The sequence below is a fragment of the Strix aluco genome, chromosome 4, assembly GCF_031877795.1.
Source record: "Strix aluco isolate bStrAlu1 chromosome 4, bStrAlu1.hap1, whole genome shotgun sequence".
NCBI classification, from domain to species: domain Eukaryota; kingdom Metazoa; phylum Chordata; class Aves; order Strigiformes; family Strigidae; genus Strix; species Strix aluco.
In genome coordinates, this window is record NC_133934.1 from 131994694 (window position 1) to 132096448 (window position 101755).

The following is a 101755-nucleotide window of genomic DNA, read 5'->3' on the forward strand; positions in this document are numbered from 1 at the left end:
GGCTGCTGCCCCTCCCCCACAAAGGGAGTGAAATACAAAGCCCCGAGACTGAGATAAGGAGAGGTTTAATACAACAGTGCAACAGCAACACAACAAACAATAACAAGAAGAATAACAGTGATAACAATGAACAGAGCAAAGTATATACCCATACAGCAAAGAGACAACCGGCTGCGCCAACCCACGTGTCCACTGATTCTTCCCGCGCTGGTGCCAGGATGTGACGTCAGCATGATATATGAATAACCCGGCTAGAGCTTCCCCCCCACTGCTGGGGAAACTTAACCCTATCCTGGCTAAACCAGGACAATTACCCTGTATTTTCCTATTTGTTTGAGTGCACTATTCTGTCTTTTCTTACTGTATGTTTTCTGTATTATTCTGTTATATTATTTAGTTATTTCTAGTAAAATACGCCTGCGCTTTTCACCCTGGTGTCTGAGTTTAATTGGTATCCCTAATCAGCAAAACAGTGTCATCTGAAAACTTACTGAGGGTGCACTTGATCCCCTCGTCTAGATCATCAATAAAGATGTTAAACAGGAGTGGCCCCAATACCGAGCCCTGGGGGACACCACTCGTGACCGGCCACCAACTGGATTTAACTCCACTAACCACAACTCTTTGTGAGGAGTTTGCCTGTTCTGACCCTGCTGGGGCATCCTTCTGCTGGAAGGTATTTGCACTTGCAGACAGCCTCAGAAATTGGATCTGAATTCTGCAATTGTTAGAAAAATAAATGGAGAAATAAGTGGAGAGATACTTGCATTGCTTTCCAGTTCCAGACATGTGGAAACTCCCTATGATAGGAAAAATAGTGTTAGCTACACTGTCAATTGTACAACAGTAGTTAAAAAAGAGTGTCCTCATCCTTTATCACTGTCAAAATGCAAAATTTAAAACAGTCATGTAGTTCTACTTAAAAGAACAAGGTTTTCACTCACTTGCCTGATGTTATTGGAGATCTTCCACAGAGCTGGGGCTTCCAATAGAAATGTGTGGGAGTGAATGGGGCTCCACCAGTTTTGATGTTTAATTGATAGAATTAGGAAAAATACTCCTCTTTTGGCTTTTAAATCCCATTATCTGTGGTAACTGGCTCTGCCAGCCCGTGCTGATCTCAGAGGGAAGCCAGAATTCCGCAGTGTGAGGACTCACTGCTGTCACTCACCAGCGCGGAAGGGCTGCTGCTGACCAGCACCTGCGGTGTCCCTGGAAGGGTTGATGCAGAAATGGGGTGGGAGGGGCGCTGGAGGGACACGGCTGAAGATGCCCTGCTCAGCCAGCATGGATGGATGCGGTCCTGCAAGGCCAAGGAGGCTCACCAAGGCCCCCCGCTGAAACAATGCCTGTATGCAAGCCCCTGAAATCTCCAACAGACCGAGGGGGAGGTGATGGCACGAGCTGGTTCCATCCCACTGGCATAAGTGGAAAAAACACCAGCTCAGCAACCAGTGCAGCTGAGACCCAGTCACTTTTGCACTACTCTTCTATATTCTGTTTTTTACTGATTCTCTCATGGCTCGGAAACCATGTTTCAGGATCGTCCATAAGAAGAAACCACACAATTGATATCCAGGGGGGGTACAAAGGCACTTGCCTTTGCACAAACACACACATGTGCCCCTGAAATAATTCAACAGTTGTGCGGGCTGAGTCTTTATGAAAAACATTTTGAAACGCCGAGAGTGGCATGTGTCAGAGCATTTTCAAACCTCTCCCTTTGCTGCAATGTCAGTCCCCATCCAGAGGAGAGCTAGTGTCCTGCGCGGCCCAGGCCTGACTGCAGGGGTGTGCAGCTGCTTCTTGAAGGGCAGGTGCCAAAAAGACACCAAGCCATTGACAAGGGTCAAGCCTTACAAGTAAGGATCTGTTCTCATGCCATTTCAGCTCAAAAACCTCACTGAGAAAATAGCTCTGAGCAGCAGCTTGTGGAGCTTTGAGCTACCAGCGTGCCTGCCCCAGGGCAGCTCAGCGTGGGTTGTATATGGCACTGCAACTTTTCTATCACCAGTCTAAAATCATGGAATCATAGAACGGTTTGGGTTCAAGGGACCTTTAAAAGTCATCTAGTCCAACTCCCCTAACATGGGCAGGGACATCTTCAACCAGATCAGGTTGCTCAGAGCCCCATCAAACCTGGCCTTGAATGTTTCCAGGGATGGGGCATCTACCACCTCTCTGGGTGACCTGTGCCAGTGTTTCAGCACCCTCACTGTAAAAAATTTCTTTCTTTGACATGTAGAATTTTATAGCAGTGACGTGGTTTTATATTAAACTCAAGAACATGCTTCCATGGCTCTGGTGAAAGTCCTCCAGTTTAGATTTCAGAGGATTAGGTAGGAGAATGAATCACTTTGAACTCTACAGTTCCTGTGGATTCTTTTACATGAGAAACACCTCTGTCTTCACACATGTATGGAGTTTTACAGCCAGAGTTCAGGCCAGGTCCAATTCTGTGTGCGGAAATAATAAATTAGTTAAAGGCACTGATTCTAGAGTGGTTCTGTGTTCACTCATCCCAAGAAATGGACATTGGTAGATAAAATATGAGACTGGAAAGTCATACAGACTCCTGAGAGGAGTCATGCCATGCATCAGAACATTTATGGAACCAGAATATCCACAAACATTCAACTTCTGAAATACTTCTAATTAACAAAAAACCTTGGGGTATGTGAAAACATATAATTTCTTTTTTTAAAGTACCATATATTTTGTAGCAAATACAGGTGGGGGTTTTGTGTGTTTTTTTCCTTTGCAGTGCTTTCAAAAAGACAATTTCTACAGCGTTCTGACAGCTTCAAACATATTCTGTTATAGATTTTGTTCTTTTTTTTTAAAGATAGTTTCATTACTCTCTATGAAAATGTTTTATCTTGAAACTAGAAAAAGTGTAGCCCAAGGACAACTGAAGATAAGCTACTCAGTAGAAACTGTATAGTAAACTGCCCAACAACAACATTAGGTCCCTTAAAACACTTCAGACTGGGATATGCATGATTTATAGGACTCGTTTTTTTCTTCCTTTAGATAAAGCACTGCCTAATCTCACTAATTCTGGGACCTCACAAAACTCCTGAGTCACGCAGAATCTTGCTTATACGGAGGTGTCTTGTTTTCAAAGATGCAAGTATGAGACCTGAAAACACCCTTGGGCCCAAATTATAGAGGTGGGGAAGGTAGAAACTGTCAGAGGGACAAGACTAGCTCTACCTCGAAAAATATACAGTTATATTTTTTCTCTTAGCATCCAAGCTTTTTCTGTGTCTGGAAATTATCATTTCCGTCCAATCTGTCATGCAGTATTAAACACCTGCCACATTTTGTCCTTAAATGGCAGAGCCATCTTAGTGGATGCTGTGATTTCTGCTAGAATCAACTCTTGCTCTGTATTCATTTCTTACTTCCTTTGTTCCACTCTAACCTGGCAATTACCAAAAGCTTCGCTGAGACTCCATCCAGAAACACTGCTTCTTGCTGGATGTGAACATGCCCAGAGCAGCTTCTGCTTCGGTGTCCTGGCACCAAAGCCCTGGTGACAGTGAGGGAATGGAGACTTGAACCCAAACAAAAATGATTCTAAAAGCTTGTGGTAAATTCAAACTTACATGCTGGGTGAGCCTGAGGCAAAATTCCATGCTAGGTGTTTCTAAATGTGAGTTTCCCTACTCATGCCTGCTACAGCTTACGTTGACCATAGCTCCAGTTTGGAAAACAGCCGGTAGCACCATCCCCCGAGGGGATGTCTTGGGATGTCCTGGGGCTCATGGGCTGGTGGGCCCGGGGCTGTCTCGGGGCTGCAGGAACAGCGATGGGAGAGCGAGAGCTGCCAAGCAGGGCGGGAAGGGAGAGCCGGGGAGGCGGAGCGGGCAGGGAGTGTGGGGTGCGGGGTGGGCAGGCTCGCTCCGCGGCCTTGTCCCTCACCAGCCCCGTGATCACCGAGGTCAGGCACTGTGGCACCGGGGCTCCCGTGGGGCCACCGTGCTGGAGCACCCAGAGCTCCCCACCACAGCCTCAGCCCGTGAGCTGGGGTGGCCCCGCACTCCTGGACCCCCATCGCCTCCTGAGCCCCACGAGCTCAGACACGGGTTCAATGTGCTATAGCATCCAAACGCTGCAGCAGCAGCCCCTGCTCTCTGCTCAGTTTGGCAGGCAGGAATTCTTATAACCTTGTGCACGAGGCAGGCCAGGGAATCATTTCAGTGTCAGGAGAGGACTACGTTTTAGTGAGGCTGTCTGAAAGGCCCCACTAGCATGTCTCTAGAATTATTCAGGATCTAAATTAGGTTGCAGCCAATTACTGACTGCACAGTGGAGACCTTGATGCTGCAGAATGGCTGAGCCTCTGGAGAAAAAAGCAAGAATTCAGAAAATGATGTATCACTGCTTGTGTCCCATATGGCCATTTATCTCCAGTTAAGACATGAATAATGCAGTGAAAGTTTTTTTGCTGACCAGCACAATTTCTTCATCTCCCCATCCTGAAGTCTGTTAATTGTGCTCCAAGTACGTGGGCAAGAAGAGGAGTACTTGGGGGCTGTCAAGATTCAGGAGTTAGTTCTGCTTGCCCAGAATGTAACAAGTCAAAACCATCACACACATGAAGTGAGCTGAAGCCAAACTGAAAAAATACAAATGGAGATGATAATTTAAAGTCTTTTAACAACTGTCTGCTATTTAAAGGAAGTGGTTGTCACCCATTTGTCTCATTTAAACAGCAGCGCAGCCAGCCAAATCTAGGTCACTGGCCTCATCATCCTTTAAACAAGTGCATGGTTCTTTGCCAATACCTCCACGCTTGCCTTTCCCATTCCTTTGAAAAAGCCTTTTTAGGAATTTGTGAAAAGCCATTAAAAAAGCAGCACTCCAGGACTATTGGATTAAAAACCCAACGTCAGATGATAGTTATTGCACATCATCACCACACAGCTGTTTACTGAGAAAACTTATACACAGACACTCCACCTCTGGGACAGTACCCACAACACTATGTTTATCCTTTAAAAAAACAAACCCTTCTCGTTGGTGAATGTTCTACGCATGGATTTCCTAGGGCCAGTGCCACTGTCCTTCATGCTGATGGTATGAGAGGCTTTGGCCTCCCTCGTGTAACACAGCCCTCACACTCTGCACAAGATCACGCTGGCAGCAGAGCTGGGCTGGGGGACAGACCCGTGGCCAGGGTGAGGTGCCCCGTGCAGCTGCTCCCAGGGGTGGTGCTGGTGCCAGTGGACACACGGGATCTGCTTGTGACGCACCTTTGCAGACTTCGCATAGAACCACTCACTGCAGTGCGACTCTGCTCGATGCACTGTTCATTAAACTCTTCTTTTATATATAAGTACAAACGTGTGTTTAATTCACCTTGAGGGCTACCGCAAGAATTTCCTAAGAAGATTCATCAAGAGAAAGACACTGCACAGACTGGCACATTCTGCTGTCCGTGGCAGCTGAGAGGGGCATTGCTGCACCCCCCTGGGAAGCCCTCGGTTCTCTGGTGGTAGTTGTCTGCACTGACTGCGGGTCTGCGCTTGAACCAAGGATTCAGCACACTCCAGAGAGCTGAGAGTTGTATCGGAGTATGCAAAGGATTATTGTCAGACAGTTAAAAATGAAATTATATTCAAAAGCATAGATTTAGGTAAACAAAACAAAATTGCAAACAGATAAAAACACTGCCCAGCAGAACTGCTAGGCTGAGCAGAAGAGATCCTCCTTAGCTGCTCCAGCGCAGCTCTAAGGAGCTCACCTGCAGCTCCGCAAGCTCTGCTAGCCTGGCACAGCCCAAGTGCTCATGACCGGCACCTCTCCCAGCCCTCACCCATGGCTGGCCACGAGGGAAGAGGGCACGTTCCCTGCTCCCTGCTGGCAGCGGCTAGTGGATGTGGGACACTGAACTCAGTGCTTTTCCAGGGACCAAACACAGATCTGTCCCCCTAACCCACCCGCAGCCGGGCTAACCACTGCTCGCTGATGGCAAGCAGGTGCTGCCCTACAGTTACATGGGAAAAGCATACATTAGCGTAGGTTTGGTGACTGGGACATTGCCCTTTCACCCTGTGCCTCAGCCAAGGGTCTAACCCAATACACATTACACAGTAACATTTTGACCACTACAGGGAAGAGGAAGGTCCAGGCTGAAAGGGGTGGACAGCATCCAAGACTGCATGTCTGCATGTGAATGTGCATGTCTGGAGAGATCTTAACCTTTGTTGCACTAATTAATGTATACATCACATTTTCAGGACACTGATCGCTGAATCAGACATAATAGTAACACATTTTAAAACTAATTCGCTGTCCTTCTCACCTGTCATGATATTTCCCTCTTTATAAATAAATGTCTTGAATAGAAGAGCAAAATATCAACTATGTAATAAAGATTGCTCAGAAGCATGTCTCAGAGGCTCAGAACTCACTGAATCTCCCACAGAGTTGTCTTGTTTCTATTTTATTTCTTTGCACCAATATTTCCCTAAACCCTTCATCTTTAATAGAAGAAGGATTCTTTACATTGTGAAGCTGCAGGAAGTAAATTACTTAATTGGAGACTGACATATAGAGTGACAGCTGAGTTTGAGTTCGATAGCAGAGAACTTTCTTGGTGAAGTTAAAGGAATACACACAATAAATTGCACTGTTTGAGTAGTTATTGTAATACTTCTGCATGTATAGAAAGGCAGCAATAAGGACAGTGTTGTAAAATGAGAAAAGAAAGAGAGTACATCTAGATGAAGACATGGCAGAAACTGGCTTTAGGGCAAATTAATGAACAAAGACAGCCCTAGATGGGTTTGCAGAAAGGTTATAGTCAAATGAACTGCTAATAACCGGTTAAAGACAGCTGATTTTCAGGGTTCTTGTGGCTTTCAGAGGTAAGAACTGCTGCTGAGCACATCAAGCCTGGCACAAAATAGAGCAAAAAAACTTTGAAGGCTTCTACTTAATATTTTTTAAATTCTTTTTTACCTTCTTTTCAGTAGTTCAAATTTGGTAAGAATGTATCTATTTCAAACATTTTGTAACACCATCACTTACTTCCACGGCTGCCAGCTGTGTAGGTTACTAAAGGAAAATAAGATTTGCAATTCTAACCAGACCACCATAAAAAAATCATAATAAAGAACATACTGGGAATATTAGATGTTGAAATGGCTTTTATGTTTTTGTTAAAATTTTCACTGAATCTACCACAACTGGATATTTTTTATTCTATGACTGCAGATCTCAAAAACTTGACCACTGTGTGTGTGAGTGTGTGTATGTGTGTTTGTGTGTACACATACACGGAATCATAAGGGAGTGAATTGCAGAAATTGAGAATTCCTCTCTCTTAGTCCTGCAGATTCATAGATAAACCTTTCCAGAAGAGAGCCATGCTGACAATTCAAATCCTACCAATAATTTCTCTGAAGCACTGTTTGACTGGAGTCATAAAGGCTAGATCTTGTATTATTCATTAATAAAAAGGTCCCCTGCATTAATGCATTAGAGGACAGAGCCTCCCCTTCATCCCTGGACATTTCTGCAAACACTGAAAGGTGTGGCTAAACCTGCCTGGAAAAACTGCCCGGTGGGACCGAGACAAAGGCGGGCAGTGCAGGGCGTTGGGGCAGGTGAGGCCGCTCGCCAGGTCCTTCCCGGCTCTCTGGCCATGGGCAGATTGTGCCAGCGCGGGCAGAGCTCCCACGTCACACAGAGCTCGCTCTCAGCTGGCCCCAAGGGATGGCTTTGGTTTTCTCCTGTGGTTCTACCCCATGGGCAGCGCAGCCCACCCAGCCGCTCGCTCATTCTGATTCTAGTGCACTTCACGCTTGCCATGGTTGATAATTGTGCCAGTTGCTATAGTTACCACACATATGGGGACAAGGTTTTGAAGCCTGGTCAAGTGAGATGTTGAAGCTGGTCAGGATGACCTTGATTAGTGATAAGAAATCCATCAAGGATAGACTTTGATCTCCAAACCCTAGAAAATAGGTAGAATGTCCTGGACCATAATGTTGGGACTGTGTTGAGGATGAGTTATCTGACAACCTGGCAAAGGGACTAGTCGATTCATTAACTTGGCAATGAAACGGACTTTTGAGTGTCCTGACAGTGAACTACCTTCATGATAATACTGAAAACCACCCCCCCAGGTCACAAAGCCCCCTGCCCAGGTTAAGACCCTTCCCCTGAGCATGTGCAGGAGTAGCAGCATTATGTGAGCCATGTTATCGGTGTATGTTAATCACTGACCAATCAGTGTCTGATAGGTGTGTTTGGGAAAGCACTAACCTCTGATTTTTGTGTGTAAAAGAAGCAGGAAAACCTGCTGGTGGTGTGCTTGATTTGTGGAGATGTCCACCCAGCACCCAGGCCCGAATAAATACACTATCTCTCCTGAGCCTGTTAGGATTGGGTTAGTGCACGCCGGGCACAAATCCTCTTCTCAGATAATAATTCCCCTGCAGTGGGATGGGGAGAGAGAATCAGAAGGGTAAAAGCGGGAAAACTGGTGGGTTGAGATAAGACAGTTTGACAGGTAAAGCAAAAGCTGTTGGCGGCTCTCCTGAGATCTCCAGCTTCCCTGCCAGGCCCCCTCCTCGGACCCCCACCACCGGCCCCTCCTGCCCAGCCCAGCTCTCTGGGGCACTGTCGGTGCTCCCCAGGATAAGGAGTGGGAGACACAAGGGCCTGTTCTCAACGGGGCCAGCTCCAGTGCCCCAGCGCCTGGTCCCGCAGCGAGGGGCCCATGGCACCCGCAGCACCTGCACCCTGGGCACGCCATCGCCTCCGTGAGCTCCCCAGAGGCCTCTCCCACCACCGCCGCTGCCCCGGGCCGCAGGGACAGTCGCCAGAGAAGCGATGAGCCTGGGGTGCAGCTCGTCATCCCCCAGGGTGGCACAGGGCCGTGCCCCCTCCTGCCGGTTTGGCTGTGGGCTGGCTGGGGGACACCAAGCAGGCGAGTCATAACCAGCGTGGAAAACAAGGCAGAAATAAATAGCAAGATTCTTCCCTTTACTAACCCTCCATCCTAATCCAGATGTGTCCAAGTAGCATAACCTGAATTTGACACCAGGTCTTAGCTTTGAGTTCAGGATTTTGTCAGGGCAGTAATTTTCAGAGCAATAAAAAAGCTTCATTGTCTTAAGAAAAACAAGTCTGAGTCTATCTTAAAACCACACACTTTTATGTATAATCATTTTGACCTGTCTCCCTGATAAAAAAGGATTTATCTGAAAATCCTGAAGGTACTAAAAACTGTTGTGAGTAGGGATGCTGAGCACTCTGGTCAGTGAGATAAATGAACCTAGTCAGGCTATGAATAACACCAGAAGGATGTTATACTTGGGGAATGCACAGGAGAAAGCAGGCTTCTGGTTAGTTTTCTATTTTTTTTCCCTGTTTCTTATTTCTCTGCCAACAGAGACAAAGACAGATCTTTGCAAATGTTTTCCTGCAATTTTTTCCTAAAAATGAATGGTGTTTTACTTAGGAGGCAATAAAATCATGGGATATTGTATGTGGCAGATTGCTTGGGGGTGCATACATGCATTGTAATCAAGAAAACAAACAAAAAACCCACAAAAACCCCCACTCTATTTCCATCTGGTCTCTTCCCATGCCCTTGGACTTGGAGAAATATAATCTGTCCTGTCCTTGATGCAGTAACTTTCTGGAGGAGACATTCAGCCACTGTGTGTCTGGAATTGTTTCAGCAACTTCTCTTGCTTTTACTTTCATTTTATATGATGCTTTCCAGAAGTCATATTTTTATGTCTTCTCAGAAATCTAGTTCTCCTGTAATAGAAAATCTTTCACTAAACCAACTATTTGTTTCAGCCAGCTGTTTTATTATCCATTCTCATCCATTTGTTCTCTTTATACAAATGAAATGAAAACTGTAAAGCTGACAAATATCAGCTATCACAGTGTAGATTAAGAGCATCACAACAACTTATTTTTTACAATGAGTGCTGAGGCAATAAAGAGTAAATTTAAACCAACTAGTGGGAAAAGTGCTCTGTATCTTCTCTTTTCTGACCTTAACACTTTGTCAGAGAAACAACCAGAGGCCATGACCATCCTCCTCTCACTAAAGAAAAAACACAGGTATTTTTCTGGGGTGAGCGCCCTGACCACAGATGCAGCCTGTGGGGGATTCAAACACAAAGCTCCTGCTCGAACACAGACCACTGCCACGTAGCCTTAACACAGCTCCACCTGTCCCCACAACGCTGCCCTTGCTGTGCCACAGACACCTCAAGGACTGCCACTCTGCATCCTCCAGAAACTATCACCAGTGCCTTCAGTCTCCTTGGGTTTTGAACAGTCAGCTCAAAACTATCTTTCCCCTGAGATATCCACATCTTCTAATGGGGTTTGGGTTGATTTGCCATGGTTTGTTAACTCATGAGAAAAATGTGGATTTTAACGGTCTTGGCTGTGAACAAGTTACAGGAATCGTCCCTTTATGAACCTGGAAAGCCAAAGACTACAGGGTTTGTTGAGGAGGCACTGGGAGAGCAGGTTGACAGCAGCTCTGCAATGCAAACATATTTCTAAATCAAAGATGCTTTGCTGTAACACAAAGCAGACAGAGAGGGGATGTGCCTTGGGTTTGTGTAAAGCTGTATTTCCAAGTTGTGTTCTCTGTTTTTTTCCATCAACATATTTGGTTGCATCAAAAATTGTTAAAAGGAAATCAGAATTTGACTGGATGGGAAAGAGATAAGCCACCTTTTTAGATCTGTTCAGACCAGGGAACAGTGGATGAGATCCACTTTAAACTGATGTCTTAAAGCCAAGCAGAGTGAAAGCCTTTATATCTCCAGTAAGATGTTGATTCAGAACAAAATGCTGACAGTCTCCAATTGTTTATAGTTTCTTCTGAGCATAGCTTTCAAGTGAAAACAACTGTGGAAACAAACCTTGAGGAGAAACAAAGTGCATAGCTGAATGAACAAATAATGAATGACACTGAGTATTACAGGTCTTCTGGGTGGAGTTGTTTGTTCTTGGAGCCCGTGAATTTAGGCTTCCATAAACGACATGACTTACTCTGTATTTCTGCAACTAGAGCTGATATTAAATGTTTTCATGCGTATGTGCATGTGTTAGTACATTTTCATCCCAGCTTCTTTTAATTACTGTGTTTATATGACCACTTTCATGCTAGGATACAAAACGGGAATGTTCCTCAGTCATATTCATGTGACCATGGAGCACTGGCTGTAACAGAGAGTAATGCAAAAAGTAAAAAGATTTTTTCCCTCTTTTGAACAGAAAAATATTTCTGTCTTATTACCAGATGATTATTAGCTTTTCAGCAAGAAAGATGTGGTCATGCAAAGACTCCTCTTTCCTTCCTTACTTTGCTGTCAAAGTTTCCAAAGAGCCTGATCTGAGTGAATGATGCTACAAGAGCACTGAATTGTGATTCATTGTTCTACCTTCGGGGGCTCAGGAGACACCACCGCATGTTCCTATGTTACAAGAGATCACACGCTAATTAACAGCATTACACATTTATGAACCAATTATCATATTTACAGAGGACAAGTGCATCCTACATTTAATTCTAATTTAAGGTCTCACTTGAATAAGCCTGTGATTGAAGAAAAGCCCAGTGCACCCTATTAGCATTTTGTAACTGAAAGTCAAGACTTTTGGCCAAGTGTGCTTTGTAGCTTCCTTTTCTAGTGCTACCCATAATATTAGCAGGGTGAAGTCCTCACCTGTGTAGCAGAGAGGCTGACTGGCCCTGGCTCTGCAAGCACTGCTGGTTTCCCATGGGACACACCCCCCCCAGCCCGCTGTGCGCAGACCACAAGCTGCTGGAAACGCTCTGTCAGGCCCCGTCAGACCTGGCCATAGAGCCAGCCCTGCCCTCCGCAGGGGGGGACACAGGAAATAAACACCAGGCACCCAGGGACCAGAAAATTGCCAATTTTCAAATATCAACTGTTTATTAAAAGTGCAGTCTCACTCTCTCTCTCTTACTTAACAGCTATACATAAGTAGGAGGAAAAGGAGAATAATTATTATCCTTAACTTTCTTTAAATGTGAAGCTGATGCACATGTGGGACACTGTTCTCTTTGGATCAATGAATAAAAATTCTTAATGGGCAGGTGTTGTTCGCATGATATTTCCACCTCTCAAGACTCCCAGGGATCTCCTAAAGCAGAAGCATATACGTCATGCCGCAGAGGCCTCTTCGGGACAAACGTTGCTATAAACCAAGCCTGGAGATTGCTCTGCTTTGGCCAGTTGTAATGCATGCCCCTATATTCCCTTGATATCATTCTTCATGGAAGTACCTGTGTTTACCTAAATCAAATAATTCCATTCAGATCTAATTAGAAATTCACAGAAAAGAACTTTTTCTGAACCTGGGCTGCTCAGAATTATAACTAGAGACAGATACTCTCTGGGTAGCTCTTTATAAATGGATACTAAAATGCACATCTAACTATCTGGAACACGACATTGCTAGCTATGTTTTAGTGATGCCTACCATATCCAAAAACATTCTCTTGGTCCATATTTTTGTCATAGTGCTAATATTAAGGCTTTACAAAATTACATGAAGAATTGCATAACCACAGTTATGCACCTGTACCTGTTCACACCAGAGGTGAGTCTTTGCTTTTATAATGTCTTTTGTGTGGAAGGAAAATAAGTCGCCTCTCCGTGCATGTAGCGACCCAGATCTATAACTTCCCTCACTCGCCAGATCTGTGAGGGCGAGCACTAACAAGTCTCTTCTCTGGGGATGAGCAGCTCAGCACCTCCACTCGCAGGGGGGCAGGTGTGACTGCCTCCATCTCTGCATTGTTTGTACGGGTTGTACCAAAACACATTGTTTAACCATTTCAGCTTCTGTTTCCAGTCCTTTTCATCAACATACAAATCCAAAATATTTTCTCTTCCTGCAAAACTGGTGTTCTGCCTGTGCAGCTTCCACAGCCGCCTTCACTACACATCCACAAGGAGTACAGATGAAAAATTATTTTTAAAACAGTCATAAATGAGTCATTCAATCTGATAGTACCACAGGGAAGCCTGACTCACACATCTGTCTGGAAAATTCATGAGTACCTGAAAACAAAAAATCATAATATTTGGCTCTGAAATTAATAATATTTGCTTCTTCTGCTACTCCTTGTACTAAAATATATTCTGTTACATTTTTGGCAATTCCTGGATAAGTAATGGAGCCACACTTTAATTTTCTCTGAGGCAGACTGTATATTTTGGAAGCTCTATAAACGTGAGTTTTCCAAAGCACAGTCATTGTTCCTGTAGGCATTAAATGTTGCAAACCAAGAAATAAGGCTTCAAGCACTAATCAAAAAATTCAAAATTCCAAGTTGGTAACAAACAACCCGAAGCGCAAAGAGCTCTTAGCACTAAAAATAAATCCAGGCTTGTCTGGGATCTCTGTGGAGCTTTGCACCTCACAGACCATAAATATTCTTCAACTTCAGCTTTCAAATTAGTTGCCATTTAAGCTACTTCAACATCTAGGGAAGAACCTTCCCTGGCAAAGGAAGTTAATAGGTTTGCAGAGCTTCTGGTTGGTGAGGTCTAGAGATACCTGCAGAGCAAGCTCTGCTTCCAAAAGCCAGCCCAGTAAGTTTCCCTGATTTAATGCTCTAAAGTGTTTTTAATTAAATCCACTGAAGAAATGTAAGTAGCAGAACAAGACATGAAAAATACAGAAAAAACTACAGCAAACCAACAGTTAGCTGGGCGGGAGGAAGAGGGTACAAGAAAAGGGCTACTAAGGTTCAATTCAGTGACCCCAGAGCCCAGTGACCACACCCCGCTCTGCAATGGAAGCGCAGCAGCAGGCTGGGCTGGGCGGTGGGCGGGCGATGCCCGCGTGCGGCCCCGTGGCCATGGCTCGATGGCAGCTGCCGCCGGCTCCAGGCGAGCAGCAGGCAGGGCCCGGCCAGGCAGTGCTGGCAGCTGCCGCGTGTCCCGTGGGGACGGTGCACCCTCGCCACGGCCCGAGCGCTGCAGACACAGCGAGTCTTTGACTGGTGGCAGGTTGGTGGGTGAGCAGCGCTCCTGCTCGCTGCAGCGCCGTCTGGCCGATGAAATGGCCTTTGCCACCACCCAGGGCCAGGCCCCACCAGCCAGCACCAGGCCCTCGCTCACTTCCACTGTCCGAGCGTGCCGGGACTGCAGCGCTAGACCAGCTCTCATCAAGCTGTTGCTTTCGGCAAAAGGACACAGTTGAAGGGATGTTTGGGTTGTGGGGATAACTTTTCTAACAGGGAGCTTTGGTCCAGAGCCCCAGGAAAGGTTACGGAGCTGAGCCAGAAGTTTTCGAGAGAATGAAAACAAAGCAAAGTCTTCAAACTGCCCTGTGCTGCGGGACAAATCCTGCCGGCCGCACAGCTGAGCCTTCCCGCTAACATAACCTGGGGTCCTGCCCTCTCTGCCTGCCTGCCCTCGGGCAGAGCTATGGGCTGAGCTGTAGTCCTGATCATCTGTACTTAAAAAGCACTTTTGCTGGAATTTCCCAAAGTACAAAACTTCTGCTGGTAGCCGTATTTTAATTTGCTAAGGGATATCAGCTGTTCTCTTGTCGGAGTTTTTTGCTCTGTGACTATATCCCTAGAAATGCCAGTTGTGCTGGTGGTTTTTCAGATAGGAATGGGATAGTCCGGCCCCTGCCCCTTGACACCTCTTTGCTGAATTTCACCCCATGGCCCTAATAATCATCCCACAACACAATGATGAGTAAAAATACTGTATAGCTTCAATAAAATAATCTCTAAAAATTTTTTTTCTGCATCTTGCTTTGCTAGTATCTTCTGAACTGCACTTTAACAGTTTCTCAAAAGTATACCAAATGATCTGCAAGAACATCCCTTGTCACAAGACGTGCAGCTCTGTTCACTAGGTTTACTTAGTTCTCTGCACAAAAGCTATAGATTTTATTCCCTTCTGGCACTTTGCCTGCTGGAAAAAAACATTTTCTTCCATTTCTCACTGTTTCTATTCAGCTTTGGTCAGTACTTCCCTTTGGTTAACTACAGAACTTTATCACAGTATTTGACTTCTCATTTCACTTTGCCAAAGAATCATGTGGTTTAAAACAGTTAAAAGGGTTTTCATTTGTGATTATGTTCTCCTCAGCTCCCTGTTCCAGATATGTAAAAATTTTCAGTAGGCTTTCTGAAGAAGCACTTTTTTGTTGGCAATATTTTTGTTCATCTACACATCTTTTGTTTTATTGATTGTGCCAATAACTTTAGCTCCTGTCATCTTCTGCAATATCACCACACGAGATTTGGACATTTTTGTGCAACTCCATTATTATCATTAGTCTACTTTTCCAGTCCCCCCCTTTTTGTTTGATCTGTCTGCCTTGCAGCAGCAACCCCTATAGTTCTTTTAAGCCGCAGTATATAACATACTTGCTTACACTCACAGTCAGAAGTGTCCTTCCTGGCTACTGCTGTCTGCTGCTCTCTCTTGAATAAAGAAGCCACTAGAGTTGGGGCAGAACTGACTGTACAATCAAACATAGTAATTAAAAAAAAATCTTCAGCTTGTGTCAGGGAAACATAAACACAAAGTATCATTTTCTCAAAGAATAATGGTACCTAACTAGGGATCTTGGTGGAGTCTGTCTCTCTCCAGTATCCAGGTAGTGTCATCCAAAACAGTTTATTTCCAAAAAACCTACCAGAGTTGTTGTTTTGGTGTCTTCTGGGGGAAAATCCAGATCCAGACACACACAGCCGTGCATGAGCACACCCACATTCACTGCCCTCACCACAGGCACTTCAAGCAGTGGGTGCATGAATTGACTTTCAGGAGCACCCATGTCTCTGGCATAGGGAGGGGTGATCTGAGGGGCTCCTCCACAGATGCATGTGACATCTTCAGAGGAGAACCCCAGGGACAGAGCTCTGAGAAGACAGAGGCAGAGAATTTCACAAACAAACGGATTACCTGCCAGGAAGGAAATCCCTCATCAGCAGATATTTCAAACACATAAAATAGAAAGACTGCTCACAAATTGCTAAATAAAGAAAAGGGAAATGTGTTGCTTCTGAACAGAAGTGCATTCACATGGATAATCAGACTGAAGCAATATCAGGCTAGACACTTACTTTAGGGTATCTCTATTTCTTTCCTGCCATAGATATAAAGATTTTCACAGCTCTTTTTCAACAGAGGAAATGTGAGCTGGATGTTCTCAGTAATCCAATTGCTCGCTCATATAATCACATTGTAAAGATAACAGTAATTCTGTAAAAGGAGGGGGAAAAAGAAAAAAAAAAAATCCTGACCAGCTTCCCCCTCTTTCCCACTACTCAAAGTGTAAATGTCATGCTTTTTATGTCTGCAAATAAATGAAGGAATGAATCTTGCCTATCTGTTAGAAGATAAGTTCACATATGCATCATCACTTCTCTCACTAGAAGTGTGTTACATGATCTGAAGCAGGCACTGAAGTAATTTCCACATGATATCAGAGCCTGGTACCCACTGAGTATTTGACAATTACACAGCTTTGAGGAGAAATAGGGGGTAGAGATGTCTGCAGCAGAGTCCCCTCTTGGCTTTGAGCCAGCGCAGCTGGAAGCAGCGCCAGGCTCTGTCCTGCGCCCTGTGCAGGATCCCTGCAGAGCAGAGGCTGGAATAAAGGTGGGAGAAAGGCAACAGACAGGGTAACCAATGACCTGCATGGAGAAATGGGAACGCACAGGACAGTAAATCATTCCAAAGGTCTGATTTACTAGAAACAGTTTTCATTCTGTAAAGAAATAAATTGCTGCATGCTGTCAAACCACTCGGATGCCCCATACGAGCCTTACTTTGCATAATTTCTGTACTCAGACAAGGAACTTCCCTTTCTTTCTCATATATCCTCAGAGCGTTCAGGGAGCAGGTGTTCTTTGCTACAATAAATATTAACAGCAGTAGCACCTACTGTAATCAGGAGGGCATCTCCATTTTTCTTCTCTAGTAAGCGCTGTGGAAGATAACAGTCATACGTTTATGTGTGATTTCCTAAATTTTAGCTAAATTTTAGAAGACTGTTTTAAGAAACACAAAGAAACCTGTGGATTTATCTCACTCATTCTGTTTTCTATTTTTCTAGTGTATGAAGTAGAAAACCTGGAACTGCAGCTGGGTCTTTGCTGCTGTATTAGTGGTTAATACACCTAGCCAGTATAATTGTTTTTCAGGATACTATCTTTGAAGCTTATTACCCTAGCCAGGGTGGTCAGGCTCTAGGAAAGCAGAGAAATAATATCACCTTCTTAGTTTGAAGGCAAAATGCACAATGATAAAATATTTTTCCACTTCACTATCTGATTTCCTTGCATCCATATAACTTCAGTCTCAGTGAAGAGGCACCACTAACATGTAAGTCATATAAGTAAACTGAAAAATAGAAAGATACAGTACTTATTCAAATAGAGGAAGAACAGGAATGATAGCAAATCATTATTTTCTTATAGTGACAGACTTTTAAAAGAGAATATAGACATAAAAGATATTCTACTTAACATTTTGTAAAATGCTAAAATACAAGCAATGTCATATTTCTGTCAGGATATTTGTTAAGTTTTAAAACCTTCATACACCAGTTTTCTACTCAGAATAGACATCTTCTGATGCTAACGTGCTTGCAGTAGCACGTGCTTGGGGAAAGCTAGACTCAGAGAAATGCGCTTACTGATCCTTCCTGGTGCCATCAGACTGAAGACATAAAAGGGGAAAAAACAGCTGATAAATTAATGCATTTCTTTTCATTCTACAGAAGAAAAACCAAACCACCTTTTGCTGATAAATGTGCAGAATGTTTACTTATAACAGAAATGTCTGTTGTGATTTTTTTATCATCAGCAGAAAAGCTCCTCTGCTGTAGCTCTGGAGGAACACCTAAGATGCATCAAGGCTTTGTCTCTTCATCCATCAGCTCCCAGGATCTTGCCAATCACGTCTGTGTTCCCCCTGCACCAACCCAGGGGCTGCCGGCTGTAAAAAACAGCTGTGGGCAGTTATTAAGACATTGTGTTCTCCAGCACATTTCCACAGGGAAGGGGCCAGATCCTGTGGCTAAGTGGTGTGGGAGAGCGGGGCACCTTCACAGGCAGTATCTCAGGGCACGTCACCCACAGCTTCCCTGGGGCTCCCTCCTTGGTCACCGTGTGCCCAAGCCAAGGGGGCAGGGTCTGTCAGTGGGCTCCATCCCCTGGCATCCCTCTTCCCGTGCCCTGGGCTCTGCTTCTCCCCTGTGCCAAGGTGAGCACAGGCTCCCACGCCACAGCCAGGCTTTCACTCAGCTGGGGAGGCTTCAGGGCCAAAGCCCGTGTTCTTTGCCAGCAGGAATTTGCATGGAGCATTCAACTTAAAATACTGTAACACTCCTGCGTTGGAGAGATATGAAGAGTAGAGTAAAAGTTTAGAGTTGTACCATGGGAGTGTCAGCTCTGTGCAGCTGTGGGAGATTCAATACGTTAACATGTGTTACTGGTAAATGATTAAGAGGCAAGTTGGGATTGGCCTGTCAGCCCTGCACAGCTGTGGGAGATTCGATACTTAAGAGCCAAATAGACATCAGCCAGTCAGCTCAGCCAGGGAGCTCAGTTTGGGGAGCTCGGCGAAGGTGGAGAGCTCTGCTCCAGAGAACTCTGCTTGGCGAGCCAGGCAGGAGCTCTGTCCTGTGCTGGCTTGGAGAAGCGCCAGATCTACTCTGTGCTGGCCCAGAGGAGCAGCAAGGTTTGGAGGAGAAACAGGCCTTGGAAGAGAGATACCAGGCTGTGCTAGTGTGGTGAAGAAAATGGCAGCGCTGAGGCTGCCTGTGTGGTATGGAACTGTTTGTGGGATAAGAGGGTTGATGACTGTCTAGCTGCTGAGCTGCTGATTTGCTTATTACGAAGTAAGAGCTAAGGTAGTGAGAGCATAAGTATGTACCATTTTAATAAGAAAGGATTTTCCATTTGCACTTCAATGGAGAGTTGTGCCTCAGGTGCCACATTGTACCATCTCCTGTCTTCCAAACAGGCATACCAATGGAGTGTTAAGGATTGTAATGCAGAGAAAAGGGAGCATGAACTGTCCAAGTATGCAAACTCATTTAGTTTCCTTAAAACATACATTTGGTACAAAGCTAGGAAAAGACATTAGCTGGAGCCACAGGGCCAAACCCAATTCAGAAAAAACAGCCCAACAAATCTGCCTGAAATGGGTTCCTTTCATAGGAGAGAAATCTTAACCTGCAGAGGGACTTTTGTCTTGATTTTTCTAATTCATACAGTGCTCAGGAGACCAACTGTCCTCCATATAAAAAAATGTCAAGAACAAAACAGAGGGCATCTTTGGGTTGGCCTTTTTGAAACCTCATGTCTGTATTTACCCATTCATTTATAAAACAGGCAGGAGGCTTAGGCATTACCAAAATCCAAAACATTTAATTTAAATGTAACAGGAAAGGCCTGTGTAATTTTGCAAAAAAAAAAAAAGGCAATCTTTTAAAATGTTTGATCTGTCCTTTAGCATGTCAATATCTCTACTACAGAAGTCTACAGGGAAGTTCAAGGCAATAATATCACAAGCTGTATCTCTACAGGAGCCTATTATTTTAGTCTTCCAGATTCCTTAGGAGTTTTTCATGGTTGTCAGCTTCAGCTTAGATCCTTCAGGCGTTTCCCTTCTCCCCCTGCCTCTAAGATTACTGAATGTGTTGTTTGAAACACCAGCTTAAATTCCTTCCCGACAACAGCTCTGACCTACTGGCTTCATTCCCTTCAATTTGCTTCTCCCATATTTTCTAGTAACCCCTTCCAAACTAAAGCCACACCTTTTCTGGTCCATTCTCTTTTCCCTTCAGTCTCTTAGGCACTGCTAGCTCAGGGATGCAGTTTCCAGTGTCTCACCCTTGTTGTGTGACCACTCTGCTTGGCCCTCCTTTAGTCCCAACTGCAAAATGGGAGCAGCTCTCCCACCACACGGCCCTGCCTTCTCCTCCCCAGTGCTGTGTCAACAAGAGATTGGAGACTGCAAGGAGAGGCAGTGACCACTTCATTGTCCTCCACTGGGACTAGGGGCAAAAAGGTCCTTCCCACAGGGAAAAATGAACAATCGCACATAGGAACACTCCTGTGGCAGTACAAGGTGGGGATGAGTATTTCCTCAGTATCGTTCCACATGGAAGCGTCTTTGATCAGCCACCCACATAGCTGTATCACAACCTGATGGCTGAGGAAGCTGGAATTTGGGCTATGGGCTTTAATCAGGATGTTTAAGGATAGGAAAAAAAAATAATAAACTTTGTCACTCTGAAGCACAATATTAATCATAGAAGACAAGACAAAGCTGATTATTTCCATTGTGATCGTGCTGCATCTACACCCCATGTACAAAGGACAGAGCAAGTATTCCTTGTGACACTGTTCTTTTAGGCCTCACCAGCTCCCAGACAAGGCACTGGGTATATTTTTACATTTAAATACCAGTATGAGTGTTTTAGTATAGGGAAACACTTCAGACATCAGATCTTCTTTCTGAGCTTTACTGTGTTTTCCTTCCCTACTACAGTTTGATGAAACTCATAGTCCCACCAACTGGTGGCCCCTTGTACAGGGGTGGCAGTGATGACAGGTACCACACTCATTGTGCCAGTCATTCTATGTTGTACTGTAATTAATTACTTTTAAAGCAAATGGGCAATGAATTGCATCAAAGGAAACAAAGAAACGAAGAAACGATTGTTTGAAACTACTCTAGTTTATACAAAAGTCAAATTAAGATGTCACTAGAGTTTACACCTAAAGGGGAATTCTCAGCATGTTTTCAAATTTTCATTATTTGTTGTGATCTGAAGTTGAAAAAACTCCAAAATTTCCTCCTTAATAGTCTTGGTCTTTTCCATTTGACAAATATTGATTTTTCCCTTCTTTCCTACAGCAAAGAAAGCAAATTCGTGTTACTGGTACTAGAGAAGCTCAGGCTAGAGGCCAAACTTCCTGCATAGTTTTGATCACTCTGAAAGCATCCACGAAGTCCCCTAATCAGCGAAATAAAACATTTCCCATTTAAGGGTCTTTCCCCTGGGAGACTTTCAACCTTTGGCCTTTCCCCCAGTTGTTCCGTTCACCTCAGGGCAGCTATGGGCTGTGAGGGCCGGTGCCGGGACTCAGCACCTCTGCGCATCCCACATCTGCTGGAGGTTCAGGGAAGGCATCGTACCCCCCTGCGCAGGACCAGCTCTCAAGTGATGTTGCTGCCCAGGGTGTCTGCCCTCTCCTCGAGAGCTCCCGGGGCTCCCAGACAAGACCTCCGGCCTCCCACCTCCCCATGGGCTGCACCCACTCTCCTCAGAACCCTGCCAGAAACCGTGACGCCGCAGGGGCCTCTCAGCACTAACTAGACCCCAGCTGAAGCCTTGGTGCATGAAGACTTTTGTCCATTGGAACTGGTTTTGCTTGGTTTTTAATCTTCACTGGACTAGGACTGGAAGTTCCTGTTATCCCTATAAAGGTCTGATCTCCTGCAGCTGACGCAAAGGTTTTGTCCTTATTGATAACTCTCAGCAGCAAGTCTCACAAGCTAATAGTGTGAAAAAGTACTTCGCTTGGTATGTTTTATTAAACTTGCTCACGTCTTTGTTCAGTGACTGACCTTCTGTTTTCTGTTCCATGATAAAAGGTGCACAGAAACCTACAACTTGATTTCACAACACTGTTCATTACTTCTTGTATTTATCAGGGCTCCCACTAAATATAAATCGAAGCTACCTCAGCCCTACAGACCCTGTAGAATTTTCTCCAAGCATTTAGTCATTTCCAGAACTCGTCTCTGAATCCAGCTATTTCATCTACACCCTTTTTGAGATGCAGTGACCCAAACTGAATACATTATTTCAGATGAGCATGTAACACCGATTTATGTGGCAGCTTTCCAACACTTCCAGTGTTATTTTATCCTGTTCCCTCCACATTCTAATGATGCTGGCTCTTTAGAAAGCGTTACATGTTGAGTCTTTGAGCTTTCCCAGTGATGCAAAGATCTTTTTTTCTGGGTTGTTACAGTTAATTTAGAACCTAGCCAGGAGTATAAATTGTTCAGATTAATTCCTCTGTGAACATTACTTTGCATTTGTCAAAATTGAATTTTGCCTGTGATCTTGTTACCCATTCACTCCACCATCTTTTTGTACCCTTTGAAGATCATCAGAGACACCTCTGGTCTTGACTGACCTAAATAATTTTTGTGCAGTTTGCATTTCTTGCCTCCTCTATTAATCTTTTGCAAAATACACGTGTGTGTGTGTGTATGTTTATGTGTATGTAAATTAAACACGTGCATCCTTTTGGAGAATTTAGATACAGCACTCCCCAGACTTTCTGCAATGGCATTAGTTTCCCTGTCCATTTCTGGAAAAAGCTTTTCCTGACATGGTGTAACATCGTTATCTGCCTTTGTGGCCCATCAAACTAGTGTCTTGTAATTGACCTGTGATCAAATAGTACATTTTCCTCAGTTGTTTCTGGTTAATACACTTTTGGCATATAACTGAAATTATTAACCCATCAGAGTCAAAAATCTCTGTGTGATGTGCATACATGTCTGGGTCAGCAGATTAACAAAAATTAGCGTAGTTACATGTCTGACCTCTGGCTGGGGGGAATTCAGTCATTCACTACCTATAATGTAAAATATAGACCATTAAATAATCTTCATTGGACTTCCTGTAATGTGTTGCTCTCTTTGCATTTAAGGCCGCTGCTCCATGTGGCCATACAAATATGTGCTTTTTGCCTTCTAGGGACAGCAGATATTTGACAATAAATTTTCAGTACCATTTTTGCTGTCTAATCATAAAATATTTTACTTGTCCCATCCTGAAAGCACTTCGTCCAGTGTAGGCAGATGTCCTCTGACATTGTTCTTTCCCCAGCAAAACATCACTGAAGACCATTCTGCAGACAATTGTGCTGTTATAAGTTTCTTTTGAATCCCTTGATGAAGCTTTATGGTGAATGTTTGGCTGAGTAAGAATTCAGCGCCCACGCACTTAGGAACAGCCAAAGTTCCAAAAATTTCCACAGAAATTTCCTGAATTTCCTGAACTGCCTCTGTGAGCCTGACGTGTGCCCAGAGAGGTGCACCCATGTGCAGCCTTAGGTGCTCACCTGGGTCAGGTGGCAGTCGCTGTCCTAAAGCCCAGCAAAAGGCTCTGGCATGGAGGAGAAGCCTTCCTCCTCCTCCTGATGGCAGCTAAGGAAAACTGCTTTAAAAGAGAAGCAGGAGGAGACAATCCTGAAGCCTGTTTACCACAAATGACAACGAAATCAAAATGGGAAACATGCTGGGCTAAATCATGGCAGTGGGATCCAGAGAGATTTAGGGACCAGCTCTGACGGGCAGGGAGGATTTAAAATCCACTTTGTCTCATGTATTGAGAGAGATTCTGACTGTGCTTTTTATGGCCATATTTTTCAAATCTGGAGCAACTCCAAAATCACCCAAGGACATCCTTGTCTTATTTCTGTCCATACCCAGACCACTCTTTCCTGAGACAGGCATTATAAACCGCAGCTGAACAAGGCTCAGGAGCACCATCCACCCCAGCCCCGCGCTGCACATCACCGGGTAGAGATTCAGCTCCAAACATGTGCGCAGTGCCCGGGGCTGTGCGTGCTGCGGGGCTCAGCACCGGGCAGCCCCCCCCACAGGCTCGGGAGGCAGCGCAGCCACAGCACAGGGCAGGGGGGTCGTCGGGGTGCCAGGGTGCACCCAGCATCTGCTGCACCAGAGCAGGACCCGTCTGCTGAGCAGAAACGTGAGCGCTGGGCTAAGGCACCGCAAGGACTGTGCTTGCTGATAGGGATCCACAGAGTATTGCTAGCAGGACTGAAAATAAGAATTAGTAATAGGCGCAGGAGCATACTAATACTCCTCCATGTGCACAGTTTAATTACTGATGGCTCAAGGGATTCAGAGCAAGGAGCTGAGCAAGATGAGGTTTTGCTGCATAAAGCAGCAGAGCACGTGCACCATTTCAGCCCTTAAAGACGAGAACATCAACAAACACAGTGGAAGGACCGGGGCACCCCCAGCCACTCCTTCGTCTGCAAAACAGTCAGTTTGTTCTTTATGTGAACTGGTTCAGCAGACAGCAAAAATTGTTTTTTCACTCAGGATTGTCTTTTGACTTTTTACCATAGGTGATTCTTCTTTAGATACTATTCAAATTGCAAATTCTGCAACTGAATTTGTGATATGTCGCTGGAGAGACCTCTTGTTACCAAAGTAATAACTGCTTTTACTTTGTGTAATTAACCCATGCCATGGGCGAAACAGTCATTTAATTTATTGAACTTCATACATGGCATAAACTCATGTTCATGTAAATTAGGACACAACTTTTCTGCTGTCTACATACTGACAATTTTCACAAGTCAGGTAAATATGCCTGCTGTATAGTTAAGTTACACAGGCCATCCAAACTTTGGTAAGAAGCTAAACCAGCCTGCATTATACTTTACACATTCTTTTTCACTCAAGGAACACTGTTTTTAAAGATATCATGCAGTCCAAAAATTTTGTTAACTTAATATTCAGTGCATCAGTTAAAACATATTTTTAATGATTATTTATATGGCTGAACAAGGGCAGAAAGATGATCCCAGAAGCCAACTCCAAATCAACTGCTTTTGTTTTGAATTTGAAAGAGTGGGTGGTGAAGCCTGCTATGCCTTGGTAATGGAAGCAGCACCAAGACCCACCCAGTCTTTTGTGCCTATCAGTCCTGCGGTGCAGCGGGAGTCTTTGTGTTTAAGGCACTTTGATGCATGTTACTGACAAAGGTTGCAGAATAACTAATGCCAGTAGCGCAGTTCTCTGTGAGGAATACCTTAATATTGCTGGGGTGATGGGGTCTAAAGTTTTAAACAGTTCAAGAGTGCTTCTTTAAAGAAAACTGCGTTTATATATCTAAACCTCAGATTTTAAGTCATTACTAAAATAAAATAACAAGTGTTGGAAGCACTTTTACTAAATTATTCTAAGAAGTGTTGATAATGAAATCCTCAGCTTGAAAATAAGTGCTGTATTAAGAGGAAAAGAAATCTTCTGTTGTAAAGCTTTTACTATAATTGCTAGAGATCTCTTAAAATCTAGATTTTTCTTTGGCAGTAGGGGCCTACTGATAAAAGTAAGAGAATGAGAACCTCCTACACATTTTGGTTCCTACAATACAAAAACCTTAGTGTCATGACATCTTCTTGTCACCTAGGACAGACAGAACAGAAGGCTTCACTGTTACCTCATCAGAAGCATACATGCAACTATCCACAGAGACAGCAGCCACAGTGTTCAGAACGGCTGTTTATCATGTTTTGTTTCAGAGAAACATAGAACAGTTTGGGTTGGAAGCGACCTTTAAAGGTCATCTAGTCCAACCCCCTGCCATGAGCAGGGACAGCTTCAACTAGATCAGGTTGCCCAGAGCCCTGACCCCTCAGCCCAGCCTGACCTTGAATGTTTCCAGGGATGAGGCATCTACCACCTCTCTGGGCAACCTGTGCCAGTGTTTCACCACCCTCACCATAAAAAATATCTTCCTTATATCTAGTCTGAGACTACCTTCTTACCCCTCATCCTATCACTTCATTTAGAGACTAATTCTGCACTGTGCTCCTGAGGGCTGTAAGGGTCCCTTACCCCTCCCTGGCTAAGGGGATTTGTACAGAGGACACAGTCTATCTCTTCTGTTCTTCACCAAAGAAATCAGTTTGGGGGAAACCTAGATATACATATTATTTGCTGATTAAAACGCTACAGCGGGCCTGGCTCTAAGCAAGTGCTGACTGTAATGAACATACAACTCTGAATCCGTTCTACCTCCCATTCGCTGTGGGCGCCCAGGAGCCTCCTGCCCTGGCAGCACCGCGAAGCCGTGCCATGCAGTGACAGGAGCTGAGCCGGTTAAACTGCACACAGAAATGCAACAGCTTAGACAAACTGGTCATGGAAAACATCTTGAGACAATAATAAAGACTTCCTCATTCCTTGGTTTATTGCAACTGATCCTATTGTCTTTCAAAAAACATTGCAGGAGATTCAGAAGCACGAACTAATCTTCCTCTTAAAAAATACAGTATTTTTTGATATCTCATTTAATACGCCTTTCCCTGTGCTCACCCATACAGAGGCAAACAAAAGCCATTTCTAGATCACCTGTAGCCGTGTCCTCAGTGCCCCACATCAGGAAAACTGTCTACCGAAGAGGATCATCGGGAAACACCAAGCTCCTCTGCAGCCATGCAAGGAAGGTCTGAGGTACTGTGACTGAAAGAACCATCTTACTTTCATTTTCACTTTCACAATATATAAATTAAATACATTTTTGTTTATCCTGAGCAGATAAAGCTGAAGGGATATGAGATTAGAGCAAATATCAAGCTATTAGAATTGAAGTTTCAGAAGATACATGTGAAAAATTGGAGCCTCTGAAAGCAACTCTAGTTCTCCAGTTTAACTTTACATTCTGCTCAAACTCTTCGATGAGCAGGACTATCCTTTATTGATTGTCACAATTGATTTTTTTTTTCTTCTTGCAAGCAGCAGATCAATGCTAGAGACTTGGAAACAAGAATATAGTGTCACCAGAAAACAAGTCTCTTCAACAAAAAGGTGAGCAGTGCAAGTTAAAATTCAGAGTGTGTCATTGGGCACTTGGTGTTGATTTTTTTTGTTAGGTTGGTTTAGTGGTTTTGAGTTTTTTAATTTTCAAACTCTTTGGACTGTATTCTACTTGACTAGATTGCATTACTGTATTAGCTTTAAAAAATGAGCAATATGTTAGAAGGGAATATATTTGAATTAAAGTCTTAGTCAGAAAACTTGTGGGTAGTGAATGGCTTCCTGAAAAACGTGAGTATAAATATGGAGTATCCAAAAGTAAAAGAGTGTTCACTTTTAACTTGCCTTTTTATTGTTTTGCATATGACATACATTCTTGAAATCTAAATAGGCTTTCTGTGACAGAAGTATTTTGTATCTAAATCCTTCCTTGACAAGTACAAATGCCTAAGAGAACACTGAGATTAATATTTTGTATTGAATATATGTAAGAAAAGAGAAGAATTCACATCTTAGTGATTCACAGTGTCTTATTTTCTATCACTGCAAATATCAAGAGCTGCCAATTATAAGCAGTTTAGGAATCACATCAGTTTTGTTAGTTTTAGTACAAAGGCTCATGTTTTTGGAAGTTTGAGTAAGATTGATTGTCTTTCACTACACAACAGTGTTCATCTCACCAAATATTTTGAGCTGGTTAATTGAGGAAAAGCAACCACAATATTGTTTATTTGGAGAAGAGTCCAGAAAATGCCTTGGCCACCACTGTTCTTGATGGTTCCTTGAGTTAATTGTGATCTGTGTCCTCATTCCAGCACTGTCCTCTCACATGGTGCTGGCGGAGCAGTGCCCACTGCCAACAACCCTGTTCTTGCTGTCCTTGGTGGCCCTGTGACCTTCCACAGGTTGATGGGACCACGAACGTCCCTGCTCCGTGGGACAGGGCTGGCAAGGGGTCCTTCAACTCAATAATCGTGTCTCCAGCCAGCCCAATGGAGAGTTGTCCTGGTTTCGGCCCGGACAGAGTTAACTTTCCGTGGGCTGAGAGGGAGCCCAGCTGGAGGGCCGGGTCCTGACCGATCCTTGGAGCATTCCATGGCATGTGACGGCAAAGCTGAGCATACAGGCGGGCGCTGCTCTCTCACGGGTTGTTGTTTGGTTGGTTTTGGGTTTCCGGGCAGCTGGTGCGGTGGGATCACTGCTGAGGACGGGCTCTGTACCACCCACCACTCGGTGAGCCACTGCTGCATTTTACCCATTTTGGACTACTATCATTACTGTTGGTTTTGCTAGGGGGTTTTTTTATTATTATTTAACCTACAAATTTCTTCTTTTTTTTGTCCCTCCCCTATTTCGGGGGGGGGAGAGGGAGTAAACAACTGGCCGCATGGTGATTTGCTACAGGCTGAGTTCAAACCACAACAGTTTTTGGTGCCCAACGTGGGGCATGAAGTTTGAGATAATGGCAGAACAGGTAACAATGTTGATTTCTTGGCTCCTTAAGATTTTATCACCTAATTTGCATTATGTATTTCCCATGCTGTTGCTCACAGTTGGTGAAGTTGGGTTAAGATCTTGTTTTTGCTGTACTATGTGATGCTTATCTATGACAGGGTGCTGTCATCAGCCCTGGGGCTATTTACAGTTGTGTTTGAGGAATTCAGGAATTTCAGATACCTTTGGAGTGCTGATATTAACATGGTCGTCTTACTACTAGGAGCTAGTGTGTTCCTGCATGTGGTTCAGGTGTTATTCAGGGTTAAGCAACTATTTAAAGAGTATCACCTGGAAACCTCCCCCAAGATTGGAGAATTACGAGTGGCTGGGGGTGTGGAGTAGCACTGGCAAGTACCTAGAACAGTGGGCACCTCCAGTGTACTGGAACTTCACTCCTGCACAAGTGCAGAATCCTGAAGAATTAGTAAAATATTTGGAAAAAGTATGTTGTCACCCAGGTAATTCCGGAGAGGCACAGCTCACTGCAATGTGCTGGGGCATAGCCCAGTTTACTGAGTGCTATTAAACACTGTTCAGCACCCTCAAGAGGAAGAGAAGGGCTCTGGATCTGGTAACCAAGTAACAGAAACTGCAGCTGCTACAGCCTGAGGACAGGCGCTGCAGCTGGACCAGAGAACCAACCCATGACGGTGTCAGGTGCTCCCAGACAGAAGAGGGAATACACAAGAAAATCCCCTCGCAGTGTACAGGGTGAGGATGAACCAGGCCCAGCACAAGAACAGGAGGAGGAGGAGGCAGAGGCAGTGATAGTCACCCAATCCTTATCCCTGAGTGAGTTGCGAGACATAAAAGATTTCAGCCGCCAGCCAGCTGAGCAACTCGTTACCTGGCTGCTTTGATGCTGGGATAGCAGGGCCAGCAGCATGGAACTAGGGGGCAGGGAGGCGAGGCAGCTGGGATCCCTGTCTAGTGAAGGGTTCGACACTGGATGGAAACCTGGAGTCATTTCTGAGCCCTTTGGACCCCAGTCCCCACCCAGAAGTGATTAGTCAGTAATCACAGGTGCCCCCAGGCACAGTAGCAGAACACTTTTCTCCGAGGACTGACAGCTTCAAAAGCATGATGGCCAGCTGGTGGCACAGAAGATGGTAGATGGCAGAGAAAACAGACCAGATCCTGCTTCTGTTAATAACCCATCCACCTCAGTATCACAGTGCATCAAATGAGGTTATCCCCAACCGCATTATCTCCTGGAATTCATATTCCTCTGATAGAAGTGATGATGCAGTCAGCTGCCTGGCTGAGCTGAATGTTATTTATCTGCACTTGATCTTTCACCAAGGCCACTGACGGAAAGATAGGTAGAAAAACATTTATTCTCTCTGGTTTGTATCATTTTCATGTAATGTCATCTGATCCCCCAGCTGTCTATCACATTTCAATGAGATTTATGTGAGGTGCTGAAAGAGTAGAATAAAGCTGATGAAAATAGCAAACTTTGCAGAAGTAATTTGTGTTTGCTAGTTCCCAAACCTCACCCACACTATTATCTTTCACTCAGTAATATTGTTCCCTGACACCTAGATTACACTGCATCGCCCATTCCATGTTATTCAGGACTGGGCTTATTGATACACTCCCAGCATCCACACACACAAATAAACACACTCACCTTATCAAAACACTTGTTTTCACTCAAATGGCAGCTGCTTCTTAATCAGTCCCAGGTTAAGTGGGATGATGATGTGATTGAAATTCATTAATAAAGCATGTGGAGGAGGAGGGATCAGTAGCAGAGGAAGGGATCCTCTTCTTTTGTGTCTGCTGAGGTGATGGAGGGTTTGCAGGAGAGTGCACCAGGCTGGGGCAGACCCTGCAGGCAAGTGCTCCTGGGTGTGGGACCAGCCATCCCACGGCTCATCATGTTCCTTCCGAGCCCACCAGCCCTTGGGCTGCTCTGCCCCTGTGCTGGAGGCTGGGCTCTGGTTCCCAATGCCTCAGAAAAACAGCACTGTGGCTTTGGCCACCAGCCCCCCAGGACAGCATCCGCAGGGGCCCTGGCGGGCCCAGAACAAGGATCCTGCTGTGCTGAGCTGCCTGGTCTAGAGGAAGGTATCCCTGCCCAAGGCAGGGGGGTTGGAGCTAGATGATCTTTAGGATCCCTTCCAACCTAAACCATTCCATGATTTAAGTGAAGGTTTGGGTTGACTTGAGAGGCCAGAGTCAATCATAGCATGGTCTGTATATAGGTGGATACACCCTGACTTACAAAGTGTGGTGGGATACTAGAGGCAAAGGAAGAAGATATGAACAGGTAGATGCTGAATTTGAAATGTTCCAACTGTCATTTATGGAAAAAGTAGACAGTAACTCCCAAAGGTTAACTGTGAGCAATCTGTCTCATTCTGCGTGGTTTTTTGTTTCTGTGCACTGTGAAGCAGGTGTTACCATTTATATGTTAAAAACATCTACCTCAATGTTACTTAACTCAGCTGTGTTCCTTATTTTGGTCCTATCCTGCTTGTTCAAGGAAATAATGTAATTATCTACTTTTCCTTGGGAAGGTGAAGAGAACAATGAGAAATATATCAAGTAACGGTTCTAGAAGCTATCTATACACATCCAGGTCATAAAATGTTAGCCAAAACATCCATACTGGTACAAGAGCTTCATACCCCTGACTAGCTAATTGGTTTGCTAACTAATTTCTTTTCAGGGTAAAAAAGAAAAATCATCATAGCATTTACTGGTATCAAAGCAACTGATTAAAAAATATTTTCCATATTAAAGTTGACATTTAATTAGTTTAGCTCTGGTGAGCCTGTACTGCCTGAAAAAGAAATCCCTCAAAAGGCTGGATAAAGCCTCTTTATTAATCCTTTTCTGTGGTTACATAAGGTATATCTGCAACCGTCCTATACTAGTCAAGTAGCAATTATGCTATGTTAGAATGACACTTACTGAGATGGCAGTAAAACAGTCATGTAAAAGTGCCAGTATAACTGTTCCAGTAAGTCAGGTAATATATTTAGCTTTAAAAAAAAATGTCCAGCCTTATCCATATTTTATTAAAACAGGAAGACGCAGTGATAACTACAAAGGCTGTAACTTTGTGTGAATCCTCTGAAATAATCAAGCAGAGATCCAAAGGACACAACAGCAAAGGAGCAGAGGGAGGAGTTGTTCAAAGCCTGAGGTCTGAAGGCAGGAGTGCCGAGACAGCAGAGGAGTTACCGGGGAGAGCTGCGTCACCCCCAGCATCTGCGCTAACTAGTTGTGGGGAGGATGCTGCACCGCCGCGCCCTCAGGAAGATGCTGCAGGTCAGGGACTGCCCGGCACATCAAGACTGGCTCTTACTGGAGGTATGGTCAGTGTTATAAATTGAGACCACAATGGACTATAATTCAATCTTTATTAATTATAGCAAGTAGAATATGAGCAAAGACAGCGCTGGACGGCAGGGGAGTCTGCGCTCCGCCAACTGCCGTGCTGAGTAGTTCAAATAGTCCCCTTTTTATACATCTTTACTTCCGTGCTCATGAGGTAGTGGAGGTACTCCGCGCATGCTTCAGTTGTTGTTAGGGGGGGTCGTTTCCTGCCTCCTGGTATTTGTTGAGGCCGAAGTAAGAAGTCTTCCCTCTTTGTCTCATAGTTGATCTTTCACTCATATATCCTTATATGGGCTGTCTTGTCCTGTTTCTTGTCGCTTCCTGGAAATCTGGTGGTTATCTTGCATGAGCAGTATCTGGTTCAGTTTGTGTGAGCAATTACAGTTATCTTATCTCACACAGGCGGTGTCCGGTGGTTGTTTGCATGAGTGGTTTCTGTCGTCTAATTTTACATTGAGCTTAACATAAATCTTAATAAACAATACCTTGGTCCACAGTTTCTCACAGTCAGTAACAGTTCCAGACAGTTTGGAGTGATTTCAGTAAAATCCATAGGCACTGGATAAAATCAGTGGGGCTGAAGTGTATTGTTCTGTTTCAAACAGCTGAGGAATGCCACTGTGAGAAACGCTCAGTTGCCGATTATCCATAGCTCAGACAGGATGCGGTGTGAAGCACTCATTCTTTATTACGTTCTTGCAAGACCGGGCGCCCCCAACAAGTGGACGCGGCTACCAGCCATCATGCAATGGTTTATATCCCTTTCTCCCAACCGCCAGTTCCCTCCCCTGATTCCTCACTGGCCGAGTACTACAGGGTGTACAGACTTCCCGAACCGCCTACCGATACGCCCCTTCATGTCTGTGTTCATACATCGCATGTTCATGGAAATGAACCTTGGCTTTCTCCAGGTGAGCTCATCACGCAAGCGTACTAAGATGGAAAAGTTCGAAATTCAGGTTCCCCAAGTCTTTCGGTATCTGCATCCATCTAAAACCAGTTCCAAGTACTGGGTCATCACAGTTAACAAAAAGACCACTTGCCTTCTAGCCCTAGGTCAGGGATTTCAATGGTTGTGAATTGCTCTTGTTGATTGCTTTGGTGAATCGCTCCTGCCCTTCCCATCAGGCTTATTATGCCAAAACAACATTCTTTCCCTTACACCACCTTGGACACTTTGAGGTGCTTTGTGAATTCTAGCCCATTTCCACACATGCCTTCTGCAAGTCCTTCTGTCAGCCAGAGGGACAGGCACATGCACGCTCTTTTTTGCATGACGGAGCCACTGTAACCCCAACCTTATTTTCAAGACAGGCAGGAGAAACTTGAAATGCAGAAGTCAGGGTCATTCCTCACTGCCAGCTCTGCCTTCCCCACCTCCATCGGTAACTGTGACTCTGTGTTTCCGTTTCAGACGCAGGAAGGCACCTGGGCACCCAGGCCAGGAAGGACACTGTGCCATCGGTTTTCATGAGAGCCTTCTTGACCCCACTGACACAGAGGGGTTCCTTTGCCCTTGGTTCAGTTTTTAAAGGGCATCTTCACGCATTTACTCCAATGTCTGACAATTTCACACACCGCGGGTCCTACCAGGAGACAACCAAAGTTGTTTTAGAGTTAACTTCATTCTTCCATATAAGGTTTTAAAAAATTGTTCCACACTGCTTTTGTGAAAAAGCAGCAGTACACCATATCTAATAGTCTTCTGCCATCAAACAGCTGGGAAAAAGAAGGTAAAATGATACCAAAATACAGATTTATTTGCACACTAAGATAGGGTGAATTTTTCTTCCTTTATAGGGGCACAATATCTCTGGGATGAGAACAAGGCTCTAAGGCTAAAACACAGAACAGTAAGGCAGTCTGGAAAAACATAAACTAGCCAGAGAGAAAAAAGCCTATGAACATGCAGGAACTAACCTTCACACTCTTTGGTAACAACTAAAAACATTTTTGGTAACATTTCTTTGGCTATTGTCAGTTCTCCCTGCTCATTGTTCCACTGCCGCTGTACAGGTATGGATCTTACCCCAAATAAATTTCTATGGACAAAAAGGACATTTGAAAAAAACTGTGTGATCTTTTAGGGTAGTTCTTGCATTTTCCCACTAATAGCACTGGTTTTATTCTACATAGTTGAGGACAGCCAGACTTTTTGCTATTGGATCACACAAGTTTACTTCTAATTTTTTATCTGCAGTTCCTTTGCTTCTGACTATACGTCAGTCATTCTGAATATTTGGGATGGATGTAGCAAACCATCAGCATTAGTTAAAAATGCATCCTGTGGAGGTTCTCAGCCTGTATTTATAGAGCTTCATCTACATACATGTCCTGTCTCTAGAGAGGTAGAAGGCTGTTGGCATTATGTCATACAGTAAATTACAGTTTTAGTGATTTTCATCCAAAAAAGTTTAAAAGTTTCTGAGGCAATAAAGAAGGAAAAGGTTATACCCTTTTTACAGTGTATATTTTCCTAATTTATTGCACAATTTGGAATCTTTAAAGTTGTTTGCCAGACCCACTGAATTCCCTTTCCACCATTAAATTTAACAGTCTTCTGAATGGTTTCCATATATCAGTATTGCCAACATCTGTGGGGTAGAGAATGTTAAGGAATTAATAGCATATGAAAGTTTGTCACTTGTGATGCTGTAAATGTTAAGCTATGCCACTGAAATTTCATTTTAAGCAGTTTGAGATTAATGCCATTTGTCGTAAACGTCCTGCTTTTTAAATGTTAAATAAAATGTGTTTTCTAGGCATGCAAAGAAAAAAGGCTGGGAATACAGACTGTTTTACTAGGCTATTGCTAACTAGATTATGCAACAGGATTGCCTTTATCTTTCCTTTACAGTTAAAATACCTCTGACTGTACAAGATTTCTGTAGATGGGTCTTAATCCAAAAATATGCACACATATATTGTACACAGAATATATATTTAATATCTGTGTGAGGAAAATATATAACAGAATATTACAAAAATTTGTGTTATATATGTTCATTATATATGCATATAAATATATATAATGAACTTTTTGCTTTTCATATATCATTAAGAAAGAATCAGGAAACCTCCTCATGTTCCCTTCCATTTCCTTCTCTCTTTCTCTCTCTCCCTCTCTCAATATCTACCTCTTCCTCTAACTTTATTTTAAATTATGCATAGTATATGAAAAAATTAGAGACACTGAGATAGAAGAGCAGGTGAGGAAGATTCCTGATTTTTTTTCTTAATAGGACATGAAAACATTATACATTATAGACTAGAAGGTATATGAAAACCTCACACTTAACAGACTTTCTGCTTTGTCAATACATATCTGAAAGCATCACAAGCTACTAAAGACAAATTGGTCCTAAATCTCTGCAGCGTAACAATGAACAGAAAATAGGACCTTGCTCATTGCAGCAGAGTAAAAATGTAGTGTGAACATAGTGGCTGTGACAATTTTAAAAATTGAAGCTGTAGAAATTTCATCAAAGGGTTTTCTATGATTTGATTTCTGCTATTATTTTTCCAGGGAACAAATACCCAGCTTGGTTTATTCAGTTACTTTTACAGAAGTTTCACAGCTTCCTATTTTTTGAGGGCTAAACTTACCTTTTGATGAAATGAATACAGAGTTAATGTATCTTATGCAAGGACATGAGGACAATGGCTGACTGTAATTTTACTTGGCTGAAACAACGACCTGGTCAGCCCAATTAATTCCCTACCATTCCACTCCAGGAATCAGTTTTGATCACACAGTGTGGTAAGACACTTGTCGGTGTTGACCACTTGAGTTTTTCGGCAGGGCTCCACCGTTAGGATACTTCCCTGCGTTGGTGCGCTGCCCATGGAGCAGTGAGCGGTCAGGATGTGCTTGAATGTGGCGTGGTGACAGCTTAGCTGGCTTTGTCTTCATAATCCAGTCCCTGATTTAGAGGGACGTGACCTATCCATGCAAGTGAGTCAGAAATGAATCCACTTACTTCCTTAGCTGGGTCAGACGCATTTTCTTTAATGACATCGTGCAGCGTTTGCCAGCATGACAGTAGATGATAAGGTGGATTGTTTTCCATGGATGAGGCCACACCGTAACGCCACGTCTGAAAAAACAGCATCACGCAGGTGACAGCGGGTGCTGACCTGGGTGACCATGACGGGGAGCCGGGGTGTCCGTGGCAGGGCCACAGCCGTCGTCTCTCTCGGGATGCAGGCTGTCTGCCTGGGTCTGACGCCCGGCGTCCCTGCGGGGAGGTGGCAGCAGACCAGGGCTCGTCTGGGCCTGGCCGCGCTCGCGGCTTAGCGCAGGCTGGGCTGCTGCTGAGGTGGGGCTGGCGCTGCTCCGGGGAGCTCCTGTCCCAAAGGCCCACGCTCGCACACCCGCCGCCCAAGCAGGGCTTCCCTGCAGCTGAGGGAGGCAAAGGCACCGCTGTCCCCTCCCAGCTGCTGGGGGCACGGCAGCAGTGCTGGCGTGCTCACCTTCCCAGGGCGGTACTGAGGCACAGGAAGGCCCACGCACCCCATTGCAGCCATAGTGTCTACTTTGGGATGTTTTGACTGCATAGAGTTGTTAGTATTCATTAACTAAGTACCAAGATGTCCCCAAAAGGTGGGTTGTATCAGGAGAAGAAACGAATCTCAAATATTAATAACTACCAGCTAGGAAGCAATTAAAAGTTAATTAGAGGAGAGGATCAAAACTACCCATTTTTAATAATAATTACTGTCATGCGAAGCAGTGAAAGGGATGCTTCTGCACTGATACAATCACAGACTGTTTTTCAGAGCTTAAATATTCTAGCAGATAATTTGAGTAGACATACTGCGCAAGGACACAAAGGTTTTTAAAGAACACATTCCAGTCATGTTTCCTAAACAAGGCAGCTATAACACTTGCTTTAAGCAAAGTTAGCAACCCAAATTAATTATCCAAAATGAACATCAGTGTCTAGGACAAATATTATCTCATCAGCATTCAGTGTCACAGCTCCAGACTAGAAGTGGAAACGGAATAAGGAACCATTAGCAGATTAGCTAAAAACTGAGCAATGGAAAGAGATGTGCAATGTGCTTTCTTCCATGAGTTTCTTTTCTCCCTTGGAGTGATATTTGTTCCATTACAGATGATCGGTGCAAAACCCATATAAGTGGCACTGAATGTCATATGCTGCCTTACCAGTATGAGTGGAGGAGAAGCAGCTGGCATGTGGATAGTTCAGTAGAGATATTTTTAGTTTAGTACATGAAGGTCCAATAATTTTGCACTGTCAATGATGGCTTTGTAGGTGGATCACACACAATATTGCCAGTTCCCATTGCTCCGTTTGGCACCCTAACTGACCTTAACAGGAGAACTGCTCCAGGTCAGGAACCCTCCTCCTATGACATCCTCTAATAAAACCTCTGAGCTCATGGGGAGCCCAGCTGCATCCCTGTGTCCAGCACACGAATACAGCCCAAGCTCTCTGAGGAACTGGCTCTTCTTTAATCTGCTCCTGCTTTTCACTCCCCAATGTGTTGTGCCCTTTCACACAGATTTTCGGGAGCAGCACAGGCACTGGACAAGATGCTCTGAGTTCACAGTGCTCAAATACAGGGTTTGCAGGGCCCTGGGCCCTCACCAGAGGATGCCTCAGGGCACACGAGCTGTTTGGCTCTGCCTGTGCTGTGTTACCTGGCCAAGAACCGGACCCTCTGCCTCCTGTGTCCTCCAAGAGCCTGTTCCAGCATTGGCACACAGACACTCACAATTAATTTTTAATGAACTGCTATATAAAGTCTTTCACAGAAGAAAAACTGACATTACCATGCAAACAATGTGTTTGGTTTAGGGGGTTTTTTCCCCTCAGGAGGCTGGAAAGTACAATCAAATATTTGTGTAATGACCTAAAACAGAACAATAGGATGATTTGTAACACAATAAACTACAAATAAAGACAAGTGAATAATGCATCAAATTATGGATCTGTTATTTTTAAATGAGCTGTTATTCTGCTATATAGTCCCACACTGCCACGGGGAATTAGTCCTTGGCCATCTTTATCTCATGAGCTATCTTTTCATGTGAAATTAAATTTTAAATTAATTGTACAGAAGGCTAAAATCAGGAGAAAATTTTTTAAAAAAAATTCTCTAGTGACTTTATACCTCTCTTCTCTGCATGTTTGTCTGCTGACAGGCTGAATTTTCCAGACTTTGTTTCTATTTGCTGTGGCTTGATAAAGATTTCTTGCGTGTAGCCCTCAAAAATGTTTGCTGTGTCTAATCCTTGTATTGTGAGACAAGTGTAATTTCAGTGTATGGTCAGTCACACTAAGATACATGCACAATTTTTCTTTTCCCCTTGGAAACTTTATGAAATGTAACTTGTCCACCCATTATGAATCGTGTCTTAGGATCAAAAGAATTTGGCCTTTACACATGAAAACCACTTTCCACAAGCACCTCCTTGAAAATTTGGCTACTGATTTCTCTAGAACTGTTGAAATTCATTGAGGTGACAGGCTGAGGGTTATTTATGTGAGTTTGTGCAAGACAAAGATACTCGGGCTGGGGGCCCAGGCCCCGCCGTGCTGCATCTCCCTGCGCTCAGGGCAGAGAAGGGGCTGGCAAGGAAGAGACAACCGGGAGGAAAGGCAGCGGGGGAACGGCAACAGGAGTGGGACAAGACCAGGCCAATGTGATATAGGGGAGCAAAAACCAAAGGGGTTCAGAAGGGGAGTAGCCATGAAGGAAAGCTTTATTAGCATTCATTAAAACTGGTGCTGCAGCTTCAGTTCAGGGTATTGGAACCACGGCAAAACCTGGGGAAACCTCCCGTGTGACAGGGGTGCAGGGCAGTGCTGGATGCTCAGAGCCAGAACGCAGCCCTGCTCATTGTGTGGCCTGCCCCGGAGCTCTCATAGGCTCTTCACCCAGGTCACCCTGGTGCTCGGGAGGGCACAGGACCCCTCCACGCTGCAGGCCGTGGCAGCGCAGCCAGGCATGTGCACGATCGCTGCAGGGCTGCAGCACCCAGGCACCGCAGCTCAAATCCATCTGTCCTACAGCTGACAGTCACTCAGTCACTCACTTAGGCTGGGTGTTGAAGCAAAAAAAACCCCTTTTGCCTGTGCACACCAGTTCATACTCCTTTATTCTTATTGGCTTATGCATATTTGCTTTGCATAGAAAAACCCACGCCCCAGGAGCATTCACACCAGCACACACTCGCGCACACCAAGCACAGCTTCCCCCGGCCGCAGTTTCATCCACAGGCTTTTATACAACATCTGCACAGCAAAATGCTCACTGCAAACAGGGTAAAAAAGGTTTGCTGTGGCTTTTTGTCCTAAAAGTCAAGACACGAACCGGCTCCATTTGCTTTCATAGAAAGTTTCTTCCTACAGTGCCGTGTACAGAAGTTTAACCATTTCCAGCTTCTACCTCTTCCTTAAACAGCAAACTGCTTAGCTGAAATAGTTGTGTGAAAACATAAACAAACAGTTACACTCCCTCAAGAAGCCATTAAACATGGCATGTTAAGTCAGTAATTTGCATATGGCTGATTGTTTAGTAAACAAACTGTCTCCTGAGAGGATGGTAATTAATCTTTTACATCGAATCTGTTGATTAGTCTTTCTGGGAATAATGCTAGATGTTACGAGCAGGTGTGAGTCATGATACCACTTTCTTTAAAATTTAGGATTAAACACATCAATAAACAAAATTTTAAATGCATTTTTTAAGCTTTGGAAGCACCACACAGTTTAGTAAAAGATTAATTCCTTTTTTTACTTCAAAATTAAAGACTTTGGTATTCTTTCTATCATGCAGAACTTTTTAAAAATCTGAATTAAACTCAACAGTGGGATCCACCTACAGGCTGTTGCATTTGCAGATGATTGTAACACTGAAAGTGTAAAAGGAGATGTACATTTAGATGTACATTACTGCCTATACAGGGATTAAACATTTTTTTGTTATTATTTTTTTCAATACTATTACCAGCACAGCTCAAATCTATCTGAGACTGACCCTGTGCACTGGGGCTGGTGGAGAGTGCCATGGGGTCATCAGTGTCCTTGCTCGGCTCTGTCCCACACGGATCAGTGGTACTGTGGCACCTGTGGTCCTGAATCCAGACTTTCCCACAGGGACGTAATTCAGAGGAGGTAAACCTGGTCCCACCCTTTCGCCCAGGCCGAGACCAGGGTTCCTCTGCTGACAGGTGGGTCATTCCAGCTGCCTTTATCAGAATGGACGACTGCGGAGACAGCCCGTGCGTTTCAGAGAGGGCACATCTGGACCACTGATGCCCCACTCACCACCGCAGGGCCAACCCACGCCACCCTCACACCCCGCTGGGGACCAGCAGCCCCTGAATACGGCCATACTGGCTCTGCCTACCTGGAACTAAATGTTGTTCTGTGCTGAGGCCGGGGGCAGCGTCCAGCCGAGGCAGCACAGCGCCAGGTCTGCCTTGCTGTGCAGCAGGAGCACGGGCTCCTCACTACTGTCACTTGGGTGATATGGGAATGTCAAAGCAAAGAATTCTGCAAAAAGGACACTCTTGGACCTAGAATCATGCCAGCCACCCTCCTGTGGCAGCACAGCTTGGATCCGCACACTGTCCTGGGGAGCTATGAGGCTTTTCACGTAAGAACTGGAGATAAGCAAACATTTCATTGTTTAGTAAAGTACCAGTAGAAGGGCTCAATAGCCGCTGTTTATGGCATTTGGTTAAGCAGCTATTGATTTCCACCACACGCTTGTTTGCCTCTGGGAAGCAGAGGCAAAGTACATGGTAGCTCTGGAAATCTGCAGAGGGGAAGATATGACAAAAATATCTATTGTAATAAGTAATATCTAAAATATCTATTGTAATAAGTATTGTAAACAGCTATTGTAATCCAAAGTCTGCAGGCAGCTAGAAAAGTCCTTAAGGTACCACGGAAAGACAACTATTTGTAAAGAAATAGCTGCCAGACTGGGATGGTTGCTGTGATTTTCTGTCATTTTCTCCAGAAAGATTTCAGACTGCAGATTTGGGGTAGCTGTTTGTGAAAATAATAAGATTACATCAAATCTACCAAAGTAATTTGTTCATTAATAATTTTAAAAAAGGCATTTGAGTATTAGGTTAGGAAAGGAAAAAGGAAACATACAGAACTAAAAACTTTACAGTAGTTCAGATAAACAAAGGAGTTTCTTCCTCCTAACAAGGCAGGACAGAAGGGTAAAAGGTATGTAAGACCACACCATGCATCTCCAAGTCAGAATTGTGTGTGATGCAAACAAAAAATCATATTGGAATGAACTGCAAAATGATGGTGCAAGGGATCTGTTTTCTCACAGTAAGTCTACCACATCTTTCTTAAGCAGGAGCTCACAATGTCAGCCAAAGCATATACATTTTCTATTTTCTCAGAATATCCCCAAGGCATCTCTTCTGTTGTCTGTAATTCAGTTAAAAAATAATCAAGCAACAATATCAGGCTCAGACTGTGTAGCCCCTGCCAGCTCTGCAGGCAGCCGGGGGAACGCTTCCTGTGCTCAGGGGCTCTGCTGGGCTGGATACGACACACACACAGAAGGGCCAGCTCACGGGCACTCGCAGAAGCACTGTGTCACGCAGGAGAGAGGCAGAGGCACTCCGTGGGGAAGGTAGGGATGAATTTATTGCTGATTTGTATTCTGACCTGGGGAATGAAAAGGGTATCAGATTGCAACCCCACTGTGGCAGGCTGTAGAGCCATTGCTATAGCTGTAGGTGCACTTCCATCCATTCCTCGGTAGCACAGCCTGCCCTTCTGAGAGCCTAAGGCTTCTGTGCCTAATTAGTGCTAATTAGCATTAATGAGGATTGTTATTTTAGACAGCCAGCTGTGGAGACCACCAGGAGTGAGTGGAGGCAATGATGCCTGGGAGAGGCCAAGTCAGGCTTGGCTTAGTTTGGCTCAGTTTAGCTTGGCTCAGCTCTGTTTAGCTTGGCTTGGCTTGGTTTAGCTTGGCTCAGCTCATCGGCTCTGTTGGAGGCAGCAGGATGGTCAGCTGCCCCCAGGGCAAGACGGCCCAGCCTCACCCGTGGCACAGAGGAGCAGGGGCTGTGCTAGATGCAGGGATGCTCCTTGAGGCAGGACAGAGGACAAGCACACACCACAGGTATGCCTCAGCTGCAGGGCTCTGCAGGGTGCCACGGGTGTCCACAGGGCTCGGTGGCGCTGGCACCCAGCAGACAGCACAGCTGAGACTTGCTGTGTGCAGCCAGGTGAGCTCAGGCTGACGAGCTGCCCTCTGCCAGGCTGTGCCATGCCCCTGTGTGATAACCCCGAGGTATTTCTCTGTCCCTGCTTGAACGCTTTTGACTGCCACAGTCCATTGAGAGCGTTCACCATGTGCTGCACAAGGGAGGCTCTACATGCCAAGAGTTATCGTCAGTGTGCGAGTACAGTCTCCTTCTCCTCTATCTTCTCTGTATAAAGAGGATTATATCATGAAGTTGTGTGCAATAAGATGAATCTGATTCAAGATACCTTTTCCAGTCTGTTGGGGGACCAGAGAAGAGGAATGATGTGAGAAATCCTATCTGAACCATGAATACATCAGAAAAGGAAAAAAATCTGCCTCACCTGTACAAAATACAGGTAAGACACAGCACATTCAAATAGTCTTTCTGTGTAGGACTTCAGTATGTGAACAGTCCTCAATCTCTGTGAGAACTCTTTCAACAGAACCAGCCACTGTCTTCATTATGATGCGGCAATTACAGCAAAGGTGGTGGTTCAGCCCTGAGGCTGCAAAGTTTAGCATTGACTCTGCTGCTACAAGGCCATGACTCAGATATTAACTGAGAAATATCCACCCATTTAGGAAGGGGACAAGCTTCTTCCAGAGCACCTGACATGTTCTGCTGCTCTGCAGGCTCCAGCCCATGAACCAGCCTGGAGGCTTGACTCAGTTCAGCTCAAGTGTCTTTAAAGATAAACATCAACACGAAGATGAAGTATAAAGTGAGAGCAGAGTTTACTGAGTGATTAAACACTTGACAGTGCTGATGTTTGTCCTTTGCTGGTCTCAGATCACAGGTTTATGATCCCTTCATGCTTTCAGCAAGCCCCCATGTGATGGCAGTGGGAGTTCGGAGTTTTCTTGGGGTAAGCACCCATGTTCCTCTTCTACAGACTGAGACCATAGTTTGTTGACCCCTGAAGACCCCCTGCACTTTGCCATGTGCTGTTGCTCATGAGGGCCAGAGGGTGTCTGGGCATCAGCCTCTCCTCACGCTGCTCCTCGCAGGCCTCGCAGGCTAAACCTGCTGCGCCAAGCCCTCTGATGGGCTGTGGCACTACCTGTTTCCAGGAGGAGACATCGGCAGTACATCACCTGCCTATAGAGCTGCTTATGAGGGTATGTGGAAGTTGAAATCAAGAGAGTTTTTTGGTTGACCTTGTTGAAAGACTAAGACTCAGGTTAAACCACCTGGAATATCTTTTACTGAAAACAAGATTGCATACAGGGGCTTTAAAAAAAACCCTCTGTATAAAATATTCCTTTCCTACATAACTAATCTTTAGGGGTTATGGAAACAGTATACAGAAAACTGTTTTCTTATTCTTATTTGTTTTTAGCTGAGAAGAAAATATTTCTGCACACAGTTAGGAGAACAAGTTTGCTAGGTGTTTCTCTGTTGTTACTAAAATATGAATAGTGGCATTCTAGATCAGTGGAAGTCAGGGGAAATTTTGGTATTGATCTTTTCCAGAATTTTTCAAAATTGTTTCCACCTGAACAAGGCTGTGGAGGCTCAGAGGTCTTGTATGGAGTGTCACTGTCTGGCTGCCAGAATATAACCGTTAAAGGATGTCTCAAGGATGATAACATTGTCTTCCTAAATTCCAAACCCGTTGAATATTTAAACTTTGACAATTAGTATAAGGAATCAAAGTAATCTTAATTTGAAGTATTTTAAGTTACCTCATTAGATTCAATATACATTTCTTCATCTTCTCAATTACATTTCCATTTCAAATTATTTATCCCTGTTAATTGTAATCAATTTTATATTTTGTTAACAACAAGTACGATCTCGATGGGTGGCGAGAGCACTTGAAGGTCACTGCAGCAGGCAAGTGACCCCGTGACAGACGTTCGTATGGTGCAGGCTTGCACAAGGGAAGTTACCAATGGAAATGCACAAACTTCTCCTGCGAACTGTCAGAAGAGGTGGGCTATTTTTATTCTTGTACTTTCCTCATCATCCATGATTTGAAACAGCTGTCATGAAAGGAAAGGCTCTTCTAGATGAATTGGTTACTGGAGACAGCAGTGCAGCAACAATAATGACGACATCATCTTCTTTAGCTCAGCAAAGCTCAATGTGCAAAGTGGTTCTCCTGACTTGCACAGATGGGGCTTTCATTTTTAATTCCTTTGCTGCTGCCCTTTTCATACCACAGAAAGTAGATCCCTGAGTGTCAACCAAAGCTGATGCTGTGTATTTCATGACCAAGCCTGGGCCAACACGAGAGCCACCCTGCATCAGGACAACTGTCCTTCTAAGGCATGTGGTCATGTTTGCTGCAGCACAAGAGACTCTGGGGAAATCCACCTGCATATTGTGTCAAAAATAATAATCCACTGGGCTTATTGTGCCTTGGGAAGAACTGTCTGTGAAGGGGAGGAGATTGTAAGAGAGCAGAAGCCTGATGATTTTAGGACCAGCCACTAGAGCAGAATCCATGAGAACTGCAGCTGATTTCTAGTGCCTCCTGCTGCCCCTCACTCTGAGGTTTCCCTTGTGCCACTGGCCATGGCCTAGCCAAAAGTTGTTAGAAGTTTCATTTGCACGCTCAAAGTGTCCTTTAAAGAGACCCTGGCATCTCTCCAAGCACAGAAAATGGTATGTTAATATACTGCAGAATTTTCTCTAGCTAAAGTCATGGTGCCCAGTGCCTCCCCAGTGCTGCAGAGGAAGGGCGCATTTCTGCTGCAGCTGAGCCTGGCACCCACCCTGCTCCCACTGTTCCCACCCTGAGCTCAGCCCCTGTCTGCTCTCAGCAGAGATGTTCAGAAACCCTGCTAGGAAGGGGTCATGCAGGTTAGTTAAACCCTGAGGAACTGTGGATAAAAAGCTGGGCTTATTTAATCTCTTCCTTGCCCAACTCCCTTTTCCCTACATTTCTCAGAAGGTTTTGTTAGGATTCATATGGCTGATGGGTATTTTCACAGAATGAAGAAGGTCGGGAGCAGACATGGAAAATGGTTTTTGACAGCAGATTCTGATCCCATTTATCTGAACACAGATCTCTGCTAAATCCGCTGACCCCACTGGAGTTTCTGTGATGTAGAGAAGGTGTCCGAGAACAGGCTCTGATCATCAGAGGATGCAAAAACTCAAACGTTTCCTAATGAATGGAAGGGGTGGGTTTGAACGTTCAGTCATGTCCAAATCTATAAACAGTTCTCCGAAGCAGACAGACTTTAATTAAAAGAACCAAATAAAATTATGGGAACTCAGATAAAGTGCTTATAGCAAAAAGCTGCAGGAAGTGTGCTTCCTGTGGCAGCAAACAGTTATTATTCAATGGCATTGTTCATAGCAACTACTACCAGAAAAAGTATATTTTGGAAGAACACCTTTAACAACCCCACTAAAACTAAACTGGGCTTATCTATGAAAAATGGATGTGTTACACTGCAGCAAAATGTCAGAATGAATAATTGTTCTGAGCAATCATTAAAAAGAGTGATCTAAACTATAAGGTATAAACAGCCTTTGATTGTTAAATCAGAAATTAAACTCACACTTTATGAAGACATATGCATAAATAATATCAGAAATGTTTTAAATAATTATGTAGTTTAACAGAACCTAAGGTATTCTTTGATGTCTCAAGAAATAAGAGTACATCTAATTATGAGACCACATCTCTAGAAGTTAGGTTTTAAGAAGAAAAGAATATAATGAGATTTCTCATCACAACTACAAAAATGGCAATACTAACAGTGTTTGCATTCAGAATTGAAATGTTAGTTTCTTCTAATGTGAAAATGACACCATCAGAGAAAAATCTCTATATCCTATGTTTCCAGTGAGTTGATAGATTTGTTCACTTTCAGCTGGAGCCATCCAGGTGGGAAAGACAAATGAGGACATTTTTCATTTAAAAAAATGCATTCAAAGCAGTTATTTATAGTCCAAGTGTATTACAAGCCTACTCATGTTTACATCGTTACAGTTTTCTTGCCTGTTAAAAAGTAGTGGAATGTCCCATAAGAATTCCAGATTGTGTTATGAAAAGCAAAGATGTAAAAATCCACAGTAAATGAAAAATAAACTTAAGAAAAACCATAGATCTTAGAGCTGAAAAACATGACTAAATTTTAACTTGAAACTTCAGGTGAAATATGTAAAACACAACATGCGATACTAATGAACGCCCAAGGATTTGAGTATTAGATCTATCCTGAAAGATAATCTTTTTCACTTATACCTACATACTAGGAGCTGTAGTGTAACACCAGAGAGATGAAGGACTTCACCAGTGCTGAAAATATTTTATTTGCACTAAGTAGAGTTCAAAACAGTGATCCCATCAACCTGCCTTGACAGAAAGTTATTTTCTGTCTCAGCACCTTGTGACTGACTGTTATACCACAAATCTGTGAACAATTTGGACTGACCTGGCATTTGAGAAATTTCTCAAAAGTAGCGGAAGCACCAAGCTACATCTTGCAATCTCCACTGTGGCAGGGAAATCTGAAACAACAACAGAAGAAAATATAAACTTTTTGGGAAAGGGTTATGCAAAGGAATGTTTTACAGTCTTTGAGGATGATCGGTGTAAGAGCTGAATCACAGGACTGATGAACTACATTCACCATAAAGTGTATGAAATCAGTTTCTTTTCAACTCCTTGATATAGCAGCAAATTAAAGCCTCAAACCTTATCTCTTGAACTTTAATTTTCAAGGCAAAAGGATAATCCTTCTCTTAGCCTTGGAGTGCTTATTAGCCTCTGTCTTCAGTTAAGACTTCTTGTCCTGACTGTATCACTTGATTGATCATTCCAGAAATTCATGTCTCTCCTGAGCAACAGTCTACCAGTTTTTAATGTATCACTCTTTCTAAAGGTTTTTTATAAAGAGACATGATAATCACTTGTGACTCTAGTTAAAGAGAGTAAATATCCAACTCCTCCTATTTTCTTCTAGCAAGATAGGCTCTTCATTTTCTTCTTAATGAGAGTGACAATCATGCTCTAAATAGACCATCAAGTATAATTTGGGGGTTTGAGTGACAGTGAGCACAAGCAGTGAACATTTGTCTAAGAGGTGAAGGTGACTGACAAGACCCACTGGCTGTGAGCACCCTTTTTGCAGGCTCAGAGCTGGAGTGAGAATGACAGAAAAACACCTCATGAGATGTTTATGCCATGTTTCTGTTCTCTGGCTCTTAGAGACCAGTTCCCTGCATGCACACCCTTTCTTCCAATCATCGCATCTCAACAATAATCAGAAAAAAAATGTTTGGCACTAAGAAGCTTATCTCAATCACCTTATTCTATGCCTCTCCAGATTCCTAGGCAGTACCTAAATCTGCAAGGAAAAAAATCCCACCAAATACCCTCCCATTCATTCATTTTTTAAAGCACTTTGGAACAGCTTTGCTTTCTTGAAAATCCATCACCAGTAACTACAATGAAGTTAGCAGCTTTATATCATTAAACATAAAACATAAATGGAATTAATGTCACATAGAGTTTAATTGAGTCTTCCATGGCAATCTGTTATTCAAATTGATTAGGAGCAATATGAAACAGGAAAATGTGAACTGTCATTAACATGTAGTAGACTGGTTAATTGAAGCTTCAAAGCAGAGTCGTATAATACAGTTTATACTACTGTAGCTTCATCGGAAAATACCCAGAAAAAACTGAAAATTTCAGAAAAGTCTGAAAGTCCCTAAACTTCAGACAGATCGCTTAGGTAGGGTTTTGACAAGAGGAACACCATTTCCTGCCTGTGGCTGTGTGTGTAGGTTTGCAAGACATCTGCATTAAGATGCCTGAAGAAGCAGGGAACTTTACTAACATCCATGCAAAGATTTAGTGCTAAGCAGATTCCCCAATATATGATTGTACTTTCATTTTTCTGGTAAAAAAGAAATCTTGAAGAGTCTGGCATAAAGGGATAATGGCATTGCTTGCTCTACCTGATATAGCTGAGAGAGAATTTACAGTGCTCCTCACTCTTCCCAGGGACTTCCCAGAATGTTCTCTTTACTTTGTCAACAGTTTCCACTGAAAACAAATAAACACACTAACAAACACATGAACCAAAGGGGAAAAAAAAAATAAAAACAGGGAAAAAACCCTACAACCTTAGCACAAATTTGTAAAAAGGTAGAAAAATACAAGCATTATATAGTGCAGTTCTATTATTATAAATAATATTATTTATACAAGTAATTTATACTGCAGTGTTAGGGGCAGGCTAATGCAGTGGGATAAAATAGCTGTGAACTCCTATCAGCTCAACTCTTCTGTGCTGCAATGCAGAGCTTTTAGGAAGGTTGAAACCACCATTTCAAAATGGTTCTTTATATGGTGGTTATTACCAAAGTGTAAACTAACTGTTAGCAGATGGCTTATCTGATTATTTCTGCAACTAATGACTAGAGCCAGGCAAAAAGTGTATTTCATTTTGTAGTGGACTCTGCACTTTAACAGAAGCTTTGCACTTCAAATGAGGGTGCTTCACCTGAAGCAGCTGTTAACCATAACCCTTCACAAGCAATGATTTGCCACAGGTGGAACCAGGATTGATCCTCAGGAGCAGCAGGAAGATAAAGACAGAGCTCTTCATTTAGAGTAGATGTTCTCTGCACTGAGTCTCTGCACGGAAAAGCTTGATGTGAAGCCTTTAAGGAACCTGTATGTCAGGACCCTGAGGACACCAATACTCGCCCTGACAAGCCTCAGTGTGAGCACAGCCTCTGCCCAGGACACCAGAGCCCCACTTCAGCCCAGACATGGGAACCCAGACCCTGCCTGAGCTTTGCTGTGAGTGCGCACCTGAATGCGGTCTTGTCTCCAGCCCTGCCTCCTGGATGGACTGACTCTGGAACCATGGCATGGCCTCAGCTCCGGCCCTGCCTCCTGGATGGACTCTGGAACCATGGCATGGCCTCAGCTCCGGCCCTGCCTCCTGGATGGACTCTGGAACTATGGCATGGCCTCAGCTCCAGCCCTGCCTCCATTCCACTTTACTCTTGCTCCTTGGCTGGGCTCCCTGGTGGACCCTGGACTGGGTTTGCTCCTTGCCACTGACGTGCGGAGTCACGACTTTACAACCAGTAAGGTTATAAAGAAGGTATGTTTATTCAGCGCTGGGTGCACGGGGGATCGCTCCTCCACAAACGTGCACATTTTGGAGCGAAAAGCAGCTCCTTTCTATAGCGTAAGTGTTTACATATTCATGATAATCCCGAGAATAGGGAGAGATATTACAATTAGTTTTGAGAAATCATTATCATAAATCCCGAGAATAGGGAGAGATATTACAATTAGTTTTGAGAAATCATTATCATAAATCCCGAGAATAGGGAGAGATATTACAATTAGTTTTGAGAAATCATTATCATAAATCCTGCCCCAAGTCCCTCCCCGTTGCGCCTGCGCGATGTCTCCTGATGGTCTTGGGCAGGGGTCTTCAGGATGAAGATTGAAGATTCCTCTTCTTCCTCTTATGGCTTTTCACCCAATTAGGTCTCTTCAGCATGTCAATTTAGCATTCTTTGAATTCCCCTTCCTTATCTTGGGACTCAGTAGTTGCAGCTCCTCCCTTATCTCAAGAGCCCATCCTGCTGAGAGCCCACCCTGCTGAGAGACCTGCATCTATTTCGTTAAGGTTTCTCACTTCACCACCAACACCCAGCGCTGCGTTTGACCTGTGTGTGGCTGCAGGTAGGATAGTGAGGGGCTGCTACCCATGGATCACCCAGCCCTGCTCCTGTTTCTCCTGACAGGGTGTTTCTGGCAGCAGCCACAGCCATACAGGGCGCATCATGTAGGGCAGTAACTGTGCAGGAGAGACAACACCTCCCACTTGTGTTTTCTCAGCCTTCACCTGGGGATACTCAGCGGACCCTACGAGCCCCGGTGAGTATCTCCAATTTCCAGTCTCCCTTTTGCTCCCAGGTAAAATGTCTGTGGGCGCAACTGCCCGTCTGTACAACACGCTGCAAAGAACAGCCTTTGTTTGCTTGGAACTGGCTCCAGCTAGCTACTGGGGTGGTTCTGAGTTTTGTACTGTACAAGACAGTGAATAGCTTATTCATACAAATTTATCCATCAATGAAACAATATCCTTCCTAGGACACCCCTTTCCAGACTGATGATTCTCAGCCGGTTACTTTGTTTTTTATGCAGAAGCCATTACAGATACTTGATCATATCTGTTGCCTTTCTATGAAGGTCTTCAGCTCAATATATGGTTTTTAAGATAGGAGACCTGCTACACATGTATGTGTATGTGACATGGTTAATATGATTTTTTTCTTTTAAAAAGCATGCTTTGCAACAAAAAGCTCTCTCTATGCTGGTGCTTTACTAACTGAAATACCTCTAAAGTGCATGTTAGAAAGTTGTGTGGAGGACATCATACAGGTGATACTCTAACTCTTATCATAGATTACTCTCCACTTTTCAAATAGCATAGTTGTTTAACTTTAAAATAATAATTTTGGATTCATTTGATACCAGAACTACAAAAGCTTTTGTTTTCAAAGTGCTTGTAATTTATTAATGTGCCTCCAACATTAAGAGAAATACCATAATTGTGCAATACCCCAGCATTATCAGCATACAATTGCCATGGCGATACAACATTATTAACATGTCTAGCAGAAGAGAGGGGAGCCACCACAGCATGATCAAAAGCCCTGCAGCTCCAGGCGGTGGGAACTGACACAGCTCCTTCCTGAGCTGCCCAATATCACATCTGCTACTCTAGAGCTGACAAGTGAAGACTTGAGGGAGAAAAGCCGTGGCATTAAACCACACAGAGGCGTTTCAGTCAGCCTCCCTGCAGCTGTGCCCTGGGGCTGTCACTGATGCTGCTGTCCCTTCTGTAAGGGGACAAGGTACTGTCGTATTGCAAGAAAAAATACCTGTGCGTTTTAAGACCCCAGGTTTTACTAGCAAGTGAGTAAGGGCTTCCCAGATTCTGATTTTGGCTGGAGGAAGCTATGTGTAAGTCCCACCTCAGCCATCTCTACCACCTTTGTGCATAAGATCCTCAGCCCTTGCTGTGCTGAGCAGGGCTACACCAACAGCGTCTTCGACACATCTGAGCTGTAGCCCTTCAGCTGCTGCTGCCCAACACTGGGACACCCCACTAGATCTGGTGGCTTTGGACACAGCTGGCCAGGAGCCAGAGGAAACAGATGAAGCCTGTTGATGCCCTGGACATCAAGAGCACAAGAAGAAAGTGAGTCTTGTTCTGGCAGCATCACCCCTAAAGCAAGGAGCAGAGCCAGCCCCAAACGAAGGGGAAGAGTGCACTGTCTACACTGATGGCTCTCAGCTCTTTCCATGCTCACTTGTGACTTCTCCCACTAAGTTTCACAGTGGAGGAAGGAGCTGGACATCTCTTATCTCTAATATCTGTATGGGCTAGACAGAGCCTGACCTAGCTGGCTATTGCTAAAAGAAAAGCATGGCTGTTTGATGATTAATTCAGCTGGAAGCATTCTGCTTATAAATGAGATTTAGGAACAAGGGTAAAACGGGAAGTTGTAGAAATTAAAACAAAACGAAAGAAAAACCCTTCTAAAACCCCACCACAAAACAGCAATGAAAATTTATACAGGTAGATAGCTCTATCTGTGAAATGCAGGCCACTTCTTCAGCCGACAATTAGGTCATGCTGGCATGTGAAAGATGCTTGAGAAATCCTCTGTATAAAGGGCATTCCTACTGAAAAGGTGAAACTGCAAACCAAATTAACCCTTATTACAAAAAATATTGTAATAAAAGAATGTTTTTCTTTTTTGACACTTGTGGTTAGAAAATTATATAGCACAATTAAAGACTTTGCATGTGACAGTGATTCAATGAGAGACATCACTGGACAACAGTGATGATCAGTGCAAAATTCTAACAGTCATTTTGATCTCTGTCCCATCAGTAGAAGAATCCACATGCAGTTGCTCTACCACAGTAATTATTTTGTCCTATGACAAAGACTTGTGAGGTAAGTATTACTGAATGTAGTGGGGACTGGAAGAAAGAAGTTCAAAGCACTTCCACTGTTATTCTCTGGCCATCACAGAGCTTCAGAGAAGTCTACTCTCCGGGCATTTGTTCCTTTCTTACTTGCACTCACACTTGTTTATATTTTCCTCCCCAGTGTTTTCTTCAGTTAGGTTTTTGAGCTGTTCAAAGCTCTTTGAAGGTGTGAAATAAAGGCCCTTCAAATTCTTACTGATGTCAGTTGAATGCCACCCAAAATAGCAAATGGGTTTTGACAGGCTCCAAGCAGCATGTCTTTGCATTACTTGTGATTTCATTTTGGCAGTTCAAATTTCTTTAGATAGCATTCACTTTTTCACCGTATAGAAAAGCATACACTTCCCAGCTGCAGAAAGCTACCTTTGTCTGGAGAATCACACACCTAACACTTTGAAATGCTCATGTGAAAAATGAATACATGCTATTAAAAACTCTGTACTATCAACAACCTAGAAATGGAAAGGCGCCTTTGTTGGAAAAACAATCCTATCTAGCAATCTGTTCCCTAGTTATTTGTGTGAAAGAGAAGGTCCGTTCCTGTCAGTCAGTAAAATAGGAGTGCAGTGTTTGAAGGGATGTCCCCTGACAAGTCAACAGCAGTGGGGACATGAAGTCCCCCGAGTCATTCAGTTCCCATCCCCGTTCCCCGCAGGCTGTGTGACAGGCCTGGTAAGTAAGTGCCCAGAAAGTAGACAAAGTGGATAAGAAATCCACTAATTAGGAAAATTGTCAAGATTTATTTCTTGGGACTCCCAGAGCTTGCAAGGAATGAGCAGGAAGGCAGAGCCTGCCCTTCCCAAGGGGTGGGCTGGCTGGCATCCCAGTGGCACAGATGGCGGGGGGGGTCGCGTACACGGTGTCCCCTCATGGCAGTCCACAGCTGGACCTGCTTCTCCTCCTGGGTCAGAGACAGAGCAGGCTTCTCTCTGCCTCCTGGAGAGCCCCTGGGCTTCTCCCCTCCCTGCGCTGACTGGGGGGGACACAGCAAACTCCCTGGAGAGCTGCTGGTGTTTTGGGGCAGCAGTGCTGAGACCCACCACCCCGGGACATGGGTTCAGCAGCTACAGCCCACCCTAATGCATGGTGCTCCCACAGATGTGTTTGGAAGAGGGTCATCATTTGGGGGCAGGGCTGTAATATTCGTTTTTTATCATCCTTCACATTTGCTCTGATGCAGTTATTTAGTGCGACTAGGAATTTTTTCTTCCCCAAAGTTACTGGGGAGCTTATTAAACGAATAAGTGGGTTTCTTCAGTGGAAACATGCTGGATAAAGGAATATGGAAAGACATTGCATCCAAATTGCCTGGCCTGTCTGTTATTTGTTTCTAAAATTGTTCCTACAAAATACACCAGTTTGATGACTTCACACGCTCTCTTTGGTTAAAATCTGCACTTTCACTGGACAATACAATCCTCTGTGCAAAACAATGCAAGCCCTGAAGTCTCATGTCCAAAACCTAAGGTAGAACTCCTCTCCAAACCAGCAATACATCACAATCACTCCTGGAGTGGCAGCTCTCTACTGGGAGGATGCCCTCGGCCAGGCGACGAGGACCTCTTGCAGGGAGGGAGCTATTCTGGGGGTGCCTGTGATGGATGAGTGTCCCACAGGTGGGTGTCAGACACCCACGTTCTTTGGGCAACCACATAGAAACAAGCACTGCTCTGCCTTCCCTGTCAGGCCACTTGATCCAAGTAGCAAAGTACAACTCTATCACCTGTTTTGGGATGCAGAAGAACAAGACAGTAAAAATAAAATCAAACCATTTAATGACTTGTAAATAGCTTAGACTGAAAGTTTCAGGGTGTGCCCTCATTTAATACTGTGTTTCCTGCTCCCTGCAGGCTCTAGCTGTGTCTGCTCCAACAAGTCAAGAGCAAGCTCCAGCTGTCTCTGTGCTCTGAGTCAAGAGCAGCAAGGTAAGAATGAGTTCTTTTATATCTATTTGACACTTCACGTTTATTTACCTGTGCCTCTTTCTGTTTTTCCAGTAACTGCTGAACACTTCTTTCACCAAGCTCTTAAGAAATCAGCTAGAGTGTACTTGCACACAGTCAATAGAGCTGTAAAGATTTTTGAACCAGGCAATCCTAAGGATGTAATTTTGTAAATTGTTCCTGATATAATTGGTTGCTTAGATTCCCTGACTAAGGTTTACAGTCAGGTGACTCTTACTACATGGACAACGTGAAGCCCTGATATACAGGAAACACAATAAGGAACCCATATGCCTGAACATATCCCTTTTGACTTTCTTCTAGTTTCATTATCATGTTTTCAATGTAATGAAATTATTCAAAAATTTTATAATGGATTATAATTTTCCTAATTACTAAAACTGAGGCAAAGATCTATTTTTAACAAACACAGATTTTTTTCATTTGAGGAACCAAACAGCTCATTTTAACTTATTAAAAAATAAATGTTTAAAATGTACAAGGAGGCTGAAAAGCAGTCTGAGTCAGGTGGTGTTTCAAAACTTAGCAGGCCAAGTGCTGTTTTCTGTATTTTCTCTCTATATTAAGCACTCATGATTGTAATGTTAACTTGTTTGTGCAATTAGTCATGCAAGAAGCCACCCTGATTCAATATGGTTTTCCTAACTGACCTCACTGGGACTATTTGCATGAACTGAGTTGTACTATCTCCTTTCCAGTTTGATTAATAATAATAATAACAACAACAACAATTTTTGTCATGGAATATTATGATTTTTTTTTTAATATGGACATAAGTCAGAACACTGCCATAAGACACCCAGTTTAGATGTAAGGAAGTTTATATGTAATATTATCTCAAAGGTGAGATGGTATTTGTAAAGTGGAGGGCAAGACTGTGCCTTGCCAACATCTGCAAAGAATAACAGGAGAGCAAAGCCTTTGTTAAAGGTATCAGATGGACTGGTTCTTTTGAAGCCTCAGTGCCAGATTTTTGCTGCTACTCCTCAGCAGTAGCTATGTAAACAGAGATAAGACACTTCTTTATTGGACTGCCGTTCCTGTGAGCATGAAAGATGATTCATGCAGTAAAGGACCTCTGGCTTGGTAAAACAAAGGTCATCTCTCGGAAACAAAGCAGGGGACTGTGACACACTGAAGGCTGGTTGCACTTAAAATTTTCCAGCCACTTGAAGGTTTCTCAAAACAAGTCCAGAATGATTCTTTTTGTTAGGTATAAAGTGTATTTGATGTCATTCTTCCTTCAACTCTCAAAAGATAGAAGAAAAAATGTGAATAAATCATTGGGATAGAAAACAGAGAGTGAAAGTTTCAATAACAACTGAAATTTAGACCAGCAATGGAAATGCTTTTTCTTAATGAATACAAACATCTCTGCTGTATTTGCTGAAATAAAAGGGTTCTGCAGGATGAAGTATATACCCCAGACAGGATTTAGATCATATGTTCAGCATAAATTCTGGTTTGTGTTTTGTTGTGGGCTTCTGGGTTGGGGTTTTTTTTTTTTCCTTTCCTTTTGAAAATTATTGTGGTTTAATCTTACTGCTGTGAAGTCCTTGTTGAGTTTTGAATTCTGAGTCTTTATGGTTTCCTCTGCATTAATTTTGCTAAGGTGTAACTGCAGACTCTCCTAAACTCGAGTGTGTTTTAGAAATTTACTTTGAAGTCTGTGACTAGAAGGAGGCCTAAGATTCTGCACTCAGGTGCTGCCGTTTCTCATCTATGCAACTTCCTGTGTCTAAACTTTCCAAATTTGCACCGTGGCTGCAAGACATGGTGGGATGCAGCAGAGATTTTATATGTGGTACCAAGAAAGGCTCTTCCACTTTATAGGGCCTCTGCGTGGTGAACTGAAGTTTTGCCCCTGAGCCTCAGTAATGTCAGATCATCGTGCTGGCGTGTTTGTAGAGTTACAAATCTGTTGCCACTCTGTGTTTTCAAGTCTTCTTTAAAGTTACACTTTATTTTCAAGCAAAAGTCCAATGGTTACTGTAATAATGAATACAGTAAATAAATACGGAATCTATAAATCTGATGCTAGGCGGAAGCACTGATAAAAAACTGAGGGAATGCATTTATCTGAGAGCCTGAAATATTTCTCTGGCTAGAGGAGTATTCAGACAAGCAACTGGAGTCTGAAATTCAAAGTGAGCACTGTGGGGTGCAAGCAGCTACATTTTGCTATGGACTGGAGAAAAAATTACGTATTCAAGAGAGCTGGCCTCTGCATATCCTATGTGCTGGGTGCTGCCTGAGCTCCCTTTCCTTTCAGCACCGCATGAACAGAGCTCAGCAGCCTTCTCCCCACCACATTGCTCCACTGCTGGGCAGTCCTGAAGTACCAACATCCCTGAGGATATTTAAAAGATGAGTAGACATGGCATTTACTCAGGGACATGGTTTAGTGGTGGACTTGGCAGTGTTAGGTTTACGGTTGGACTCAATGAGCTTAAGGGTCTTTTCCAACCTCAACAATTCTATGATTAAGCTGAGACACAGTGAGCAGGGTTTTGTCTTAATTTGATCTTTGGGAATACCAAACGCCAAAGCTGAATTCAGGAAATTATTATTACTCCTGTAGCAGAGGTGAAACAGTAAGTCGCTCGCTGACTTCCGTGGAAACCAGGGTGGATTTTCTGTAGCTATTAATTTTTTATCGAATGAGATGTTTTGACGTAACATACATTCTGGAATATAAGAAATCAAGAAATCATCTATTATCTATAGCTCAGTAAGGTAAAATGCTTTTAAACATACAGAGATAGATTTGGTCAGTACTAGTAACTAACCTTTTCTAAAGGGCTGTTCATTTGTAGATTTTTATAACCTGAGGAAGCCCTTACCAAGTAGATAGGCTTCTCTGTTAATCCATGTTAAAGATCTTTGAGTCCTGCATAAAACAGAGTGCAACTATTAGAAGAGACATCCCAAACTCTTCTAAATCTGCCAGGGCTGGAGGAACCACTAAGTCCTGGACATATAACAATCTCTGATATCTGGACATACCTGATTTCTGTAATTCTTAGCAATTTCTTCTTTGCAAATAACCTCTCTTTATAGCTGCGTTATCTTTTATCTCTGTCACTGTGTGAAGGTGCAAAGAGATGACTTGAACGTTTCTTGTGACACAGTTGAAAACTTCAGCCATAAGCTGGCATCTTAAAGAAATGGGAGGAGATAGTTGTTAGGAGAGAACATGTTCAAATCCTGAAGGAGAAAAAAGATTCTCAGAGAAGACAAGGCTAGAGGAGTACTCAAGGAGATGGACAGATAGTCCTGAATGCTTGGCCAAATTTTAGGGAGTGAGAGTACTAACTGGTTTCAGAAACCAAACTGTGATCTCAGCACGTAAGACAAATCTTGGTCCATTTCCTCTGCAGAGAGGACAGTGGTGGCTTGATCATTAGCATGACCTCTGTAATGGAGACTATCATTCAAGAGTGTACTGGAGGGAAAAAACTCCAGTTTAACAGCTGCTGAGCTGGTGCTGCAGTCAGTGGTAACAAACCTTCCTACACTCTTGTATATCCAGGGAAGGGGATGACTGCACATAACTTGTCAGGAGCTGGAATTTCCATGAGCTAATTTGTCATAGCTCTGTGCTACAAACTGTGTAAATATCAGCTTTTATTTTTATTTGTCTCTGTATTGTATCACTTTATTTCCATCTGGGTTCATACCAGAAGGTATGTTGGAAGGCAACATCAGTGACTTTTTACTTTTTCGCTGCAGTGGATTATACTACAAGGTAGATGAAAAATTCAGCACTACCTGTTTTACCTTTCTTGTTCCTGTCTTCTCTGTGGTTCCCTGTTTCACTGTCTTACTCACGGTTTAAATTTTTGTCCTAAAACTTTTGACCTTTTAAAAATGTGTTTTATAATGCATTTTTAGTTTCTCCATACAGTGTGGCTAAATAGAATTACCAATTTTTGTTCAGTACAAATAAAATTCTAAGTGATGCTAGTGACCTTCAGGAGAAAATATCTGCCCTTTCATAGATAGTTTTTTTCCAATTTAAACACAGAAATGAGGTAACTGTTTATTTTCTAACAATGTACCATAGAAGTATCTCCGTATGAACAGAATTAGCAGATACTTAATCTGGCACCCTCCAAGAATACAGTTTGCATTTTCACTCAGATCTACTTCAGATGGCAGGGCCTTGCAGCAGACACACACAATGCTCGGCGTAGCGGCAGGGTGAGGAGCAGTGAAGGGTGACGTGTGGAAGAAGGAAATTACTTTCAGCAGTAATGATGACCACTGAGTCTGCAGACCTTGCAATGATCTGGAGCCTACAAGATACCTTTACTGCCAGAATGTGGACAGGAGAGCAGTATTTGTTTGGAGTACACTGAAACGTCACGTGGCATCCTAGGGATGGACTTTGTCACACACCTCTTGCTCTGAGCTCCCACAGACTACCAGAGGGCAACCACCCAAGCCATGCTTGCAGCACAGTCCTGGGGCGGTGCACACAGAATGTGCTTATTGGCAGCATGGCTGCCAACGCAGGGGTCAAAACTGGAAGGCAACATCAGTGACTCACCCTTTGGCCTCAGTCTGCAACCGTCCAGGGAATGCTGGAGTCACCAGCAGCCATACCTGGGGTGGCCAAGCGAGCCCAGAGCACTCTGCTGGCATTTCCCAAAGGGCACAGAGCACCCCAAGAGCTGCCATGTTTCTGGACAGGTGCCAGTCACCCCCAAGATAGCACCTGGCTGCGTTGCCTCTTCTTTCTCAGACAGCTACGGGCAGTTCTGGGCTCCTGCAGGCTTTTGCTCGCAGGCATGGACCTTACTCTGCACTTAGCCACCCCACGCCCCCACCCCCGAAAAAAACTGTCTTTCAGAATGTAAAGCTGACATGGGCCTGTCCGTATGTACATATGCACTAGCTGCAGGCAAATACCTCACAAAGAGCAAACTTGCTGCCTGTTTTTCCATGAGCAACAATACAGGTTCTGCACAAGGTATTTCTTCTGAATATTACTTCTTAGTAAAGAGATGCATCTGTGAGCACTTCCCAACAAACTGCACGTCAAAGTTACTACTGTTTTAAAATATTGCTTCGCTACAGTCATGTCACATGCTAGGGCTCTCTTTTGAGGCAGGCAGAAAAGTCTGTGCTTGGGAAATGTGAATGAATTGGGGAGTATTCATCTTAAAACATTGCATTGATTGTCATGATCTTCCACCTGGCAATAAAAGCTGCAAACAAGTACAAGACAACACAAGTCTTCTCTTGCATAAAACAGTCATTTGTCTTTGTAAAAAAATTAATTCTTTTTTGTCAAGGTTTTTAATCAGTTTGCAAATGTTGAAACATTAAAATGACTACAAGATTGGGAACTGTCTTGCATGTTATTACACCTGTCAGGACAGGGAAAGTTTCTTGTGCCTTGCAGTGCTCTAACACTTGTGTTTTCCTTTAGCCGGCTGAGCAAGTCATGTTATAGATAAGTGGCAACAGTTCCCAGTTCCTCCCAAATCCATCTTAGCTGAGCATTCCCCACCCTTTCTACTAGTGATACCCTTAAGGGTATTAAAAAAGCACTGGAGGAGGAGAGATGTGTATTGCTTTGTTCAGTGTACAGTAATCATTGTACAGTTCCATGCTCAGTGAATATTCATTGCATCCTTCAGTCTGCACAGCTGGGCTGTTGCTTGAGAAGTGCATTCATGCCTTAATGAGGTCCAGACTAATTTATCTGAGGGAAAATAAAAAGAAGTAAAAATAGCAAGGTCATTTGAAGTCTCTTAACAATGATAGTTCTAATGAAGCTTTAAAATGAATGACAAGATTAATTCCCTAAACTTTTAAGTCAGTATGGGGGGTAAATGCAGCCATCAGAGAAAAGAGAGAAGCTATTTTTCCAGGGGGAAAAACAAACAGACAAGGAAAGGGTCTTTCTCCCCTTAAAACAGCAATACTATCAAAACTGTAAGTCAGAAAGTGACCTGTTTCAAATTCTGAGCAAAGTTTATCCTTTGTCCAGTGGGAATATAACTTCATCAGAGGTTTGAAACACATTTTGGTGTCCTCTCCTGTCACTATTATGGTGGCATCATTCTGTGGAATTCTAATTACTTTTTTCACAATTTTTTTCCTTCCTTTGAAAACAATGAGGAGTCTTTACGGTAATCCAAAAAATCCTCTTCTTAGAGCAGTGTTTCCATATTTAAGATGTCAGAACAAATTTAGACTGTGGTATTTTAATATATTTTTTCAGTAAAGGATGACAGAAAAAATAGTGGAAGAAAATATGCGTGATACACAAACAACAACATTCTGTGTTTCAGATGCTATGGTTCTGCTGCTGTATGTCAAGTTGTTTCACTTAGCATGGAAAAAACTGGTACTGCAGATCACTCCAAAGAGTGCATCGGGTATAGCGTGAACTGCAAAAGGTTTTGCTTTCTCCCTTAGGGTTGGTTTGTGCAATTTTTTGCAAGGAGTTTTCTCTGTCCATGCAGTGAGCTGCTGACACGAGGGTGAGTTCCAAAGCAAAATCACATAGTTGTGGATAGAGTGTGATGTGCTTGAACTCACAAGCGCTGCTTGTCATAACCTGGTGTCTGCTTGCAAATGGCCATGCAGATGGGTGCTGGTGTCTCAAAGCAAGTCTACTGGGAAGGGTAAATTGCTTATTTTAGAGTCCATGGAGAAGGGAGAGCAGCTGCGAAGTCTGTGACCTGCTCTGTCCCCGGAATCATTCCTCTGTGCTATATAACAAAGTGCAGTTGAAATACACCCAGGCTGTGGTACTCACTCTTCCTGCCCATCTTTCTTTGGGTGGAATATTACATCTCCAATTTATCTTTCAGTAGCGCTCTCTGCCACGGGTGACTGACTGGTATGAAGAGGGGCATTTTAATACAGTTGTTTCTTCCCATAGCACCTCCCTCCTCAGAAAGAAGCACACATTGCATAAGATCCATTCTTCTTTTTTTCAGTAGTTCACGTTAAATGTTATAAAACATATGAATTATGCAACAGCTCTGTTAAATTTACAGATAGAATGTATGGCATATTTCACATATCAGGACTCTACGAGAAAGTGCTTATTTTATTTTAGGTGAAATAGGTGTTTCTGGTTTTGGTGGGAAGTCCCACCTCTGTGATCACAAAGATTGCACCATCATGTGTCAGTCTTCAGCTTGATCTGGGGGATTTTGCTGACATACTAATAAACAGCTTTTCTATGAGGACTAAAATGTTGGAAGAAGTATCCCACAAAAAAATTAAATACACCAGCACCCTTGTGAGTCCATCAGTCAAGGTTGTAGTTTGTAATAAGGGCTCATAACTCGGTTATGGTGGCCACCGATAGATGTGCAGGCCTGCAACTGTTCACTGCCCATGCCACAGAAGATAGCCCCTGTCAGCACATGGCCTGGCTCGCTGTTGCTGCGGAGTCATTCTCCTACTTGCATCTTTTTCCTGCTGAAGAGTGAACCGCTCACCCAGTGTCTGCCTTTCCCCCTCACAGTGGTTCACTACAACTTGTTTGTAGTTGAAAGACCCAGAGAGCTGGCCCACGCACGGGGTTTGACAGAGTGCCTGGGCAGCACTCTCTTTTGCCATGACCCGTCTCACTCTGCAGCCCTAGGCCATTCCTCCAGACTGTGCTTCTGGCTCATCAAAGCTCATCCTAAATAATGCAGCTCCCTGTTTAAACATATATGCATGCCAGAATCACAGCATTGGTCAAAGACATCTTAAAAACACTAGAAATTTTCAAAGCTAATTTAAGGGTAATAAAAAGGAGTCTTACTATAATGGTCATTGAAAGTTAATCTCCAGATATAGGTAAAATATGTATTCACATTCATCTGCAAGTTTTGGTATGCATGAAGCAATGTACAAATTTATAGAAAGTATAAAGATTCTAGCAATTATGACGCGTCTGATCGGAATACATTACAAGGATTGAGAATTAAATTGTTCCTTCCACAGAGTCTTTATGTGTCCATCTGAATTTTTAAAGTTCCCTGAAATTTTGTGCAACTTGTAATGCAGTAAAGAAGTTGAAAGAATAAGTCCACTGGCTCAGAAATGTAGTGTTTAGGATCATAAACTTAGACAGTTATCTGTCCTTGTCTCCGGTTGCCTCCCACCCATTGTACCTCTGCTTGCCCTCTGCAGAGCTGTACTGGCCCCACCAAGTGTGGCAAGATTCACCTGTAAAATATCTGCTTGACGCATCCTTTGCCATTGCCCCATCTCCTATAAGAGCTTATTCCATGAGTTGGAGTGTACTGCCTTTGGCAGTTCGAATTAATTTTCCTTTTGTTAAAAACATTGTATTTCCCTGAGAAATGCAATATTTTTCATTATTTAAATCTTCTCAAATTTCTAACAGACTGTTGAAATGTTCTCTTAAATGTGGCGATTTTTAAATTCATGTAGTCCCTGTTAATTCTTCTTTGTAAATTAAGATTCCATCAGTGCAGAAGTTTTGTGACAGTATAGCCCTGAGCATCAGCATTTAGCTGCTCAAAGTTTGGTTTGTTTAGAGTATTTTACCCCACAGAGGCTGAGACAAGATCATGGGTTATTTGGTATTTCACTAAGACTCTGATTGTCTAGAGAGTGTGAAGTCACCTTCAGAAATTCATTCAAATGCAAGTGGATTGACTTTGTCAGGGTGGGCAGTGGAGGGGGAGGTGCTGATCTTTCTCCGGTGACCAGCGACAGGACACGAGGGAACGGAATGAAGAATGAAGTGGTGTCGGGGAAGTTCAGACTGGACATTAGGAAAAGGTTCTTCGCTGAGAGGGTGGTTGGCCAGTGGAACAGGATCCCCAGGGAAGTGGTCATGGCACCCAGGCTGTCAGAGCTCAAGGAGTGTTTGGATGATGCTCTTAGTGATGTGGTTTACTGTTAGGCAGCCCTGCGAGGAGCAGGGAGTTGGACTCGATGATCCTTATGGGTCCCTTCCAACTTGAGATAGTCCATGATTCTGTGATACTAGGGTATGCTACTAGGAACTCTGTCTGCCCTTAAAGTTTCAAATTTCATTTAGAGATTTTCTACAAGGAACAGATTAATTGCTTATACTAAATTAGCTAGCAATTCTCTGATAGTACTGCTCTGCCTGTTTAGTTAATGCCATCTGGTTTCGTTTATTACACATTTTGCAATGCTTACTATGCTATAACAAGAATGTAATTGACCACTTTTATAATCCTGACTTAATCATGTCCTTTTATTTGGGGTTTTTTCCAAGCTATTCATAAATGTCAACTTGCAGTGAGAAATCTAGTTTCTTGGTCTTTGCTGTATTAGTGTAAAGAAAAAATACGGCAGTAGTATTCTCATGCACAGTACAAAAAATAAAAGGTTAATTTTTGATGCTTTCTCTGTCTTCCCAAAATTATTTGTGGTCTTTATAAAGATTCTGAAAAATCATGGGTCATCTGCAATGTAAAATTAATAACAAACATAGATAAAAGTAATACGCATTCAACTATACCCCTGTGTGACTTGTTAAAAGAAGAAAACTGCCAATACTGTCTTTGCCTCTATAGTATACAGGTCAACTCTTCAGCAAACTTATCTCAGAGTTGCTCCAAACTCTTTTTGCCATGATGCGTACAAAGAATGAGACACAGATTGCTCAACTGCTCTGCTGAAACAGTTGTCTTTCCTGCCGACTATCACTTTGCTGATTCCTTGTTCTCTTCTGCTGTGATTTGCCCGTGTCCATCACTTGGTTTATTTCTGGGCAATGAACCTCACAAACTTAAACTTACCTTATTATCCTCTGTTTGGACAATTGTTAGGACAGTGGGAATCCAGTCTGCTACAGGAAATACTAGAATTGCTTTACAGATTCTTAGCAGAACCGTTGTAAACTGGTTTCTGTTCCAAGATGTAGGCTTCATCGACCCTGGAAAAGACCACTCTGGGAGTTTCCTTTCCAGAGCGTTATTTGTACCACTGGTTTTGCCTCTAGCTTAGGAAGTAGGCTGTGCTGGTTTTGGCTGGGGTAGTTAGTTTTCTCCATAGCAGCCAGTATGGGGCTGAGTTTTGGATTTGTGCTAGAAGCAGTGTTGATCACACAGAGATGTGTTAGTCACTGCTGACGAGCGCTGGCACAACACCAAGGGCTGTTCTGCCCCACACCCTGCCCCGCCAGCGAGGGGGCCGGGGGACACAGGGACGGAGGAGGAGGCACAGCCAGGACAGCCGACCCGAACTGACCCCAGGGACGTCCCAGACCGTAGGACGTCGTGCTCAGCAATAAAACTGAGAGGAAGGTTGGCAGGGGGGCCACTGCTCAGGGACTGTCTGGGCATTGGTCGGTTGGTGGTGAGCGATTGTTTTCGTTTGCATTGCTTGTCTTTCTTGGGCTTTATTTCTCTCTCTTTTTTGTCTTTTCATTACAATTTTTTTTTTAAAGACATTTCAATTATTAAGCTTTTTTTATCTCAACCCACGGGTTTTCTCACTTATACCCTTCAGTTCTCTTTCCCCACCCCACTGGCGGGGGGAGTGAGCGAGCGGTCTGTGGTGCTTAATTGCTGGCTGGGGTTAAACCACAACATAGGCATAACTACTTTTTAAAACAATGTATTGCTACTCAGTGCGAACACTACATTTTTAAACATACTTTAAAGAAGATTATGTTTCTACAATAATAGGAATAAATTCGTGCTTACTGAAGCTATTTTTAAGAGCATTTGCTTTCTCTTAGAGGTTGTATAAACACATGAGCAGAATCCCTCAGGGCATCATAAATATTGCCATGTCCCTACGTGTTGAATCTTACATTTAGACCTACAAGTTAACTGAAAGATGCATAAAACTCCATGTGGGTAGAGAGCTCCCTTCAGACTTTGCGTTTGAGAAGGCTGATGTGTTCTGTTTGTTTTAGCAAGTACTTAAAGTGCTTTAGTGCCTTTGAAAGCAAAATCCACATTTTTCTTGGTTTTGTCTTTGCCAGCAGCCTGTGAATAATTAACACAAGCACAGGGAGGAAACCTGTTCCCTTACAGTCACTCTTTGCAAAGTCCAGAATCCTTTCTTCAGTGTTTTTCAGGACTGGCTGGTTCTTCAAGGTGTGTCTGGGCACTCTGTAGAGACCGGGTTGCTGCAACCAGCCTTGGAAAAACACATGGAGCAGATCCTTGTCTTTAGCTTCAGAACTGCCTTTTACTCAGATCCTGAGGTGATTATTATATTCCCGGTGAAACTAATTTCAAAAATGTTAAGAAAATACACACTGAAAAGGCACAGTTACTTCAGTTTTTATCCTTCATTTGACAGAAACCAGCCCGTTCTCCAAAACATCATACGTACTTTAATAAAAAACTTCAATAACAAAATTTATATATTTAAGAAAACAGATATTTATGTAACTTGAATATATGCATATTATTTAATTATAATACATTTGTATGATATCTAACATATATGTTTGTATAATTTATAACAACACTTCAGTAACAAAATGTAAATTGCTAGACAACCTTAGGAGTCAGGATAGGACTCCCCTGCCTCAGCTAACACCCTGAATGTGAAATCAGACACTGATAGTCTCTTGATGCTTCCTTTCTAGGACAATGAGTCTTGAACTCCCTTCTACTCTGTAGCAGAGCAGTAAATTTCTGGTCTAACTGTAATAATGAGAAGGTTAGGATGTGGAGATGCTTCAGATAAAGTTATATTTTCAGTCCCATTTTTCTAAAGCAAGTAGTGTCAGCCCTTGCATTTCATATCCACATTAGCATGTTAGATGTATCAACTCCTCAGACGTTGATCCCTTTGAGAAAACAAAACCATGTCTCATTAAACCACTGTGGCTTTTTTTCAGTCTTGCTAGTTGTGTCTTAATCTCCAAAACCAGACCTTTTTAACAGTGTGCATAAGTCCCCCAAGCATGCACAAGGCATGTGGTCAGCTGTAACAGACAGGTATCAAATATTCTATCTAGTAACAGGATTAAGTCTCTCTCTAGGAAAGGATTAAGGCTCTGCAAATCATTACAAGTTTTTGTGGTAGGAACTGCAGCCACTCAGCTTTGTGTGAAGGCAGCAGCATGTAAAAGACTTCACTAAGAAAAGCACACTCCCTTTTCCCTGCAGACTCTACCAGCATGAAACAGCTCTGAGAAGTACAGCACTCACAGAGCGTTTTTTCTGGAGACAGTGCTTCTGATGCAGGTGGGGTGTGCGAGTTTAGGAGAGGTTCATGTTACCTTCCCTGTAAAAGCAATCCTTCTAGACACCGAAGGTCCTGCACAGGGCCGTGGCACTGTGGGGCAGCAATCTGCCTAAGCCCGTTGGCTGTGGTGACACTGGTGACGCTGAGCAGTGCAGCCAGGAGACGACCTCCCTTCAGACGTGCTCTCTGCAGGGACCTGGCCCATTTCTGTCCCCTTCCTGACTTACTGTGTGGCCTTGGGCATGGCCCTGCTACTCTGTGAACATGCTTGTTAGGAAGCAGGGAGGAGGCATAGAGAAGAATAACTTCTGGGACCATCCCAAGCATTGCAGAGTAAGCAGCTGTGTGACACCTTGGATCTTCATACAATCACTGTTGTATTGAGTTGCCAGGCCACCATGGCTCATAAATCCATTTAAGAGCTGCTGCAGCCCAGGAAGCGCTCACCCATGTGTGATTTAGGTATCCAGTATTCTCACAGTGAGCTTTGCAGTAGGGTCCAGTAAAAGCTTTCACTTGGAGTTGTTAAGCGGAACTTCCCCTTCCACCATGCCTGGTACTGCACGTAGACTTCTGTGCGTGGCAGTGGCTGAAGCACTCCTGAAGCGGTGGCACAGAGGCCACATCTCCTTTGACCCACTCGTTCACGGGACCTGCTGCAGGTATATGACCCTCGTGTTAGATGCTGAAGCACATCTCACGCTTCTCCACACGTAGGTTCCAGCTTTGTATTTAACTGACACGGGAGGAAGATTAACTTGTCCTTGAAGCTGTTCTGTTCATTCCTGACATTGTAATGTTATATTTGCAGTACATTTCAAGTACATCTCCTTACTAGTTTTCTCTTGTTTTTCCAATGAACAGATTAGAGAAATGAGAGCCTTCTAAGATAATTGGAAGCTTTAATTTCACAAGTGCAGTGCAGAAATTTGCAGTGAACAACTCATCACTGTTACTGTGGCCTCAAAGATCTAGACCGAGACAACCCACTCACTACTTTATGCAGTTCCTCCACTCTCCTTAAACAGCTGAGTTGTTTAAACCATCAGTCTCCTGTTTTCCCCATAGATCAGCCCTTCTACAGTGTCTCTGGAGAGCTGAGTGCAACCTCTCACACTGTAAAAAGGTGTCATGATATTTATGTAATATTTCAATCCAAAAGCATTGTAAGAAATCTCTGCCTGTATCTGATTTTAGCAGCAAAAGAAAACTGCTGTATCCACAATATCTATAAAATAAAAGCATATTCCCAAGAACCATGAATAAACTTCTTACCATTCATAACTTCATTTTTCTCATTCATAAGCACAAGTAAAAAAGATTTTTTTTTCACTTGGAAAAATCCCCATTTATTAATAAACTTTAAAATATTTTTATTCATGATATTTTGGAATAAAGTTCTCTCAGAATTAAATCAGTCCTGGACAACTTTGACTCGCTTTGACCCGTACAAGCTATAGCCAGAATAGTGCAGGAACCTAGGTCCGTTACATGGGGAACCCTCCCTAATCTAGGTTCTGTATTAATTTAATTCTATTTTACCCATTAGAAAAGATATACTTACCATATGCAGTACATTAGTGCTACTGTCTTTGTTGCAGCTTTTGGTGTCTTGTGCATATAGGTTTGCATTGGGCTACACACATTATATGCAGGCTGAATCTCCCATTAACTTCCAGGTAGTATTTGGCTAGAACAATTGTTGAGTAAACACAAAAGATCTTCTTGAGGTCATTTTTGCTTTGAATTGCTAGATTTTACAGGCATCAAGCATTTCCTAGGGTCACTTCTGTTTAAAAATGTGATTAGTGTCTTCTGTTGCAGACCTTTTGCTTTAAAAGAATAAAGTGTCAAAAACTATTTTTCATGAATTGGCATGAATTGTTGCAGAATTGAAGGTTAGTCTGAAGACAATATCTTTTCAGGATCATCACCACTGTTACTAGACAGTTGCTGTGGCAAATATTCCCATGGCACTTTGAGCAGGGAGTGTTTGTAAGACTCGTACCCCTTTACAGGGAGAACAGTTCTCCTTGTCAAAGTACTGGGAGCTCATTGACTGGAAGTGCTGTACAAAAAAGCCAAAGGATTCCTGATGAGAGATGACATCTGTTTGAATGTTATAAAAGATTATGCTGACCTCCACTCAAAAGGTCTAATTGTTACCTTTCATAAAATCAATTTCCTGCATATGTTACCGATCAACAAATTTACAGCATGCCAGTGGGCAGCTCACAAGCAGTTGGCAGACTTTCTGACTCTCCTTTTGCAAAGGTAAGAGGCAACGAAGAATCACAAAAAAACTAATAACTCTTGTTCTCTGTCTTACTCTAGTCCATGACTGCCATCCCATGCCAGTTTCCAGGCCTGTACTAAAGCATATATGGTATGATTAAGTCCTGAACTCCGAATTTTGCGTTTTGATATCTTCATAAAGTGCCTAAAAAAGCATGCTACTGCCAATAAATTTCCTTCCAGCCAAAACCCCTTGATCTTCTTAGCCATACACTTGATTCCACACCTGTATTATCATTCTTCTTCCTTTACTCAGGCAGTTTGTCAGGCAGTAAAGCTGCACATCATTTTGATATATCTCTGGACTAAATATAACCCATGCTAGAATCTCAGGTTTACTTCTAAATAGAACCCAAAGTTATTAACTCTGATTTCCTTTGTGTTTATTACAAACCCTTCCAGAGGACATTAAATGTTTGCTAATTGGATACAGGGCATGAACATATTCGAAACCCATGGGAGTCGGTATCATGGTCACAATTTTGGCACATGCCCCTTTTTAGAGCGACTACCTGCTGAATCACCGTTTCTGTGTGGCACAGCTATCTGAAAGCCCACCTTAAGTGAAGTGCCTTACAGCCCACCTTCTGTTGGCTAGTCAGCCCTAGCGGTGTCCCACATTGTCAGCATACTCGTCCCAGCAGGCTGTCCAGAAGGAGGAGGCAGATTCCTTTCTACTTGTCATCTACAGGGGTTTTTGGTGGAATTTTAGGCCTATACCCCTAGCATTCATGTACTTTGAAATCCATGTCTGTTGTGAACATCCTTCAGACAAGGCATTAAAACAACAGCATTTTACTGACAATGCTGTTCTAGACAGCTTAAGTTCAGAAGTTTGAGTACTTTCAACAAATTCACTATAAAACAAAAATATGGAAAACATTTAGAAATAATGAAGAATTATTACACTGGCTATGTTTATGTGCCCTAACAACTGTTTTATCATAAGAAAAATTCAGAAAAATCTATGGTGAATAAATTATTAATTAGGGAACTATAGCAGATCATGCAAACTCTTTCTTTTTTTTCCTCTACATTCCCACAGACCGTAAAAAAGGAACATGCCTGAGACTAGAGTGTAACTAATCCGTTCAAACCCTTGTTAAACATTCATATTCAATGTGTAGAAATCAAAATCACTCACCGTGAACTATGAGCATATTTACTCATGTGGCTGACATGGAAATCTACTTTAATTACTGTCACAGTCCAAGCACTGTGTTTTGCCTGGCACTAGCAGGAAGTTGCATTCATGTGAGAAAGCTTTACCCACTTTCCTGCTTCTTGAGGCTAGCAGAATAGTCAAGAAACCCATTTAAAACACTAATTCTATTATTTTGCCAGTGTCAGAGAAGCAGACCATATTAACTTTTAGACCGTGCTAGTTTTAATGTATCACTACAAGATCAAAATTTTTAAAAGTAGTTCCCTGACTTTTACAGACTTTCTCAGCTACATTTGTTTAAGATCTTTAAATCATTTTAAAGCAAAGGGGCCAGTCTCACCACTCTTTATTCTCCTGTTCAGAACTGAGTAGTGACTAGAGGACTTCTTAAAACTTCTATTTATAATGACTTGAGAGAATTTTTAAATACATTTGCAAAGAAAAGCATGCAATATGAACATATCAGATGGGTAGCTATATACGCATTAACCATCTGTTTGGAAGGAGAATTTTTTCTACTCACAGAAAACCATATTCTTTGTTGTTACATGAAGCAATTTTACAGTTGTTGAGCTGATGGACAAACTGAATGTTTTGCATGCTTTGAACTTCAGCCTTTCCACACAGTTGCAACAAGCCACTGTCAATCCTAAACTGACATGCTTAATCATAAATTATCAGTCTTCCTTTAAGGCTATTTTAGAAAGACCCATGATGTTTGAGCTGCTAGGTGGGCACTTTGTCAGAATCCTGTAGGAGAAACACCACTTACTGGAAGTGTCAATGGAGCAAGGAACAGAGTACAGTTTGTAGCTACTTTGGACAGACTCTGAAAAGCAAGCATGGGTGGCACATAGAGGACTGACGAAAAGGGAGGACAAGAGCCCCATTTTGGTTCTTTGTCATCATTTTAGATTTAGGGAGCAACACAATACATTTTCCAGTGAAAGGGTGAACTCCTGTATAGTCCATTTAACCTGAGGACAAAAAACTCACTTGTCATAGCTACCTTCCAAAGAACATGTTGAAGTAGCCCATGAAGCACCATGTCAAAACTGCTACTCTAGTGAAGGTGTAGAAATTCAGTAAGAAGAAATTTTCTGAGAGGAATAGGGCTGGTGTAGTTGGTTTGACGTACTTGCAGTGTATCAATACAATGACAATATTTTCAGCACTGGAAGGGATGCAATGAATAGATCACCAAGAAAAACATACCACAAAATGAATAATCTGCTTAATGACATGAACTGTTAAAGAACGACCCTGTAAATTTGCTATGGGTTTAATTACAAGTGCAACAATGAAACAAAGTGTACAAGTTCATCTTTCTAGTTACATATTTTCTAGATTTTGTTTTGTAACTCCTTGTTGTTGCCCATAACTTGTATTTTCTAATTAATTTTAAAATAAATTCTGAATGGTTTTATGACTAAATGGCTGTCACCAAGAACTTGTAATAACCCTGCTTTATGTGTCTGAATTTTCTTTAATGAAGCTATGAATTTGATAATTAGAAAGATTTTGATTACCACAAAATGAACAGTAAATTTCCACAACAATAGTAGTGGGATTCATTTATTTTTTTAGAAGAAAACTCAAGTCTTTACATTTTTAAAGCTATTATAAAAATCCATTATCTGAAATGGAGCTAACAAGATCAGTTTTCAGGAAGGTTTGATAATGATTATATCGCAAACTATATTAATCATTATGAAAGCAATTACCCTGTGTCTGTAAAGCCATAGACTATACTCAAGGAAATTTTAAGTGCCCATGCAGAGAGTGATACACTGTAAATTTTATTTCCCCAAAAGAAGCTGGTTATTCTATCAGGGAATCCTTTCAACTAAAACCTAAAGCATAAAACATAAATGGCAGTGATTCTGTAATTCATTTGTATGAATAATCACTGGGCTGCTGCTTCCGTGGCTCAGATTGTAGAAGTAGGTTGTAGCACTTCTCTGTAAAGTATTTCTCAGCAAAAAAAGGTGTCAGGGACAAGAGGTTAAAAAAAAATCTTCAAGTGTTGTTCATAGATATGACTAAGAAGTATATTCTTAGAACAAGAAAGGGACAAAGCAGCACTAAACTGAAATTTTAACATTTCTGCCTGCCCTGGTATTAGCAAGTTGTATTGTTCATGTAAACGTGTACAGTTTTCTGCTCCTATTCCTCTGCAGTAGCCGGGCTACTAGTTCTTACGTGTCTGCTATAGCAGGTTAGACTGAAACCACAAAGGCTTCATCTGTACAAGTCAACTGAAAAGTGCCAGGGAACATTCCCAGGACCTCAGTCACGTGTGCCGTCGTAACGCCACGGCTGTCTGCGCTGCTGTCATCTGTGAGATTTAGCACTGTTCCAAATAATCCTGGGCACGGCTCAGGAGTTAGCATGGACCAGGGAGCCTCACCTGCAGAAGCCATCTTGGAGACGGGTGAATTTCGTGTTACAGAAGAGGTAGTTTTGAGCCTCAGTACCTGAGGACAGTGCCAGTCACGTTTAATTTCGTACTATGGAGTCAGCTGAAGCTCCCTGTGGCTTTGGCACGCTGACACAGAGGTGCTCGCCTGGACAGGGAGAGGAACCTGCAGGCGCTGTGACGAGGCAGCTCTCCTGGCTGCTCCTCAGCAGAAGTTCAAAGGTCGACATAAGGCCTTGGTTCCCCTGCTAGTACCTTTCATAACTATTAAGTAGCTCTTAATCTTGGTCTAAATCTCTTCCTCCGCACATGCATCCCACTTTGGGCTGGGTTTCTAGGGATAACTGGGAGCACAGCAGGTAACTGCAGCTTCTTTACCTGCGCTGGTAATAGGGCAGTGAAGGGGACGTACCTTTGTAGGCTGGGACCAGGATTTTTGTCTTGGCACAGGAGGTTTGCAACTGTAGTGAACAAAAAGACTAAGTGAACTGAATGCTAGTAGAAAATTCGCAGATATGGTTATTTTCCTTTCTTTAGTTATTGCTTTTCTCAATACAATAATCTGGGAAAAAGTTTTCATTTTCACAGTGGCTTTTAAAGCAAAAACGGTTACTGAAAGCGATGTTGCCTTGAGATAAGAAAAGATTTAATGGGGACATTCTTTTCTGAACTTTGCTGTACAATTGTGTGGCATTTTTTCCATGCTTTGCATTGTCTTTTAACATTCCTCTAATATGGTTGCAGTGTAGAATATCAGAGTACTTCTAAACCACCTCAGCCAAGCAAAGCTACTTTCCTATTTCCTCATGTAATGTTCATAGGTGTTTCATGATCACAGGTTTGAATTTTTGCTGTTCATTTACATCAAAGTTGATAAAGTATTTAAACCTAAAAGTCAGAAATAAGAAATTTTGACTTCCTGGCATTTCAGCTCTGCTGCCTCAAAGATAAAATCTTCAGTATGTTTATTTTCATGAAGTTTGGCATGTTAATACCCAGAAATTACCTATCTCTCTTAGACAACTGTAAGGCTGGAATTACTCTGGTAGTTGTCAGTGAACAAATGCCACAGTTATATATGGTACCAACAGGAAATCTAGCTTAGACACGAAAACAGCTAGGCTCAGTGCAAAGGCTGTTTTATACTTTGGCTGATTGAATCAATCAATAACCTCTTTTCTTCATAGAATCATAGAATGGTTTGTGTTGGAAGGGACCTTAAAGCCCAGAGAGGTTTACACAGCTGAAAACCATCTCATTCTAGGACCAAACTGATGTCCTTTGGGGTATTTTTGTTGTTGTTTTGGTCCAGACTTTTTAGTAAATTGTTTGAGAAGTAGCTGTTTGCATTTTATGAAGGTGGACAGAAAAGAACACACACTAGAGGACAAACCTCTGCAAATCTGTGTGGTGTTAAGCCTACAGTAAATAATGAGTAGCATTAGACTCAAGCAGTGTAACACACTGAAGAGACAAGGCATTATGCAAACAAATGTTAGTAAGATAATAGGAAACAGATGCTTAGTTCTCTAACCAGCTGAATGAATCCTTTGCTAGCAATCTTTAAATATTGCTAAAACATGCTTTCAGAGAGAGCTTGATGTGGTCAGGAATCATTGCTAGGGTTAATATCAGGTTAAAATCACTACTCCATAATAGATGTAGTCCACAGCAACCTACAGCAGAGTGTGATGCGGTGGTGGGACAGAGAATCGGGAGGCTGGGGTTGTGAGTCCTTCATCTGAGCCACCCCAGCTCCTCTGCCTGCAGCTTTCCCTCCTACATGGGAACTTCCACCTTAATAAAGGAGTTCTGATCCAGTTATTTATCTGGATCCTTGTACTGATTTTGGCTGGGATAGAGTTGATGTTCTTCACAGTAGCTTGCACAGTGCTCTGGATCTGTGCTGAAAACACTGTTGGTGACACAGGGCTGTGCTAGTCCCTGCTGAGCACCAAGGGCTGTTCTGCCCCTCACCCTGCCCCGACAGCGAGGGGGCTGGGGGGCACGAGGAGCGGGGAGGGGGCACAGCTGGGACAGCCGACCCCAACTGACCCCAAGGACGTCCCAGACCGTAGGACGTCGTGCTCAGCAATAAAACGGGGGAGGGAGGAGGAAGGGGGGGACGTTCGGAGTGATGGTGTTTGTGCCCGCTGCCCTGGGGATGGCTGAACACCCGCCTGTGATGGGCAGCGGGGAATGAATTCCAGAGTTTGCTTTGCCTGCGTGCGCAGCTTTCGCTTTAACTGGTAAACTGCCTTTATTTCAATGCACCGGTTTTCACACTTTTAACCTCCTGATTTTCTCCCCATCCCACAGTGGGAATGAGCGAGTGGCTGGGTGGGCTGCGCTGCCCACGGGGTGAAACCACAACAATCCTGTAAAGCCTGCCCAGATCCAGTATCTTTCAACCATGAGGGTCAATAAAAGAAAAAAAAAAAAAGAGGGAAATACTTATCACTAGAAATTCAATAGCTACCCTTTGTAACATGTATCTGGTCCCACAGGTGTTGGGTTAATGTACTAAATAATCACAAAAGTTTTTATGCACTGAAGATCGATTGGTTTGTATTAGCTTTTAAAATATACTAGCTACCCTTTTTCCAATCTACCATCATTTAGGTCTGATAAAAAGTGAAAAGGGGTGTACAAAAGTTAAACACATTTGTATTGCTCAAATCTCCCTTAAGGTTCTTGAAACCTTGCTTTGTTTATAGCTTGTTATTTCAGGGTCTTGTTTACCGTGATTTAAAGATTCTCATGATTTTATGCTACTGCACGTTACATATGAAAGCATTGGCTAGGGCCTCTTCCTGAAGATTTTGGCCAAGTCTACTACTGTAAGTGCTCCAAGAGACACACAAATTTGTTAAAATCTAGTAAAGCTAAATCTCTTACTGCAAATCTTCAGGTGTCTCTGACAATGCTAGGAGATTTAAACTACTATATTCTGATTTAAAATGCAGCTTTCAAAGTGACACTCTTGAGTAACAACCACAATGTATTCAACTTCAAAACCTTTCATAGATCCACAACAGATACATGTTCTTCAAAGCAGGGAACATAGAGATGAAGCTGTTAAAAAGGGCAGCCAAAAGGATACTGGGAGGTAGAATGTACATAGCTTAAAAATACTATATAAGCAGACAAGAGTAAATAGATTAAAAAAACCCCTCGTACTATAAAACTATAACAGTGAAAAAGGTGAAGTCATTTAACCATGAAGTAAAAAAGACTATAAAGAAAAGAAAATGTTTGAAGAAATGGAAGGTCTCTCCAGACAAGAACAGAAAAGAACATAAGCTCTGAGTTAACTGGAAAAACATAGTAAAGTCAAAAAGTTATTCCTCAGTAATATTTGTTAAAGATTTACAAAAGTAATAGTAAATACTCTCTCAAGCACTTCGTGAGTAAGGAATTTACGAGAAAGTCTTAACACTGGCAGATGATCAACACGTTCCTGGAGCACTCACAGAAAGTAAGGCTGTAGAAGAAAAATTAAATTAATTCTCTGAATCAGTGTTCCTTGTGTAGCAGCTCCCATGCCAGAGCATTTCTTCATGGAGGAAGAGGAGGAACTGCTTCAGAAAGAAATATCAGTAGACTGTGTTGAAACAGGCAGATAAATTGAATAGTAGTAAATCACAAGAACTGGCTAGTATCCACCCAGAACTCCAGTGTGAACTCACCAAAGTGTTAAGCCTCAGTACCAAAGGAATGGAAGGAGATGCTAAATGGAGGGATGCAAGTCAGTATAGGCCCATATGTTTGATATCTGTACCAGGCAAACCTGTAGAAATAGCAATCAACAATAGAACTGGAACTGCATATTGATAAATATGATATATCAGAGAGAATGAACTAGGCCTGGTAGAGACATTCCTCACCAATTACCAATTAGAGAAGTGAAGGTGTGACCGAAAAGCATGCTCCAGCATAGTTCAGACAGGGACTGAGGCCAAGGGCTGAGCTGAAATAGAGCTCCTGGTTCCATGGATGTGGGTGGAGGCTCCAGGTGAGGCAGGCTGGGGCCGTTAGGACACCGAGAGGTATCACACAGACTGTAGTTAAACAATAGACCTCCCTACAGAGGCCTGTGTATATCAGTTGTGTAAATGTGTTCAAGAACAGATTAGACAAAATCAAAAAGGAGAAGCCCAATGATTTCAGTGGCTTACACTCTAGCGTCCTAAAGTCTGAAATACTTTAGCCCAGAAAAGTTTCTGGGATTCTGATACAAGGCACTTACTTGAGAATTTCATGTGCCGTGATATATGAGGACAAAGAAAATCCAGTATTCTCATCTGCCCTTCTTTTATGAACTATGTTAACTGCTTTGTCTCTCATAAAGGTTATGGCCTGACATAGAAAAATGAATATACTTTCCAACAATCTTACTGATGTTTGGTCATATCTTTAAATATTCTTTATAGTAGCCAATCATATTTTGAATATTGTTAATTTCTTGACCTCAAGAACTTCCTAAGGTAATAATTTCCTCAGTCTAATCATATGTTGCATAATGTAGTTCCTTGTATTCATTGTAAACTCTTGCCTTCGTTCATTAACTGTCCTTCATCTTTCTTTTAGGAGATGGGGAGAATATATATTTCCTGATTATCTCATCCAGATTACTCTATTTTATATATACCTAACATTTCTTCTCCTATTTCTCTCCTTGTAGTAATAGTGCCCATGATCAAAGTTGGCACAGGCCATGTGCCACCAACAGATTTCTGGTGGAGGCAGATGCCACCAGCATGAGTTTCTAGATCCTACTTCTACCCTGTTTTCTTCCTCTGTACACAAACCAAATGTTCTTCCTTTCTTTCTCTCCCAAGAGAGACAGGTCTGAAATCTCAGGAGAGACAGCTGAACATGTTAGAAGCAGAGGATGCATGAAAGAATGAAAACCGTTGGTTTTGTCTGCGTGCTGCAATGGAAAGCACTGTTCATAAAGCAGCACTTTAGTAGCCTGAACTTTAATAATCTCAGTTTTCACTGTTAATCCCAAGTGAACTGTCTAAAATACTTCTGCAGGGAGTATAATTTTTATGGAAGAAGAGATACTGGACAGAGAAAAGCTTCTCTTGCCATTAGTTCTCCTGTTAGGATAAAAACCCTAAAGACCCATGTTTGTTTTGGGGTCCAAAGAATTCCAAGGGACTCATGGCTGTGGATTTTTTTTTTTTATGTGTATTTTGCATTATTCTTTAAATGCCTTTCAACAGTAACCAGTATAATATTCTCCATAATTTTTCCAGGAACTGAGGTTAGACTAACAGGTCTGTAGTTTCCTGGGCCTTCCTTCACACCTTCTTGTAAACTGGAATAACACTGGCTAGCTTCCAGTCAACAGGGACCTCCCCAGACTCCCAGGCCCTTTGGTAGATGAATTTTTTTTTTTTTTTTTTTTGGTAACTTGCTAATTTTTTTTTTTTATAAATCCAGGAGATTTTTCAGAGAAAAAGAACTTTTTCAATGTGATTTTTTTCAGAATTCATCAGCATTCAAGATAATCCTGCTTTTACTCACACTCATGGTTGGTTTTGGAAGTGGCATTTTGCACTGACTCATGTTAGCACAAGCAAAATGACTTGAAATGTTAATACCATCTTTGAAGATTCTTTCTGGGACTTGGAATAAGATATTGGTCAGAAAAGGGTGATAATTTTTTGCTTTAATTAATTTGAAGGAAAGAAAATCGAACTTTCCTTCATTTTGTTGTATCAGATTCTAACACTAACTTACTTATTTGCCAGTATTTGGAGTCGGGGCCCAAGCTTTTCACGGAGGCCTGATCTGTAGTACCTAGCTGGCAGACAAACACACATTACTTCACCATTTTCTCCTCCTAATATGTGCAAGCAAAGGGTCCATTGTTTAAATCGTTTAAGCTCTTTTGCCAGAGAGACCCATTACAGGGCTTAGCCCCGACCTGACCTGACGTTGTAGTATCAGTTCCTCCACTAACCTATTGGTGATTTGATCCTGGAAAATGTAAGAATCCTCTTTCCAGGCAGATTGCATTTATGGGCTGAGCAGTGTCCCATGTTCCCAGGACCAGGTGTATTCAAGGAGGTGAATGAAAGAATCAACCAGGATTCATTTATTTTTGTGTGCTTAATCTGAAAATCTCTTATCAAGGCTGAATAGAGTGCTTGTGCAGATCAGTTCCAGAAGGTAATTTGCTGCCTTCTGGACGATTGTCCTGTTAATTGACATGGAAGAAGAAATCACTGCAGAAGTTCCTAGGCCCAGCATCGTCCAGGACGTGGCTAACACATCATGGCTCATTCGTGCACATTTTTCCCTCTCAGATAACTACAGTTAATGAGCTGGATACATGAGACAGCAGCTCATGTCTTGTCTCTAGGTGATATGAAAATTCCCATCCTTTCCATTCGTATTACATCTTTGTAGTTACTTATATGCAGGTATCTATAGTGCATGCAGAATAGTCTATTATTATCACTGCCAGCTAGAATAGTGTGATACCCAGGAAATTCAGGCATGAACTGCAGCCCTGTTCTGCTGCTTGCTGCACAAGTACAGACCAGAGTGGACTCTGCTGAAAAGCATCAATATAGAGGTTGAATATGGGAATAAGACAAATGGAGCATACAGACAGACAGGGAGAAACAATGAAATAATGAGGTGAGAAAAGGGGGAGTTTATATCTTTTCTATATTGTGCTGACTGGCCATTTAGATCACAGAATCTTAACTCCCTTGAAAGTACCTGTAGGCAGCTGTTGGGTTGTCCATTAGCAGTCTCGTCACCAGACTAATCAAACCCAGCTCCTCCTCTCTTCATATGTCATATGCTCAGCCCCACCTTAGAATCCCTTTTTTACATTCTCCCTAGTTTCTTCATAGCTTTCTTGTAGTGGGGGCCATGAAACTGTAGACCGCACACCAGGTGCAGTGTGGAACAGAAGGGAGGGCTCGCTGCCTGGCACCTGCTGACTGTGCTCTTGCTAAAGCAGCCCAGCACATGGGTGCTTTTCAACTTGCTGTCCAAGGGTTCCAGGTCTATGTAAAACTATGTTTGTACCACACAAAGATTAGCAAAAGTCAAGCAGATTAGGTATAGACACCTGCTGAATTAGAAAAATTTCTGTCACAGCTCAACCAAGGAAGAGGGAGCTGGAAGCAGGTCACACCAAGTTTGGACAGAGCAGGCGTGACAAGCCTTGGTGCTGAGGCCTGGCAAAGTCAGTACAGAGCTCATGGTCTGTTACTAGTAATGGCAATGCCGTGTCACAGGACTACATGGTTATTGTAGGACAGACAGACTGGTGTGAAGTTTCCATCCTTGCTTCCCATCTGTCTCCACCCTTCTCAGTCCAGTTCCTCTTCCCCAGTAGGATATTTTTTGAGGGAAAGTTGCTGGAAAATATTTTGACAAATATTTTGGAGGGAAAGCTGTATCTGTTTTTTGTAACACTGATTTGCTTGCTCTTTACTACCTGGACCAAAGTGAAAGCGGGGGTGCTGTGGCCAGCAGACAGAGCCTTTAGTCAGCAAGGGCTGAAATGTGACCTGGGCCACATCAGCAGCACATACTTTGTGATGTGCTCAACACACCTTTGAAACGAATGACCCTGCAGCATAGTAAATCTGTGCATTTGTTTTACAAAAGTAAATAACAGCTATGAATCTCCTCCTCTGGAGCATGTTTTACTGAAGCCATAAAATGCTGTGACACAGTCTGCTTCACAGCAAACCCAAGGTAAAAGCCAAACATGCCTTATGTCCCAACGCCAGAGCTCTGGAGCAGAGCTCTGCCCGGCTGCCACAGTGCAGGATTGCCATCTGCAGGGCAGCCCGGCACCCGGCTCCCCCGGATCCCCATGTCTGTCCTTCAGAAATGTAGGAGATGAGAGCACTGACCTTCCAGGAGAGAGGCTGTTCTGAAAAATGCATGTCACTGCACCTGCATTAAGAAAAGACTTGTTGCTCTACATAGTCACAGAATCTGCAGCAAACTTCACACAGAAATTACTATTATCTGTTTCCTAAACGTGGTCCTGACACCCTCCAGTACCTTGCATAGTTTATGTGTTTCTTGCCGGACATGCAGGGGGGAGATGAAGAAGCCTGGGAGGTCACCTGCAGGATGGGTAACAGCTCCTTCCAGTTACAGGGGTCACTCACTCCCTCCCTCGGAAGGCAGTGTCCATGCCAAAGTCACCTCCGTAGTGCACACAGTCTGCTTGCCTTGCAGAAGAGTCTGTAGGTGGGGAAGTAGCTGCACATCAAGCCATGCTCTGGAAACAAACATCCACTGTGGTCCAGGCAGAAAAGAGAAGGGGATGGTCTGGTCTGTAAGAACAGGGCAGGGTTTCATCAGGCTTACGTTCTTTTCCTGTCTCCTCCACAGACCCAGTTTTACTTTGCACAAGTCACGTCCCAGTTCCCCATTTACAATGGGGAATTTTGATACTGCTTGTTACATACTCATCCTGTTAACAAGCTAGTCAATTTATTTTACACTTCAGTGTGGAAATTCTGTGTGCTAGCATCACCAAAACACATCAAATGATGAATTTGGTGCAGTGCTCCTTCTCCTAATGTTTCTATGAAATAATCACCCTGATTTACGTACATGACTAGTCCCACCTCATCAGTTAGCCATAACCTTACAGGCACAAATATTCCAATAACCAGCCAAGACCAACCTCAAGCAACTAGACTGGAAAAGAGGCCCTAGCATGAAAAAAATTAAAAATAAAATAACATTTGTTATACTAGGAAAGGACAATCCTCCTTAACTTTATACCAGTTTGCACACCAACAGAATAATCCCAGCTGAGATCAGTGGCTGTACAATTGCTGAAGGGTTAATGCCTCACTACCCCTTGATAGGAAGATTACAGCCTTTTGCTCTTCTCATTCTGCCCAGCTCTTTCTCACTGATATTTGTGATAACATGACGTGAAAGAATCTCAGCTATCCTGAAGCTGTCAGTGCATAAGAACTTTTGTAGAAATGAGCAAGACCACTTGCAGACCCTCATGTGTGAAACGATCCATAGTGCTGAGCAGTACATTATCCCAAATTTCTCCTTTGCCTGTAGCGTTGCCCTGTAACCCTGCTGTAATGAGGCACGACACACACCACCGCTTCTTGCGTTGTCAGACAGGGAGCAGTGCCTTTTCCTCACAGTCTGCTTTTGACAGAGGGAAGTGAGTTATGTGCAGGAAAGTTGTTCAGATGACAGTGTGGTATCGCAGTAGCTGTACTTGAGCTGCAGTTGTGGTCCCTGCTTTTCTAGTTTCTAATACAGGTCTTCCTACGGTTCTATAGCTCTTCCACAGCTACCAGTAAAGGGGGGGAACTATGTATTTCTGTGTATTTTGCCAACAAAGTTATCATTAATGCCCCACAAAGTAAGTAGAGCCACACCCTCATTCAGAGCAGAATTTACAGCTGCACAGAGGATTTCAAGGATCAGTTTACACTCCAGTGCTAGATGTTCCGGTCAACGGTCAACGGAGGAGAATACTTGGTGGTAAAGCACCAGGCACAGCACAGCAGGCTATTGCACGCCTGTGCAGTACAGATACTTTGCAGGCTCTCGCATGACACACACAAATATCTGTAGTTAGCAACAGCTACTCCTCATCTGTCGAACTGATCAGGTGCATTTTGGGCCACATGCAGAAACACACACAGAGCTTATAGCCATAGATTTACATGACACTATTAGCATATCTAGCACTGAAAATAGGCTTTTCATTTTTTAAGGCTTCAGTGACTACTACTTGAGTGCACAGCTTTGTTTCAGCTGAAATGCACTTAAGTATGCAAAAACACCCTGGGGATGCGTTAGGAAAAGACACAGTTAAGGCAGAGGAATCTGTAAAATGATGAATGACCTGAAGATTTGGGGTTCTCATTGTTGAAAAATAGGATTGTGATAATCAGGAAGCAGCTTCAAAACATGCAGAAAGATGTACCTTTTCATATAGATATAATTAAATTGTGAAGTATGTTTCCAGAGGGTAAGATAGATAGAAGCCAGAACATGTATTTAATATGAGTTAGATAAGGTAGACACATAGAGAATAAGCCCCCAGGGCTGTGAGTGGTGATCCAGGCATAATTTTCACTTCAGGACACCCTTCAGCTGCCAAATTTGAGAGGCTGGGATTCCAGGCAGCAGCAGAGTCCTGTACATCACTTTTATTGCTCACATCTCCAATCATCTGCTCCTGGTTTTTTATTCTTTGGATGTGTTGTCCTGAACTTGTACTCAGCAGAGGCTTCTCCAGCCCAAGAGATGAGTTAAGGAGACAAGCAGGCAGCCACACAGCCATAGCTATGAAGGGATGAGAGGGACAACAGGTTTAAAAATAATTTCTGAAGGTGAGCAGCTAGCTCAACTCCAAGTAGCACACATTGTTCCTGGAGGGTACTGGGGAATTGCCACTTGCTCTCCAGAGGGACTCTGGCCATACACAAGGAACCAAGGCTCAGAAAAAGACCACAAAGGTGCCTTCTTATCAGGTTTGTCCAGGTGCTAGAAATGACCAACTTGTCTGGTGCATTGGAAGGGTGGGGAAATGGTGCTACCAAAGGCTGTGGATGTGGATGACAAGGGAGAATGCAGAGCCAGAATTTTCTGAAGGAACCAGGAGAGGACTGCAGTGGGGAGCAGGTGTAGTGGAGATGCACCAGTGTCCCCCCCAACACAGAACGGAGGCACAGAGAAAGATCACATGTCTCTCGAGCTCAGACATGGCGCTGCATGGGAGAGGACCCAGCTGAGCAGGCGCACAAAGCTGTCAGATGATTTCCCGTGGTGTGCACAGGAGACCAGCACAGCAAAGGCCTGACAAGTGCGTAATGCCCAGGACCGGGGGAGTAACTGCAGGAGGGGGGAGTTTGGTTGCAGCAAGACTCAAGGGTGACAGTAGGAAGAACAGGAAAATTTACCAATCCCACAGCGACTGTGGTCTGTCTTCTAGCTATCTTTGCTGTGATACTAGTCTGTAGGTTGTTCTCAATTGGAGGATTTAGTGCCCAGCAAGCCACAAGGATCATGATCCTGAAAGATCTTGAAAGATCATGATCTCTATCAAGCCACTTCAAAAAAATGTGTCTGACAGCACAGCATGCCTAAAGACATAAAGAAGTTTGTAGTCAGAAGATGTATGTAAAACACTTTCCCAGACACTGAAAGGCCTGTGTGGGGTAGGAAAGTGCAATGTGCTGGTAACTGCTTGAAAGACAAAAAACAAATGCCAGTGGCCCTATTTCATCAGAGCAGCTTAGTATTTTCCATATAGTCACATGCTGAGGGACAGAGACTGTTTCTAATTTTGGGCATTTTTAACTAAGGTGACTATCCTGAACATTTTGCATTTGTCCACCGGGCTTTAATGGTTGGCATATCAAAGACTGAAGCTGGATATTAGGAAAATTTGTTCTCCACTTGGAATCAAGAAGCTCTTTTCATAAGACTTTCATAATGATAGCAGAAGAGAGGATAAGAGAAGGATGTTCAGTAAAGTTCTGAGAACTGTATAAAATTCTCAACAAAATTTGTGAAGCTGGATAATGCTGTAGCTGAGAAGTGTTGTAGCCCTATCTCAATTAATAACTGATATTTGTACCAAAACAAAAACTTTCAAGAATGTTCAAAAATCTCAAAAAATCCAAACTAAAAATCACCACAGTACCAATTTTCTCTGTTCACGGAGTTTGGTGCTGCATGTTCCTCTGGGCTGTTGCTGCCTTTACGCAGCAGCTCATTACAAATCTGGCCACGCTCTGTCGGGAGTTCTGCTTTTGATTTCTGGCACAGCCCTGGTGTCAGCCAGCTCAAGGGAGCAGTTTTAAACTAGTTCTCTAAAGTGTCTGCAAAGGGGGACCACTCTTCACGGCTTTGGTACTGCGTGGTACGATGAGTATTCTTGGTTTGGCAGAATCTCAGTATGGGGAAACTAGATTCTTTGTGGAATTAATTTCTGCTGATAATGTTAGGAATCATTATGAAGGATGGTATGTTTTAAATCACTGGAAACACCAGCACTTTGTGGTTTGTTGCTGGGTCTTATTCAGCCAGTAGATCAGAGGCATAGGGTGACAGGTAAAATAGTCCTGCAGAGCAGAGTCCATACTGCAGCTGCAGACTCATAAGTCCCTCTGTGTTACCATCTGGGGTCTGATTTATCAGTTAATATGAACTTTCTTTCCACAAGGAAGGAGTGAAGTTCTTCCAGGAAGAGTGGCTGATACACGAGAGGGTTGTGCTGCTGGTCAGAGGGACCTGGACAGGCCAGAGAAATGGGCAGGGGGGAACTTCATGAAGTTCAGCAAGGAAGAATGCCAAGTCCTTCATCTGCGCAGGATTAACCCTATGCACCAGTACACCAGCTGAAAAGCAGCTGTGCAGAGAAGGACCTTGGAGTCCTTGTGGACAAAAGCAGACTGCTCATCCTGGAGAAGACTTAGGGAGGAGACTTACCAATTTGTAGAAATACCTGAGTGGGGGGCAGTAAGACAAAGCCAGACTTTTATAGATGGTGCCCCGTGACAGGACAAGAAGCAATGGGCACAAACTGAAGTGCAGAAAATTCCATTTAAAAATATTTGGTGGTTGGAACACTGGAACAGGTTGCCTAGTAGTGGAGTCCCTGTCCTTGGAGATATCCAAAACCTGGCTGCACACAGTCCTGGGTAGCCTGCTCTAGCTGGTACCTGATTGAGCAGGGGTGTTGGACTAAATGGTCTTGTAAAGTCCCTTTCAATCCCAAACACTGTGTGATTCTGTGACTCTTAGCAGCTAAGACCAAACTCTTAGTTAAGTTCCTAGCATTGCCTTTGAATTTTTGGTACAGCCTGGAGCCAGTCTTTCTTTCTGACATGGAGACAGAGGGCATTTGTAGATTACAGGGGTGTTATGAGGATACAGTTATTGACAGACATGAATCTTACAACCTGCCAAAAGATGAGGTAAATCTGTTAGCCCAGAGCTGAGCTAGCGGTGTTTGTGGAAGACAGCCATGCCAGCCCTAAGTCTTACAGATCCAAAGAGACTGTCTACTCTTTTGTGAGGAGAGAACAGCCTTCTTGTTTTACCTGTCAGGATGGCAGCAAAGCTAACTCTTTACATAGGGAAATGGCAGTGAGCAGAACAAAACCTCTCTAGTGCCGTGCCGCCTCCTTCTCTTTGTCAGCCTGATACTGTGTATACAAACCTGTTAATCAAAGAGACAAACCGAGCAGGGTGGTAAAGAACAACAAGGAAGACAAGATCCCTGCTAGAGAAAGGTCTTTTGCATTGAGGTGAATGGTGAACAAGGTAAGAAAGTGCAGCAGTACGAGTGTTCAAAAGTGTTAAGGATGTTTGACATTTGCCACTGCAAAAGGCTGCTTCTGCCCTGCAGGGAGCCTGAAGAAGGCCAGCAGAATTGGCGAGTCCTCAGGGAAGCGCATCTGCTGTGATTCCACTGATGGTGCAGCAGCTGAGGAGGAGAACACAAGTGCTGCCCAGTGCTCAGCAGCATTTTGAATGGGCTGCATCTGTGGGTTTGAGGGAGCTGCTGGCATCTTTGCAGGATGTTCTCATCTTTGTTTGGGGAGAGCAGGGAGGTCTTCTATGACTATGATGATATCTGAAAATATCATCCATCTTCAAAATAGGCCAAAAGAATGATCTGGAGAACCACGGGTGGGTCAGTTCTTACTTTGGTGCCTGGGAAAATCACGGAGGGAGCCCTCCTAGACCACATTTCTGGGGACACGAAGAAGGTGACTGGAAACAGCCAGCACGTATTTACCAAGGGTAAATCACACTCAGCAGACTTCTAGGATAAAATGACTGGATTTGTGAACAAGAGGAGAGCGGTGGACATCATACACTTTCACTTCACAAGGCTTTCAACACCATCTCCCACAATACTCTGGTATCCAAGGTGATTGACAAGGTGCCAAAATAAGACCTGAGGCAAGTTCACACTGGAAGTCCCACCTGAATTATCCTTTGATGCTTTGACCTTTTCCAACAATACAAGCTGAGTGGTGATGCATCTCCCTCAGTGCGGGTCTCCTCAAAAACTCTTCTTCATTCAAAATGCACTCTTTCAAACTGTGTATAAACAGCTCCTATTCCACCTTCAGGGATTTACTCTCCCCGAGGTGTGCATTATGTGTTTGGAGCCTTAAACACTGATCGCTATCATCAATAAGGCAACATGCCTCCCAGTATGCTGGAGGTCGGTGTCCCCACAGAGGCTGAGCTCCCAGTGGGTGCTGCAGCCTCCCTCTCTTAGTGGAGATTTGCAGTGGAAGAGGCATAAGCCCCTTGCTGTCTGACACCCTCCCCACCTTGCAGGATGCTGCTGGAGGAAGCCTGCCTGGCCGGATTTTCCTGCTTGGTCCTTTCCATTAAACGGGCTTGCATTAGTAAAGCCAGCATCACAGGCCCACACTGGTGAGAAAGCTGTTGCTAGGCAACACAGAACTTCACAGTGGCATTCCAGTTCCTCTCTGATGAAGTCAACAAGAAAAAGAACATGACATCAGTGGATTTCTGAGTTTCTTTTACATTTACTTTTTATTGGCACCTGCAATATGAAGAGAGACATGAGAAACGAGGCCAGAATTTTTGAATGATGTAAAGAGAAGGTGGACAGTAAAAAATACTCCATGCAGAAATAAAGAGAAGAGCAAGAAGTGCTGGAATGGAGGACAAAAATTAAAGGAGCACTAGCTGCACTTGAGGAGTGGCGGAAAATGAAGATGGATACGGTGTGCTGTCTTCACACAGGAGCCAGCATTCCACAAAAAGAAAAGACAAACCAACATAAGACATACAAACACGGACATAACAATAACAAATTCAGGAATATATTCCTTAGGAGGAAACTATATATCCCTAAGGAAAAGCGTACCCATTAAAAACTGGAAGAAGGAGTAGCAGTGACTGGCAGTGATTTTACTTTAAACCTCCTGGAACATGAACTTCCCTGTTTTGTTCTAGATTTGCTGTTTACTGAGGTGCTGGGCATATGATTGATCTGCACTGCACTGTGTCGATTACATGCAGAACTTTACAGTGCTTTACAGTGTTATGGCCCAAAGACACTGGAGCTGTCTGACATCTTGCCTGTGTCCCACAGGCTGCTCATTTTTGCCATGATGGGTAAATTTCTTCCCCCTCAGGTGGCCCTGACCCTCTGCTTCAGCCTTATAATTTTTTCTCCACCTTTGTCCTCACATTTTTTTCATGTGAAACAGGCAGTCGTGAGCAGTTCCCTGTAGCGGACCCCTGTGAGATTACAGTCAGAGCTGGCCGGCTGATGTCTGAGGAGCCGGCGGAGAGGGACAGCGGGAAGTGCCTGCTGCCAGCACGGGCGAGCAGCAGCCCTTCGTCACATCATTCACCTGCTGAGCACCCAGGGCTTACCATCAAACAGGAAACATTCCTCAAAAGAGGCAACTAAAGTAGGCTAAGAGCAGAATGAGGAAACTGAGCACAGTTCTTCAAGACAGTTATTAATCACGCCAAAGATCAGGCGAATTGGACAGGCAGTGCCATAAACCGGAAAGCCCAAAGCGCTGTTCTACAGTCAGTTGCCAGACCCATTCATTTTCTGTCAGATCATGTCAGAGCAAAGGCAAATTCCTCCTGACAACTATGAAAATGCTTCTCTTCTTTTTCCAGAGCCTATTTTTTGAAAGAGCTGAGCATCAGATCTGCTTAGTCTGATCCTGCTTAATCTTGCAGCACACAGGCAGGTTGCACGTCTGAGGTACGTGTCTCAGCACAAACCTGCCAGTCCTCTGCTCACTGGGGAAGCTGGACCATGCTGGAGACATGTTACAGGTGGCATCAGGCTGTGTTGTGTCACAACCTCACACTGTTTTCCCACATTGGACTGTTTTCCCCATGTCTTGTGTCTCAGGGTTGCACAAACTTATAAATCATAAAGAACTGAAAACCTTTATAAGCTAACTTACCTCTCTGCAAACCAAATGCTGTCACATGCATTATTCTGCACCCCCAGAACTCCCATGGAAATGTGGAGGGCCACCAAGCTTGGGGACAGGGCTCAAAGAAACAGTAAATTTGCATGCAAGGGAAGAAGGACGAGATCTGCCTGTGCCCAGGCCTGAGTGGGCACCTCGTGCTGAGCATTCCTGCACCTAACAAATTGAACACTCACAAGTAAAATACCGATAAGCCTTGTGAAGCACCCTGGTGATTTATTCATGACACATTAGAGAGGACATTGGTAATAATAGTGCTTTGTGCACAGAAAGTAAATAGCAGGAATTAATTTAATTAGCATTAGACTTGAATCACAGATTTTTCCTGACTGTTTTTGTCAGGGACCTGCAAGGGGAGGCTGCTCCAGGCAGGATGGAGAGCAGCAGTAGGACAGTGCCTGGCAGCCCCTGGACCTGTGTGGAGCCAGCAGAGCAGGCTGGGTAGAGGAGCCAGGGCCAGCTCCAGCCCCAGCTGCCAGACAGGACCATGGGGACAAGGCAGCCCAAGGCCAAGCAAGCTGAGGCCAAGGTCAGCAAGGGACATAGGCAGGCAGGGTTGAGGCTGCAACACGGCCCTGACCAGGAGCAAGGGTGGAAGTCTGAGCCTCATCCTGTGTGAAGGGGAGCCTCAGCAAGTCCCTCACCCCGCTCTTGTGATCCCAGGTTGCAGCTGCACAAGGTCAGGGCTGGCCTCCAGTGTGGGCAGCCAAACCTGGGATACACCAGATCCTGACAGCCCTCCAGTAAACCCAGTGATGTAAATGGTTTAATAGCTGCAGCTGACATAAGGGAAGTTCCCTGGCCAGGTGTACACCCAAACCCCTGCTCATTCCTAAGGAGCAGGAAATCAGCCTACAGCACCTGATGAAAACTGAGGGGAAGAAAAAAAAAAACCAAACAAGGAAAGACCTCACATTTGAAATCAGCACTTCAGGAGAGTGAGACAGGATGGTTTAAACTTGTACTCTGCAAAATACTAAACTGTATGCAAAACCTCACAACAAAGTTTAAAAGGTTGCGAGTGCTGGAAAACTTTCTGAATGTACTCTCCTGCCTTAGAGTTAATGTTGAGTCACAGCATCTTTCTCTAAAGTGCGATATCAGGTTCATATGTTTCAGCCACCTTTGCTGACTAGGAGTCATTATTGCAACGTCACTAAAAAAGCCCTATTTTTGATACCTCTCTGTTGCTCTGTTTTATGTTGCCACATTTAATTAAAATAGTTAGGTTTCTGAAGCCTTAATAATTTTTCATCATTTTATGAGTAAAATGAAAAGTAGAAATCCTAGAACATCACACGACAATAAGTAATTTCTTTCATAAACCTTTACGAGATATCAATGTGTATCAAAAGCAAATGTGCAGTGCATGAACAAAAGAACATTTATCTTCAAATTTATAGTAGTGTTGCCTACTTCAGTGCTGGGGCAGCAGTGGCCAGGCAGCTGCAACACCTGAGACAAGCCCAGGAAAGTATAATTTCAGTTTTATTGTATTGGCTTAATTGTATGTCAGTATATATCAATATAGCATTTTATGCCTGGACTGAAAATATTTCATCTGTACTTGTTCCAGCACCATTGAGTTGTTTGGCAACCCATCCTTTTTGTGTTACTGTGCATGGTTTTCCACCCATCCTTCATGAAGTGCCAGTTTAAATCCCATTCTGCTTCTTAGACCCCCTGCTCCTCTTTACTCTGTGACCCATCTCTGGCAGTTAGCAGGCATGCAGCTCCTGCCGGGGCAGCCCCACCACAGCTGCCAGCCAGATCACACATTGCTGCAGAAGTTATAAAGTCTCTTTCTCACTTTTAGCAGAGGACTTCAAGTTCAGCAAACACACCACACTGAGGTCTTAAACGTTCGGGTTTACTCTGCACCCCAGTGTATTCCCTGGGTGGTGTTAAAGCCAGCAGAGAAGTGTCAGGTTTTCTCCAGACTGGCTGCCCTTTCTGTCCCTCCCGGCCACGTGTAAAGTCCTGTGGAAGCAATCTGCATTCCCCGAGCACCCTGCTGCCTCCGTCGCTCCACAGACCACTGAACACCAAGAAACACCCAGCGAGCAAAGCAGCGACCACCGCTGCAGCGCAGGCTGTCCCTGCTGCCGAGCCTCCTGCTCTCCCCGAGGCTGCCCGAGAGGCTCTCCCCGTGCCTGCGTTGTGTTTGGGTGGATTTGCAGAAATTACAGCGGGGCTACTCAATACAAGCAAGCCAGTGGGAAACCTGGCTGGTTATCTCCAGCTGGCAATATTAGTTCTTGATTCTGAGTTGCAGTGAGGGGGCTGAGACATTTAGAGGGCTGGATTTCTGGTGAACTGTCCCAGTTTCTTTATTTTTTTCATGTTAATGAATGCTGTTTCTCTTTTTCCTATTTTATATAGAGAGTAAAGAAGTTAATAGTAATGCAGACAAACAGTATGATATTTATGAATACATGAATTATGAAAAATAATTCATTTTGCAGTCGATGTTAATTGAATATCATAAGTATAGATAATATACCTACTTGAATAATTTAAAAATTCCTATAACTGTCATTTGTAACAATTAAGTTATTTGTCTATGAATATTCATACAGTATCATTAAGATATAATGCTGAATAATGAACATGTGACACTATGAATGTTAATGACAGAGTTTAATTCTTCATTTCTAAGGCCTTTATAAATGTGCTGTTAACCTTGAAATGTCATCATATCCATGGTGCTTAATCTGACAATACATATTTTTATTTATACAACGTAATATTGGTTATAAGGTAGAGTTCTCCAGTGATTTTTATTGTCATTTACTAAAGACTTAAAGTGCAGAAATAATTGATTAAGTGCTGACTTTTGAAATTTATAAATTACAAATAATATTACTATAAGATAAAGTTTCTGTAACATGTTCAAAAATATATATATTTTGCATTTTCTTTGCAATTCTATCCACTGTAGATAAGTTTATTGTGGTCTTTTCTCATCTCTGTATCACGAGGGATAATGAAGTATTAACTTTGTCTATTTTTTACTCTTTGTAATGAGCCGCAGGGTTTGTCTAGTCTGGGGAAAAGGAGACAGAGGGGCCACCTCATGGCTCTCTGCAGCTTCCTGAGGAGGGGACAGGGAGAGGGAGGTGCTGAGCTCTGCTCCCTGGGATCCAGGGGCAGGACACAGGGAATGGCTCAGAGCTGTGTCAGGGGAGGTCCAGACTGGACATTAGGAATCGTTTCTTTACCCAGAGGGTGGTCAAACCCTGGAACAGGCTTCCTGGAGAGGTGCCAATGCCCCAGGGCTGTCAGTGTTGAAGAGGCATTTGGACAATGCCCCTAATAACAGGCTTTAACTTTCCATCAGCCCTGAAGTGGTCAGGGAGTTGGACCAGATAATCATTGTAGTCCCTTCCAACTGAAATACTCTGTTCTGTTCCATCCTATTCTATTCTGCTCTGTTCTAACAAGGTAACACTTTCTGTCGACATGGGGAGAGCAGTGAATGTTGTTTATCTGGACTTCAGCAAAACATTCAATACAATTTCCCACAGCCTTCTCCTGGACAAATTGTCAGGACAGTTTGGATGGTTGGTCTCTGAGATGGGTAGGAGATTGGCTAATAGTCCACACCCAGAGCACAGTGATCAATGGTTTTAACTCAGGCCGGCAGCCTGTCACAAGTGGGGTCCCCCAGGGATCAATACTGGGTCCCTTCCGGTTCAACATCTTCATAAACGATCTGGATGATGGGGATGAAAGCACTTCACCAAGTTTACTGACACTAAACTGGGTGGTGAGGTTGCATTGGGTGTGTGTGGGGCTGGGTTTGGGTTGTGGGTGAGGGGCTACAGGGGCGGCTCCTGTGAGAAGCTTCTCGAAGCTGCCCCGGCTCCAAGTCGGACCTGCCTCTGGCCAAGGCTGAGCAATGGTGGTAGTGCCTCTGCGATAATGTATTTAAGAGAGGAATCTGCAAAGGAAGTGGAGGGGTGAGGGTGCAGACACCCAGATCAGTTGAAGAAAGGGGGAAAAGGGGGAGGTGTGCAGGAGCCCCTTCGCCTCCGCTCTCCTGGCAGCACCCGCAGCCCCTCTGCTCCCACCCATGGGGCTCACCCCAGTGCACCCAGGGGTGCCTGGCACTGGGGGCAAGCTGGAGCAGTTTGGGAAGAGCTGCAGCTCATGGGAAGGACTCACACTGGAGAAGTTCATGGAGGACTCTCTGCTGCGGGAGGGACCCATGCTGGAGCAGGGGAGGGGTGTGAGGAGTCCTCCCCCTGAGGAGGGAGGAGCGGCAGAGACAATGGCTGATGAACTGATCACAACCCCCATCCCTGTCCCCTGTGCCACTGCAGGGGAGGAGGGAGAGAAACGGGGAGCAAAGCTGAGCCTGGGAAGAAGGGAGGGGTGGGGGGAAGGTGTTTTTAAGATGTGGTTGTGGTTTTCACTATCCTGCTCTGATCTGATTGGTAAATTGGAGGTGGTGATGGTTTTCAAATTAAATTGACGGTTTTTCTTTTTCCCAAGTTGAGTCTGTGTTTTGCCCATGACTATAATTGTTCAGTCATCCCTCCCTGTGCTTGTCTCAGTCCCTGAGCTTTTGGTTATATTTTTGCCTCCCCATCCCACCAGGAAGGGGAGGAATGAGCGGGCAGCCACATGGTGCCCGGTTGCCCTGTGGGTTTAAACCACAACAGAAGTGGACACATCAGAAGGGAGAGCCATCTCACAGAGTGATCTGGACAGGCTGGAAGAGTGGGGTAGCAAGAACAGTAAGAAGTTTTAAGAAAGGCAGGAGCAGTCTTGCTGAAAGGGACCTGGAGAGACCTGGTGGGCAGCAAGATGAACATGAGTCAGCAGGGTGCTGCTGCAGCAACAAAGACAAATCAAATCCTGGGCTGCATCTGCAGGAGCATTACTCCTGGGATGCAAGATGTGATCATCCCACTCTACTCAGTGCTTGTCAGGCCACACCTGCAGTATTGTGTCCAGTTCTGGTCCCCAGAATTTAAAAAAGACATGAACAGACTGAAGAGGGTCCAAAGGACAGCCATGAAGATGATCAAAGGGCTGGAGAACCTGCTGGATGAGGAAAGACTGAAGGAGAAGAGAAAAAGGCTCAGGGGGGACCTCATCACAGTATTCCAGTACATAAAGGGTGGCTCCAAGGAGGAGAGAGGCTCTCTCTTCACAAGGAGCCCTGTGGAGCAGACAAGGGGTCATGGGTACAAGTTGCACCAGGAGAGGTTTCATCTCAATGTGAGAGAAATTTTTTATAGTGAGAACAATTATTCAATGGAACAACCACCCCAGGGACATGGTGGAGTCCCTGTCGCTGGAGGTTTTCAACATGTGGCTGGACAGGGTGCTGGAGAATCTCATCTAGGCTCCCTTTCCCATGAAAGGTTGGAGCAGACGATCTTTTGTGGTCCCTTCCAACCTGGGCTGCTCTGTGATTCTGTGATGATTTGTAAGCTGTTCAAGTCTTGGATCCCCTCCCTGTTTTGCCAGGCAAATGATGATGAATCTTAAGGAGACCTAAAGCTGAAAGGACCATGGCTTCTTTACATTGCGATTCTTTTCCATAATCCAGTATTTCATAACCCTTTTAACTTCCCTTGCTAGTAGAAGTTAAACCATTAAAGACAACTGGCCTTTCTTGCATACTTAGCACTGATAAATATGCTAATTAATGTATTTCTACTATAAGGTAATTTGGGGTTTGCTTCTTTAATGGACAGCGTGATGATTTCCATTTACTATCTAGAGAAAAAGGAAGAGTAGTGATACCACTTCCTTTGAAGTAAGAGTTTTAGACAGTGTAACTTTTGGAATATTGGAAGTGTTCTTGAAGTTTGGCTTCTACTTACGATAAACGTATATAACAAAGCACATGAGTCACAGCAAATCTGCTCTTTGATTTTACATTTTTGAGAGCAGGAAAAATGCATTCACATGAGTAGGTTAAGCCAAAACAGAAATAAATGAGGGCAGCCAGACAGAAGTTGGTGAATTTCTCATCTGGCACAAGAGTCCAAAGCTGAAGTACTCCTGCGTTTAGGGGCAAAAAAAAATCATTTGTCTTCCTGAAGCTAGGTGATGTCAAGCTGAGAAGCTGTTTCTTAAGTGAGGAGTGAGAGCATCAAATCATTTGTTTCAATAATGAAAGGTTGCCCAGAAATTCAATTAGAGATCTTTTCAGCAGAAGACCCTGAAATAATTCATAAGAAAGGATCTCAGCTTGGCCCCCTCTACTGTTTTTCAATATCCCTCTTTGACTTTGAGGGACTTGTAGAAGTTCTTCTTTCTGCAGTTGTCCCTGAAACAACCAGAGTTCATTTTCAAACACAAACACACTTTTCACGTCAGGCAACAGCTTTAACACTGCAGGTCTATATTAAGTGCACTCAAATGAAACAAGATAGAACCCATAAATGTGTTGCCTAAAATCCATGATGGTTTGTTAGTTCAGAGCATTTTGTGTTTGTCTTTAATGAATAGTTTTATGCACTTAACAGTTTTGAAAATAAGTAATTTACTTCATGAGAGTTGTTATACAGTGCAGTGAAACACCACTTTACAGGAGCTCTTTGATAAGGTTTTTGGATTGTCTGTGCATGCATATGAATATACCTGTAATTTCCTGAACAATTTTTATAATGCAGTCTACACTCAGCTGTTTCCATATTAGCAATTCACAATCTAATAGTGCAGTCAAGTATGCAAAATTCAAGAAAGCAAGTGTCAGCTATACGAAATTCCACATTTTCTCTACCACATTTTCATGACAGCTTGGATACGGTGCAGCCCCCAGCCCTGGGCAACACTGAGACGTGCTTTGCTGGTCCTTCTCGAGTCCTGAGGAGATTTCCTCAAGTGTCTATGATGCTGCCCATCCATGCAGTGTCTGTGCACTGAAAATGAATTTGCCACAGCCTTCTCAACTATTCAGAATATTGTATTAGCTCATCTGTTTCCAGAAGTATGCAGTGCCTTAGCACCACTGCACCGCCATCCTCTGAATGTTCCCAGTGCTGATCCTGAGGATATCTGCTGGGGCTGCTGCATCTGGTCACAAGCCTCCTGACCCCTTAGGACCTGACCCTTGTATTTCCTTTCTGAAGTTTGATTGTAGCTCAATTTAACATTAAAACACCAGGACAGCTGCAGCACTGGAAATTAATTTGTCACAGCCTCCGCTGGCCACTTAACATGAATCCGTAGCCTCTGTCACACCACAGCCCCGTGGGACATCACAGGCTGCAAGTGCTGCTGGGAGACCAAACATCCCTCTGCCCTGCAGCCACAGTAATTAGTGGACTTTTAGTACTTAATTTGCTTTGTCAATCTTGTTTAAATTTCTGTCGCCAGGAAAGGAGGTTCTTTTTAAACAGATGTTACTGTTTGCCACTTTTAAAAGAAATGATCATGCCTAATTTGTATCTTCTGTTTGTGGGACAGAGTGTAGACGTGTTGTGGCATTGAAGGATGCTCAAGCACACAGAAAGACATGAAATATTTCCAGTGCGGTTACAAGAGATATATTTTGTAACAGCTTGAGCAATGTTGTTTCCAAATAAAATATTATTTATGCCTCGAAAATTTTCAAATCATGGTACAACTGACCACAAAGAGTGGATAAAATGTCTGGGTTTTTAATGAAATCAGCCGTATACTATGAGAGAGTGAATTCTCAGTTGGTGGAACGCTGACTGACCGCCGTTGTAAACCATTCTGTGATTCTATGATATGATACTACATCTGTGTGCTCTTAAGTGTAATATGTTAAAGTTCTTTTATCAGTCTTGCTACGCACACGTAGTGTGACATCTTGTAAAATGTGATACCACTGAATGCAAACACAAAATTTCCCTGTGTGTAAAGACATACTGAACACCCCTTGTTCAGAAGTAAGAGTCCACCGACCAGTGCAGTGGGATTCAGCCGACCCAGTGTCTGTTCCCTAAAGATAAGAATGGGTAACTGTTGAGTGTTGCAAAGGAGTAGCAAGAGTCAGATAGCTCCTGCGGCTTTGCTTCGGTAGCATTTCCCTTTATATTATATGACGTTTTACAGAATAGGAATGTCTGTTCTTTAGAGATTTTTTTTCCCACATATATGGAAACAATTCAAGGAAGGGAGTAGGAGGAATAAGAACCATTGCTATAGTTTTCTACAGGCCTAGATAATTAAAAGACCATCAAGATACAATTACAAAATGACTACTCCATATATGCAAATAAGAGAAGGATTCAGGGTTTTTGAGACAGGAGAAATTGCATGCTTGAAATACACCCAGACATGTATTGATTTCCTATTCTGTAGACCCATGCCTCAACCAGTATTAAAATCCATTAAAACTTGGCATTATTGGTCTTCTGAGCATTTCTAAAGATTCAACAATGACCAGGAAAAGAAGGAAAATAATGAAAATAATGAAAGTATTCTGAAAGGGCACACCTCTATTCGTCACTGTCTCCCATTCCCACCAGGGTGTAGCATACAAGACAGTCTCCAGGAGTTCCCATCACAATTACTGAGCTCAGCAATTAGGACAAATGAGAAGTAGAATAATTTCCAGCAGACTTTCAGATTGTTAAAATAAGAATAAAGAATGATGAACAAGTATATACACAGGATACAATTTAAACAGTCACATTCCATCTGTCAAGGACACTGAAAAATAATTGCATAGCTGTATAGAACAATCTACATATGTGTGGAAGCAAATCAAAATATTCAGGACTCACACAGCAAAAGACAACAGCTGTTTCTTTATCAAAGAGAATAAGAATATTAAGATTTTTTTTTAAGAAAAGCCACTTGATTGAAACGGAAATCTTCTCCAACCTAAGGAGTGGGAATGTATGTATAAAGGGGAAAGCAGGCAGTGATCTTTACTTAGGAAGACCACAGTAGGCACCGCTAACACTCCAAAATCCGATCTGTAGCAGTCTGTCTTCAGTTAACTGCAAAATTAAAGGGTCAGATGGAGATAAACTGTTCTCTGGTCCAGTTCTGGCATGCCGAAGCTTAGATGGGATTTCCCATAAGAGATCTTGAAACTTCCGGAAGGGAGATGACACAAAACATTGCAGGTATGTGGCGCTGAGTTGTGTACAAATCACACAGCAAGAAACTGGCTGCCAGCACACCCATTTCTCCAGTGGCTCCTGCCCAGGAGTTAGAAGTTGGAAGGAGGCACTCGTGCTGGGCAAGGCATCCTGACCACTGTCTGTACAGGCACGGCCACAGAACACTGCCAGGGACTATGTGGCTTGTCACACAGGTACAGGCACCCATACTGCTGAGGCGCAGCAGAGCTGACTGTGAGGGACCGCAGCACACTGCTTTCTTGTCAGACAGGGAGAAATTACCTGGTCTGCCCAGATTAAATGCCAGATTACAGAACATCCCGGCAGGCAGGCTTGACTCGAGTACACCAGAACTGGAATAACTGACTGTTCCCATTACTCATTTGTTCCAGTGCGTAGCTCCTACCAGCTTCATTTTATGCTCTTGGTTTTGTGTCAGAAATAGCTGCAAGTATTTGATTCCTAAGCAACCTCTTCATGCACTCATGGTGCTGCAGCACTCCATGATATCCACTAAAATTGTCTCTTTTCCACACAGGTTCATCTTTGCATCCTGGCATCCAGAGCCCTTTGCAATGTTTGTTTAAAGCTTTACATTGTGGTGGAGTAGTTACTAATTAAAGTCTAAGAAACTCACAAAAATAATGAGAATTAACAGTTTTCTGATAATTAACCTCTCCAGTGACACAGAAGGTGTCCCTGGGCATATGACAGATGAGCTGTGGCGGTTCAACACTTGTATTAGAGCATCATGAAAAATGCTTTGTAGGTTTTCCAGTCATTTTCAAAAATTATTTGGTGAAATTTTCTGATAAATTACTGAAATGTTCAATCTGATCTCTTCTAAAGTACAGGAGCAGCAGAACAGTGTCCTCAATAGCAACTTAGCTTGTGTCACTCTGCAAACACATGTTCTGTGGCACAGGCATCACACCAAAAAGTATCTTCCCAACTTCCCTGCCTCCTAGTTCACAGTAGGAAAAAGTTTAGGGCAAAAACCAAGACCCAACCACCTGAAGATGAACTATCCAGATGAAATCAGAGACTGCTTCCCATTCATTCCCTGATCCTTGGAGCAAGTAAGCAAAACCTGCTGGAGCTGCCGGTGTGACAGCCCCTTGAGCACTCCCCCTTCTAGTCCAGCTGGCTGGGTCCAAGGTTGGCTTCATCACTGGTAAAAGTTGTGCAGAAAGTTACCAGTGAGAGCTGCCCTCCTTCCCGTGGGAGCTTCTTTTAAGCAGAGGCTTTCCTGCTTGGAGAGCCCTGTTCTAAAACTATCCCACAGGAAATAAAATCCCTGGTTTTGCCATTCTCTCTGAAGCCACTCCACATCAAACAAACCATAAAGTGGAAATGTGATGAGATTATGCTACCAAACTTCTAAGCATCAAACTCTGTAATTTGAAGACAGGTGCAGAAAAAGTGAAATAATTGTGTGCCTTATATTTACATCTCACTTTTCAAGACGATTTCTTTTTGTTTTATAGAGTCATAGAACGGTTTGGGTTGGAAGGGACCTTAAAGATCATCCAGTCCCACCCCCTGCCACAGGCAGGGCCACCTTCCACTAGCCCCGGTTGCAAAAAGCCCCGTCCAGCCTGGCCTTGAACCCTTCCAGTGATGGGACATTCACAGCTTCTCTGGGCAACCTGTGCCAGCGTCTCACCACCCTCATGGTAAAGAATTTCTTCCTTGGATCTAATCTAAACCTACCCTCTTCTAGTTTAAAACCATTACCCCTTGCCCTGTCACTACAGGCCCTTGTTGTTCTTATAAGTCCTCTTTATACATTGAAAGGCTGCAATAAAGTCTCCCCAGAGCCTTCTCTTCTCTAAGCTGAACAACCCCAGCTCTCTCTTCTTCACAGGAGAGGTGTTCCAGCCCTTGGACCACCTTCATGACCCTCCTCTGGGCTTGCTCTAACAGGAACATGTCTTTCTTGTGTTGGGGACCCTAGAGCTGGACACGGTACTACAGGTGGGGTCTAATTTCTAATTCCCTGAAAGATTCCTTTGTATCTGTTTTCCTAAAATTCTTTACCAATAGTCCCCAGTTAAATAGGTCTTAATGTTCTTAGGAGCTTCTGATATCAGAACTATGGAAATGTTGTAAATAGCTGAAAGTGCGTACCCAAATCCAAGTTCAGCTAAGACTGAAGTGGAGAACTAATTTACAGTGTCTGTAAGGGTGGAAGTCCCCAGTGCAGTAAACAAACACCTTCGTGCTGCCCCGCAGCATCTCCCAGCAGTGACCACGCTCCCACTAGAGATCCTGCCTGGGATTGCCAGAGCAGCACCCCTTTTTTAGCAACTATCAACCCCTTCCCAAAGTCACATTTTTCTGTTCTGCAGTGGATGGAAATTGCAGCTGCTTTTACTGATGCTGCCTCCTTCTTTCCCTTGCACTTAGAGCAAAGCCCAAAGCTGCTGGCATAATGCAGTGTGCCTTAGGGGCCACGTCTGGACTGTATTTGTGCTCTAACACGGCACCTACAAACCTGCTGCATTTCCCACACCACCACGTTGCTTCAAGTTACATTCTTAATTCACTGTAATAAATTTGCTTGGTAGTTTTTGCACATTTACAGCATTCAGTGACTAACATACTGCATTTATCATACAGAAAAGTTCTGAATGGTTACTTTAAGTGAAAAACTCATGTAGCCATGAACAGCACTACCATAATACTTGAGAAGGTAATTAACTGAGTGCAAATTACAGCCATTACAGTATATCTTGTTTATACTTTAGCATTATGTAGGTTCTTCAAATTTAACTTTGTTGCTCCTGTGTTTGTATTTCTGAAAGATATTCTTGGTTAAACATAATTTTTTTCTAATTCAAAGACATCAGAAAATGAAGAATCCAGCCCTTCTCTCCAAGTTGGTTCCAGTGCTTAATAATGCTTGGTATTAAAATCACAGACAAATAACATATAAAAATTTGTGTGAGCTAAGCTGACAGCCTCTGAGCATTTTGCACTTTCCTTCCCTGAGCTGTTGACATGGACCCACGTGGCTGCATGCCATCCCTTCTAGGAGGTACAGAATTTCATCTCTATATTTAATATTGTTCCACTAAAGTTAATGCAACCCTCCTCTGACTGGCTTGTAGGTAAATATAAGAAGCTATTGCACTATTGAAAGTTTTCACATTTGCAGTGTTCATGAAGATACACTGCGGAAATATGTCAATAAACATTCTCCCCACCCTGTTGTCAATCTGTTCTGCACTGAATTTCTGAATAGCTGCCTAACTGCAATTAATCTGACACAAGATATTATAGAATAAACAATACACCTCTGAGACAGTCACGACTTGTTCTCACAGCACTGGTCAGAGGAACAACAAAAGCTCATGCAAAATTAATTCTTCACTGGGAATGTCATTGAAGTGAAGTCTAGTCAGAATAAATCAAGGAATCTTATTTTTATTTTTCACTCCATTCTGTTAACTGTAAATACATAAATAAAATCAGTGCAGGGTGCTGTGCTTTATGTAAATAAAACTGATAATCCAGACTTGGTGCACTCCATAATCCTGTTAAAACTACCTCATTTTCTATTAGTTTAATTGTATGTACTTTCAAAGCAATACAGGAAATTCTTTGTGAAAATTACAGTTGAAGCTAGTACTAATATTTAACGATACTCTGAATATAACATTACCCAGTGGGAAGCGTTTTTATCAGCCTGGATTACTCAATAGAACAAGTAACCAGGTCTTTAATTAATCACTGTTGAGTTGTTACCTAACAGTTTCTCAGAGAGATATTTATACTCTGCTTGTTACCCTGAAATTGTTATGCAAATTTGTATCTATTTGTAGGAGTAAAATTAACTAGCAGACTAAATTGGCAAGAAATAGATTTGATGGGTGAACTGCAGCATGTGTGGAAAATTTGCTGAGCCCTGGTTTTAGCAGATTAGCAGAACGATGTCCAGGTGACATATATTTATAAGTTGTGATCTTCAGGGTCCTGTGGCCAATGCTGTTAAACTTCTTCATTAGTGATCTGGATGGTGGGACAGAGCATGCCTAGCAGTCTCATGGGTGGTCCTGCTGCAGTATCAAGTAGGCACCTGAAGAGATGCCTCATGTTGAAATGAGTCTTGATCTCATGTGTGGGCTACCTGTGTATAAGGTAAGAAAATGCTAGAGGTGAAAGTGTAGCTAATTGAAACTAGGTAGAGGACTGAAGGTTGCATTAGAAAGATATCTTTTAGAAACTGTGTAAGTAAACAACATGAAACAGATAAGTGAAGGGATTTGTTTTGTTTTGTTTTTCAGCTTGTTGGTAGAGCTAATCCAACTACATCAAATTAAGCCCCACACCAGAGGTTATTGCAAGATCAGGTTTGGAAAAGAGTCTGGACAAGAAAGCATCAAGTTCCTTTAAGAGTAAAGAGATCTATTAGGATTTCAAATATACAAGGAAGAAAAGGTGGGAAAGTCTTCAGAAGAAACTTAAACATTAAATAAAGTAGAACATTCAGTTTTCAAAAATGAGGAAAACACAAATTTATGGCCAGAATGGTGAGAAAGAAGAGCATTTCAAATTCATCAACTGTAATAATCTAATGAGGATGGCTCTATGTCACAGTTTGCAGAGTTGTCATATGACTAATTACAATTCTGACCTCTTTTGGTAAAAAGCAGGTACTATATGGGAGACTTTTACAGATGTGGATACTGAAACATGATCTAAGGTCCAGAATATCTGCTTTTGATCATATGAAAATGTCTGTTTTAAAATGTTGGGATAAAATTTTCCAGGGAGAGGAGGGAGAGGCCCCGATCAGCTGCTGAACTGAATGATCTACTGAAATGAAAGGCCTTTGCATTACACAGCTCTGCTCTTTCTTCATATTTCTGACTGCTGATAGGGCACACTGGTGTGCAGTAGGGTTAGTGCATGGGGCTTTTTTCCTACATTAAAT

General features: G+C 43.2%; 1 protein-coding gene and 1 long non-coding RNA gene across 6 annotated transcripts; one reads left to right on the forward strand and one right to left on the reverse strand.

Moving 5' to 3' along the window:
* The first annotated feature begins 26247 nt into the window (after window positions 1-26247).
* Window positions 26248-94506, forward strand: LOC141922118 (uncharacterized). Of its 5 annotated transcripts, XM_074821248.1 has the most exons (5): window positions 26248-26312; window positions 26598-28089; window positions 31151-31436; window positions 32243-32374; window positions 32878-34946. In XM_074821248.1, the coding sequence occupies exons 2-5, from the start codon at window positions 28003-28005 to the stop codon at window positions 33108-33110; spliced, it is 738 nt and encodes a 245-aa protein (XP_074677349.1). In that variant the 5' UTR covers window positions 26248-26312; window positions 26598-28002; the 3' UTR covers window positions 33111-34946. The 5 variants fall into 5 exon arrangements, with proteins under 5 accessions (XP_074677349.1, XP_074677351.1, XP_074677352.1 ...); XM_074821250.1 differs by lacking the exons at window positions 26248-26312; window positions 26598-28089; window positions 31151-31436; window positions 32243-32374; window positions 32878-34946 and adding exons at window positions 48725-48812; window positions 49468-49600; window positions 53581-53655; window positions 85403-94506; XM_074821251.1 differs by lacking the exons at window positions 26248-26312; window positions 26598-28089; window positions 31151-31436; window positions 32243-32374; window positions 32878-34946 and adding exons at window positions 48829-49207; window positions 49468-49600; window positions 53581-53655; window positions 85403-94506.
* Window positions 41061-48630, reverse strand: LOC141922121 (uncharacterized). The gene is made up of 3 exons (XR_012622897.1): window positions 48515-48630; window positions 46122-46197; window positions 41061-41137 (listed from the first exon to the last, which is right to left on the reverse strand). It is a non-coding gene; the product is annotated as an uncharacterized LOC141922121 (long non-coding RNA).
* Window positions 94507-101755: the final 7249 nt, after the last annotated feature.

Coding starts and splice junctions, on each gene's coding strand:
- LOC141922118 (XM_074821248.1), top strand. CDS start 28,003: ATGGTGATTTGCTACAGGCTGAGTTCAAACCACAACAGTTTTTGGTGC. Junction 31,437..32,242: donor AAGACTGGCTCTTACTGGAG/GTATGGTCAGTG, acceptor CCCAACCGCCAG/TTCCCTCCCCTGATTCCTCA. Junction 32,375..32,877: donor TGAACCTTGGCTTTCTCCAG/GTGAGCTCATCA, acceptor TTTCCGTTTCAG/ACGCAGGAAGGCACCTGGGC.